Source organism: Tursiops truncatus, chromosome 3 (assembly GCF_011762595.2).
Source record: "Tursiops truncatus isolate mTurTru1 chromosome 3, mTurTru1.mat.Y, whole genome shotgun sequence".
Taxonomy (NCBI): domain Eukaryota; kingdom Metazoa; phylum Chordata; class Mammalia; order Artiodactyla; family Delphinidae; genus Tursiops; species Tursiops truncatus.
In genome coordinates, this window is record NC_047036.1 from 152,058,717 (window position 1) to 152,173,213 (window position 114,497).

General features: G+C 54.4%; 7 protein-coding genes, 1 non-coding gene and 1 pseudogene across 18 annotated transcripts; 4 read left to right on the top strand and 5 right to left on the bottom strand.

Annotated features, from left to right (window-relative positions):
- Positions 1-624: 624 nt before the first annotated feature.
- Positions 625-12,454, top strand: SLC34A1 (solute carrier family 34 member 1). The gene is made up of 12 exons (XM_033855154.2): positions 625-733; positions 882-1,031; positions 1,117-1,245; positions 1,499-1,642; positions 2,584-2,695; positions 2,819-3,014; positions 3,098-3,193; positions 8,640-8,709; positions 8,991-9,158; positions 10,402-10,518; positions 10,619-10,743; positions 11,403-12,454. Exons 1-12 carry the CDS (start codon positions 625-627, stop codon positions 11,904-11,906), a joined length of 1,920 nt encoding a protein of 639 aa, XP_033711045.1. The 3' UTR covers positions 11,907-12,454.
- A 1,097-nt stretch (positions 12,455-13,551) lies between these two features.
- PFN3 (profilin 3) lies at positions 13,552-15,047 on the bottom strand. The gene is made up of 2 exons (XM_019943355.3): positions 14,969-15,047; positions 13,552-14,295 (listed from the first exon to the last, which is right to left on the bottom strand). Exon 2 carries the CDS (start codon positions 13,999-14,001, stop codon positions 13,588-13,590), a length of 414 nt encoding a protein of 137 aa, XP_019798914.1. The 5' UTR covers positions 14,002-14,295; positions 14,969-15,047; the 3' UTR covers positions 13,552-13,587.
- On the top strand, positions 14,862-15,393 carry LOC101337719 (mediator of RNA polymerase II transcription subunit 28 pseudogene; annotated as a pseudogene).
- Positions 15,394-18,091: 2,698 nt separating this feature from the next.
- Positions 18,092-43,904, bottom strand: F12 (coagulation factor XII). The gene is made up of 13 exons (XM_073802837.1): positions 43,753-43,904; positions 40,256-43,198; positions 39,376-39,556; positions 38,683-38,823; positions 21,537-21,609; positions 21,143-21,253; positions 20,872-21,003; positions 20,606-20,710; positions 20,288-20,459; positions 20,056-20,202; positions 19,244-19,492; positions 18,999-19,148; positions 18,092-18,435 (listed from the first exon to the last, which is right to left on the bottom strand). Exons 4-12 carry the CDS (start codon positions 38,800-38,802, stop codon positions 19,121-19,123), a joined length of 1,137 nt encoding a protein of 378 aa, XP_073658938.1. The 5' UTR covers positions 38,803-38,823; positions 39,376-39,556; positions 40,256-43,198; positions 43,753-43,904; the 3' UTR covers positions 18,092-18,435; positions 18,999-19,120.
- A 298-nt stretch (positions 43,905-44,202) lies between these two features.
- On the top strand, positions 44,203-60,417 carry GRK6 (G protein-coupled receptor kinase 6). 7 transcript variants are annotated; one of them, XM_073802843.1, is made up of 17 exons: positions 44,691-44,900; positions 48,565-48,660; positions 49,592-49,704; positions 49,823-49,900; positions 50,249-50,349; positions 50,685-50,777; positions 50,888-50,951; positions 51,091-51,231; positions 51,517-51,707; positions 52,498-52,535; positions 52,627-52,716; positions 53,717-53,925; positions 54,016-54,153; positions 58,276-58,413; positions 58,496-58,630; positions 58,745-58,746; positions 59,283-60,417. In XM_073802843.1, exons 1-17 carry the CDS (start codon positions 44,849-44,851, stop codon positions 59,389-59,391), a joined length of 1,788 nt encoding a protein of 595 aa, XP_073658944.1. In that variant the 5' UTR covers positions 44,691-44,848; the 3' UTR covers positions 59,392-60,417. The 7 variants fall into 7 exon arrangements, with proteins under 7 accessions (XP_073658942.1, XP_073658939.1, XP_073658940.1 ...); XM_073802840.1 differs by lacking the exon at positions 58,745-58,746 and adding an exon at positions 47,441-47,586 and having other exon boundaries at positions 44,717-44,900; positions 51,091-51,224; positions 51,459-51,707; XM_073802841.1 differs by lacking the exons at positions 44,691-44,900; positions 58,745-58,746 and adding an exon at positions 44,203-44,499 and having other exon boundaries at positions 51,091-51,224; positions 51,459-51,707.
- A 4,661-nt stretch (positions 60,418-65,078) lies between these two features.
- Positions 65,079-73,386, top strand: PRR7 (proline rich 7, synaptic). The gene is made up of 4 exons (XM_073802845.1): positions 65,079-65,942; positions 67,233-70,249; positions 72,019-72,672; positions 72,896-73,386. Exons 3-4 carry the CDS (start codon positions 72,261-72,263, stop codon positions 73,291-73,293), a joined length of 810 nt encoding a protein of 269 aa, XP_073658946.1. The 5' UTR covers positions 65,079-65,942; positions 67,233-70,249; positions 72,019-72,260; the 3' UTR covers positions 73,294-73,386.
- A 390-nt stretch (positions 73,387-73,776) lies between these two features.
- On the bottom strand, positions 73,777-90,415 carry DBN1 (drebrin 1). Its single transcript, XM_033853621.2, has 14 exons — positions 87,786-90,415; positions 83,187-83,242; positions 82,495-82,607; positions 82,240-82,314; positions 82,014-82,160; positions 81,797-81,874; positions 81,408-81,559; positions 81,259-81,322; positions 77,956-78,015; positions 77,744-77,867; positions 76,308-76,478; positions 75,244-75,923; positions 74,829-74,931; positions 73,777-74,649 (listed from the first exon to the last, which is right to left on the bottom strand). The coding sequence occupies exons 1-14, from the start codon at positions 88,208-88,210 to the stop codon at positions 74,579-74,581; spliced, it is 2,319 nt and encodes a 772-aa protein (XP_033709512.1). The 5' UTR covers positions 88,211-90,415; the 3' UTR covers positions 73,777-74,578.
- Positions 90,416-91,940: 1,525 nt separating this feature from the next.
- Positions 91,941-92,061, bottom strand: LOC117312036 (small nucleolar RNA SNORD97). Its single transcript, XR_004526214.1, has one exon. It is a non-coding gene; the product is annotated as a small nucleolar RNA SNORD97 (small nucleolar RNA).
- Positions 92,062-95,986: 3,925 nt separating this feature from the next.
- On the bottom strand, positions 95,987-111,784 carry PDLIM7 (PDZ and LIM domain 7). Of its 5 annotated transcripts, none has more exons than XM_033853634.2 (13): positions 111,669-111,784; positions 110,610-110,715; positions 106,716-106,867; positions 106,605-106,635; positions 105,593-105,609; positions 105,194-105,330; positions 104,996-105,032; positions 103,970-104,031; positions 103,586-103,823; positions 102,408-102,588; positions 96,697-96,817; positions 96,485-96,600; positions 95,987-96,329 (listed from the first exon to the last, which is right to left on the bottom strand). In XM_033853634.2, the coding sequence occupies exons 2-13, from the start codon at positions 110,703-110,705 to the stop codon at positions 96,243-96,245; spliced, it is 1,275 nt and encodes a 424-aa protein (XP_033709525.1). In that variant the 5' UTR covers positions 110,706-110,715; positions 111,669-111,784; the 3' UTR covers positions 95,987-96,242. The 5 variants fall into 5 exon arrangements, with proteins under 5 accessions (XP_033709525.1, XP_033709523.1, XP_073658945.1 ...); XM_033853632.2 differs by lacking the exon at positions 105,593-105,609 and adding an exon at positions 106,013-106,131; XM_073802844.1 differs by lacking the exons at positions 104,996-105,032; positions 105,593-105,609.
- Between the last annotated feature and the right edge of the window lie 2,713 nt (positions 111,785-114,497).

Genomic DNA, 114,497 nt, shown 5'->3' on the forward strand with positions numbered 1-114,497 from the left:
CAAGTCAAGGGCTTCCCAGACTTGGGGACAGGATGGGGGCCCTCCTTAACTAAACAAGTCCTGGTCTGAGCCTCATTCATGGCAGAAAGGCCCATCAGTGCTTGTTTATTGCTGGGGGCTAAGGGTGGATGGGGAAAGAAGTTCATTTGTGAGGATGAACCCCTGTGCCCCAGGGGCACTCTCGTGACACCTGTATCTGTCATTAGAACACTTGCTCCCATTGCCATGTTCCATCTATTTGAGGGATTATTTCATTGACATCTGATTCTCCACTAGACTTTGAGCTTCCTGGGGGAAGGAGCTGCATCTGTACTTAGCCAGCTGTACCCCAGCATCAAGCTCAGTGCCTTAGATAGAGTAGATGCTCAATAAATACTTGCTGAATGAATGAGTGAATGAATCCCCAAATCTGTGCTGAGACCTGAGTGTGCAGCTCTGGGTGTGTGTGTGTGGGGTTGGAGGGTGTGCTTTGCTGGAGGTATGTTTGGGTGTTTGCGCACGTGAGTGTATGGGTGTGGGTGTGGAGGGATGGGTGTGTGAGTGTGTGTGAGTTTCCAGGACACAGCAGTTCTCACTCAGTGTTGCTGTGCCCCTGATGTGCAGGGCCCACAGTGTGTACCCAGGATGATGTCCTACGGAGAGAGGCTGGAGAGCCGGGCTGTCTCCCCACTCCCAGTCTGTGGGGGGCACATGACGTGTGGGGCGGCGTTTGCCTATGTGCCCAGCCCACAGGGTGAGTGCTGCTCCCACCCCTGGACCCTGCTTGCCCTCAGTTGCCCACGTCCTGCCCCGGTGGGGAGGCCTCCACCCCTCTGCCCACCCCTCCCAACCTCCCCAGGACCTGGGGCCTCAGGGAACTGCTGACCAGCCTCGCTCCCCAGTCCTGCACAGGATTCCAGGGACCTCAGCCTATGCCTTCCCCAGCCTGGGCCCTATGGCCCTCGCCGAGCAAGGCTGCCCCTATGGGGAGGTTCTGGAGCACCATGACCCGCTGCCTGCCAAGCTGGCCCAGGAGGATGAGCAGAAGCCAGGTGGGCCTGGGTCGGGGTGGCAGGGGTGTTGGCAGTCACTGGCAGAGCCCTCCAGCCACTGTGCTCATGACTGGCCCCTCTCCAGAGCCTGGGTTGGCCCAGAAGCTGTGCCGGGCTGGCTTGACGCTCCTCAAGGTACCACTGATGCTCGTCTTCCTCTACCTCTTCGTCTGCTCCCTGGACGTGCTCAGCTCAGCCTTCCAGCTGGCCGGAGGTAGGGGAACAGAACCAGAGGAATTATAGAAACAGAACCTGCAGGAGATATATAGAGATCTATGATTTATTGCAAGGAATTGGCTTACGTGATTGTGAAGCACGCTGGGCCTCTTGGGCAGAAGCCAATACTGTAGTGCATAGGTGGAATTTCTCCTTCCCCAGGAAAGCCTCAGGGGAGAGGTAGGGCGGAGGGGAGGGGACCAGGGAAGGGTTTTGAAGGGTCTCGGACAACGCTGGCTCATGCTCCCCAGGGAAGGTGGCTGGCGACATCTTCAAGGACAATGCCATCCTGTCCAACCCGGTGGCGGCGCTGGTGGTGGGGATCCTCGTGACCGTGCTGGTGCAGAGCTCCAGCACCTCCACATCCATCGTGGTCAGCATGGTCTCCTCCGGCTGTGAGTAAGCCCACCAGGGCCAGGGAAGGAGTTGGGGGCTGGGATGCTGGACGCGCGGCTGGGGTGGGAAGAGCAGGAGTGGGGGCAGGGGCCGCGGGCAATGGGCAGCTCTGGTGTCTCCCACTCTGTTCTCCAAAGCATGGCCTGGAGTCTCAGCCAGGAGGGGCGCCCCAGGAGCTGGGAAGGGTGGCAACTAGGGAGTACAGCCTCAGGAAGGCTCACCTTCATGTCACCACACAGTCACTCATTCCATCAATCAAGGGAACAGAACCAGAGGAATTAGAGAAACAGAACCTGCGTGAGATATATAGAGATCTATAATTTATTGCAAAGAATTGGCTTACGTGATTGTGAGGCAGGCTGGGCCTCTTGGGCAGAAGCCAATACTGCAGTGCATAGGTGGAATTTCTTCTTCCCCAGGGAAGCTTCAGTTTTGCTCTTAGGCCCTTTAATCTCATGAGATGAGGCCCACCCAGATTATTGAGGTTAATCTTTTCTCAAGGTCAATTGATGGTTGAGGCAAATCCATCCACAAAACACCTTCACAGCAACATCTAGGTTAGTGTTGGACTGAATAACTGGGTACTAGCCAAGCTGACACGTGAAAGTGACATCACATTTGTGTACACATGTGCACACACAAGCACAGAGACACATTTGAATTTAGGACCCGTGCCCTCGTGGACATGCACCCACACACTCGTTCACATATACACAGGTGCAGTACACATATGTGAACATCAGTTCACATGTACGCACACATGTAAACACACAGCATGTGCCCCCATGTACCTGTGATGCTGAGGCCGAGCAGAGTCAGCAGCATGGCAGGAATGCCTGCTGGGGGCTGGGATGAGGGCAGTGGGTCTGACAGGAGAGGTTGTGGGGCAGGAGCTGGGTGGCCCTTATCCAGTTAGTTAAGAGGCGCCCTCTTCTACCAGTGCTGGAGGTAAGCTCTGCCATCCCCATCATCATGGGCTCCAACATCGGCACCTCCGTCACCAACACCATCGTGGCCCTGATGCAGGCGGGGGACAGGACTGACTTCCGGCGGTGAGGGGGTGGAGCAGTGAGGGGCCTGTCCTTGTCGGGGGAGGGTGGTCCCAGACACCAGGAGCCCCCAATCTGAGTGCATCCTGGCTCCAGCCTGCCCTGCAACGTGGCCTCCCTGCCCAGGGCCTTCGCGGGGGCCACAGTGCATGACTGCTTTAACTGGCTGTCAGTTCTGGTCCTGCTACCCCTGGAGGCTGCCACCGGGTACCTGCACCACATCACTCGACTTGTGGTGGCCTCCTTCAACATCCGCGGCGGCCACGATGCCCCTGACCTGCTCAAGATCATCACAGAGCCCTTCACTAAGCTCATCATTCAGGTGGAGGCAGGGCTGTCATGGGGTGGGGGCTGGGGGACTGTAGGACCCCACCCTCACTCCCCCCTCCCACACCTTACCCACAGCTGGACAAGTCCGTGATTACCAGCATTGCCACGGGGGATGAGTCCCTGAGAAATCACAGTCTCATCCGGATCTGGTGCCACCCAAACCCCATGGAGGTGAGTCCCAGGTCTGGCTTCAGTGAGAAGACTCCTTCTCCAGACAGCTGACTGCCAGTGTCGTCTGTTCAAAAGCTCTATGTAGACCTAGGGGATCATTTACCCTGGGAGGACAAACATGGGGCACTTTTGCGGTGATACTGTGCCTAGGGCAGATGTTGCTACACCCTGCCAGCCTCACACCAGCTTCAGGCAGCCATTGCCAATCAATTAGAGTTAGCATGTCATCGATCCAGCCCAGAGATTGGTTCTCAAAGTGTGGACCAGTGGCACACATACCACCTGGGAACCCATTAGAGATGCAAACTATCCGGCCCTTTCCTAGACCCACTAAATCAGAAAAAAACAGGTGGAGCCCAGCAGCCTACATTTCAACAAGCCCTCTAGGCCTGTTCCATGCTCAAGTTGAAGAACCACTGATATGGCTCAACCCTGTCATTTCATAGGTAGAGAAATTGGCTCCAAGGGGCTAAGAAACTCTCCAGAGCTTGTCCTACCGCTTCAGGGCCCCAAGCGCAGGTCTTGCAATCTAGGGCTCTCTCTTCTCCCGGGTGCCAGGGGGGTTAACGACTCACTTCTGCCGTGTTTGGGGGCCCAGGTAATGTGCGGAGGTGGGCGGGGAGAGAGTGCTATAAGGATGCCTGGGAAAAATAGGACCAACAGGAAACTGGTCCAGGAGCAGGACAAGTGGGCCATGGAGACCTCACTGGAGACACAACAGCCACTTGTACTGATATTGGGCTCCTTCCCCTGGAGACTCCCACAGGCCGGTGTCCCTTTGTCCTGCTGCACTCTTCCTGCTGCTTTCTGGCTTCTAATGCCTGGAATGAGGCTCCGTTTGGATCAGTTGGACACTCATGGACCAGCCATTACACCAGGCTAACATGGAAGCTAACTATTAGCACACTTTCTCACTCAGCCATAAAAAGGAAAATGCTTCATCAAAACCATAATCCACAGTATTTGCTCCCCCTTGATTATGACATACAAGAAGTAACACCATTTAGAATGAAAGACAAGGAAACCGGAAGCCCAGCACACCCTCTTCACTTGCTACTTGATGTTCCCAGACTTTATCCCAGTGTGAACAGAGAACATTCTTTCAACTGGCCCTGCAAGTTTCCTTTGCATCTGAGTGGCACACAGCTCCAGCTCAGTCCTTCTGAGTGTTCAAGGCAGTTTGACATCAAAAAGCCCATGCAGACAGCTTTCACGCTGGCTTTGTGACCCCTCTAACACATCTCTCCTTCTCATGAGCACTCTGGGCCCTCTCCAAGCTCTCTGAATGGCCAAAATCCCCTCTGCTTCACAGCAAAACCTGAAAGAGACCAAAGTCACACACTTTGAACTTCACAGAAAGCAAGCTGTGGAAGGGAGCTCCTCAGCCGAGGCGATCCTTGAGTCCTCTGAAATCCCTGCTGCCTGCCTGCAGCTGCATTCACCTGGTCTCCCCTTGAAGGATGCACCGGCAAATGTAGCTCTCACCCAATGGAATCCTCAGTGATGCTGGTCCTGAGGCCAAGGGACTGGAAGCAACCCACCCAAGTTCACTGGGCTGGGGCTGTCCTCACTGGTTCCTCCGCTGAGCCTGCTACCACTCGCCTGAGCACTGTTTTCTCGTCCCAGATCTCCCGGGAAACCTTCCCTTGAGAGCAGGGTCCAGACTGGATTTCCTTGGCTTGGAGAGTAGCTGGGGGTGGGATGTGAGCTCCCTGTTCTGGCCCTCTCTCTGGGACAGTCCCCTTTGGAAAGTGGCTCACTCAGCCACGTGCACTGGCAGCTCTTGCACTGAAGACTCACGTTTTTCCTCTGGCCACCGAGTCTCCTGTGGCCCCTTCCAACCTGTTCTCATTGCTTCCAGCTTTCACCAAGCTAGGCCCAACCTCGCCTAAGCCAGCCTCCAGGGCACCTATGTGACTGACAGTCTGGGGTTTTCCAGATGGTGAAAGAAAAACCAGAGGCAGTGTTTGTTAGCATCCTAACAATTCTTGATGTTCCAGGGTCCTGACACTGTCCTGGGAATTACCTTCTTGTGTGGTCACAGTGTGGATTGTCAACCCTATGTACCTGGTTTAAACCAGCTTCTTTTGAGGACTTGCATCCTGGGAGACAGGGATTGTCACAACCCCATTTTAAACAGGTTCAGACAGGCTTGTCCAAGTCTATGTGATTGAGGTAGGACAAAAATCCTGGTGGAATCTGGAGCCCACACTCTTGACTCTCCATTTCGCTGTCCCTTCCAGATGTATATCCCACCATAGGTGTCCATTTCCCACTCTGCCTATCAGGCGTGAATGCCACCAGGTGACCACAGCCACTTGAGAACCTCCAGGGGTGGTAGGTGTGGCCGTAAAAAAAAAAAAATCAATTCTCCTCTTTGCCACCAGATGGCGCTGCTAGCAGAGCACTCACGCTCTGCTTCCAGAAAAGCAAAGACCCTAAAACACCTCTTCTCCTGGAGGGGAGACTACTGCGCACACCCACATCCTGCACGGTTTTCCCCAGGGGAAGGATTCTTGGAGCCCACATCCCTCTGTGAGCTTAATCATATGCTTCAGTTCCCAGAGGTGTCTCCTGAATTTGGGTTGTCTCTGCAAGCACATAAATCCCAAACTCTTTCTTCCCAGATTCCTCACAACTAGCCCCTGGGGAGAAGTGGGCAGCATTATGGACCTCATGCTTCAGACAAAGAAACTGAGGCTTAGAGAGGTTATGTGTTTTGTCCAGTGTCACACAGCAGGGAGTGCTCAGCTGGGGTTGAGCCCAGGGCTAAGGCACCCCCTCCACATGCCCCTCCCTCTCCTCCACCCCCACCTACCCCAGGCCCAGGAGGGATGGGCATATCCTGGGGCTATGCCCCAGACCCTGGGCCTGGCAGCTCTTTATCTAGGCTGGAGTTCCCACCTTCCCCTCTGCTGGCCAGGGAAACCCCAGGGCCTGCTCCTTCCCCTCCCGTCTCTGCCCACCCAGCCTGGCAATGCAGTTGACCCCCTCTCTGCCACTCTTGCTGCCTCCACACTCCTCTCTTGCACTTTAGGGTCTCTGGACTGGCCCTTTGAGCTCAGCCAGGGCCACATAACCCCAGGCAGGAAGGTCAAGTTTCCAAACCTCAGAAGTCCTAGCCCCCAGCCTTGCCCTGCCCCGACATTGTCAGCACTGAGTGGGACCCCAGTGGAGCTCCTCTCCTCTTCTTCCAGCCTCCCCAGGTCCCAGAGAACCCTCCCCCAAGAGACCCCTAGACCCAGTGCAGTGCAGGATGGTCCACCAAGTTCCTTCCCAGCAGGGCCAGGATCTTCAGGCATGTCTGCAGGAGCCATTGATCCTGACCTAGGAAGTCAACCCGTACTCATACACCATGTGATACTAGATAGGCCCAGGGAAGGAGGGGGTCTAATCCTTATTTGGAGGCACAATTTATCGAAGGCTTGTCATGATCTAAGCCCTGTCGTGAGTGCTTCACACATATTTCCTCCTGTAACCTTTGCAACAGCTCTTTTCTTTTCCTGCTTTAGAGAAAACAGGCTCAGTGAGGCGGCATGACTTGCACAAGGTAGCTGAGATAAAAGCAGGATTTGAACTCAGATCTGCCAGACAGCAAACACCCGGCTGTCTCCCAGTTACCACCACTTTCCCAGCCGGCTTTTCCAATCAAGCCCATCAGAGACTATTTTCTCCTGGTTTCTCGGCCTGCAATTCTGGCCCAGGCTTGAGGATGCCCCAGGGCCCTGGTATGGCCAACTGGGTACACAGAGGAGCACGCTGCCCCCCTCAAGGGAGTACATGCCATTAAAATAAACCCCGATTTAAAGTCAGGTGCCATAAATGGTTCTTATCTCTAACACACATTTTTTTTTAAATGACACAGATTAGAATAAAACATAAAGGAGCTGTAAATCCAAGTGCCAGCACCATGCCTGAGCCCTTACCCTCAGCACCCAGGAAGGTCAGAGGGGTGTGAGATGGAGACCCCACAGGGGGAATGGGACCAGGGTCCATATCAGCTCCCAGAGGAGGCAGATGGTGGTGATGGGGAGAAGCTGTGACTCTTTCATTTTGCCTGGGGCCCAAGGAGTAAGGGCCCCTTTCTGCCGCTCAACTCCTCCTTTGTGACATGGCTTCTTCCTAGCCAAGCCTGGCCCACTCTCTACTTTCACTGATGGGACCCTGGGGGAAAGGTAAGGAGCCCAGGTTGCATTTTTAAAAAGAACTCCTTAGGGAATTCCCTGGCAGTCCAGTGGTTAGGACCCTGCGCTTTCACTGCTAGGGGCCTGGGTTTGATCCCTGGTCGGGGAACTGAGATCCCACAGGCTGTGCCAAGGAAAAGAAAAAAACTCCTTAACCCAAGAAGGCTACGAATGAGTGGTTCCAGACTGGCCAGACTGGCCTTCACAGAATTGTAAAGTATGTCTTAAAGTGGTTGCCAACATTTACAGATTGGGAGATTTTATCTAAACCTTCAGAGTTGTGGTTTCTCTTGTAGAATCAGGCCCTTTGGCTAAGCTGGGCTAAATCCCTGGACAGTGACAGTGGCCTGGAGCTGAGTAGCTGCTGCCCCTTTAGGCCCAGGACACTCCCCACCACCCCCACGCAAGGCTGAGCCCCTCACTTAGGCTACCTGCTTGTCCTGGGCCTTCTGATTTAAGGGCCCTCTCCAGGAACCCCCTCCTCTTCACCGATAGTAGGTGGGGGAGGGAAGAGATGTTGGTCCTGGGCCCTCTGCTCCACCCCCTCCAGATAAGGAATTGAGCAAGAGGAAAACAGAACGTGGGCTACGTGCCTGAGGGGAGAGGACAGGGCAAGGATGCTGGTGAAGAGGAGGCCCTGAGACAGGGATTGATAATAAAAGATGGGGAAGGGAGAGTTTTCAGAAGAAGTGGGCCATGGTCAGCAGCCTCCAATGCCAAGGAGAGGTAGAAGAAAACATGGACAAGACACCATCAGATCAGGAGGCCCCTGCGGGCCCCCGTGAGAGCCAGATCAGTGGGTTGATGGGGCTGAATATTCTGAGGGTCGACTACAGCCAGATTCTCCTGTGGCAGATATTTTCAACTCCATTTCATCATTGGAGGAAACAGACTCAGAGAGGGCAAGCAAAGCATTCAGGGGCATGTAGTCAAGAGGACCATCTGGGGCTTCCCTGGTGGCGCAGTGGTTGAGAGTCCGCCTGCCAATGCAGGGGACACAGGTTTGTGCCCCGATCCGGGAAGATCCCACATGCCACGGAGCGGCTGGGCCCGTGAGCCATGGCCGCTGAGCCTGTGTGTCTGGAGCCTGTGCTCCGCAATGGGAGAGGCCACAACAGTGAGCAGCCCGCGTACCGCAAAAAAAAAAAAAAAGAGGACCATCTGTATCCCCTCCATCCCCCATCTCTCCCTAACCCCTACCTTAGCCCCCATCCCAGGCTGCATTTTCCTGAATTCTCTAAGTCACTCTCCTCTTAATCTAGGTTCCCTCCCGCAGGCCCAGGGCAGAGGCCAGCACCAGCCGGATGCTCGGAAATGCCACCATGGAGAAATGTGAGTACCTGCAGCATGGGAGATGTCTGGCATGGCAGGGCAGAGTCTGGCAGAGGCAGAGCCATCTCCCACCTGGCCACTGCTGCTTCCAGCCCCAGAAGGACAGCTGTCAGCCAGTCCAGCTCTTGGGCTTGGGTCTGGCCCTGCTCTAGAGGTTGAAGAGACATGAGGCAAGGCCTTTGGCTCTGAGCCCAAGAGGGTGGCAAAGGTTGGGGGCTAGGAGCTGGATTGAGGGGGTCAGCTCTCAGAAGCTTGATACCACTACCACCACCCTCCCGCAGGCAGCCACATTTTCGTGGACACAGGCCTGCCTGACCTGGCTGTGGGGCTCATTCTGCTGGCTGGCTCCCTGGTGCTCCTGTGCACCTGCCTCATCCTCCTCGTCAAGATGCTCAACTCTCTGCTCAAGGGCCAGGTGGCCAAGGTCATTCAGATGATTATCAACACTGGTGAGCCTCGAGCAGTGGGTGGGCAGGCCCCAGGATGGGCCCTTCTGGATCTTGCTGAGTCCTGCCACTGCCTTGGTGTGTGATCTGGGTAAAGTCCTACCATCTCTGAGCCTCAGTTTCCCCATGTGAACAAAGAAGAGATTGGACGAGGTGATTTTTGAGGCCCCTGAGGTGCTGACAGCTGGGGATCTGTGGCTGCTTCCGGCTGTGGTTCCATTCTAGCAGGTGGCTCCAAAGAGATTCTCAGAGGCCATTGTTTGATTCAGTTAATAGTCATTAAGCCCCTACTGTATGCCAAGCATGGCCTGGTGCCAGGGATACAGAGGTGAGCCACACAGAGATGGCTCCTGCCCTCAGGGGGCTCACAGCCCAGAGGGAGAGACAAGCAATAAAAAAGTGATCGAGGGGGGATAAATTCAGACAGAGCAGTAACTGCCAAGGAGAAAGCAAAACACAGCAAATAGAATATAGAAGAGGCTGCTTTTGATGGGTGGTCAGTGGCTTCTGTGCAGAGGTGACATTTGAGCAGGGACCTAAATGTGGAGCAGTCAGATGTGGCTGAAGAGCTTTTCGGGTGGAGGGAACCTACCCGAAAGTGCAAAGGCTCCAAGGCAGGACTCAGCTGGGCAGGACTGTGGCACAAAAAGGTGGCCAGCAGTGTGGTGGGAGCTCAGTGAGGTGGAGAGAGGTAGGGAGAGGTCAGCGAGGTAACAGGGACAGAGCAGGTCCCAGGCTGCACTCAGAGCCTAGACTTTATCCAGGCTAATAGGGACACTTGGGGGTTTGGGCAGGGCAGTGATACCATCTGACTTTCATTTAAGCCTCATTTTGAGCTTTTGGGACACTGCCTGGCACTGGCAAAGGCAGCATGACAAACGCCGGAATAAGGGGCATCCATGGATCTATGGGAGCTCAGAGGAGGGAGAAGCAAAGTCTGCCCAGGGGCTGGGGTCAGGGAGAGCTTTCCAGTGGCAGTGATATCCACGCTGAGTCCCGAGGATGAATATTTAGGAGTGAGGAGGATGTCCCAGGCAGAGGGAACAAGGGAGCAAAAGCATGATAGAAGCAGGCTGAGAAGGGCCTTTAATCCAAGATCAAAGAGGACCAGGAAAAGCCACCGCAGTCGAGCAGGGGACTGACAAGGTCCCACTTGGAAGCTGACATGGATTCCTCCTCCCAAAGGAAAGTCCCCGCCCCCTCCCAATGCCCTCCCACTGACCCTACTGGGACCGTTTGCTCGCAGACTTTCCCACCCCCTTCACCTGGGCCACAGGCTACTTTGCCATGGTGGTGGGCGCTGGCATGACCTTCGTTGTCCAAAGCAGTTCTGTATTCACCTCGGCCATCACCCCACTCATCGGTAAGTCCCTACGCCGAGGCAGGGTCAGGTGGGGCAGGGCTGACAGGAAAAGGGCTGAAGGAAGGAGCTGGGGAGACCATGTCCTCTCCTCTACCCCCAGGCCTGGGTGTGATCAGCCTTGAGCGCGCCTACCCACTCACACTGGGCGCCAACATCGGCACCACCACCACAGCCATCCTGGCTGCACTGGCCAGCCCCCGGGAGAAGCTGTCCAGTGCTTTCCAGGTGCGCTTGGGAGAGTAACCCTGGCCAGAGGCAGGACAGGGCTAGGACTGGTGCCTGGAGCCTGACCCAACGTAGGACAACACGTACAAATTAGTTTTTGACTGCCTACTACGGGCCACCTGCTATGCCAGACTCTATGGGAACCATACGGGCAAAGTATACCTGGTGCTGCCCTCAAGACCTTAGTGTCTAACAGGGGAGAGACATTACTGAGAGCCACACCAATCAAACAAGAGTGAGAGGGATTTGTACTCTGAGGAAGGGGTGCTGGCTCAGTTTGGGGGATCAAGGACTGGGGGGGCAGACAGCAAAGGGGTTGCTGTTCTAGGAGCAAAGGAGTAACTGATAAGCCAGGATGTTGCCCACTCAGAAGGCCAGAGCTCCTGAGCCAGAAACTGATGTGAATCTTTTAGCTACTGGATCTGGGCAGGATCTGCTGGGGAATTCCTGAGAGGGAGATCAGTGGGGGAAATGTGGAGAGTTCAGGGCAGCAGTTATTTACCTACTGGTCCAGAAGTGTTTCAGTATTTTACTGGGGGAATGTCAGCCCTAAGTGCTGACTTTCCTGCTGCCCAGACCCTGTAGGGCCACTGTTATCTATCCTGACTCAGGAGCTGGCACCCCTGCCCACCTCCACCCCTCCGCCCTCTCCCCTGCAGATTGCCCTCTGCCACTTCTTCTTCAACATCTCAGGCATCCTGCTGTGGTACCCAGTGCCCTGCACGCGCCTGCCCATCCGCATGGCCAAGGCGTTGGGCAAACGCACTGCCAAGTACCGCTGGTTCGCCGTCCTCTACCTCCTCCTGTGCTTCCTGCTGCTGCCGTCGCTGGTGTTTGGCATCTCCATGGCAGGCTGGCAGGCCATGGTAGGTGTGGGCACACCCTTTGGGGCTCTGCTGGCCTTCGTGGTACTTGTCAGCATGCTGCAGAGTCGCAGCCCCGGGCGCCTGCCCAAGTGGCTGCAGACATGGGACTTCCTGCCCCACTGGATGCACTCCCTGCAGCCCCTGGACCACCTCATCACCCGCGCTACCTTGTGCTGTGCCAGGCCCGAGCCCCGCTCACCCCCGCTGCCTGCCAGGGTCTTCCTGGAGGACCTGCCCCCTGCCACACCCTCCCCCCGCCTCGCGATGCCCAATCACCACAACGCCACCCGTCTCTAGGCTCCAGCCCAGACTGCTGCCTGGAGTCAGGAAATGCCTGTGCCTGGAGCCCGGGGTAGAAGGGCAGAGGAGTGTGTCTGTGTACTCTGGGCATGCACCTGTCCTTGCACAGGTCCTCAGAGGTCTGGGCTTTTGTAACTGAGAGACAGTGTTATGTGCACATGTGGGCATGTTGGGGTGAGCCTGTGTGACAGCCTGAATATGCGTACTGATGCACCTGGGGGTGGAGTGAGGGGGTGCGTGCCAACTGCATGTTACTTGGGTATGGTTTGAGTCCTTTGCACATGTGTTTGGAGACCTGCACTGTGTCCTTGTGCACACACAACTCTGACTGGGCTGCGTGGGAGTAAGGGTGAGTCTGAGTTCATGACCTACAGCTGTTTGCTCGCGCACAGATGTGGGAGCCTGAGTCGCTGGCTGAATTCTCGCCCCCTCCCTGCCACCTTCCTTCCTCCATGATACCATTCTCCTCATCCTCACCCAGGTTTTCTGTATCATTGTTACAATCCTCTTCCCCAACACTGTTTGATTTAATAAAAAAAAAAGAAATGAAATTCTCATTGTGCACTTGGAAGTCTGCTTGCTCTCCATCTAGGGTGGAGGAGAGACCATGGTTTGGGGTTCAGCAGTACTATCTCCCCTCCCAAAGAGAGCCTGTTGTGCCCTATCTGCCTCTTGCTCACCCACCTCATTGCCTCCCTCCCTCCCTCTCTCTGGGATAAAAATCAGTTCTCCAGAAAACAAGTGATAAATGGGGGCCTGTCAGGGCCACTCGGGGAAGGAGAGGCAGGGTGGAGATGGGCAAGAGAGGTCATGCCCTGGACCCCAGTGCACAGGGCGCAGAAACTAGCCACTCTCCCTCCCACCTTTATCCTCTACTTTTGGGCAATAAACCAGCCTTCATTTAAACCCACCCAAGTTTTTCAATTCCTCCTCCTCCATAGGGCCCCCTGAGCTGAGGCCTGCAGAGGGAGGGTCAAGGGGTGGGGGGGGGGTGCTAAAGTTCCTCCCTCTAGTCCAGGGACATATCCAGGGCCTTTGGACCCCAAGGAGGCAGGAACGCTGTGGGGCCCCAGACCTAGTTGTGATGGTCTGCAACATGTGCCTCCCCACCCCCACCTCTGTCCCCTATGAAGTATGTGCAGGGAGATGCAAGGGCCTGCAAGCCCTAGAGCTGCTCTCCAGGCTACCAGCCCCACCATCATCCACTCACAACCCTCACTAGTGCTTCCTCTTGCCATGTGGAGAGGGTGAGAAGTATCCTGGCCTCCAACTTAGTGAGTGTTGTGGGAGGGTGGGGACGGGACTTCCTTTGCAGTATGTCCCACACAGATCTGTGGAAAGTTTTGTGGGAGAGGATGCTCAGGCCTGAGTTAGAGGGTTTGAGAACTCCCTCCTCGGGTTGGCCGTCCTTAGGACCCTGAGAAGGGACCAAGGCCCTTGGACTCTGGCCTAGGGAGTTAGGCCACAGGCAGGGCACCCATGGGAGGGCCTGATGTAGGGCTCAGGAGGCTGGGAAGCCTCTGGACTCATAATACCAACCTCACCAGATACCCTTTCTGCAAGGATCTTCTAGTAAAGTACTTTCCGCATCTGCAACCCTCCCCGTCCCCCTCACGACCGGAGGGTGAGTCTGCCATGCCCAGGTCAGACTTTATTTTGGCGCTGTCTGGCTGTCCTGCTAGGTGCCCTGCGAGCGCAGCCCATGGATCAGCTCGTGCATCGTCTTGTTGAGAACGCCCCCATGCACGCCCCGCCGGCCCATGAGCACGAGGAGTGCACGCGGCGTGTGGCCCACGCAGATGGCGCGCCCGTCCTTCCCCTTAGTGCGCGCGTCCAGCACTCCATCGCCCTCAGCCAGCAGGTGGTCTCGGATGACGCAGCAGCGGCGGCCCGCCACACTCAGGCCCGCCTGCAGGAAGGTGCGCCGGTCCGGCCCGGTGAGTACACCCACCTCCTGCGGTGAGATGGCCGCCAGCAGGCCACCGGGCCGCGATGCCCACACGCAGCGATTGTCCGAGTGGCCCACGATGGCCACGTCGTCGATGCGCTGGTCCCGCAGCACCGCACTGATGTAGCCTTTCCAGTCGCCCATTCCGGCTCAGAGTGCGTCCCTCGCCTCTCACTTTGGAGGGTTGTCCTGCTGCGCCGCGCACCTGGAACGCCCGAGGCACTATGACGTATTGGGGGGGCGGGGTTGTGACGTAGAGATGGCTGCAAGGTCACAGAACGGATACCTACGCTGGAGAATGGGGTGCGGGTGGGGCGGTGTTCATATCTTACACCTGATGAAGTTCTAACGTTAGTAGATAATGGCAGTTATTTCTAGATGGTAAGATACAGGTGATTTTCATTTCTTCGTACTTTTATCCTATATTTTTCAAATTTTCTACAATAAAAGTGTGATAAGCAGAAAAAAAAAAATAAAGTTAGCCTGAAGGAGGGAATCGCACGAGTCAAAATAACTCTCAAAACAAACAAGCGAACACTTAAATGGCCCATCAAGCACAGCACACGAGTTTAAGAATAAAAAGAAAGGTGCCATGTCTAAACTGCCTGACCTCTCAGCCTGATAACCATTCAACTCCCAGAATGTGGTTCTCAAACATTAGGAGTATCAGAATCTCCTGGAAAGCTGATAAACAGATTGCTGGGCCCCAAGACAGAGTTTCTCATTCTGCAGTATGGGATGCAGCCAGAGAATACGCATTTCTAACAAGTTCCCTGGCGATGCTGCTGCTGGTCCAGGAACCACACTTTGAGACCCACTGCCCTAGTGACAGTTGGGGCAGGGGTGAGGGTCTTCCACGCCATCAGTCTTAAGGGTCCACACCACTGATTTAATGTTAAGTACTTCTAACCATGGTTCTCAACCTCCGCTGCAGAGAGAATCACCTGGGGAGGTTTTAAAACAAATGGCTAGGCCATTTTAGAAATGGCGGCTCCGCTGGGAGCATGTTCTCCGGACAGCCACATGGACCCCCGCCACCCCCGCCAGGGTTATTGGGCTAGGCTTCGCTTCTTCAGGCCATACCCGGCATTCTGAGAACTTCTAACAGTACCTTGGTGGACGAGTCGGAGTCATTGTTCGAGGCCTGCTTTGCTTCTCTGGTGAGTCAGGATTATGTCAATGGTACAGATCAGGAAGAAATTCGAACTGGTGTTGATCAGTGTATCCAGAAATTTCTAGATATTGTGAGACAGACAGAATGTTTTTTCCTCCAAAAAAGATTGCAGTTATCTGTCCAGAAACCAGAGCAAGTTATCAAAGAGGATGTCTCGGAACTGAGGAACGAATTACAGCGGAAGGGTGCTCTGGTCCAGAAGCACTTAACAAAACTGAGACATTGGCAGCAGGTGCTGGAGGACATCAACAGGCAGCACAAAAAGCCAGCCAACATCCCTCAGGGTTCCCTGGCCTACCTCAAGCAGGCATCTGCAAATACCCTTTCACCGATGAAGCAAACCTGAGGAAAAGCCACCTGAACATGAGCTGGTGGCTGAGTCAGCCAACACAGTTTTGTCAAACATCACTTCTTGTAGACATGCCATTTTGGGAGAACTCTTTGCCAGAGAATATGATTTTAGTTTTGTGCTCTCATCTAAAATTTCCCCCCTATTTTTATAAGTGTTATTTCTGGAGTACTTTATAAAATGCTTATTGCTTTGGTAAACCAAGTATATTGTCTTTAGCAAAGTTTAAGACTGTTAGTGTGATGCCATTTACAGATTCCTTTTTATGTTTTTGGTTTTTGCTGCTTGTTATTATTTTTATTTTTGAATGAGTGTTAATCTCTCTGTTTCCAGTTTTACATTACTTTGTATGATCTGAGGGGAAAAGCTTGTATGATCTGATCTGCATATCAAAGGATGAGGATTTCGGTTGTAGGCCTTTTATGATAATTTACCCATCAGTGGCAGTATATAAAAATATGTAAATTTGCTGTTTTTCAAGACTTTGAACTACCTCAAGAAGAGGAGTCTAATGCAACAGTGTAACACTTCCAGAACCTCAGAATGAGGATATTTTGTAAATAGGTTGGAAGAGGATTATAATATCGTAGGTTAGCGTAGTAACTGTTATTGTACTGCAGTAACCTAGTGCTATAGGAATCCAGTAGTATCCTTAAGTTAATGTTGACTTTTATTTGGGGTAAGTTTATATTTTGTGTAGTGTTTATTTACTTTTGGGGGTGGTAGGAGCAGTGATATGCTAGTGATATTCATTTCCTCAATAATCAGTTTAAGTAACAGAGCGGACCCTGATCTCAATAGGGGCATAGGTGAAGTATGAGGGTTAAAGTTTGCTGTAATCATCTCTGAGTTTTGAGTTTTGTTTGTTTGTTCTGCTATTTGGAGCAGATTTTTCCATTAATGAATTTCTTGCTAATGGGTGGTGTTGATTCCAAGGGACTGGGGCCTCGAGGTGAGAGGCTGGCTGCAGGGTGCATGGGAGACTCGGTGTTTGGGAAGATATTTTACCCTCTGCCAGCCGCACAGGCCACCTCAGATTCTCTGTTGAACCGCTGTTGAGAAATACAAACCAGCATTGTGCCTGGTCTGCTGTTGAGAAATACAGACCGGCATTGTGCCTGGTCTCCTTGGATGAGGCTTTCCTTTCTCTGTTGTTCACATTCCCTCATTAGATTACACCCCTTCTCTCTCACCAAGTGCTGCACTGTCTCTTGAACAGGCAGTAATTCTGTGACTCGGTGTCTTGGCTCGCTTTTTCTCCAGCCTTGAAGGCCCTGCCCCACCCACCTTGACATCCACTCAAGTTCCCCTCTGGCCTGGACGCCACCTGGTCTCTGCAGCCTCCAAAGGCCCTCTCCGTCGTATCCACAGGACACAGGACTTCTTGCCTCTTCTGCCAGCCTTGCTTGATTCTCCCTCTGGAGTTAGTAATCTGTCTCCTTGTTCCTCATGAGAAGTAGGCATTATTCCCCTCTGAATATGCAGGGACCATTTATTATCTTTTATATATAATAACTTAGTACTTATTTTTGTTTGTGTATGTGTGTGTATGGTACACAGCCGGAGGCAACGAATTCTCTCATTCGGAGTATATAGTTAAACAAAGCTTTTTTTTTTTTTTTTTTTTTTTTGCGGTATGTGGGCCTCTAGCTGTTGTGGCCTCTCCCGGTGCGGAGCACAGGCTCCAGACGTGCAGGCTCAGCAGCCATGGCTCACGGGCCCAGCTGCTCCGCGGCATGTGGGATCTTCCCGGACCAGGGCATGAACCCGTGTCCCCTGCATCGGCAGGTGGACTCTAAACCACTGCGCCACCAGGGAAGCCCTAAACAAAGCTTTTAAAAGTTGTTTTTAATCACATTATCTGATTTCAAGGTTGTTAACCTGGTCATCTCATGCCAATTAGAAGCTCTGATTGGCAGCTTTAGATTTCTTGATTAAAAACCTAACTAAATTGATTACATTTTAGCATTCTTTCAGTAATGAAAGAGGTTCTTAGTGAAAAGTTCAGGAACTATTCTATTTGGTGCTTAGTAGAAATATTTTGAATTAATGTGTGTACCAGTTATTGTCATTTCTTTATTAACTTCAAAAGTTTTCTGCCAAATAAACATTTCACTTTTTTCTGTTTGTAAAAAAACAAAACAAAACAAATGGCTACCCACCCACCCCCCTTCCCTAGAAATATTGATTTAATTGGCCTGAGGTGGATGTTGGGCATAGGTTCAAAAAGCTCCCCATGGTGATTCCGATGTACAGTCGAGGTTGAGAACTCCTGTTCTATAAACTCAAAATATGAGTTTCATACATGTGGAGTCACCTTGCACAGGTTTGGTACACAGTGTGGCTTAGTAAATGTCAGCTGGACAGGAATCTAAACCTTGCATCAGATCTCAATAGATTCTGTTCTCTGAAGGGGTGTGGAGAAGTTGAGCACCGGTATACTATCTTGGCATTTCCCGACGGGACACCTGAAGAGCTGTGCCTTTCAAGCATCTTCAAAAGCACTTTACTGATTTCTATGCCATGCCTGGAGCCGGGCTGGCAGCGCTGGGGGGAATGGAACACATTCCTTGCTATCCATGATCAAGCCTCAGCCACACTTCCATTCCAGAATTGCCCAGGAGGGAAAGACGAGTCCCGGGGCGGTCAGGAAGCGGTGTGCTCCCGGATCCAGGCTAGGTAGTTGGCCACGTCGGTGTATACACCTGGCATGTGGTGGTCGCCGCAACCTGAACCCCAGCTGACGATGCCTCGCAGGATGAGCTGGCGCTCTGCGGTCTCATCCTCACACACCAGAGGGCCCCTGGAGTTACCCTGGGTCGGGGACACGCGGCTCAGCGCCCTTGGCTTGAGGTCTGCACTTGACCGGGTTGGAGGAGGGCACCAAGTGGGTCCAAGGGCTCACCTGGCACGCGTCAGTGCCACCCTCGAGGAAGCCAGCGCAGAGCATGCCGGGGGATGAAGGCGGCTCCGTGCACGTCGGGGGCGGAGCAGCGCTCCGGATGGATGAGCGGCACCTGAGTCTACTGCAGGAAGCTGGAATATTACCCTGGCCCTGCGAACCGAGAGCGCCTTCCTCACACCCCTCCCAACTCCTCTCCGCCCAAGCCATGGACCTGGCTGCGCCAGGCTCTTCCAAACCCGCTAATCTCCTGCCTCCCTCGCAACAAGCCCGAGAGAGAGTGAGTTGCCTTTAACACTATTTCATAGACGAGAAAACTGAGGCCAGAGAGGAGCGGTTATGTGAATGAACCAGGAGGAAGCAGGACTGCTTCGGAACCCCACCCCAACTTCCCATCCAGTGTCTCAAAACCTTGGTCCCCATCCAGCCCACCTACTGCTCCAGCGCGGGCCAGCGTCCTAGTAGCCCTTGCAGCCCTGTGCCCAGAGGGAATCAAGAGAAAGTGCGATTCTCCCGATACGCCTCAGATTTGGGGACACCCCCCAACAGTGAATACCAAGCTCTTGGAGAAGCAGACTGCAGAGACAAGGGCCCTGCACGTCCTCACAACCCACCAGGTCGGCCCCACCTGTCCCTGGCGGTACCAAACCTGCGGCCTTCTCTTACCTACCCCGGTGGCCAGAGGTTTCCCTCCCACCCCTAGCGGTTCTGCCTACCTTCTAACTGGTGACCCCAGCCGGCCACTTCGCAGAGCGCGGCTTCAGATTCGGCCGGGAGGGCGGCGCTACTCGGCAGGCACACTGGCTGAACGAAAGGCGACGGGTGCGCGCAGCAGCCTTCAGCGCTCTCCTGCAGGCGCACCAGAGCTAACCCAAGCGGGGAGGAGCATGAGACCGGGACGCTAGGACTTCGAGCCCCGCCCACCCTTTCCCCTGATCCCCGCTGGGGCGCCCCCACGCACCCAGGTCGTGCTGGTAGGTGATAACGCGAGAAGGCCTCGTGCAGGGGGTAGGCACGCACGGCCAGCGTCTGGCACTGCTCATAGCTCTGGTTATGGCGGTCCTGGCCGAGCACCACTGTCAGCTCCTCTGGCGCAGGTCTGGGGGCAGGGTCGGGAAAAGGAAGCGTGCTCAGAGCCGGCCACAGGCATCCTGCGGGACCCTCCTCTTTCCGAGCCCCTTCTTGGATTTCAGCTTCCTCCTGGGGAGCTCTGAAAGGGAGAAGGGGGAAAGGTGGGCGGGGACGCGTAGAGGTAGGGGACGCGTAGAGGTAGGGCACGTGTTCAGGTGTCGCGCGGAAGCTGGGCACAGGAGAGAGGAGCTAGGGATCCAGGGCCGGGAGCTGAGCGCTCAGGCACTCGCCGGTTCTGCAGGCAGTGAGCCGCGGTCAGCACTCAACAGGGGGCGATGAGGCTGCCGGTGCAGAAATTTTGGCCCTGTTACAGCGCGGCGATGTAGGGGTGCGCCCCGGGGAGCGCCATCAGTCCCCCGACGACGCGGCTCAGCGAGGACAGCCGTTTGTGGAGCCACCGTCCACAGCCCGCCGGGCCCGCGCTGGGCAGGGGAGTCCGCTGCTCGGGCGGCGAGCACCAGCCTGTGGGAGAAGCCCAGGCTGAGGGCCGGGAGACCCACGATCTTGGAATGTAGCTCGTCCCGTGCTTTCTCTGCTCGGATTCTTAACTTTTCCCAACAACCTGAGGTCAGGGGTCGAAGCGGGGTCTGGGTCGTGGACTGAGGTTTCTGCAAAGCCGAAAGCGAGGGCAAAGGGAAGTACTGGTGCCCAGATGAGATCCGGATCGGAGGAGGGATTTGGGGCGCCGCCGGGGCTGGGGCCTGGCACAGTGCCAGGCGGCAATAATTCGAGCTTAGTCGGTCGCCTCTCCAAACAAAGCACCACGGGCGGGTGTCGTTGTCCTGGTTCCTGCAACCACGGGGTGGGGGTGGTTGAGAAGCCCTAGAGGGCCCTGGGGCGGAAAGAGACGCCCAGCCCTGCCCCACCCGCGCACCGGCAGAAGGCGTGGTCGCCCAGTCTCCCGTTCAGCGCTTGCTCTGCGGTCACATTCCAGTAGGTGGCCTCGGAGGCCCACGGCTGACAGGGTGCACCCCAGAGCTTAGTCCGGGCCACGCCGCGGTAGCTGAGCCCGTGGTCGCGGTCGTCGTAACAGTTCGCCTTGTGGTCTGGGGAGAGAGAAGGCTCCCTACAGCTAGGGTATGAAACGGTCTCCTGCCGCTCTCTCACCCACTTCTCCACTCTCCCTCCTCCCTCTCTGCAAGCCCTTCCCACGTGGGGGCGGGGCTTCTGCTTCCCAGACACCCTAACTCACCCACTTCGCACAAGCGTCCAGCGTAGCCCGTGGGGTAACTGCACAGGCGGTGGCCCTCCGCCTGTAGGCAGCTGCCCCCATTGAGACATGGGTTGGTACGGCAGACTGGGAGAAGGAGCATGTTGAGCCACCCCTAGGCTCAAAGACCCCCGCGCCCCCTACCCAGAGAGCTCCCTCTTACGCTGGCACACCACCTGACCTCCTGCCAGCCTTTCTTTCCCACCTTCTGCCCTCCTCCCTGGCCACCTCCCCACCGATCTACTCACCCTGGCTGGCCAGTGGCTTGCACTGGGCATTCGGACCATTGCACTGGCACTTGGCTACACCTGCCAGCTCAAGCCTGTGCCATATTTCATTCTCCTGGAGGAACCAAAGAAGCTGGGGCTCAAAGCACTTCTCTGGGGACAAAGGGGTAGGGTAGTCTCAGGAGAGTGTGGGACCATGCCAAATCTCTGGGAATCCACAGGACTTCTTCAGTAGGCCCGTGGCTGCCCCTGTTCCCCAGCAGCCCCTCCCCTGGCCTCAGCATCTCCTTACCTCTCTGGCCGTGCTTCCCAGTGAAGTGATCTGGACAGATGCAGTGTGGGCCATTTGGCATGTTCACACAGGTCTCTCCTTTCTGGCAGGGTTTGTGTTTGCTGCAGTGATCTGAGAGATGAACACAGGGGGAGAAAGAGTGGGGAGCCTGAATCAAACAGATGGGGCCAAGTCCCTACCCAAACCTGCTTGTCTTTTGACCTTGGCCCTCCAAATTTCCAAGCCTTAGTTTACCCACCTGAAAAATGGGGCTACCCCCTCTTAGAACTTCTCCCTCTGGGAGGGAAGGAGATAGGTGGGCCCAGAGTCCCATATGTTTTAGATCTGATGATACCCAGGAGAGTAGCTAGGGTCGGGGAGAGGGCCCTGTGCCACGCCAAAGGTTGTGTGGCACCTTTCACTTTCTTTGGCTCCAGGCAGTATGCCCACATCGCTGATCCTTCTTGAAGTTGGGGGTGGTAGCACACCTGTAGACAGAGATAAGGCTTAAGACATGGAAGTGACCCAAGTGCCCATCAATGGATGATTGGTTTAAGAAGATGTGGTATATACACAACGGAATATTATTCAGCCATTAAAAAAGAATGAAATATTGCCATTTTCAGTAACATGGGTGGACCTAGGGAATACCATACTAAGTGAAGTAAGTCAGATGGAGAAAGACAAATATTATGTGATAGCATTTATATGTGGAATCTAAACAATAACAAATGAATCTATATACAAAATAGAAACAGACTTACAGACATAGAAAACAAACTTACAATTACCAAAGGGGAAAACGGGGGTGGGGGTGATAAATTAGGAATATGAGATTAACAGATACACACTACTATACATAAAATAGATAAGCAACAAGGATTTACTGTATAATACAGGGAACTATATTCAATATCTTGTAATAACTTATAATGGAAAATAATCTGAAAAAATATATATATATAACTGAATCATTTTGCTGTACACCTGAAACCAACACAATATTGTAAATCAACTATACTTCAATAAATAAAAAAAAAAGAAAGAAAGAGATGAAGCTTCCTAGCTCTGCCCAAGAGGCTGGGCTGCCCTTCCCTATCACAGCCCCTTCTCTCCAAGCAGGGTTCCTTGGACAGAAGGATGGGCAGAGTCTACCTCCCCCAGACCCCTGCTCCAACCCTTCCAGGGTAGTCTTACCAGGGTCGGGGCCAGGCCAGCCTCTGTGGATAAATTTGTGATACAGCTGCCAGTGGTACTGAAAGGGGAAGTGGCAGGGCTCCCCAGTGACAGTGAGAACTGCAGGGGTAACACACTCCTTAATGACTTTCCCCATGCCCCATTGCCCAGGTACCACCCCTCAGAGTCTGGTTGGAAAAAGGATAGACCTTTGAAAAGATCATTGTGCCTTCAAGACCACATCCTGCTTAAGAGTTGGGTTTCTGGAGTCAGTTGGTGGACTCCTGACTCCACCAACTACTAATTGCGTGACTTTAGACAAGTCTGCAGCCTCCAGGCCTAGAAGAGTGCTTGCTACAAAGTAGGCACTTAATAAATACTTGTTGAATGTTGAAGTCACTTGACCACTCTGAGCCTTAGTTTTCTCATCTGTTAAAAATGGCAAAAATCATACATAGTACAGATGAAGGGTTTCAGTTTTGCAAGATGCAAAGAATTCTGGAGATAGATGGTGGTAATGATTGCACAACAATACGAGTGTACTTAATATCACTGAACTGTACACTTAAAAATGGTTGAGACGGGGATTCCCTGGTGGCGCAGTGAATAGGAATCCACCTGCCAATGCCCGGGACACGGGTTCAAGCCCTGGTCCGGGAAGATCCCACATGCCGCAGAGAAGCTAAGCCTGAACGCCACAACTACTCAGCCTGCGCTCTACTGCCCGTGAGCCACAACTACTGAAGCACGCATGCCTAGAGCCCATGCTCTGCAACAAGAGAAGCCACCGCAATGAGAAGCCTGCGCACCGCAATGAAGAGTAGCCCCCACTCGCGGCAACTAGTGATAAACCCCGCGCGCAGCAACAAAGACCCAACTCCGACAAAAATAAATAAATAAATTTATTTATTTATTTAAAAACCCAGCATGTCAGTATGGTCCTATTTTTGTAAAAATATGTTTACATATGCATAAAAAATAAATCTAGAAAGAAATCTCCAAAATTTGTAACAGTGGTTTTTGGAAGATAGTGGATTATGGGTGACTTTTCCTTCTTTTCTATTTCCGTAATTTATAAAGTTTTTACAATAAAAATATTGCTATTGTAATTTTTAAAAATAGTACAATTGAGCCTCATTCAGATTCTGTATTTGCTTATCTGCACTTCTTGCTAAAATTTATCTGTAACCCCAAACCAATACTCAAGGGGCTTTCACTGTCATTTGTGGACATGCACAGAGCGGTGAAAAATTTGAGTCACCTGAAGTGCAATTCCCAGCTGAGGTCAAACAAGGTGATGCTCTGCATCTTGTTTCAACTCCTACTGTAAACAAGTGTCTTTTTTTTTTAATTTTTAAATTTTATTTATTTTTTTATACAGCAGGTTCTCATAACTCATCCATTTTATACATATTAGTGTATATATGTCAATCCCAATCTCCCAATGCATCACACCACACCACCCCTGCCACTTTCCCCCCTTGTTGTCCATACGTTTGTTATCTACATCTGTGTCTCAATTTCTGCCCTGCAAACTGGTTCATCTGTACCATTTTTCTAGGTTCCATATATGCATTAATATATGATATTTGTTTTTCTCTTTCTGACTTACTTCACTCTGTATGACAGACTCTAGATCCATCCACGTCTCAACAAATGACCCAATTTCATTCCTTTTTTATGGCTGAGTAATATTCCATTGTTTATATGTACCATATCATTATCCATTCCTCTGTCGATGGGCATTTACATTGCTTCCATGTCCTGGCTATTGTAAATAGTGCTGCAATGAACATTGGGGTGCATATGTCTTTTTGAATTATGGTTTCCTCTGGGTATATGCCCAGTAGTGGGATTGCTGGGTCATATGGTAATTCTATTTTTAGTTTGTTAAGGAAACTCCATACTGTTCTCCATAGTGGCTGTATCAGTTTACATTCCCATCAACAGTGCAAGAGGGTTCCCTTTTCTCCACACCCTCTCCAGCATTTGTTGTTTGTAGATTTTCTGATGATGCCCATTCTAACTGGTGTGAGGTGATACCTCACTGTAGTTTTGATTTGCATTTCTCTAATAATTAGTGATGTTGAGCAGCTTTTCATGTGCTTCTTGGCCATCTGTATGTCTTCTTTGGAGAGATGTCTATTTAGGTCTTCTGCCCATTTTTGGATTGGGTTGTTTGTTTTTTTAATATTGAGCTCCATGAGCTGTCTATATATTTTGGATATATTTGGAGATCCTTTGTCCGTTGATTTGTTTGCAAATATTTTCTCCCATTCTGAGGGTTGTATTTTCATCTTGTTTGTAGTTTCCTTTGCTGTGCAAAAGCTTTTAAGTTTCATTATGTCCCATTTGTTTATTTTTGTTTTTATTTCCATTACTCTAGGAGGTGGATCAAAAAAGATCTTGCTGAGATTTATGTCAAAGAGTGTTCTTCCTATGTTTTCCTCTAAGAGTTTTATAGTGTCCAGTCTTACATTTAGGTCTCTAATCCATTTTGAGTTTATTTTTGTGATGGTGTTAGGTAATGTTCTAATTTCATTCTTTTACATGTAGCTGTCCAGTTTTCCCAGCACCACTTACTGAAGAGACTGTCTTTTCTCTATTGTATATCCTTGCCTCCATTGTCAAATATACGGTGACCATATGTGTGTGGGTTTATCTCTGGGCTTTCTATCCTGTTCCATTGATCTATATTTCTGTTCTTGTGCCAGTACCATATTGTCTTGATTACTGTAGCTTTGTAGTATAGTCTGAAGTCAGGGAGGCTGATTCCTCCAGCTCCGTTTTTTTCCCCTCAAGACTGCTTTGGCTATTCGGGGTCTTTTTTGTCTCCAAACAAATTTTAAGATTTTTTGTTCTAGTTCTGTAAAAAAATGTCATTGGTAATTTGATAGGGATTGCATCGAATCTGTAGATTGCTTTGGGTAGTAGAGTCATTTTCACAATATTGATTCTTCCAATGCAAGAACATGGTGTATCTCTCCATCTGTTTGTATCATCTTTAATTTCTTTCATCAGTTTCTTATAGTTTTCTGCATACAGGTCTTTTGTCTCCCTAGGTAGGTTTATTCCTAGGTATTTTATTCTTTTTGTTGCAATGGTAAATGGAAGTGTTTCCTTAATTTCTCTTTCAGATTTTTCATCATTAGTGTATAGGAATGCAAGAGATTTCTGTGCCTTAATTTTATATCCTGCAACTTTATCAAATTCATTGATTAGCTCTAGTAGTTTTCTGGTGGCATCTTTAGGATTCTCTATGTATAGTATCATGTCATCTGCAAATAGTGACAGTTTTACTTCTTCTTTTCCAATTTGTATTCCTTTTATTTCTTTTTCTTCTCTGACTGATGTGGCTAGGACTTCCAAAACTATGTTGTAATAGTGGTGAGAGTAGACATCCTTGCCCTTGCTTGTTCCTGATCTTTCAGTTTTTCACCATTGAGAATGATGTGTGCTGTGGGTTTGTCGTATATGGCCTTATTATGTTGAGGTAGGTTCCCTCTATGTGCACTTTCTGGAGAGTTTTTATCATAAATGGGTGTTGAAGTTTGTCAAAAGCTTTTTCTGCATCTATTGAGATGATCATATGGTTTTTCTTCTTCAGTTTGTTAATATGGTGTATCACATTGATTGACTTGTGTATATTGAAGAATCCTTGCATCCCTGGGATAAATCCCACTTGATCATGGTGTGTGATCCTTTTAATGTGTTGTTGGATTCTGTTTGCTAGTATTTTGTTGAGGATTTTTGCATCTATATTCATGAGTGATATTGGTCTGTAATTTTCTTTTCTTGTAGTGTCTTTGTCTGGTTTTGGTATGAGGGTGATGGTGGCCTCATAGAATGAGTTTGGGAGTGTTCCTTTCTCTGCAATTGTTTGGAAGAGTTTGAGAAGGATGGGTGTTAGCTCTTCTCTAAATGTTTGATAGAATTCACCTGTGAAGCCATCTGGTCCTGGACTTTTGTTTGCTGGAAGATTTTTAATCACAGTTTCAATTTCATTATTTGTGATTAGTCTGTTCATATTTTCTAGTTCTTCCTGCTTCAGTCTTGAAAGGCTATACCTTTCTAAGAATTTGTCCATTTCTTCCAGGTTGTCCATTTTATTGGCATAGAGTTGCTTTTATTGGCATAGTAGTCTCTTAGGATGCTTTGTATTTCTGCGGTGTTTGTTGTAACTTCTTTTCATTTCTAATTTTACTGATTTCAGTCTTCTGCTTGTTTTTCTTGATGACTCTGGCTAATGGTTTATCAATTTTGTTTATCTTCTCAAAAAACCAGCTTTTAGTTTTATTGATCTTTGCTATTGTTTTCTTTGTTTCTATTTCATTTATTTTTGCTCTGATCTTTATGATTTCTTTCCTTCTACTAACTTTGGGTTTTGTTTGTTCTTCTTTCTCTAGTTCCTTTAGGTGTAAGGTTAGATTGTTTATTTGAGATGTCTGTTGTTTCTTAAGGTAGGATTGTATTGCTATAAACTTCCCTCTTAGAACTGCTTTTGCTGCATCCCATAGGTTTTGGATCATCGTGTTTTCATTGTCATTTGTCTCTAGGTATTTTTTGATTTCCTCTTAGATTTCTTCAGTGATCTCTTGGTTATTTAGTAACGTACTGTTTAGCCTCCATGTGTTTGTGTTTTTTACATTTTTTTCCCTGTAATTGATTTCTAATTTCATAGCGTCGTTGTCAGAAAAGATGCTTGATATGATTTCAATTTTCTGAAATTTACTGAGCCTTGATTTGTGACCCAAGATGTGATCTATCCTGGAGAATGTTCTGTGCACACTTGAGAAGAAAGTGTAATCTGCTGTTTTTGGATGGAATGTCCTATAAATATCAAGTAAATCTCTCTGGTCTATTGTGTCACTTAAAGCTTGTGTTTCCTTATTAATTTGCCGTTTGGATGATCTGTCCACTGGTATAAGTGAGGTGTTAAAGTCCCCCACTATTGTTGTGTTACTGTTGATTTCCTCTTTTATAGCTGTTAGCAGTTGCCTTATGTATTGAGGTGCTCCTATGTTGGGTGCATATATATTTATAATTGTTATATCTTCTTCTTGGATTGATCCCTTGATCATTATGTCGTTTCCTTCCTTGTCTCTTGTACCATTCTTTATTTTAACGTCTATTTTATCTGATATGAGTATTGCTACTCCAGATTTCTTTTGATTTCCATTTGCATGGAATATCTTTTTCCATACCCTCACTTTCAGTCTGTATGTGTCCCTAGGTCTGACGTGGGTCTCTTGTAGACAGCATATATATGGGTCTTGTTTTTGTATCCATTCAGCAATCCTGTGTCTTTTGGTTGGAGCATTTAATCCATTCATGTTTAAGGTAATTATTGATATGTATGTTCCTATTACCACTTTCTTCATTGTCTGGGGTTTGTTTTTGTAGGTCCTTTTCCTCTCTTGTGTTTCCCACTTACAGAAGTTCCTTTAGCATTTGTTGTAGAGCTGGTTTTGTGGTGCTGAATTCTCTTAGGTTTTGCTTGTCTGTAAAGCTTTTGATTTCTCCAACGAATCTGAATGAGATCCTTGCCAGGTAGAGTAATCATGGTTGTAGGTTCTTCCCTTTCATCACTTTAAATATGTCATGCCACTGCCTTCTGGCTTGTAGAGTTTCTGCTGAGAAATCAGCTGTTAACTTTATGGGAGTTCCCTTGTATGTTATTTGTCGTTTTTCCCTTGCTGCTTTCAATGATTTTTCTTTGTCTTTAATTTTTGCCAAGTTGATTACTATGTGTCTCAGTGTGTTTCTCCTTGGGTTTATCCTGTATGGGACTCTCTGCCCTCCCTGGACTTGGGTGGCTATTTCCTTTCCCATGTTAGGGAATTTTTTGACTATAATCTCTTCAAATATTTTCTTGGGTCCTTTCTCTCTCTCTTCTCCTTCTGGGACCCCTATAAAGTGAATGTTGTTGCGTTTAATGTTGTCCCAGAGGTCCCTTAGGCTGTCTTCATTTCTTGTCATTCTTTTTCTTTATTCTGTTCCGCAGCAGTGAATTCCACCATTCTGTCTTCCAGGTAACTTATTTGTTCTTCTGCCTCACTTATTCTGGTATTGATTCCTTCTAGTGTATTTTTCATTTCAGTTATTATATTGTTCATCTCTGTTTGTTCTTTAATTCTTCTAGATCTTTGTTAAACATTTCTTGCGTCTTCTCAATCTTTGCCTCTATTCTTTTTCCGAGGTCCTGGATCATCTTCACTATCATTATCCTGAATTCTTTTTCTGGAAGGTTACCTATCTCCACTTCACTTAGTTGTTTTTCTGGGGGTTTATCTTGTTCCTTCATCTGGTACATAGCCCTCTGCCTTTTCATCTTATCTATCTTTCTCTGAATGTGGTTTTTGTTCCACAGGCTGCAGGACTGTAGTTCTTCTTACTTCTCAAGAAGTGTACTTTTCATGCTCTATTTAGTGCCATGTTTTTCAAATTTTGTGCTTTTTTTTTTTTTTTTTTTTTTTTTGCGGTACGCGGGCCTCTCACTGTTGTGGCTTCTCCCATTGTGGAGCACAGGGCGCGTATGCGCAGGCTCAGCAGCCATGGCTCACGGGCCCAGCCGCTCCATGGCATGTGGGATCTTCCTGGACCGGGGCACGAACCCATGTCCCCTGCATCGGCAGGCGGACTCTCAACCACTGCGCCACCAGGGAAGCCCTCAAATTTTGTGCTTTTGATACCTGATTTTGCTGTTGAAAATGGCCCCCAAATAGAGTGCTGAAGTGCTGTCCAGTGTTCCGAAGTGCAAAAGGGCTGTGATGTACATTATGTAGAACACTTGTGGGTTAGATAAGCTTCGTCCAGGCATGAGCTATAGTGCTGCTGGCCATGAATTCAATATCAATGAATCAACAATATATATTAAGTAAGGTGTCTTTAAACAGAATCACACATACAACAAGGTTATATGTTGATGAAAATGTTGTGACCAGAGCTAACAGAAACCTAACCCTATATTTCCTCTAGGAGCAATGGTTCAGTTTTTGCTAATTCAGTGTTCATGGTGACTTTATAGAACATGACTACCACGAATAATGAGAATTGACTCTATTTCAGAGGAGTGTTGTGAAACTTAAATGAGATTGTGTCTATAAAACACTTACACAGAGTCTGGCACATAGTACATTAGCTGCTATTTTGTTATTAGCGGCCCAATGACACTTGTGCTGAGGGCCAAATCAGGGACAGGACATTAAAGGAAGAGAGAGGGGTCTGAGACGGACCTTTAAGATGCAAATGGAATGGACACGGAAGAGTAGGACCCTAAGTAGGTGATTAGGCAAGGGCAGAGCAGCTAGGTTGAGTCAGGCTAGAGGGAGGAGAGCAGTTTGGCTAGGTGTGGAGTGCTGAGGAGAGGAGGTGAGGTACTCAGGATTGCCTCAGTGTCATGCTAAGGGGCTGGGCCTGATCCCATCAGGGCAGGCTTGCCAGGGCAGGCTCAATCTAGTTTACAATTCTAGGTAAATATTTAGTGCCTGGAAGAATACAGGAAATGAGGAGCTATGGCAGGGGGAAGATGGCAGATATCTACCATCTAAAAGGGAGCTTGATAACAAAAGCCAATATATTTTAAGCATTTACCATGTACCAAACTGTGGGCTGAGCGCCTCACTGGGATTAATGACTCATTTCTCCTTCTCCACAACCCTAAGAGTTTTACCATTACCAGCCTCGTTTTACAGGTGGGGATTTAAGCTTGGAGAAGTCAAGTCATTGGTGCAGAGCCATCCAGCACGTAAGTGATGAAGCTGGGATTCAGAGGAATTTGGGCTCCAGAGCCCTGCTCTTGATCCTTCCTTGTCCGTCAAGGGCCCTGGCCTCTGTGTGGCATGACTGATGCCTGCGAGATGTATTGAGGAGAGGAAAGGAAGGGGGAGGCTGGAGAAACCGAGGAAGACTGGCAGGTACTGGACCAGACACTCAGATACAGCCCCAGCCTTGCCCTCAAGGAGCACATAGTTCACTATCACTCTGGATCCCCGGCACCCATGCGCACAAGACCTGGCATATAGTAGGCTCTCAGGTCTGAATGCCAGCCAGACAACTCTGGGGATGACAGTGAAGAGTGCCCAGGATCCTTCCCCTCACCCCAAGGGCCAGAGACTAACAATCTGCACACTCCCTGCCATACTCATCCCTGTTCAAGGGTCTCTCAGGAGGTGGATCCAGGCTACTTACCCACTGTGCGCTCACTCTCTATGAACTTAGAGAGTTCATAGAGAGTGGCTTTCCAAGGTGGAGATCTGGGCTTGGAAGTCAAACACAATCATTTCTGCTGTATTCTATTGGACACAGAGAGCAGCTCTGAATCAGTTTTAGAAGAGACTATTCAAGGTCATGAATCCCAGGAGGTGAGGATCAATGGGGACCATCTAGGAGGTTGCCTCCTACAGCATTCCTCCATCCTTCCTTCCCTGTTTGCTCTGCATGGGGGCTTTCCAAGGTGGAGTCTATGGGAGAGAGAAGAAAGCCGGGAATTTTCCCAGAAAGTCGTTGCCTGCCCCGATCCCATGCTAGTCCCCAGCTTCCTTTCACAGTCCAGAAATGCAGAGATTTCCTCAGAAGGCCTGGACCCCTCCTTCCTCCTCTCATTGTCTCCTCAAGGTCCCCCTCCCCCAGTAATGCAGGCCATGTCCTCATATCCACCAGCACTGTCTGTCTTTCTCTCCTCTACTTTGGCCTTATAGGCTTGCCTAGTCTTTCCAAACAGGCCTTCCAATCACCTAGACTAAAAGGTCATGGACAGAGGCCAAGGCTGTGATAGGGACCCCCCAGGGCCATCCCAGTACAACCCTCCTGGTTCCCACAGCCTTCACCAAAACTGCTGACTCCAGGCTCACCAGCAGGACCCCCAGGAGCAGCAGAGCCCTCATGGGGTCTGTCTGTTGGTCCAACCACTTGTCCAGGAGTCCAGATCAATAGAACTGGTCGGGCTTCCCAGGTGGCGCAGTGGTTGAGAATCCGCCTGCCATTGCAGAGGACACGGGTTCAAGCCCTGATCCAGGAAGATCCCACATGCTGCGGAGCAACTAAGCCTGTGCGCCACAACTACTGAGCCTGAGCTCTAGAGCCTGTGAGCCACAACTACTGGAGCCCACATGCCACAACTACTGAAGTCTGCATGCCTAGAGCCCATGCTCCACAACAAGAGAAGCCACCACAATGAGAAGCCCACACACCACAACCAAGAGTAGCCCCCACTCGCCACAACTAGAGAAAGCCTGTGTGCAGCAATGAAGACCCAACACAGCCAAAAATAAATAAATAAATAATAACTTTTTAAAAAAATAGAACTGGTCAAAGGTCCCTGAGGCCTGGGAAGCAGAGATTGGTCGAGCTGCCCTCCTGGGCTGTTTATGGAAAGCCAAGCAGAGAGTTTCCTTGGTGGGCCCCCAAGGATGGGAAAGTTGGGAGCTGGTGTGTGGGAGTAGCATAATAAGGAGTGGGGCTCCTCCTCTCTTTCCCAGATAGTGGAACTGGAAGCAGGAAGAGGGACCATCTTTGTTTTGGGTCCTATTGGGGATGAGGAGTTTAAGGAGATCCAAGAGAAGCTCCCTACTTTAGGAATCTTAGAGTCCATGGAGAAGTATATTCATTTTCTATTGCTGCCTAAAATTAACCACAAACTTTGCAGCTTAAAATAATACCCATTAATTACTTCGTAAATCTGTGGGTCAGAAGTCCAGCACTGCGTGACTCAGTTTTCTGCTCAGGGTCTCACAAAACTGAGATCAAGGCTAAGTTTTCTGGAGGCTCTGGGGGAAATTCCCTTCCAAGGTCATTCAGGTCATTGGCAGAATTCAGTTCCTTGTGTTTGTAGGACTGAGGTCCCTTTTTCTTTGCAAGCCAGGGGCTGCCCTCAGCTGCTAGAAGCTACCTGCATTTCTTGCCATAGAGACCCTTTGATCTTCCAAGCCAACAACAGAGAATCTCCCCCACGTTGACTCTCTTACCCTTTGAATTTCTTTTGCCAGGAAGAACCCTGTCACTTTTAAGGGCGCATCTGATTAGGTCAGGCCCACTAAGAAGCATCTCCCTGTCTTAAGGTCAACTGATTTGGGACCTTACTTACATTTGCAGCATTCTTCTACAGAAGCATCTAGATTAGTGTTTGATTAAATGACTGGGAGAAGGTATGTTTACACCAGGGAACTTGGGGGCCATCTTAGAGTTCTACCTACAAAGAAAGTAAATTATCCCATGGAAAAAATACTAAAAATACTAAACCAAGGGGTGCTAAAATATGCAACTGGAGTACAAAGGAGGGAGATAGGTTGGGCATGTATTATTTTTCCTGCCCAACAACCATCCTCCTTGGTTCAGTAAGGACACCCTGATTTTTCCTTTGGGAACCACTCCTCCTTCATCCGCTCCATGAGTCTCTAGTGCTGCCCACTCTACCCTCAGTTCTAGTGCTGGGGGTGTGGCCTAGGTCTGGCCAATCAGAGCATGGTATCTCTAGACCACAGTGATTGGTTCAGGGATAAGCTATACGCAAGTTTGGCCAATCAGAGTCAGCCTTGGGACTTTCACCAGAACTTTTATAAAGTATAAAGTATAAAGGTACTTTCTTCCCACTGGGGTCCCTAAGAATGCAAGCCTGGAGATGTTGATGGCCATCTCTGTCACTGCCTGGGGAAGGCCTGCCTGAGAATGAAGCACACATATAGGAATAGCAGAGCAAACAGGGAAGGAAGGATGGAGGAATGCTGTAGGAGGCAACCTCCTAGATGGTCCCCATTGATCCTCACCTCCTGGGATTCATGACCTTGAATAGTCTCTTCTAAAACTGATTCAGAGCTGCTCTCTGTGTCCAATAGAATACAGCAGAAATGATTGTGTTTGACTTCCAAGCCCAGATCATAAAAGGCATTGCAATTTTTGCCTTGGTCTCATGGATCACTCACTCCGGGGGAGGCCAGCTGCCACGCTGTGAGGACACTTAAGCAGCCCTGCAGAGAGGCCCATGAGGGAAGAAAGTAAAGCCTCCTGCCAACAGCCAGCACCAACTGTACAGCCATGTGAATGAACCACTTTTGATATGGATACTGCAGGCCCGACCATCTGGCCTGCAACCTCATTAGAGACCTCAAGCCAGACCATCCCGCTAAGCTGCTCCTGAATTCTTGAACCTCTGAATTTGAGAAAATCCTAATTGATTTTTGTTGTTTTAGGCCATAAATTTTAGGATGATTTGTTACCCAGCATTTGATAACTATACAGATAAATTGATTACTGATTCTTTTATTTGCGAACCTGGATCCTAAAACTAGAGATACCCTCAAGAATTCTCAGTTACATTCACCAATTAAAACCAATTTGAATGGACTTCCATCGCTTTCAAAGAAGTCCTGACTGATACAAAGTAATTTGTGGGAAATGAAGTGAAGACAGAATGCAGCGATTCCTTAATTCTGCTGGAAGAAAGGTAGGCCATGGAAGACTTCCTGGAACAGAAACACAGCAACAGGTCGGCAGGAGTAGAGGCACCACTTCAACAATTGTTTTCAAAAGTTGATGTGACAGCTATTGGGACTTCCCTGGTGGTCCAGTGGTAAAGAATCCGCCTTACAATGCAGGGGGCACTGGTTCGACCCCTGGTCGGGGAACTAAGATCCCACATGCCGCGGGGCAACTAAGCCCGTGCGCCACAACAACTGAAGCTCGCGCGCCTCAACTAGAGAGCCTGCGTGCTGCAAACTACAGAGCCCACACACCCTGTAGCCTGCATGCCACAACTAGGGAGTGAAAACCCACACGCCACCACTAGAGAGAAGCCTTCACACTGCAACGAAGAGCCTGCTCGCTGCGAGGAAATATCCCGCATGCCGTCACTAAGAACTGACACAGCTAAAAAGAAAATTTTTTAAATTTAAAAACTGATTTGGGCTTCCCTGGTGGCGCAGTGGTTGAGAGTCCGCCTGCCAATGCAGGGGACACGGGTTCGTGCCCCGTCCGGGAAGATCCCACATGCCGCGGAGCGGCTAGGCCCGTGAGCCATGGCCGCTGAGCCTGCACATCCAGATCCTGTGCTCTGCAACGGGAGAGGCCACAAAAGTGAGAGGCCCACGTACCAAAAAAAAAAAAAAAAAAAAAAAAATTTAAAAAACGGATTAAACAAAAAAAGTTGATGAGACAGCTACTAAGACTATGATGAGGGCCATGGTAAGGGACCTCCCTGGTGGTCCAGTGGTTAAGACTCCACACTCCCAGTGCAGGGGGCCCAGGTTCGATCCCTGGTCGGGGAACTAGATCCCACATGCCACAACTAAAAGATCCTGCATGCTGCAACTTAAAAAAAAAAAAAGATCCCACACGCTGCAATGAAGATCCTGTGTGCCACAACTAAGACCCAGTGCAGCCAAATAAATAAATAAATATTAAAAAAAAGACTGTGATGAAACTGAAACTGTGAGCTGTATAGATGAGATCATTAAAATGAAAGCATCTTCGTCAGTTCTTTTTTTTTTATATAGCATTTTTAAATTTATTCATTTATCTTTGGCTGCGTTAGGTCTTTGTTGCTGCGCATGGGCTTTCTCTAGTTGCGGTGAGTGGGGGTTACTCTTCGTTATGGTGCATGGGCTTCTTTTTTTTTTTTTAATTTATTTATTTATTTTTGGTTGTGTTGGGTCTTCATTTCTGTGAGAGGGCTTTCTCTACTTGTGGCAAGCAGGGGCCACTCTTCATCGCAGTGCAGGGGCCTCTCATTGTCGTGGCCTCTCGTTGCGGAGCACAGGCTCCAGACGCACAGGCTCAGTAGCTGTGGCTCACGGGCCCAGTTGCTCCGCGGCATGTGGGATCCTCCCAGACCAGGGCTTGAACCCGTGTCCCCTGCATTGGCAGGCAGACTCTCAACTACTGCACCACCAGGGAAGCCCGCATGGGCTTCTTGTTGTGGTGGCTTCTCTTGTTGTGGAGCACGGGCTCTAGGTGCACGGGCTTCAGTAGTTGTGACTTGCGGGCTCAGTAGTTGTGGCTCGCGGGCTCCAGAGCACAGGCTCAGTAGCTGTGGTGCATGGGCCTAGTTGCTCCGCGGCATGTGGGGTCTTCCCAGACCAGGGCTTGAACCTGCATCCCCTGCATTGGCAGGCGGATTCTCAACCACGGCACCACCAGGGAAGCCCCCTTTGTCAGTTCTTGATTGCAGTTCTTGAATACAGTCCATGGCCCAGAGCTGCTCCCACGTTGGCTCCTTCCTCCTGATGAGAAGCCAGCTCTCCCTCCAAATGGAAGGGGCCTTTTAATTTATTTTATTTATATTTATTTTGGGCCGCGTTGGGTCTTCGTTGCTGCGCGTGGTCTTTCTCTAGTTGTGGTTAGCGGGGCTACTCTTCATTGCGGTGCGCAGGCTTCTCATTGTGGCAGCTTCACTTGTTGTGGAGCACGGGCTCTAGGCGCATGGGCTTCAGTAGTTGTGGCTCGCGGGCTCTAGAGCACAGGCTCAGTAGTTGTGGTGCATGGGCTTATTTGCTCCACGGCATGTGGGATCTTCCCAGACCAGGGCTTGAACCCGTGTCCCCTGCACTGGCAGGCATATTCTTAACCACTGCGCCACCAGGGAAGCCTGGAAGGGGCCTTTTAAACAGGTCTTCACAATGAATAGGGCTTTGTAGGTGGGAAAGGGAGAGAACAGCTTCCAGGCAGAGTGAGTACTACAACTTCACAGAAACCTGAATGTAGCATGTCAAATGAAGAATGTGATGAGCACAGGGTGCTTTGTAGGGAATGTGAGATGAGGCATCCAGTCTGTTGGGACTGGAGATGGACATTCATGGGTATTTGGATGTTCAACATCTATTCCCCCTTCCTCTTCCTCTAGTCTCCCAGTTTCTATTTGGGGTCACCCCTCCCCCATTGTGTGGGGGAAGGGAAATTTCTAGTGATCACCTCCCACTCTGGAAGCCTAATGGACCAGATCACCCTCTCCCTATATTAACATAGTCAGAGGGGCCTAAACGTGGCCAATGGGCACTCTCTCCCAGGACTCTGAATCCTGAACAGGCCACCCAAGGATGGTGAAAAGAGCTGGGGTTGGAAGTCTGCCATTGCACCAACTGTGCCCCGACCAGATTGTCCCTGCTACATGGCATAAGTCAGGATGCCTTCCAAAAGCCAAGCTTAAGTAGCAAGGAAATTCAAATGCATCATTTCATATCATAAGAGATCTAGAGTGAAGGGGCTCCAGGAACAGTGCTTTCAGTGGTTTAACAATGTCATCAAGAACCCATGTTCCTTCTTCTTTTTGTTTACTATGGTCCTCAGTGTGTATACTTTCAGGCTGATTCCCTCATGGTCACAAGATGGCTGCCACAGCTCCAAGAATCACGTCTAAACTCCAGTGAAGAGGAACCTTCCCTTCCAGTAGATCTTTCTTAGAAATGAGGAAACCTTCCTCCCCCCAAAATCCCAAGAAGACCTCCCCTCATGGCTCAATGGCCACAACTGGGTTACCAGACACTCCTAAACCAATCTCTGGCAAGGGTAAGGGGATCTCCTGTCTTAGGCCAATCAACCCTGGAGCCAAGTCAGGCTGTGAGGTAAAGTAGCCACAGAAACAGAATTGGGACTCTGCAAAAGAGGAAGGGGAGTGGTATTGGATATTAGGTAAACAACCAAAGTGTCTGCTGTAATTCCTGCTTCCTTATCCTCTAGTGGCCCTTAATTCCTTCTTATTTCCAAGCCTGTTCCTTCTAGTTGATGCTATGAACCGCTGAGGGCATTCCCATAAAGTAAATTCCCTTTTGTTTAAGTAGCTAGAGCCATTTTCTGTTGCTTGCAGCCAAGGCCTTTCACTCTCCCTTATCCCTCAAGTCTAACCAGCCTCCAAGTTCTGTTCATTACACTGCCCACATATTTCTCAATTCCCTCCACTTCTCTCCATTCCCACTGCCTCTTTCTTTGACTTCCGTAAAATTAAAGGTATATACAGTGGCGGAACATAATTTGAGAACCTCTGGTGGACATCTGTCATTTCCCTTCTTTAGCATTCATTCTCCCTTTATCTAGTAAGAGCCCTCAATGTTCCTTTGGGGAGGGGCCCATTCCCCCTTCCATCAAGTGGATATAAGAAAGATTACCCCATCCCTCAGCTGAGGGTGGAGTGGGCATGTGATCCAGACCTGGTCAATTAGAACACTGCCTCTTTAGGAAAACTCAGGGTGCTAGATCCCTTATTCAAAGAGGAACATTTCTCATATTTGTTATTCTAGTTTATTTTCATTTAAAATCTTTTAGGTTAAGTTTAAGCTTTTTAAGAGTTAGTTTTGGAAATTGAAACACATTACTAATACTGTAGGAATTGGTGAGGACTTGACTTAAAACTTTCTTTGTATTGTGATTTCCTTTTGGGTGTATTTTGCTAAATGAAACTTGTTAAATTTTTTGTTAACTAAATTTTTTTCTTAAAATAAAGAGACTTTTTCACAATGAAAAAAAAAAAAACCTGCCTCTTTCTGTCCTCAGTGACTGGTTCAAAATGAACACCTGACCCAAATCAAACCAATGAGAGGCAACCCCGGGATTTTTGCTGGAATCAAGATAGAGCCTTTCTCTTTCTATAAAAGTTGCCATGTTGGTAGGAAGTGACCTTGAAGCTGCTGGCAGCCGTGTTTAGCATCTCAGAAACTGCCTGAGAATAAACACAACACTTTAAAAGCCAAGTCAGAATATGGGAAAGACAAATTTTGAGTGACACCATTTGAGACCTGGGATGCAATGACACTTGAAATCAGAACCACCACCTATACTTTTCAGTTACTTAAACCAATAAATTCTGGTTTTTTACTTAAGCCAGTTTTAGTTGCAACCAAAAGTCTTAACTGATGCAAGCAAGAATTCATGCATCGTTACCAGGAAGTTGCTAAAACAAAACAAAACCGCTAGTGATCAGCTCTGTAAGTAAGTCAGTAGCTTAAAGAATAGGAAAACAATGACCTTAGAAGCAGGGACTGGAGGGAAAAAAACAGCAACGAACTTCAATCAGGAAACCTTCAAATCCCGTCTTGAACCTCAAATCACTACCAAAACCTCAAATCACTACCAACCCCTGGTGTGACCATGGGTCAGGGGCTAAGTTTTTCTGAACCTAAAGAGGCCACGCCTCTTTAGGGAGGGGATGGCAGTCACACCATCTGGCAGGCTTGTAGAGATGCTTGAATGGGAATGCATGTGAAAGGGCAGAGCCTGGCATATGGTTGGGGCTCAGTCTATAGGAGTTTACAAAGAAACTTTCCCATGTGGACACCCCCCCACCTCAGCAATTTCTACATGCGTGCCCAGTTCCCCCTGAACATCTGGGTCCCTTCCATCAACTGCTTTGGATCAGAGCAGAAAGGCACCATCTCCTCACCCTGGTTTCTGTCTTTCCATACCTGGGGTGTCAGTCTGTGGGATGAGAAGGGAGAAACCATCAAGTTCCTGCTCACAGGTTCCTGGATCCACAGACACACACAGACCCCACTCCTCTGTAGCAGAGACTTGGGGGCGTACATTTCAAGAGGTGGCAGAACTGCCTATTCAAAGACAAGTTTAGGGGGTCAGAAGGTACCCAGCCCATCATCCTTCATTCCTCTCAGTCAGTGGCACCATTTTTATCCCAGTCATTCAGGCCACCACCATGGAACATTTGTACAAATGGAAGCCACTCCTTCCTCCAGACCAGTGCTGCCTGTCAGAACTTCGGCAATGATGGAAATATTCTCTACCTGTGTTTTCCAATACAGTAGCCATTAGTCACATGTGGCTATTAAGCACTTGAAAAGTGGCTAGTATGACTGAGGAACTGAATTTTCATTTTATTTAATTTTAATTTAAATAGCCACACGTGGCCAGTGGCTACTGTACTGGACAGTGCAGCTCCACAGTGTGACAAGAGGGAGAGGTGTATGAAATACTGTTGGAGAGCTACACAGGCCCAGATCGAGTTGGGCCCTGGTAGGCCAAGGGGAAGAGTTTGGGTTTTATTTTTAAGTGTAATGGGAAGTTAATTATCTACTACAGCTAATAAGAGATGACAAATTGCTCCCAAATTTAGCGGCTTAAACTACAAACATTTACAGGCATACCTCATTTTATTTCACTTCAAAGATAGTGCGACTGGGGTAAGGTCCACTTCCAAGTTCATTCACAAGGCTGTTGGCCTCAGGTCCTTCTTGACTGTTGGCCAGAGACCTCAGTTCTGGCCATGTAGGCCTCTGCATAGAGCAACTCCATTGAGGGTGAGCCAGCAAGGGGGTGAGAAGGCACCTAAAACAGAAGCCACAGCCTTTTAGTAACCTGATCTATGAAGTGACATTTCAACACTTTGGCTGCATTCTTTTCACTAGAAGTAAGTCATTAGGTCCAATCCATGCTTGAGGAAAGGGGATCACATCAGGGGGTGAATATCAGGAGGAGGGATCATTGGGGTCATCTTAGAGGCTGCCCACCCCAGGAAGCCACCGGGGGGTTCTGAGCAGGAGAGTGACAGGACCCGGTTGATTGTTTCTAAAATAAGCAATAGAGTCACATGATACAAGATTAAAGTCCAAAAGCCTATAAGGGGACTTCCCTGGTGGTCCAATGGTAAAGAATCTGCCTGCCAATGCAGGGGACGCGGGTTCGATCCCTGGTCAGGGAACTAAGATCCCACATGCTGCGGGGCTACTGAGCCCTTGCACCTCAACTAGAGAGCACACGCGCCACAACTAAAGAGCCCACCTGCCCTGGAGCCTGCACGCCACAACTAGAGAGAAGCCCACGCACCACAACAGAAAAAAGATCCCGCATGCTACAACAAAGACCTGACACAGCCAAAAATAAAAATAAATAAATAAATACAAATCATTTAAAAAAACAAAACAAAACAAAAAACTGAAACAAAGGGTATAAGATGAAAAGCCCCCCTCCAGCCCTGTCCCCAGCCACTTAACTCCCCCTTCCTATAGGCAACCAATGTTCCCATACCTCATGTGGCCTTCCAGAGTGGGGTCCATGCGTACAGAAGCAGATTCATCTGTAGGAGTTAGTGTTGTTCACTAAATATTTCCAATTCTATTCTCCTTCCAGGCGTACAGTCGTTATTCCAGAATCTATTTCTCTGTAGCAAACCACTCACAACTTAGTGGCATAAAACACCAACTTATTAGGCTGATGGATTTTGCGGGTTGGGAATTCAGACAGGACACAGCAGGGATGGCTGTCTGCACCACAATGCCAGGGGCCTCAGCTGGGGCCGATGGGAATGCCCGGGAGCTGGAATCACCCAGGGGCTTCTTTGCTCAACTGTCTTGTGCTCTAGGTGGGACAACTGGAAGGCTGGGCTCAGCTGGAACTGTCAACCATAGCAGAGCAATGACCAATCTACACGTGAACAATCTATTCAGTGTGGGCTTATCACATCACAGCACAGCTGATGAGCCTGAAGGAACATCCTGAGAGAACAAGCATTGCAAGAAACCCAGGCTCCATGGCCTTTTGTGACCTGGCCTCAGATCTCATGTGTATCACTTCCACCATATTCTACTGATGACAAGAGTCACTAAAGCCAGGCCAGAAGTAAGGACAGGGAAATGAGAGCCCACCTCTTGCTGTGTGGGTGGCAAGGTCACACTGCAGAAATGCCTGTGGGATGGGAGTGTATTGTTACATTCATCTTTGGAAAATACAATCTCCCACAGTAGTGTCGGACCTCCACACCCTTCTCAACTTAGTTGTGGCCATGTGGTTGCCTTAACCAATGAAATGTGAGCAGAAGTGACTTGTGTCACTTTCAGATGCAAGCTTTAAGGGCCATCATATGATTCCCCACATTTCCTTTTACTGCCTGACATTGCAGAAGCGCAGATTGACAGGGAGTCTCTAGTGTCCTGGGTCCCTGAGTGACTACTCCTAGTGGAGCCTCCCAACTTCCCAACAACCTGCACTGGACACAAGGTGTACCTGAGAAGTTAACTTTTGTTGCTTTAAGTCACTGAAATTTGGGGATTGTTTGTTACTGCAGCATAACCTAGCCTATCCTGACCTTTTGTATACAACTACTAGCAAACCCTACCCACTGTTCTGTACTTTGCTTTTTTCAATTTTTTTAAGATTTTTTTAAATATTTATTTAATTTATTTATTTGGCTGTGCCAGGTCTTAGTTGCGGCATGCAGGATCTTTTAGTTGAGGCATGCGGGATCTAGTTCCCTGACCAGGGATTGAACCCAGGCCCCCTGCATTGGGAGCATGGAGTCTTAGCCACTGGACCACCAGGGAAGTCCCACTTTTTTTATTTAACAATATATCTTGGAGATTGTTTATATCAGTACATGAAGAGCACCCCGACAGTTTTTTTTTTAAAGCTACGTAGTATTCCTGTACAGGAAAGGGCCAAATTTTACTTAACTAGTCCCTATTAAGGACAATTAGTACATTTGGTGTTTTTGGACAATGCTGCAGTGAACAACCTTGAACATTCATTTCTTATTTTGCTTGAGTGCAATTATATTTGTAGGATAAACCCTAGAAGTGCATATGTCAGACGAATGGTGGCAGACTTCCCTTTTAAAAAGGATCACTTTGGTCATAGCTAGAGAACGGGTTGAAGAGTCAGAACCCAAGAGTTGTGTGTGATACCATCCCCTCCTCACCCCATATCAATCACCAAGTCTTATTCATTGGAGCTCTGTGATAGCTCTCAACCTGGCCACTTGTCTGCACCCACTGGCCACTGCCCCAGCACAGTGCATCATTCCTCTCTCCAGTGATTCCTATTAAAAGGGCCTCCCACCTGTCTTACTCAGGATACTTGGCTCTAAACAATGAAGCTGATTCTGGGTAACTTAGGCAGACAAGGAACTGATTGGATGCTCTTGGGTGCTTGCTGAATTTCCCTACCCCAGGAAGGGCCTGGCTCGACCACCTCCCCCTCTTCTTCCACTGCCACCATAATGAACCCTAAATGGTCCTCTGATGTCTTATGTTAATCACTTGCTTTGGATTTCAAAGACGTGCTTTCAAACATTGGAAACGCTCCAGGTACCAGGGACCTTAGAGAGGAAATTCTGCCTCCTCTCTGATTTCCCTAGTGGAAAGCAGGGCCTGCCTCTGCATTTTATAGGTTTCCTCCCAAAGGGGAGGGGTGTTCAGATGCTGGGCGTCAAAACAATCGGTGTTTACAAGTCAGCCTAGGCCCCTCTCTCCCCACCCTTCACCTCACCCCTAGCACAGTGTGGCTGAGTCAGCAAATATGATCAAACTGCTCCCTGGTTTAGCACACCCTGGACAGCTCCCCACTACTCTCAAAATGAAGTCCAGACTCCTTACCTAGCTTCCAAGGACCTCCCTGATCCAGGCCTCTTCAAGGCCTCCCCATGCACACCACAATGTGTACCTGAAAGTCTAGTTCAATGCTCTGCCCTCAGGTGCCAAATGCATGAGCCCTTAACCACCTTCCTCTACAGAACTCTGAACATGTGCTAGCCCTCTAGCCAGAGGCTCTTTCCCTCCCACTCCAGTTACCTCTGAAACCTGCACATTCTCACTTAACTCTCAGATCTCACTTAGACACAACACCCTTCACTGGGTGAGGTACCTGCCCTTTGTCCTACTGACCACTGGGTTTCCTTCCTTCAAAGTACTTTTCTTTATTCCCCAAAGTATCCTAGATCCATGCACTTTTCTCCATGTCCACTGCCACCTTCTCAGTCCAAGCAACCATCCTCTCGCTCCTGGAATTCAGTAGGCTCCCAACTGCTCACTCTGCTTCCACTCTTGGCCCCCTGAAAGTCTACTAGCTAGAGTGATCTTTTAAAAGTATAAGTCAGGAACTTCCCTGGCGGTCCAGTGGTTAAGACTCCGTGCTCCCAATGCAGGGGGTGTGGGTTCAATCCCTGGTCAGGAACTAAGATCCCACATGCCACATGGCCTAAAAATAAAATAAATAAAAGTATAAATCATCCTTTCAAAGGCTCCACATTTCATTTAAGAAAAACAAACAAACTCCTCTCCATGGTTTACAAAGCCTTTCAGGATCTACCTAGAATCCCTGCTCCTTCAACTCATCTCAGACTTTGGGCCCTGAAGCTACACAGGCCTTCTTCCTGTTCCTTGAACATACCAAACTTACTCTAGGCTCAAAGCTTTGCACTTGCTGTTGCCTCTGCTTGACACTGTTCCCCTAGATCTTTGTGTGGTTGGATCTGCTCAAATGTCACACCCTGAGACCATTTCCCCTATTTTGTCTTAATGTCTTAATAGCACTTGTCACTCCCTCAGACCATACCATTTATTTGTTTACACATAGGATTACCATATTTATCCCCCTTCTAGCAGGTAGGCAGAGAGATTGACTATCTTGCTGGCACCACTGTATTCCCTAGCACCTGGCCCAGTGCCTGGCACAAAGTGCATGCTCTGTATTTTTGGATGAATGAATGGATAGGAATCAGAGAAGCCTAGTTGAATAGGACTCTGCCTTACCCGCAAGTTTGGGCAAGCCTCCGTTTCCTGGTGTGTGAAGTGAGGGTGGAGGGAGTAGGATGTTTAGCTAGAAGGTGTTGATTAGCTGTAAAATTTCGGCGTTGTTTTCTCCCTAGTCCTAGGCCCGCAGCCCTCCACTGGACCTCAGTTCCCCACCTATATAATGGGTGTGAGCTCATTCCCTACGTCTTGGGGTGGTAGCGCTGCCTTATAAGGCAGCAGAGGCCGAGGGCGGACAAGGCCGTGTGGGTGGAGAGAAATCACAACATCCGGCTGTGGGGGCGGGGTGGGGCGGGGCTGGGGCGCCCGCGGTGGCCGGCCTGGAGGCCTGGGAGCAGCTCGGAAAGCCGGCACCCTCCTGTGGGCCTCTCCCTGCTAACGATGTGCGCCCTCCAGAATGGGCCGGCCCAAAGGAATACGGCTGGATACACGGCCCGAACTTGCTTGAGGCTGGCCTGCAAGAGGCCCAAGATACCAAGCGCATCCCCTACAAACCCTGGACAAGCCAAGGCGAGCCGAAAGGACCTGGCCCACACCCACATCTAATGGCCCAATCAGAGTGCAAAGCTGAGAATGACTGACGCTTCTTTCATCCAATCAAATACAAGAGATCCGGGGCGTGACCCAGAGGACCCACCTCTTTTGTCCCAGCGGAGGGCTCGGCCCTAATTGGCAGTTTGGTATCCTACGAAGGCCCAGAAATTCGAACGTAGAGGCTGAACCCCACCGCAGACCAACCAGGAAGAGGTGACGTTTTAAGTCCCGCCCCCCGTTCCTTTGAACGAATTCCTGGCTCTGGGGGCGGGGGATGATGAAGAGGCTGTCTAATGGGAAGACGGCGCGGCGAGCGCTCTCCCGGTTATTGGCTGAGTAAAGTAAACAGTGGGCGGGCCGGGGCGGGGCGTGCCGGCGCAGGGGTGGCCCCCGGGAGGAGGCGCAGAGTGCTCGGCGGGCGGCGGCGGCCGGGGAGGCCCGGGAGGCCGCGGCGCGGTCACTGCGAGCCGAGCCGAGCCGCGCCGATCGCCATCCGGCCCCGGCTCCCTCGCGCAATCCCGGCCGGTGGCGCGGCCCGGCGGGCCCGGCGGCGCCGCAGCCCATGGAGCTCGAGAACATCGTAGCGAACACGGTGCTACTCAAGGCCCGGGAAGGTGAGGCTGTTGGGTGAGGAGAACGCGGGCGCGCGGCCTCAGAGCTCGACCGGGTGCCTCAGCCGCCCGATCCCCTAGGGCAGCTCGCTCCGTGCCCCGCACCTCGCGCAGACACGAGCCCTTCCGGCCTGTGGTCCTCTTTCTCCGCACCTGCCCCCCGGGAGCTGGAGCCCAGCAAGGGGTGGGTCAGGCCGCCGCCCGCGCGGCGAGGAGGTGGGGTCGTGGTGAGGGAGTGAGAGGAGGAGAGAGGAAGGAAGAGGGAAGGGTGGGACCCCAGCCCCGGGAGAGCCTCTCTGAGCCCTCTCCCAGGTAAGAGGTAAGAAGATGCCCCAGGAAGGGAAAGGGGCAGCCCACACCCCACGTGCCCGGGCCCAGACTCCGGCGCCCAGCCTGGGCCGGCACAAAGTTGGTGCAGGGTAAAAGGTTTGGAAAATAAATTAACCGAGGCTCTGCCGTAGCACAGCCTTTGCGAGGTGGGGAAACTGCTGGTCATATATGCTACCAGCATGACTGCCACTTGCTCGGTGCCTCAGGACACTGGGGACAGAGGTGAATGGGTCACAGTTTTTGCCCTCGGGAGTAGTGGGGCAGATGGGCACAGAAAAAACTGGAAGCTGAGTTTTGAAGGAAGGGAGGCATGCCAGGCTGGTAGGACTGTTAAGTGCAAGGCCTGGCAGAGGGAGCCTGTCTTGTGAACCTAGTGTTGCTGAGCTCCTCAGACATTACCAGGCACCTGCTCTATGAGGATCCTGGGGATGCATAGGGACCAGACTTGGTCCTCATTGCCTTGCGGTCAGTCTGCCCCTCACCTGCCACTGTTCACCTCAGTAACATAATCACCGAACACCTACTCTGTGCCCTGTCCTGTCCAGGGTGCCAGGGACCAGCAGAGAAGACACTTCTTTTTGGAACTCTAGGGCAGGGAGGTCAGGACTCTTTGCTGGGGTTTCAGGCTGAAAAAGACATCTGCTTCGCCTTTCTGACCTATTTTACAGGTGGGAAACTGAGGCTTAGATCAGTGACTAGCCCCAAGGACACACAATGAGACTGGTTGACTCATGCCTAGGACACAGGATGTCCCCAATGCAGTCTGTAGGAAACCCAGAGGAACCCCCAGCTGGCACAGCATCTGGTGCCCCCTGCATGCCCAGTGCATGTTGACCCTGGGGAAGTGCTGCCTGGAAATGGGCATGGCAGTCTGGGTCCTCAGTGCCCAGAGCCTTCCTTATCTCCTGTCCATTATCGAGTCCTGGGGCTAGGCCTTCCTCCCAGCCTCTGGGGGCATCTGCCGATTCTGTTCTGCCTCGTCATCCAGCCATCCAGGGAGGAGGGGTGGGGAGAGCCTGGCCAGGCCTCCCTCTCTAGGGCTGTAGCCAGTTCAGGCCTCAGGCCTGCTGAGAACACTGCCTTGCCTAACTAGAGAGTGTGGGCACCTTCTGATAGGCTTCCTCAGGAGGCATAGGGGGTTATGGCCAGACTGAGACCAATGCCTTCACTGGAGAATCCTTACTCCAACCTGGCTCTGTCCCTCTCACCTGGGTGGCTCTAGACAAGTCTCTTCTCTCTGAACTTCAGTAACTCTTTTTGTGGGATGGTTGAGGGTGGGACCTGAAAACTAAAGGAAATCCCAGTTGTCACTGAGTTTTGAACCCTGGTCTGTAGATTGAGTGCATTGGAATCACTTCATGAGCTGGCTGACAGCTTGGACCCCAGGCCTTTGCCAGCTTCCCAAGTGATCTGAGGCCCTGAGTGATTTGGGATTGCATGTATTCAGTTGACACCTGATGCCAGGCATGTTTGCGGTGGGAGAAGAGCTTGGGTTGTGGTCCTAGGGAGCTGGGTTCAAGTCCTGACTCTGGGACCTCCAGCCTTCGTAATCTTGGACCAATTGACTCCTCATTTCAGGGCCTCGGTTTTCTCATAAAATTGGGCCAGGTCTGGAAGGATTGCTATGAGGATGAAGTGGGACAGCACTGGAGGTGTGAACCCTCACTTAGTCCTCCTTCCTTTCCCAGGCCCCCAGAGGCACGGGGAGGGGACCAGGCTGGGGTGGGGAGGAGCCCCACTGACTCTGGTGGCAGTTCCAGGACAGGATATTTGCATGTGACTCTGCTGCTGCCTTGATGTGGCTAGGAGGAGGGAGAGGAGGAAGTAAGTGATGGGGGTAGCAGGCGGATGGAGAGGTGGGGGAGGAGTTCCCCTTCTGGGGAGGCCTTGCCCTGGGTTGGGGGGTGGGGGTCTGTTGCTCACTCACAGTGGAGCAATGACTGTGGGGTATGCTGGGTGCAGGCTGCAGGAGGGCTGCTAGCAGGTTTCCCAATGGGTACCCTACAACACTTCCTCTTCCAGGCAGCTTAGGTCAGGGAGCCTATTGGAGGACCCAGCCTTGCCCTCTCCCTAGACGGTGGCTCCTCCTGCACCACCTGCCTTCAGCCAGGCCAGATGGAAACAAGGCTGGGGAAACTGAGGCCAGGCAAGGGATAGTGGTGGCCTGAGGTTGCCACTGAGTTGTTGGAGCTGCGACCCACCTCTTGCCACAGCTCTACTGGGTACTGGACACAGACTCTCCTGGTCACCATCACAATACCTCTGGAGATGGCTCTGGACCTGAAGTACACATGGAGAAATTGAGGTTCCTAGAGAGCAAGTGATGGGCCTGAAGTGTAAAGTGGAGATTCAAACCCAGGTCTGTAAGATTCCAAGACTCAGGCTCCTTCCACCATTTTCAACCTCATGGCCCACAGGCCACATCTAGCTAGATCTCTAACATGTTTTATTTATTGGGCTGCAGTGGGTTTTTTAAAATATAGGAACCAATATTTCATGGAACAGTCCAGAGTCTCAGCTGATTTTGAAAAGTCAAAAGAGCTGACCACACTGGGCCAGCATTCCTGCCTAGTAACAATCAAGCAGTCAGCCGTGGTTGTGCTGCAGCTGCCCCTGTTTGAAGCGGCATGCCGGGTCCAGTTCCCACACTCCTCACCACTCCCTGTTGTCTACCATCTGGCCCACATTTACTGTACCTGTCTGGCTCTGTAGGCATTTGAGCTGCTACCCTGGTCTCAGCAGCTACAGATGAGGGGTCAGCTAGGTAAAATGAGGCAGGTAGCAGGACCAGGAAAGCAGGGGTAGGGATCCTGAGTGTCAACCCTCCTGCCACCACTTTGTTTGCGTCTCTGATAGCTCTGATGCAGGGCCTCGTAATAGGGGCCTGGAGCCTACCTGGTGACCCAGGCTGCCCTCTGCCTCTGGCATCTCTCAGGCATGTCCCACATGTCCTGGAACATCTCCCTTCTGGGCCTTGACTTACACAGTTCCCACCACTATCGTGTCCTTCTCTTTCTTCACCTGGGAAACTCCTACCTGGTAGGAAGAAGCTGAGGCCTGCCAAAGCTACCTGGAAACCCCACTCTCCCCCAGTGGCTGGCCTCATGCCCCTCTTGGCTCTTCCAGCCCAGAAGCCCCTAGCAGGTGGGCCTAGGGGCCCATGTTTGTCCTGGAACCCAGCGAGGGCATGTTGCAGCACACGGAAGGAAGGCCCGAGGTGCCTCCCAGAGTGGACTGGGCCTAGGCTGGGCCCTGAAGGCCTCTGGATTGGACTGAGGGTGGAGGGGAGGCACGGCAGTGGCGGGACTCGAGACCCAGCACCTGTTTGCTTCCACAGGTGGTGGCGGGAATCGCAAAGGCAAAAGCAAGAAATGGCGTCAGATGCTGCAGTTCCCTCATATCAGCCAGTGCGAAGAGCTGCGGCTCAACATTGGTGAGACCTGGGTAGAGACGGGGGCTGGGGTGAAGAGGTGAGAGGGCCTTGCTGGCGCCACGGGGCCTCCCCCAAGACCTTGCCTCAGGGTGGAGGGGCAGGGTTGGGGGTTTTGGGGAGCAGAGAAATTGAGGCCGCACCACCAACCCAGTTTCAGTTCCTGGGCTTGGGCTGGGTGGAGGGCAGAGAGCACATAGGACAGCAGCGGGTGGTTGGGGTAGGCGTGGGGAGGAGGACGGGGTCAGATTGGGGGCGATCTGAGGGAAGCAGCGGAAGGGAGGGCCTCAGGCGAGCAGGGCTCGCAGGATGGAGCGGAGGGTGCTTCAGGGGCTGGAGTCAGCCCTCACCGACTGCCCGGGGAGCCCCAGGCCTGTGCTCAGCCCCACCCAGCCTGGCCCTGCAGGTGCCCCGCAAAACCTTAACGAGAAGGGCCAGGCCCCCTCTGAAGGCCTGCACGTGGGCTAGGAGTACACCATGGCTGCTTCCACCGCCGGGAAGGAGGCCTAGCCTCGAGCTCGCCGGAAGCCACAGCTTCCTCCCACACTTTCGCCAGGCAGTCAGCAGGTGTGGGCCGGGCCCAAGCCGGGCCGGAACCTCACAGACCACACCCAACCCCAACTGTGACGTATGCAAGTGGTGTGAACCAGGAGACAGCGGCTGGAAGTGAGGACCCCGGCTCTGGAGCCACACTCCTGGCTGTGTGACCTTGGACTAATTACTTATCCTCTCTGGGCCTCGAAGTCCCAAGCTATGATGGCAGTAACAGTAGTGCCACCTCATTGCTGTGGTGAGGGTTCTAAAGGAGACAATGGCTGCCATACTGCAGGGCTGGAAGCTGTTGTTAGGGCCCCGGGCCTGGTGGTGTGGACAGGAGTGCCCTGCTGGTGGGCTCCAGGTCCAGAAATCCAACAGCTCCCACCCCTGCCTGCAGAGTGTGACTACCACAGCCTGTGCAAGCGGCAGCCCATCGGGCGCCTGCTGTTCCGAGAGTTCTGCGCCACGAGGCCCGAGCTGACCCGCTGCATTGCCTTCCTGGACGGGGTGGTGAGTGCAGCCCAGCCCAACACCAAGGGTGGGCAGAGGTCCCGGGCCACATGTGCCCCATCTCCCCACACCTGTTGCTGTACCCAAACCCCAAGCTTCTCTGCCTCCCACCCCGCAGGCTGACTATGAAGTGACCCCTGATGAGAAGCGGAAGGAGTGTGGGTGGCGGCTAATGCAGAATTTTCTGAGCCACACGGTAAGTGAGCACTGATGGAGGGATGATGGCAGCGGGTAGAGCTCAGTGATGGGGAGAGGATTGACCACAGCTCAGGCAGAGAGTGCCCTGGAGCTGCTCCAGGCTCACCAGGCAGCATTGCAGGCATGGAGCCCAGGAGGGTGGGCTGGGGCTCTGGACCCTGCAGCCTGCCAGCAGCTCTGCTTCACCCTGCCTCAAGGGGAACAGCAGAAACCAAGTTCAGCAACTGGGCAGGCTGGCGCACCTCCAGCCCATAGCCACCCCAGCACAGTCCCGAGGTCTCTGCCCTGGGAGTGGGCGGCTGGCCAAGGGAGCCCCTGCACTGACCTGTCTGTGGCTTGTCCCTAGGGTCCCGACCTCATCCCTGACGTCCCCCGGCAACTGGTGACTAACTGTGCCCAGCGGCTGGAGCAGGGGCCCTGCAAAGACCTCTTCCAGGAGCTCACCCGGTAAGCCTCTCCCTGCCCATAGGCTGAGAATCGTGTCCTGACGGGTGGGTTTCTGTGGACCCAGAAGGCTGTGAACAGTTCAGCAGGTGGTGAGGGAGCTCAGCCCCTCACCCCAGCCTTGCGCCAGCTCTGTGACCTTGGGCAGGTTGCCTCCCCTCTCTGTAGCCTCTTGGGCTTCAGCCAGGATGCATGTCTCCCACCTAGGTGGGTTAGCAAGAGGGCTGGCTGAGGATGCTGCGTTTCAGGCTGAGCATACACACAACAGGGGGCCTGGCCCATCAAGCCAAGAACTTGGGGTGTCAGGGGCTGACCAGTGGGCTGGGTCTTCTCGATAGGCTGACCCACGAGTACCTGAGTGTGGCCCCTTATACCGACTACCTCGACAGCATCTACTTCAACCGTTTCCTGCAGTGGAAGTGGCTGGAAAGGTGAGCTCCTTGAAGGCTGGGCTGGGCTGGGCCAGGCCAGGTTGTGGGGGCTCTCATGGGCGTCAGGCCCCTGATCAGCTAGTGTTTGATCCCCAACCCCTTGTCCACAGGCAGCCAGTGACCAAAAACACCTTCAGGCAGTACCGAGTCCTGGGCAAAGGTGGCTTTGGGGAGGTGAGTGGCCAGGCCAGAGCCCAGCAGAGTGCAGAGGTGGGGTAGGGTGGACCCTGACAAGCCCCTTCCCCCTTTGAGCCCCTGTACCCCCAGGAAGGGCACAGCTGGTCCCCATTTGCCCCATCTACCCTGGCTACAGGTATGTGCCTGCCAGGTGCGGGCAACAGGCAAGATGTACGCCTGCAAGAAGCTGGAGAAGAAGCGGATCAAGAAGAGGAAAGGGGAGGCCATGGCCCTCAATGAGAAGCAGATCCTGGAGAAAGTGAACAGTAGGTTTGTAGTAAGTACAGACAGGAGACCCTTCCCTTTCCCCTGGCCACGCCTGCTCTCCCCACTCGCTGGACTAAGATCTCTTCCCTGCCACAGGCCCCCTCTAGGCACAACTGCCTCCCTTGTCCTCAGAGATGCCTGGGAAGGGTGGGTTTGGGGAATTGACACCTGGCCTAGGGAGCAGCCTGGGCCCCAGGGAGTGGTACTAAGAAGGATTTTTCGGGCGGCTGGCACCAGCCCCCCCACCAGGTGGCCCGCGGCCCCTGCTTCAGGGCTCGGACCCTCTTGGTCACAGGTGAGCTTGGCCTACGCCTATGAGACCAAGGACGCGCTGTGCCTGGTGCTGACGCTGATGAACGGAGGCGACCTCAAGTTCCACATCTACCACATGGGCCAGGCTGGCTTCCCCGAGGCTCGGGCCGTCTTCTACGCGGCAGAGATCTGCTGCGGCCTGGAGGACCTGCACCGGGAACGCATCGTGTACAGGTGCAGGGGTGTGGCCCTCCTGGCCAGGGCCCGCAACTGGGCTTGGGTGGAGGCTGCAGAGAGATGTTGGTGTGCTGGGGCTGTCACTGCAGGCGCAAGTCTGTCTGGGCTCTGGCTGGGGACTCCACACTCACCCACACTAGGCAGACTTGAGAGGCTCAGAACCCAGGCTCTGGGGTCTGGTTGACCACGTGTGAATCCCGGCATTGTCGCCCCTCTTTCACTCTGTGACCTTGGCCACTCAGCTCCCTGCTCACAACACCATTTTCTTTCCTGGGAAGCAAAGACTATATATAACTCCTGCTTCTCAAGTTGTTGTAGGGAATGAATGAGATAATGCTGTAAAGTACATAGAACTCGGTAGTGGAGAGCTCCTCTTACTACTATTACTGGTGATGATTTCATTTGAGCCTCACAACAGCTCCATGAGGAGATGGATGAGTAGCCTCATTTGACAGATGGAAAAGGTAGAGTTAGCCACCAGAGTGGAGGGAGAGCACTAGAGGTGAACAAAGCTGCTGGTGATGTCTGGGAAGCTTCCCTCTGAGTGGGAACTGCCTTCCACTTGCCTAGCGAGTCCCAGGAGTCCTGGCTGCATAGATCCTTCTTCTGCTCCCTCAGGTTGGGGCTGCTGCCAGGGAAGGCAGGGCTGTCTGTCTTCTGGCAACAAAAGGCTCCCACACCTTGCTGCACATCCCATCCTAGGGGGTGAGCGAGCTAGGAGGGGGTGGCCCTGTCTGGCTGCTGGGCAAACTGAGCAGCATCTGATCCTGCCCTTCTCTCCCCACAGGGACCTAAAGCCAGAGAACATCCTACTAGATGACCACGGTGGGTGAGAGGCCACAAAGGGTGGGAGAGGCATGGGGGAGGTCTGGCCCACCTGCCTAACGGGCCTCCCTGCTTCTCCATCCACATTCAGGTCACATCCGCATCTCCGACCTGGGGCTGGCAGTGCACGTACCTGAGGGCCAGACGATCAAAGGCCGTGTGGGCACTGTGGGCTACATGGGTGAGTCTCCCTTCCCCCTGGCCCGCCAGCCTCCTGGGTCCTCTATCTGTCTTGGGCCCAGTCCCACCACCCCTGTTGGGAAGTCTCCTGTACCTCAGGAAATAGAAAGAGCTGATGTTCTTCTTTTATAGATGAGGAGACCAAGACTCAGCCAGGGCCCCACACACTGTGAATCCACAGCATTCACTCACTACATATTCATTGAGCTACTCCTACTGGCCGGGCCTACAGGTGGCTACCAGTGAAAGACAAGGGCCTCATACCTGTTTCCATGGCCCCGGCTCTCCACTCCCGAGACCTGCCCATGCTAGAAGTGGGAGTGCCCATCTGTGGCGGAAGCCAAGATGTGGCCCCAAATTCCCCTTGGGACCACGTGACACAATAGACAGAGCTCCAGCTATGGGCTCCACCTCTTCCTTGTTATGTGTCCTCGGGCCGGACATTCTGCTTCTCCCAGCCTCACTTTCCCTGACTGTAAAGTGATCATCACCTACTCCCAGGGTTGCCTTGAAGATGAAAAGAGGTAGTAGAGGCAAAAATCCCTACCTGCCTGTCCTGGCAGGCAGTAGCTATCCAGCAAATCAGTTGCTGTCTTCTTTCCTCTCTTTGATATTAAATCTAGAGGTTGCAAACTGGCAGCCACACTAGGCCTAATTTGGCCTCCATCTGTGTTTAAATCAAATTGTTTTTCAAACAATCTGAATTGATTGCCAACGTTTGATAACCCAGACAGCTTCATGTTAAAAATACGGATTTCTGACTTCTCTTGAAAAGTCAGAAGACGTGGCCCCCTGCAGGGCCATACCAGCGCACTTTGATGGGATGTGTGCTCTCCAACTCACCTCAGTCCCCACCGGGCTGCTGATGTTGCCTGCCTGGGTGGTGCCAGTGGGTGTCTGAGCTGGTTACCCCACCTTGACATGCATGCTGGGCATTCCTGGGGCCCCGGGGCACAATTCCGCCTCCTGCCCCGTCTTAACTCCTGTGCTGTCCCTCCCAGCCCCAGAGGTGGTGAAGAACGAACGGTACACATTCAGCCCGGACTGGTGGGCGCTAGGCTGCCTCCTGTACGAGATGATCGCAGGCCAGTCACCCTTCCAGCAGAGAAAAAAGAAGATCAAGCGGGAGGAGGTGGAGCGGCTGGTAAAGGAGGTGCCCGAGGAGTACTCAGAGCACTTTTCCCCGCAGGCCCGCTCGCTCTGTTCCCAGGTACAGCAGCCAGCAGGAGGCCCAACCGGCCAGGGCTGGGGCTGGGGGCGCCTCTCCCGGGGCTACCCTGACCACCCTGCCTTGCTGTAGCTCCTCTGCAAGGACCCTGCTGAGCGCCTGGGGTGTGGGGGGGGCGGTGCCCGCGAGGTGAAGGAGCACCCCCTCTTCAAGAAGCTGAACTTCAAGCGGCTGGGAGCCGGCATGCTAGAACCACCCTTCAAGCCTGATGTGAGTGCTGCCCCCTCTTGCCGAGGGCAGGGCCAAGCCCTGGCTGGGGGGCAGGGGTGAGCGGGAAGGGTTGGGGGCTCTTGGAGGATTGGTTGGGACACCCTCATTGCAAGTGTTAGAAAACTCAAGTGTGTTAACCAGCAAAACAGAATTCACCGGGCTCAGAAAAATGAAAAGCTGTGGGAGAGGCCTTGCTTTTGGCCCACCCGATCCAGGGCTCCAACAATGTTGCAGGAATTCCGTCTTCCTCTCTCTGACCACTACTGGTCAGTGTGCAGGCTTCTCTTTCAGGCAGCTGTCCCCAGGGTGTGGCAGGCCTACATCTTAACAGCTCAGCCACCCTAGAAGACAGAGAGTGCCTCTTGCCCAATAATTTCAAAAGAAGTCGGAAAAGGAAAAACAAGGCCTGAGGCTGATGCTCATTGCCTGATTGCCCAGAGGCCCCTCAGCAGCCACACCTGGATCCTATACCCACCTGAGCCACTGCCAGTGGTGGGAGATCGGTTTCCCAAAGGAAAACTAAGATGCCTTGCCAGCAGGGGAAAGGCCCATTGGGCTGGCAAAATATCTGCTGCCCACTACACCTGGCAACGCTGGCCTCCTGTCTGGGAGCAGGACGCTCCCCTCTGCAGAGTCTCACTCATTTACTGAGCATCTCAGTGGGTCAGGCATCCTCCTGGCAGAAACATCCTCGAGTCATCAAATTCTAAGTGGCAGAAGCCCAACTCAAACTTACGCCCAACATGGAGCTTATTGGTTCATTTGGCCAGAAAGTCCCAGAGTAGGGCCAATGTCAGGGTTTCATACCATGTTGTCAGGACTCCATCTCTTGGCTCTGCTGCAGCCTGTTGACTGTTCTCCCACTGACTTCAGGCTTCTCTGTATAAAGTCATAGGGAAGGTTCTGATTGGCCAAGATTAGATCACGTGCTTGCCCCCCCTCTCATGTGTAAAAGGACTGGGACCTGTGATTGACAGTTCACCAGGAACACGGGGGAGGAAGGTAGGTGATGGGCAGGCCAGGTTGGTGGCTGTCAACCATGCACGTGGTTGTTTACACATTCAACAAATATTCTGAGTGCCCATATGTACCAGACCTCAGAATTAATAGAGTCAACAGGACCCAGTCCTCCCTTCATGTTCTAGTGGGAAGACACAGCAAAATAAACCAGTAAGTGAAAAAAGAGTTGTGGGGAGGTGGGAGTATTTCTAGACAGGATGGTCTTTGAGGAGCTGTTGGTTAAGTAGAAGCCTAAAATACGTGAAGGACAGAGCTGTACCAGGATTTGGGGCATGAGCATTCCAGGGAGAAGGAGCAGCCAGGCATTAAGATCCTAGTACAGGGACCAGCCTTGAGAGGTGGAACAGCAGTGAAGGCCAGTGTAGCTGGCATGAGCATGTGCAGGGAACGTGGAGCAAGAATGTGAGGTGGGGGTGTGGGCCACAGAGCAGGGGAGCAGGATCGGGAGTGGGAGGCCACCTAGTGGGCTGCTGCCTCTGCAGAACTGCATCTTGTAGGTGGGTCTCACCAGCAACCCACGGTTTTAGCCTTGCTGTGGGCAGTAGAACTGAGAGCCTGACTTCCGGCAGCCTGCCTCAGGGCTGGCCCTGCCACTCGAGTTTACTCCTCCTTCCCTGCACACCAACCTTGAAAATCAGTGCCCTGGAGTTTAACTTTTTTTAGAAGCAGCAGATGAAAAATGTGCTTGATGATGATATAGTTTTTAACAGCTTTATTGAGTTCATATACCATACAACTCACTCCTTGAAAGGATATAATTAAATGGCTTTTAGCATAGTCAGGTTGTGCAACCATCACCGCAATCAATTTTAGAACGTTTTCATCACCCCTCCCCCCAAAGTACCCCATACTCATTAGCAGTCATTCCCCATTCTCCCCTCCCCTGGCCCTTGGCATCCACTCTTCGACCTTTTGTGTGTGTGTGTGTGTGTGTGCGTTGTGTCTTCGTTGCTGTGCGCGGGCTTTCTCTAGTTGCGACGAGCAGGGGCTACTCTTTGATGTGGTGCACGGGCTTCTCATTGCGGTGGCTTCTCTTGTTGCAGAGCACAGGCTCTAGGCATGCAGGCTTCAGTAGTTGTGGCTCACGGACTCTAGAGTGTAGTCTCAGTAGTTGTGGTGCATGGGCTTAGTTGTTTCACGGCGTGTGGGATCTTCCCGGAACAGGGCTCGAGCCCGTGTCCCCTGCATTGGCAGGCAGATTCTTAACTGCGGCGCCACCAGGGACATCCCTACTAATCTACTTTATGTCTCTCTATATTTGCCTATTCTGGACATTTCATATTAATGGGATTATATAATATGTGGTCCTTTGTGACTGGCTTTTTGCACTTTGCATACTGTTTTCAGGGTTCACCAATGTTGTAGCATTTATTGGTCCTGCATTCCTTTTTTATGACTGAATAATATTCCATTGTATGAATATGACACATTTTGTTTGTTCATCAGTTGATTGACATTAGGGTTGTTTCCACTTTGGGGCTATGATGAATAATGCTGTTTTGAGCATTCACATACAAGTTTTTGTGGGGACATATGTTTTCATTTCTCTGGGACATACACCTAGAAGTTGAATGCTGGCTCATATGGTAACGCTATGTTTAACCTTTTGGGGAACTGCCAGACTTTTCCAAAAAGCGGCTGTATGATTTTACATGATAATATTTTGACATCCTTAACAGTAGGACTTAGAAAAAAACGTAACGATGAAAAAAGAAGTGGCCTTCTGGAGTGAGGTGGGCTCCTGGCAGAGGGCTGGGGGCGCAGAGAGGTGGGAGGAATGTTCTAATCCTTTGGTTGGCTGTGAAGCAGAAGGGGATGGAATATGCCATTGGACATCCCAGGACAGAGGACCTATCAGCTCCAGGCCCCGCATAGAGTACCCAGCTGAGATTCAGTCTGCGCTGCCCTCACCAGTTGCACCTAGACAGCTGTATACAGGTGGAGGGGGGTGCCTGTTGCTGATTCCGTATGGCACTGTGGGGGCTGTTTGGCCACCGTGGGTCAGCTCTGCAGCCTTGTCAGGCAGTGAGCAGTGAGGGATAATGAGCCCCAGTTTAGAGGGGAACTTGGGCCTCAGAGAGAAGGGACTGCCATGCTCAGGAAGTGCATGGGGCACTTGTGTTTTGTTTTGTTTTGGAAGTGTAGTAGATTTACAATGTTGTGTATTAGTTTCTGGTGTACAGCAAAGTGATTCAGATATATATATGTACAGATGCATATATGTGTATATGTGTGTGTATACATATTCTTTTTCAGATTCTTTTCCATTGTAGTTTATTACAAGGGATTGAATATGGTTCCCCACGCTATACAGTAAGACTGTGATGTTTATCTATTTTATATATTGTAAAATATATCTGCTAATCCCAAACTCCTTATTTATCCTCCCCCCTTCCTCTTTGATAACCATGAGTTTGTTTTCTATGTCTGTGAGTCTGTTTCTGTTTTGTAAATAAGTTCATTTGTATCATTTTTTTAGATTCCACATATAAGTGATGTCATACATATAAGTGATGTCATGTTAAATATATTTGTCTTTTTTTTTTTTTTTTTTTGGCGGTACGCGGGCCTCTCACTGCTGTGGCCTCTCCCATTGTGGAGCACAGGCTCCGGACGCACAGGCTCAGCGGCCATGACTCACAGGCCCAGCCGCTCTGCGGCACGTGGGATCCTCCCGGACCGGGGCACGGACCCGTGTCCCCTGCATCGGCAGGCAGACTGTCAACCACTGAGCCACCAGGGAAGCCCAATATATTTGTCTTTGTACGACTTACTTCACTTGGTATGATAATCTCTGGGTCCATCCATGTTGCTGCACATGGCATTATTTCATTCTTTTTTATGTCTGAGTAATATTCCACTGTACATTATTTATATACATATGCAACATCTTCTTTACCCACTCATCTGTGGATGGACACTTAGGTTGCTTCCATGTCATGGCCATTGTTAATAGTGCTGCTGTAAACACTGGGGGCACCTGCAAACCAGGAAGCTGCAAGGGTCAGGGCAAACCCAGCCCCAGCTCAGGGTTGAGCTGCCCTCCTGTCGAGGAGGGGTGTGTGTGGTGTTCCTGTCTAACCACTGCCTCTGTCCCCCCAGCCCCAGGCCATTTACTGCAAGGATGTTCTGGATATCGAACAGTTCTCCACAGTTAAGGGTGTGGAGCTGGAAGCCACTGACCAGGACTTCTACCAGAAATTTGCCACGGGCAGTGTGTCCATCCCCTGGCAGAATGAGGTGGGGACCTGCCCAGCTGATGGGGTGGGCTCCAGAGGGGCACCCTTGGGGTCAGTACTCACAGCTACCTGTTCTGTGGCAGATGGTGGAGACCGAGTGCTTCCAGGAGCTGAATGTCTTCGGGCTGGATGGCTCGGTTCCCCCAGACCTGGACTGGAAGGGCCAGCCACCTGCACCCCCAAAGAAGGGACTGCTGCAGAGGCTCTTCAGTCGCCAGGTAACCCCCAGCAGTGTCCTACCTGGGTCCCCCACCTGGCTCCAGGGGACGGTGGGTGGGAGGCAGAGCCGGTGCCTGCATGCGCGGGGAGTAGGCATCCTCCAGCCATGTCAGCGGTGCCCAGGGTCTCTGGCCTCATTCCCGCCTGTCCCCCACCCCCGGCTGGGCTCACGGCCTCTTTTCTCTTTCCAGAGGTGAGCAGTGTGGGCTCCCCATGGGTTGGCCTTGCTGCCCGGCCTTGGGGAGCCACAGACAGCCCTTCCATGGCAGAGGCGAGATGTGGGCGAAAGAAGTCTGGTGCCCGCTCCCTACCTCCCCCTCCCCACTGCTTCCGTGCCCAGCACCTGCAAGCTGCTAGCCTTGCTTAGCCATCTGTCTCCCCATGCCCTGCCTCCACCGGCCCCAGGGGAGAGGGCCCTGGCAGAGCCTGGGATCCACCTGGTCCTCCTCACTTCAGCCTGTTGCCAGCAGCCTCTGCACTGATGTCCACACGTGTCTGGCCTGAGCTGCTGCTCTGGGCTCCTCGTGGGGAGCCCCCTCCTTGGAGCACGGAGCTCCTGGTCTGCCCTGGCAGGGCCGGCCCAGGTGACGGCCCTGGTAGCTAACTGCGCCTGCTCTGCCTCTCTCCCTCCGTGTCTTCCCCGCCCTCCAGGACTGCTGTGGGAACTGCAGCGACAGTGAGGAAGAGCTTCCCGCCCGCCTCGAGCTCCCCACCCGCCTCTAGCCCCCAACCTGAGGCCCCGCCGGGCGGTTGGCGGTAGCAGCTACTCCAAGCGCTGTTTACAGTTTTGCACAGTGGTCTTCCCCATTGTCCACTCAAGTTGTGGCCTGGGGAACACAGCCGGAGCTGTCCCCAGTGCCCTCTGCCCCTCAGCCCCTGGTCTGGCTGAGTTTGGCAAGGCCTGGACTGTCCCTGGGACAAAGGTGCGTCCCTTCAGCTCTTGTCTGTGGAGCTCGGGGCTTTCTGTATTTATGTCTTTGTACGAATGTATATAGCAACCAGAGTGTTCTTAAGACCCACGCTGGAGCCGGCAGAGGGGCTGCTGCCACACTCCAGGCACCTCAGGCCCAGCTCAGACGGGCGAGGTTGGGCCAGGCCAGGCCCCTGGGCCCCCAGCACTGTGCTTGCCACCGCCGACCTCCGAGTGAGACTCGTGCCTGCCCCTGCCGCCCTGGGCTTAGGCCGCCACCTCTGGGGCCCAATACTGTCCCTTCTCAGCACCTGTCAGAGCTGGATCTGGGACCTTTCTGTCCCCTAGGCCTGTGCCAAAGTGTGACCAGAGATTGGGCTGACCCTGGGACCCCTCAGTCCACTGCCCAGGCTGTCCCAGATGGGTCTGCCTCTGCCTTCCAGCTCCCAGGTCACCTCGTCCCTTGTGCTGGGCCCTGTCCTGAAGACACCTCGTGCAGAAACACCCCAGCCCAGGCCAGGGGAAGGGTAGGGGTGGGGGTGTCCCTGACCAACCCTCAAACATTCCAGACTCCCCTCATAACAGACACATGTGCCCAGCAATAATCCACCCCTCCCAGTGTGTGCCTGTGGTGTGTGTGTGTGTGTGTGTGTGTGAGAGAGAGAGAGAAGGGGGCAGGCGAGGCTGTGGGCCTGCACCCTAGGCCCCAGCCCTGGCCCCTCCCGGACTGTGATGGCCATCCTGGTCCCAGTGTTAGGGTAGCGTGGGATTACAGGGTCCCAGTTTTTCCATATTTAAAGCCAATTTTTATTACCCATTTTGTCCAATATAAGCTGCCACATGTCTCTGTGTGAATACAGTCCGAGCACAAACCTGGCCAGCTGCCCCTGCCTGCCTCTTTCTTGCCCCTGGTGGTCCAGGGGTCTTCCTGCTTCCCTGGCCCTGCTGGAAGTGGAAAGAGATTGGAAGTGGGGATAGTGGCGGCTGCCCTTCCAGCAAGGCCCAAGGGCCCCCAGGGCCGATCTTGGGGTAGCCTCTCCAGGCAGCCAGGCTTTGGTGGCCTCTGGGCCCAGCAGCTTCCTCAGCAGGTTGAGGCCTCAGAAAAGAAGCCTTGGGTCCCCGCTAGGTATGGGTTTGGCTCTGGAACCACTAGGGTGTGGGCCTGTGCTGGAGAGGTGGGCTCAGCTGGCAGTATCCCCTCCGAGGCCAAGGTGGCCTGGCTGCCGCTCGTGGGTTTGGAGCGGCCTGGGGAGTAAGGTGGGAGCTGCTGTTAGGAACACCTGCCCGGTCTGTCTTACCTGGACACCTGCCAGCTAGGAGCACCTGTCCAGTCTGTCTTACCTGGACACCTGCCAGTTAGGAGCACCTGCCCAGTCTGTCTTACCTGGACACCTGCTGTGTGATTTGCCCAGGGCCAGTACACATGTGTTAGAGCCATTCCTCTGCTTTGCCTTTGAAGCAGGAAATGTGGCTGGGCAGAGACAGACACTGGTGATGCTGGAAGTTAGGCTGTGGCAGAGGTGGGTGGAGACCAGCCATGTGGCCATCAGGGAAGATTCTCTGAAGGTAGCAGTTGAGCCAGGTCTTGAAGGAGACATTCACCTGGGGGACAGAGGAAGTTGGGGAGCATTCCACCTGTGCAGAGACTTGGGAGTGGCAGCCTGTTGACCACAAGTCTGTCCCAGACTTCACAAGTCTTTTCCTGGTCTGTAGCATCCCAGTGGCCCCAGCCCCCCAGGGATGCTCTGTAACCACCATAAGTGTTTGTTCCTTGCCTCTGGGCTGGGTACCCAGTGCCACAGAGGCCACATGAGCTTTGCAGTTGGATAGCTCTGGGTTCAAGTACCAGCCTGGCCACTTGCCAAGCTGCCTTTGCATAGGCCCTTCCCTCGTCTGGAAAGCTGGGTGTGATACCCATCGCCTCACTGGGCATCTATGAGAATCCAACTAAGTAGCCAGTCACCCCCTTGAGCCCCTGGGTCACTGGCAGGACTCTTGCCTGTTGGGGGTATGTGGGTGCTGGGGGTCAGGCTGATGGCTATCTTAAGGACAAGTCAAGGTTCCAAGTACCAACTTTGAAGGGGCCTCTGGTGGCGGCCTAGCTCTTGGTATGTGGAGTGCACACCGCTGCTTCTATTGACTTGAGGGAAATGGGGTAGGGAGAGGGCCTTACCTAGGTCTTCCAGCTGGTGAGCGGCCATTGCAGTTTGGAGAGGAAGCCAGCTGAAGATGAAGAAGCTGGAGGTGAGAGGTTGGGGCCTGAGGTGCTCCAGGCTTTCATGTGGGTGGTGGGGGGAGATAGGTATTAGTGTGCAGAAGCCACAGCCCAGCTCTGGGCAGGTGTGCGAGGGTAAATGAGTGCCAGGTAGCCGGGTGGGTCCAGACCTCCCACCAGACTCCCCTTAGGCTAGGTAGGAACTTCTTGGTTAGGGTTCAACCCACCCTAAAGTTCTTACCACAGTGGATGCTTGGCAGAGAAAACTCCCAGAATTCACTTCTTAACAAGCCTTGCCCAAGTTCACCTCCTCCATCCAGCCCTATGGTAAGAGCTGGGGGACCCAGATGGAAATGAGGCCCCTGCCAGCTTCGAGCTCTGTCTGGTAGGCAAGCAGACGTGGGGACAGTGGGACCCAGTGTGATCAGCACTGTAGCAGAGATGATGCTGGGACTGGGGGCCAACACCAAACAGGGGAGGCCCCTTGCCACAAAGGTGTCAAGTGGTACCCTCCAGGATACAGAATCAGATGTTCCCAGGGGAGGAGACGGATGGTCTAGCGCCTCTAGTGGTTTAGGATGGCTGAACGTGGGGTAGTGGCTGGAGCGGAGGTCAGCGAGACTCTGCCATCCTGGGCTTTGAAAGCTGTGTTAAGATGCGGGGTCTCATCTGGAGGGTGGGGCAGTCCTGAAGGGTTGTAGGTGGTTGTGTCAGGGTGTCTCCCTAGCATGTACAAAAGCACCCCATGTTTCCTTTGGGTAGACTCCCCTCAGTCCTTTTGGTTTATATGAGACTGGGCTTGCACCCCCTGCATACACATACACCCAGAGCATGTGACCCAGGTTGGGCTGTTAGGAATCTTTGGTTGCAAGTGACAGAGCTGTCCTATAGCTAACTTAGAAAGTGTTAAAGGGATATGGAGGGGCTTCCCTGGTGGTGCAGTGGTTAAGAATCCGCCTACCAATGCAGGAAACACGGATTCGAGCCCTGGTCTGGGAACATCCCACATGCCGCAGAGCAACTGAGCCTGTGCTCTAGAGCCCGCAAGCTACAACTACTGAGCCCGCGTGCCACAATTACTGAAGCCCGTGAGCCTAGAGCCCATGCTCCGCAGCAAGAGAAGCCACCACAATGAGAAGTTCATGCACCACAATGAAGAGTAGCCCACGCTCGCCTCAACTAGAGAAAAGCCCGCGCGCAGCAACGATGACCCAATGCAGCCAAAAGTTAATTAATTAAAAAAAAAAAGATATGGAGGAGCTGAGTGGGGAAGAATCAGAACTGAGGCAGCTCATCAAGGCACAACCTCCAGAAGCAATATGCTACAGCCATGTTTATGTCTCTGCACCACTGAGCTCCAGATCCAAGGAATCCAAATGACCAGGCTGGGAACCTGCCCACTGTACATCGGGGGCAACTAATGGGGTGAAATGAGTCCCCCAGTGAAATCAGGGTGCTCAAAGAAAAGGTAACATACTGGGTGGCTGAACACATATCCCTTCCCCCATACCTCGATTGGATCACCTATGGGCACTTGGCCAAAATGAATCCAAAAAGAACCTAGGGGGTTGCTAGAACTGTTGGGGAAGAATTGGGGTTCTCAGTTCCTCCGGGGATGGGTGACTTGTGCCTAGAGCTATGGGGTCATCCTCGCCACCATTTGGCGGCAAATTTGCTTGAAAATAATGCAAACAGAAGAGAACCGAGTGGAGAGAACAGATAAATGCCTCATTCCATTGCTGGAACACAATTGTGATCACAGCTAAAATCTACCCCTGGACTTCGCAGTTACATGTGCCAAATGCCTTTGAGCTCAAGCCTATTTGTTTTGAGGTTCTGTCACTTGGAACTCAAAATGCCCCAGCCAACATGATGGTGGAGGATGTTTTAGAAGACCACCCTAAGCATGGTGGAGAATTTGGACTGGAAACAAAGAACCCAATTAAGAGGCTGATGGACAGTCAGGTTCAGACTCAGCCTAGGTAGTGGGGCCCTCACTAGAGCTCACCTCTGTTCCCTGGGGATGAGCAGGGTCCATGAAAGCCAGGGCTATGGATCCAGCACTAGGTTTTCCCTGTGCTACTTCTTACTAGACATGTGATAGTGTGTGCTGGGAACACAGTGGGAAGGGCCGTGAGTTGGGAGTGGGCTATGTATTTGTGAGTTGGAGCCACATTGGGGTGCCTGCCTGCTCCAGCCCCTGCCCACTGCGTGTGTGCGGCGCCCGTCAGGATGTGGCCAGGGCCTGGACATGTGTGCGTTCTCCGGGTGGAGGTAGGTAGGTAGGTAGGTTCGTTCTCCATCTCAGCTCCTTGGCTGAGCATCCTGTGTGCTCAGCCGACGACGGTGTGCACCGGGTCTGCTAGCGTCTGCCGGGTCCGGACAGCCTGTTGCCAGGAGCTGTGCGGCGTGGCGTGGGCATTCCCTGTGCAGGGTGAACCCGGCGCCCTGCCTGCCGAGTCTCGGTGCGGCAGGTGGGTGCCGGGTCCTCAGCCTTTCGCTCCCGGGACAGCATCCTCGGCGGCGACTGACTGGGGGTGGGGGCCCTCTGCCGGCGGCCGCGCGCGCGCACGCCGGGCTCGGTACGCGCCGTGTACGCGCCCGTGCGCGCGCCCCGCGGCTCCAGCCCAGCTCTCGGAGCCGCCTTCGCTGCCACAGTCCGTTCCCTGGGGCCGCCGCCGCCTCCCCCGGGTCGCGGGCTCTGTCCGCGGGGCCCGTGCCGCTCGCCCCGAGCCAGGAGGACGAGCTCGAGGAGGATGCCTGGGCCCGTGAGTACCGCGGTGGCGGGCCGGTCGGGTCCGGAGCGCGGGCGGAAGATGATCCCGGGGCTAAGCCCCTCCCCGCGGGCGGCTCCGCGCCCTGGCCCCGGGTCGCCGCCCCGGACCCCCGCCCCGGCCGGCCCCTCCCCCAGCCCACACCGGAGGAAGGGAGGGAGGCAGGGAGAGAGAGGGAAGGCGCCAGTGAGCCAAGAAGCGGGAGCAGGGCGCAAGCCGCCGCCGGTTCGCTTGGAAACGGTTGCCACAGCAACCGGGTTGCGCTCCCCGGCAACGCGGCTGCAGGGCGGCGACCCCCTATCCCCGCCCCCACGAGGGGCCGAAGCCCCGGGGGACTCTCCCTCTCACGGTGGGGGGAACTTCGACCCTCTGGCCCGTCTGGGTGTTCCTGCCTCCACAGCCGTCGAGGGTGGGGGTGGGGGGCGAGCGGCCCCGTGGGCAGGAGCTGGCTCCCACGTGGCTGCAGTCGTCGCAGCAGGGCTCCTGGGGTGGCAGCAAACGTGGGGGCGGGCCAGCCCCTGGGCCAGCCACGGGAGGAGGAGGCATGGGTCCGGGGTCTGTGCCCGTCATCCCAAACCCAAACCCCACCACCACCACCCCCCGCCAGCGAAATGGCCTGACCCGAGTTGGGTGCCCCAAAGGTGATGGTCCCTACCAGGGGAGATGAAAGACGCTCGCATCCCTCCTCCTCACGGCCAGAGCATGTGCCAAACCGTGGCTTGGGCCCGCGGTGGGTCTCTGCTCCTCTTCTCAAGCCACCATTCTCCGGGAAGGGGTGGAAGGAGCGTGGGCAGTAGCAGAGGAAAGGACACTGCTGACCCAGGGAAGCTGAATCCCAGGCCAAATAGAAGCACCCGACCCCCTGTCTGGATCACAAGTGTCCCTTTCTTGTCTGAGCACAAAGCCCAGACTGTGCTGGGTGGCATGCAGGTTGGCCGGCAGGCAGGCCAGCGCCACATGGAGATGTCCTATCTTCCAGGGGAGCTCCTCTGAGAGAATGGCCGCTGAGTCAGAGGAAATGACCTCTGGCTCCCCTCCCAACCTCCCCTCAGTGGATAGCTTGCTGGGGGAGAGAAATGGCCCTCCTGCCATCTCTCCCGGGCCTGACTCAGCAGATGCCAGCCCCAACCGCAGGCCTTGGACCCAACATCCCAGTGACCACAACCACCCTTGGGTTTCCTTTCCCATCCAGGGAGGTCTCCTGGGTACCAGAGGTGACCATTACCTGGGCATGTGAGGCCTTGACATAGATGCCCTTAGATGGGTGGTATCCTAAGTCAGGCCTGAGTCTCCCACAGGCAGGAGTGCCTTTGGAATTACTCACAGGCTCCTTTCATTCTGTTCCTGCTGTGTGAGACCTGTGCTGAGCACTCTGCATCCATGATCTCCTAGTCCTTACAACATTGTGCAAGGTAAGTTTATTATCCCCATTTTAGAGATGATGACTCCAAGGCTCAGGGAGGTAAAATGACTTGCCCAAGGTTGCACAACTAATAAGTGGTGGAGCTAGGTTTCCAGTGCAGGTTTCTCTGCTGGCATGGCGCCTCTTTGCTATGGTATTGCTACATACTATCTCTTGTGAGCCAGGCAGAAAAGAACTGTAGAGCCTTCTAGAGGAGCATTCTTAACCTTCTTCTGCATTCCTCCAGTGAGGAAATTCCCTATGTCTTTTAGGCCTTGGCACACCTTTCCTTCTTCCAGCAAAATCAGCCAGATTCTTGCCCCCAGATGCTCTGTAGGACCGTGCTATGGCTGGGTTGCCTCCTTTCCTCCCCCCTTCCATTTTCTCTCTCTGAGGGAAGCTGAGCAGTGAGGGCTACCTCAGTCCCTTGGGAAACCCCCAAGGCCCTATTCCTTGGTTTGTGGGCTCTGTGGCCTGGTCAGCTTGCAGCCCTGGCTGTAGCAGAAGGAATTTAGCAATGATGGGCCCATGCACTGCTGGCCCCTGTGGGTGCTCAGTCTAGCTCAGGGGTTAGAAACCCAAATGCCTCCAAGGCCCAGGTGGACTAGGGCACTAATCAGCTGCAGTCTGTGTCACCATCTGAGAATGTGGACTTGGTATGACAAGGTTGTCCAGTTTTCAAGTTGACCCAGAAATGTATGTAAAATCTCCTGGTTTTTAAATCTTGGCAACTAATCATATTTTTAAAAAATGATTATGGGCCAACAAAACATGTCCATGAACTGTGTCAAGGCTGAGAGTCACAAGGCTGAGATCTCTAGTCCAAGGGAAAGTGATGGCAATTTTTGCTAGACCATCTCCAGGCTTGTGTAGATGTAGTTCCATGGGCCAGTTTCCACAGTTGAGCCTCTTGAGGCTGCAAGGTGCTGGCATTTGGTTTGTCAAGTGCAGCTGTATATGCTGGTGTATTTTCACATCCCCCATCAGTTCTGCTCCTACCTTGGCACTGCCAGGCAGGTCTCATCGTCTCTGTCATACAGGTGAAGAAACTTCAGCTCAGGCGTGGGAATAGCTGGGATGGGATTACACAGCCTGGGCAGGGTATAAGCAGGATTTGAACCCAGGGCTCCCTGCTCAGTGCTCTGCGTGTTCACCAGGCTGCCCCTCAAAAGAGGGTACAATCACCTCCGCTCCCCCCCCCCACAACCCCCGAGGTGTGGCCAACTCCCTTGGAGGGGCAGATCTGAGTACAGTAGACACCAACCCACTAGGGCCCCAATCTCTGTTGTCCTGTTTGCAGTTTCGCAAGCCCTGGGTTCCTGGCATTGTGCTGAGGTTGGATCACAGAGATGCTGCCTGCAGGTGAGGGTGTCAAGCCAGTACCTTGGCCTCGCTGGAAATGAGGTTCTGGCCAGCTCCGCGCCTGGCCGACTGTGGCAGCTGGGACAGTTGCCATCATCTCTCTCTGGTTTCAGTTCATTTGTCTTGGTGTGGGAGGAGTGTAAAAATGTCACCAATGCCTCCCTAAAATGGCCTTCCTGCCAGGACAGTGGGCTTTACAGTCCCCTGGATTTCATAAGCCCACAGGCTATGTGGGCCTGTACTGGCCCCAGCTCCCTCCCTGCCTGTAGAGTGGGGATGGCAGCAGCTCCCTCCTCGCTGAGGTAATGAATCTAGAGAGGTTAGCAGGGGGCTTGGCACGTGCAGGGCACGCAGGACAGGTGAGCGGTCACCTTTCCTACCCCACCCTCATTCCACACACCATACTCTCCTCCTTCTCTCCTCTGTCCCCCGGCCTGAATGCCTATTCCTTCACTTGACCAGCAACTCTGGTGTCACATCCACGGCTTCCCCTTGTGACCCAGAGCCCCTGTTGCCTGGGATTCCTTCTTTCCACTCCAGAGCCCCTGGTACACATCTCCACGTAGACTTTTCCTTTTATTCACATAGACGTATGCATCCTCAGCTTGCTTACAAACCTCCCTGTGAGGGCTGAGAGCTGCTTTCTCAATGACATTTTGGTGAATGGCCAACATTTCCCAGGAATGAACTAGATGCAGACCTAGCTCTTGAGGTATTCCTTGTCAGACAGCTAAAAGACCAAACAGGTAACTGGACACCTCCAGTTACTCCTTCAACAAGTGGTTTTTGAGCTACCGTATGCCAGATGATCAAGGCAGATGCAGCCCTCGTGTTGGACACAGGCCACTACAGAACACTGTGATTGATATCGTTGGACTTCTCATCCAGCCCTGCAGGGTGAGGTAGCTGGAGGCTGACACGTCCAGGGAGGTAACAGGTGAGGCTGAGGAGCACGCGCTGGGGCGAGAGCAGCGAGGCTGTGTAGCAGCTGGGTTCAGGAGCAGGCCAGGGGGAAATGGACAGTGTGGAGAGTGGCAGGCCAGGCAGAAGCACAGCGTGGAAGTAGAGAGAGTGGTGGCAAGCACGGTAATGGGGGCCCAGGTGAGAGATGACAGTGACCTGACCCAGCCAGCTGCGGGGGGGGACAAAAGGAAGTGGACAGATGAAGACACACTATACTGAGGGTTAAAAACAACAGGATTTGGCAGATGGTGAAAACGGTGGGCCCTTTGCTGAGATAAAAGAGCCAGCAGCAGATCTTTGGGGTCTAAGGTTAGGGGGCCGGGGTTCTCCATACAGAGGAGTAATGTGGGAGGTGCCCACAGCAGTGCACCAGGCCCTAGAGTAAGAGATCTGTGTGACCTTGGGGGTCATTTAATCTCTCTGAGCCAAGTGTTCTCATCTGTCAAATGGGCAGAATGCTCACCTAGTTTATGGGGTGACTGAGAACTCTCTGTGGCATCCAGCCCGTGGGCACACACCTCTGCACCCCCAGCTCTGAAACTGTGGACAGCAGTGCTCATGTTTGTTGGGCATCTCCAAGCCCTTTGTATGGATTAGCTCACTCTTCTCCACGGCCACTGACGAGGAAACTGAGACAACATGTCACCCTCCAGCTCTCACTCCCATCCCCTGCTGTGCACCCAGTGAGTGTGTGGCCTAAGAAAACCCTACAAAGTGATATACTCACAAACTCCACAAATAAACCAAGATGGAATCCTGAAAAACGTCCAAATAACCCGCAAAAAGGTAAGAAAAGAGAATAAGGAAACAAACAGAAAACAAATCATAAAACGGCAGACTTAAGGATGAATCTGGCCAAAGGCTCCGCTCCCAGCACACAGTTGGAGTTGGTATTTACTAGGGACCAGGCATGCGTCTGAAGGGGATGGGGAAGGTGAGTGGCTGTGAGCAAGAGGCAGGGTCTGAGTTTGAAGGGCGCCCCAGACCCGGACAGGAGCATGCACAGGTGTGAAGGGATAAAGGAACAGCCCTTTGGAAAGGCTTTGAGAAGCTTGGCTTGGTCAGGAAGAGCACTTGGAAAAGCCTGAATTAATTCCTTGACATTTATATATTGGGCAACTACTGTGGGTTAGATGAGATATTACTGAGCAACTCCTATGGACCAGCCCTGTGTGGGGGGGGGTCAGAGGGCCAGCTCAGCTGTGAGACCTTAAGCAGACTTCCTCTCTCAGACCCACAGAGGCCAAGTCTGTAAAATTCAGCAATAGTTCCTGCCTCTCAGCTGGAGTTTAGCTAAATTAGAAATAAAAATACCCACCAAGGTTTGTCTACTGTGTGTCAGGCCTTGTTCTGGGCCCCTTCCACACAGAATCTTATGTGATCTTCAACACTGCCTTCTCACTGGGGGTCATGCCCACTTGATAGATGAGACAGGCTGAGAGGCGACAGTGGCACCCAGTGGGTCTTGGGTGTGGCCTGTCCCAATCCTCCTAATGCCCAGCGAGCTGAGCTGGACCCCTCAGGGCACAGTCCCTGTCCTTTGTTCCGTGTTAACCCTAGAGCTGCCATTCCATCTCTCCTTCACCCTGTAGCCTTTCCCACTGTTGGGCTGAGGACTGGTTGCCAGAAGCACCAAGTTTTGGTGGGAAGGAGTAGGAAGGCGCGTTTTGGCTACAGGCTGGCCAGCCTGGCCAGTGTCCCCACGACTGCCAAATCTCCTGTACTGAGTGCTCACGTGCATTTATTTACATCTCACTCATCACTTAGGGGAAAGTGTTTCAACACAGACTTTGGATTCACACTCAGGCTAAATCCTAGCTCTTCCCCTTATTAGCTGTGTGACCCAGGGCAAGTCACTTCCTTCTCTAAGACTGTCTCATCCATCAAATGGGCATGACCCCCAGTGAGAAGGTGGTGTTGAAGATTGCATTAGATTACTCTGCATGGAAGGGGCCTAGAATGAGGCTTCACACAGTAGACAATCCTTGGCAGGTATTTTTATTTCTAATTCCGCTAAACTCCATCACCTCCAGCCCCAGAAGTGCTTTCCTGACCCAGAGCTGTTCCTACTTTGCAGGCCAAGGAGCCCCCTAGTTAGGGCCAGCTTCCTCAGAGCACTCCTGAAAATTCCTGTGGGCTCAGGAAAAGGAGAATAACAGATTTAATTAACTCCCAGTGACTGGCAGCATCGTGTTTTTATCTGGGCTGCGTCACCATGGCAGCCTCATGGTGGGGTTGTCGAGGGGGCGGGTGGAGCTATTGTTCCTGCCATTGTGTGTTCTGGAACACAGGCCCAGGAGAAAGGGACTGGCACGGGCACCAATGGCACATGGCACAAAGCAGTCACGGAGTCAGAAAGGAGCCATCTGGGGGAGAAGTGTGGGGTGGCCTGTGTGGCCTGGCTTCCCCCCAGCTTGCTCTCAGACCAGTCTAAGTCAACTTAATGTGGGGTCCCCAGCTTGGGGCTCAGGCTCACTGTGGCCCCCAGAGCTGAATGCATGTGTGCCTTGGTTGGGCATGCTGAGGATGGGGGGTCCATGGGGCTCCTGGAAGAGACCCACAAAGTAGCTCAAGCAGCAGCACTTTCCCACCCCAGGCTAGGGTTTTGTGGCCAGGCTTGGGTTCAAATTATGGAACCGTCAACTGCCATCCACACAGCTAATTGTGTAAAATCTGTAAAACAGGAATAATTTGTTACCCCAAAGGGTTGTATGTGAAAGCCCCTGGGTATAAGGCAGTCAGGAAGGGGTCATTCCTGTTCTGAGGGAGTGGTGAACAGTCGCCTGTCCCTCCTCAGTTAGGGCTCCCTCCTACATACCTCTTAGGATGCAAGGTTCCCCTCTCAACCCTGGCTGTGGAGAGGAAATGGAACTAGAGGTGCCCATCTGGAGTGATGTGGAACCAGGTGGTACCGATTACTTGAGCTAATTTTCCTACCCTCTGCAGAGAGGGAAAGGAATTGGGGGAAGAGACATGGCGGCCTGGAGCTAGAAGGGCAGGGCCAAGTGGGGCTGCGCATGGGTAGGAGGCTGAGGAAGCGGAGACGGAGCTGGGATTCAGCGAGCGGAGGCGCCTAGAGTAAAGGAAAAGAGGGAACGGCCCACGCTCGGCGGCGCGTTGGGCTCAGACAAAGGCTGGTAGCACGCAGTAGCCGCGGGAACCAGCCGCCCGATCGCCCCCTACAAGAGCTGAGACAAGCAGGAAGCCGCGGTGCGGTCCGGAATGTTACACGCTTTGGACATCCAGGGTTGGGAGCGGATACAAGGCCTAGGGCGCCAGGGGCTGCCAGGTGTGTATGCATAGGGCTGAAGCTGGGCACCGGCGGGCTGCTTGTGGGGCCTAGGAGGTGGACCACCTTTTCTCCGCCGCAAAACAACTGCGTCATGGCTCCCCTTCGGCGCCCTGGGAGTCTGCCTATGGGCCTCTCGAGCCCTTTCGGAGCTGGGGTACCCTGCACCCCGGGGATGCGGATGGCGAATCTCCGTTCGCACTGAGGTCGAACCTGGCATTCGCGCGCCCCCTGCTGGCCTGCCTGGAGTCACCTCGGCTGGGAGGCGGCGGCGGCCGGGTCTCAGATACGGGAAAGCCCTACGGGGGAAACCTCTGAGCGTGACGTCATCCAGGTGACGTCACCGGGCCCCCGCGGAGTGCGGAGGTTCCGTAGAGGAGGCTTCCCCGGGATTGCGCAGGGCACCGGCGCGGGCAGGGAAGTCGTCCGGGGCTACAGCACGCCTTCACCGCGCCCTGTGTCTGTCCCACAGGTCCCGCGCGGCCCCGGGTGAGGCCCGCCAGCGTGCCTGTCGGCGCCATGGGAAGGAGCGGGCGCCGCTGCTGCTGCCCCCTGCGTGCGCGCGCACGACTTGAACCCAGCTGCGGGCAGCCCCCGGCCGCGGGTCCCCGAGTGACGCTGGAGGCATCTGGGAGCTTGGCGCGGGCCCGGGGCCACGTCGAGGAGCCCATTGTCCAGTGAAACAGCCGAGGACCCGCCGCCCGCGCCGCCGCCATGGTTATGTCCCAGGGCACCTACACGTTCCTCACGTGCTTTGCCGGTTTCTGGCTCATCTGGGGTCTCATCGTCCTACTCTGCTGCTTCTGCAGCTTCCTGCGCCGCCGCCTCAAACGGCGCCAGGAGGAGCGGCTGCGTGAGCAGAATCTGCGCGCGCTTGAGCTGGAGCCCCTTGAGCTCGAGGGCAGCCAGGCCGGGAGCCCCCCCGGCCTGGCGCCCCCGCCACCACCTCACCGCGGCCGTCTCGAGGCGCCGGCGCACGCCCACCAGCACGTGCACGTGCACCCGATGCTGCACCACGGGCCCGCGCAGCCGCACGCGCACCCGCACGCACACCACCACGCGCTTCCGCACCCACCGCCGCAGCACCTATCAGTACCGCCGCGGCCGTGGAGCTACCCGCGCCAAGGTAAGTACCGACCTCCACCAGAGGGCAGCCTGGGTCACTAGGGTGGGCGAGGCCTCGTCAGGGGGCGGGCTCGCTGCTTACCCGCGGGGCTTCCACAGGACAGCCTCCTTGAGAAGCTAGGAGGAGGGAGCGGGCTGGGTCTGGGGTTGGCGGCTGGCCAAGGCCTCTGCGGGAGGCTGAGGACGGAGAGCCTCACGTCCTCGGACCGCTTCCCACTTCGCAGCGGAATCGGACACGTCCAAGCCACCGTGCTACGAAGAGGCGGTGCTGATGGCCGAGCCGCCGCCGCCCTACAGCGAGGTGCTCACGGACACGCGCGGCCTGTATCGGAAGATTGTCACGCCCTTTCTGAGCCGCCGCGACAGCGCGGAGAAACAGGAGCAGCCGCCGCCCAGCTACAAGCCGCTCTTCCTGGACCGGGGCTACACGTCGGCGCTGCACCTGCCCAGTGCCCCGCGGCCCGCGCCGCCCTGCCCTGCGCTCTGCCTGCAGGCGGACCGCAGCCGTCGGGTCTTCCCCAGCTGGACCGACTCAGAGCTCAGCAGCCGAGAGCCACTGGAGCACGGAGCTTGGCGCCTGCCGGTCTCCATCCCCTTGTTCGGGAGGACTACAGCCGTATAGAGGGCGCCCGGCGTCCCGGGCCCCACCCGCGGACTCCTGGCCTGATTGCGGGGCTTTTTAAACGCTTCCCTTGGACTGCGGAGGTGGGGGTGGGGGGCGGGGCGGGAGGGAGGGATTTCTTACCCCGTTTGTTACATTTTGAGGATAATAAAGGTGTGTGATCTGGTTTGGTACAAGCGGAGGGGGCACCCACTGCTTGCACCCAAGGTTCTGGCGGCCAGGTGTGCCCGGCCTTATCGGGACCGAACCTTGTTGCGCCTTTCAGCTACAAACCGGCCTGAGGGTGTAGAACTAAACCTGAGGTCTGCCTGCTTCAAACCACTGGTCGGTTCCCCAGGGAGCCTCATACCCCACCTTCCTTGCCCTTGAGGTCTTGGCGAGGGCGCCCCCTGCTGCCTTGGAAGTGGGAAGAGTTGGGAATGGGGTCGTGGCAGGCAGTCCACCCCAGATCAGCCCCTGGAGGCCCGGAGCAGCAGGCCCAAAGGGATCTGGATTTCTTTATTAACAGACATGAGCACGACCTGTTACAGAAGTTTGTGCTTTCCAAAAAACAGTTACTGAACGTGAAAAAGGAACCCAAGCAAAGAGGGAGGAGATGGAAAGGGGCCACCCATAGCCCTGACCTGAATCACGCCTAGGGCCTCCAGCCTGGGACCTGCCCAGCAGGAGGGGGCAGGAAAGGGCCAGGAAGCTGAGAGGCCCCAGCTGGGCCTGCTACTTCCTTCGGACCAGGTTGGGAGGGGTCAAGAGAAGGGGGGAGGGGGGCGGGTCCCAGGGAACCAGAGCCCACGAGCCATTTATTGCCATGTTTTAAAATTCGTGCAAAATATCTGAAGCCCTGGACAGAGAATACAAAGTGATATTTTTCCAAGAAACAGAAAACTAGGAAAAGGGGGGGGGGGAACATTTTCCCACCAGAACTTCCCCCCACGCCAGGCCCCAAGCAGGGTGAGGCCTCCACCCCGGCCAGCTGAGTGAGCAGGGAGGACTAAGAGCTACAATCTGGACCGGGTGGGAAGGGGGTGGAATTTGCAACAGCATCTCAACTACCAACGGGAGGAAAACCAGTCAACTGTACAAGTCTCCTATCAACTTTAAAAAAGAGAGAAAAGCTGTAAAAGTAGGGCCCTGTGGGTAGGGAAGCGGCCAAGTCCCCGGCCAGGGCCGGAATCCAGAGTGGGTGCCAGGCGGAGCTGCTGCAAGTGCAGGCACTGCGGGCCGTCTGGCCAGAGGCCAGCGCAGGTGGGCGGCCTTGGCGAGGGCAGCCTGAGGGCAAGCATCACCGCTAGTCGCCACCCTCGAAGCCCTCCTCCTCTTCTGGTACCGGGTCTGCATCCCAGCAGGTGATGTCGATTTCTATGGTGTAGGGAAGGGAGGGGAGTTAAGGAGATGGCCCAGCAGATCCATGCCTGTGTCCCTCCCAACCCTGGGGAGCTGTGCCAGCTGTGTGTGGGGGGGAGGGGGGGCGCTGCCTGTCCACACTTGAACACAGCACCGCCACCCAAATTCTTCTCCATCACCCATCCCAGTACTACCTGGAGGCTTGTTGTAGAACATAGGAGGTGGAGCCTTTGCACACAGCTCTTCCGATTGGGCAAACTCCTCCTCCTGTGATTGGCTGAAATACCCCTCACTGGCCTGTAGGAGAAAAGGTCCATGTCACTGGGTCCCACCCAGCAGGACTAGGGCTGACCTACCAGGCCTGAGCACGTTTCCCCTGCAACCAGCGATTCTATCAGCGGTTGCCAGGCAAACACAGATGCCCGCCTTGGGAATAAAAGCAGAGCTGGCCCAGGGAGGGGGAATGAAATACAGCTTCCCCCCCACCCCCGAACAATGTGGGTCACAGAGAAAGGGGGCAGGGTACTGCTGCAAGCCTAAGGAAGGCAGGGTCAGCCCCCTGCTCCAGCCCTGACCACTTCCCCTCCCATTAGGCAGCCCCAGCCCCACCTGGGTCCCCTCCTTCTGGGTGGTCTCGCCATTGGTCAGCAGCTGGGGCTCTGGCTCCAGCTCCGGCTCCGGCTCCTGATCCAGCTCCTCTAGAGCTGAGGGCAGAGTTGGAGCCTGGGGGGCAGCCAGGGGCTCCCCTTCTACTTCCTCCCCTGGGTCACAGAAGGTGGCTGGTGGCTCAGGCAGCTCATCAAAATTGAGAAGGTTGGCACTGCCTTCACCAGCCGGCGGCAGTGGCTCCTGAGCCACCTCGTCCAGCAGGGGCACTTCTGCCAGAGTGACTTCGGCACCTGAGGGTGGTGTGGGGGCCCTAGGCTCAGCCTGGGGTACGGAGGCCCCTTCCCCATTGCCAGGCCATAGGTCAATGAGGCTGGCAGTGGCAGGGGTGACGGTGTTGGCAACACTGGTGTCAGCAGCGGCAGCGTCGGTTTCAATGGCATCAGCTGCTGGGGTGTCAGCTGCAGAGGCTCCAGCCATGGCAGGCTCTAGAGAGGCAGCCAGGACTGCCTCCTCTGTAGACGCCATGAACATCAAGTCCTCTGTGGGGCTGCCTTGGCCCTGGGGAGGCTCTGGTGCCTGAGGGGACTCCTCCAGGGGGCTGGCCCAGGCCTGAGGGTCTGCTGCTCTGGCTTCCTTGCTGGTCTCTTCACTATCCAGGCTGGGGCTGGGTTCCTGGGTCTCTGTCAAAGCACAGATGGAGGAGACATGTGATCAGCTCCCAGGAAAGGATGCAGGCCCTGGGCAGGCACCCTACAGTACCCTGCCCACCCACTGAGGAGTCCAGGAAAGAAGGCCTCCACTAAGACTTCCATGCAGAGTGCCTTCTAGCACCCACTGGTCCCCACTGCCCCTTTACCTAGTGTCTTTCAACCTCTCAGCAGCCCTGGGAGGAAGGCGCAATCCCCACTCCAGGGAGACACTGAGGTTCAGAGAGGGCAGGTCTGACCAGGGCTCCTCGCTGCCCCAGCCACTTCCAGGGCAGTACAGTCTGGCCCAGATCCCTGGGGGGTTGTTACCATGGCCATTTGGCGTTCCCAGCCCAGGGGCTAGGGTCGTTCACACACCTTGGGCTGCTGGGGGTGGTGGTGGCAGTGGTGGAGGCTGCGAGGACGTGACCTCATCCAGGGCCCGCTCGATCTGCTCAGTGACAGGGGTAGAGGCCATGCTGGAGTCAGATGGGCTCCGGGCAGGGATGGGGGTAGGCACCATCCTCCGGTGGCTGTCCAGGTGGCTGCCTGTGGAACAAAAACCCCTAGGCTGGTCAGTAAGGGCCAGGGAGCCAGGTGGAACCAGGATTGTCCACCTTGGGGCCTGACCAGCCCCTCCTCTCTAGAGTCTGGGTCGGGGCTGGGAGCTCCCCAGGCCCCCCAGGGGCCAGACCACAGCTCCAGACCCTATAAGCCAGGCCCCTAAGGGCCAGTGTCCCTTCAGGGCCAGGGGAAAGAGGCAGGCGGTACCTGCTCTGGGGACAAACACCAGAGGTCAGCAGTCAGGCTGGGGGAGTGAGGGCAGGGGGGCTGCTGGGAAGCGGGGGGCCCTCCTTACCCCCCCCACGGAGGCCTGGGGTCTGCTACCTACATGGGAGGGAGGAAGAGAGGTTTGGGGTGCGGTGACAGGTGATATAGGGAAAGGGAGTCCGTGGAGGGGAGGAGGAGGAAGAGGAGGAGGAGGAAGGCCCACTGTCCGATGCCTTTATGAAAGGGCAGTACGGACGACCTGCCAAGAGAGACAGACAGAGAGAGAGACAGAGGACAAGAGAGGGTCAGTCTCCCCCACCCCCACCCCGAGGCCTCATCCACCCCCAAGCTGGCCCTGGATGTCCAAGCTGCCTTCAGCCAGGGCGCACATTCAGCCAAGCTGGGCCAGAGCCTCAAGCCAACAGATGACTCCACCACACCAGCCACACACAGCAAAGAGCCTGATACGCCACAGTGCAACCAGCCTCAGGGCAGCCCACGCCTCGGAACAGCCTGCCCCACCCCTCGGATCAGCCTGCCCCACCCCTGGAACCCTAGCCCAGAGCCAAGCACACAGAAGGGGCAAACAGACCAGCAGACAGGGAGCGGAAGGGGGCTTCAAGGAGAGGTGGAAGCTGCACAGGGAGAATCCAAACAGGGAACCCTGGGTACAGGCTCCAGGCTGCTCAAACTCAGGACCAGGGAAAGAGCCCACTCCCCATGCACCCACAGGCCTTCAGATAAGACCTAGTTCAACCCCAGCAGGGCTACTCCTTGCAGCCAGGGGGATGCCTTAGCCCTTGTGTGAAATGCCCAGATGGCTCGAGCACAGCCCATTGCTCAGCCCAGGCCCAACACTGACCCTGCCCGAGCCCTTCTCAGCCCTGCCACCTGGAGGTGGCGGGTGGAAGCACACTCAATGACTGGCCTTGCCTTCTCCAAGGGGTCCTTGGGCAAGGTTTCCCTTCCAAGAAAGGTCCCAAAGAGGCTCAAGGCCAAAACCTGAGGAGTGGGGACTGGGTGGGGGTGGGAGCTGGGACTACCTGGTCGGTGGTTGAAGGGTGAGGGCACATCACAGCTGCCTGCGGAGGCCGATGCAACTCTTTCCTGCTGCTTAAAGAACTCCCGTGGGTTATCAGGTCGCTGGGCAATAATGGCTGCTGCCTCCTGGGGGCACATGGAAAGGGTCAGGCCAGGCGGGGCCCGACTGAGGCAGCCCTACCAAACTCAGATGTCTGGTCCCCCTGGCTCTCACCTCTACCTCTGATTCTGACTTCTTCATCTGGGTCTCTTCCTCCTCATCCCGCTGGTCACCCTGGAAACCAAAAGGGAAAGTGTTCTGAGCACCCCACTCCCACAAGAGCTCTTGGCTTTCTTACAGCCCCTATGTTTCCTCCACTATCTGGAACCACTTTCACGACCCAGTCACACAGCACCTTCTATCTGCAAGGTCCTCAGCCACCTCATCTCCAGTCCAGACAGGCCCCTGGGCACCCCAGGACACCCAGGAGCACTCCCTGATTTGCAGCTAACTTTTCTCGAACCTCCTACCCCAGCACCTAGCCAACCACACCTCCATCACTGCTGCGTGGATCTTGGTATCACGACTGAGGTTTCTTCATTAGTCCCCTGCCTCCTTGTTCTCTTTCCCCCCATTTCTTCTCTACAGACCTGAAAGGATCTTTTCAAAATGTTAATTAGTCGCCATCACTTAAAAATCAGGTTTTCTTACTGAGATCAGGGTCTCCAGTTTCTCTTGAAATGCCAGAAGCCCTGGCAACACAGGCCAGCGTGTCCCAAAGCAGCCATCGACTAGAGCTGCACTGTAGCAGCCCACAGGGTGTGTGTTGTCCAGTTCACCACAGTCCCCACCACTCCCTACTGCCCTTCACATGCCCACTTCACTCGCTGTTTTGAGATTGCAACCACAGGAATAAAGGTAGGTGGGGCCCCTTTGCTTGGCCCATGTTCCCTTCTCCCTGCCTGATCTAGTCCATCACCTCTCACAACGCTCCCCTCCCACCCTGACTCGCCCACACCCTGTGAGATGTAGGCATAAAGTCCTCAGCATGATGTAGTCGCAGTTCCTGGAACATGCATACAACTTCCCACCTCCGTGCCTTGGCATGGGAGACGAATCTCTCTCCCCAAGTACCCGACCCCCACCCCAGGTCCAGCTCTTCCTGCTTCCGGCCTCAGCTTGGGCACTGCCTCCTTGGGAAGGGGTCCCTGGCCCATTCAGGTCATTTCCTTCCCTGGGTCCCCATGAGGTGTTCCAGGCATACACCATAGATTACACTGCGTCATAATTTCCTGTTTCTGGATCATCTCCCCACCCTCTGTGTGTAATACAGGATAAGAACTCACTTATGTGTGTGAGTGGCCAGCCCAAGGTTCAGTTCATACCTGTTTCCTCAGTTGAACTCATCACACCAAAAGCCTCAAGAGGGTTGTCACCCCAACTGCCACTTTGTGTCTTCCAGAATGAAGTCTAAACTCCTCCTCTGACCTTGCTCTCTCCTCCCAAATTTCCCAGCGGGCTCCAGTCATTGGGGAAGGCTCCTTGCCTTCCCCCCAAAATGTACATCCCACCAGCCTTTGCTGTTACGCTGCCCCTGCCTAGTATAACCTTGCTAGGTTCCTCTGCCTTGTTCAAAAAAAGGACCAGAGGCAGCTTACCACAAAAACCTTAACTACATAACACTGTGAAAAAAACACTGAAACAAATTAGAGCTTGGGGTTGGAGAGAGACATCAATGCACTAACCATAAAGGTCAATAGCATTGCTATGCCTGAGCATCTTCAGATAAATGGAAGCTCCCCGGCATCCCAGGCAAAAAGGGAACTCACATAAGGAATGCAATTCTTATCAGAAGAGAGAAAGCAGAATAGCTCCTTAAGCCAATATAAAGCACTTCTAAATTCCAAAGTTTCTCATGTGGGAATTCCCTCAGAGGACCTGAAGTTGCAGGGTAACCACAGTGACCTGCTAAAACACCTACTGTCACTGTCACATGAGCCACACTTGAAGGGCCAGATGAGACTATAAAATAATGATGTGACACTGTAAGCCTTTGCCTGAAACACTGGTAATTGGTGAAGATGAGCAATCAGTTCAGTGGGTTCACTATACTATTCTTTCTACTTTTGTGTACGTATGTGAAATTTTCCATAAAAATAAGCTTTTTCGAAAAGAAATTGCTCTGAATGGATGAACAAAATCTGGTATACATATACAGTGGAATATTAACAGCTTTCAAAAGAAAAGACATTCTGACACATGGATAAACCTTGAAGATGTTATGCTAAATGAAATAAGCCAGTCACAAAAGGTAAAATAACGGTGTGATTCCATTCATACAAGGTACTTTGAGTAGTCACATTCTTAAACACAGAAAGCAGAAAGCAGTTGCCAGGGGCTGGGGGAGGGGGCAGTGGGGAGTTAGTGTTTAATGGGTACAGAGATTCAGTATGGGAAGATGAAGAAAATTCCGGAGATAAACAGTGGTGATGGCTGTACAATATAAATACACTTAACACCACGGAACTGTACACTGAAAAATGGTAAAGATGGTACGTTTTATGTTATGTACACTTTGCCACAATTAAAAATAAACTAATTAATCAATTAATTGTAAAAAAGCCTTGTTCATCTTGTTCTCCACCATGTTTCTCACACTGGCACATGGCAGGTGGCAAGGGTTTGCTGAATGAATGAGGCTGCAGCTTACTAACCACACGTCCTCTCCACCCCCAGGGGCTAACGTGAGTGGAATGACCTATGACAGCCATTAATGCCAGTGCCGGCAGGGCTGTCCTGCCAGCTCCCTCCCAGCCTCCTGTGGGTGTGACCTTGGAGTCTGTCTGCGTCCCCATGGCCCAACGGCTACCCAACACAGTCCCAGTCCAGATGACTACTGCCCACCTCCTGTCCTAAACTCTACCATGCTCAGCTTTGAATGATCTTAACTATTTCTCAAGTATAAAATTCAATTCAAAGCATGAAGATTTGACTCCACTGTGATTTTGAAGGGGTCAATCATGATGACCCTATGGGCCATCCCAGTGTTTGGAGGTTCAGCCAGCACCCCTGGAACAAGTACCTGTTCTCAAAGAGACACTACACACACTTGTATGTAGATGCTCAGAACTCCAGCCCAGATCCATTCAATGGCTCTGCAGTATTCTTGCCGTGGGGACCAGGCCTCGAGCCCCATATAAGTGCAGGAAGCATGTCTAATCCACCTCGAGCCCCTCAGGCCCTGCTGGGCGGGGGCAGGAGGAGCCTGGTCAGTGAGGGTCTGGGTCAAGGTAGATTTTCTCTTTCGGTCTAGAGTATTAGCTTCTCCAAGGAGGTCTCTTTCCACAGCCAGGGAACAGAGCCTCACATGATCGGGTACCAGGCCTGACACTGCATGCTACCCCATGCCCATGCAGCGGTACCCAGAATGCCCAGCACTGTCCCCAAGACACTTACTCCCCCCGCAAGAGGCGCAGGAACACGAGGACCATCCTCGCTTCCCTGGGCAGGAGACAGGAACCCCGACTAAGAACTTACAAAGATAGACTGCTCCTTCAACCGCCTCTTGGCCTCCTCTGCTTCTAAAGTCTGTTGTTTCCTCCTGGAATGAGAGGTGCAGGCAAGCCTTCAGGATGGGCCCACGTGGGGCCCACGGCCCAGCACCCCGGGGGCGGGGCGGGGCGCACCTGTGCTCCTCGATCTGCTGCTCCCGCTCCCGGTAGCGCCGCTCCCGCTCCTCCTGCTCCTGCCGCTCCTGCTCCATCCGCTCTTGCTCAAACCGGAGTCTCTCATCCAGAGCCTTCTTCCGCTCCTCCTCCTTCCTCAGCTCTTCCTCCTTCTGCAGCACCCCGTGCCAAGGCAGTGCAGGCCCTGAGCCTGGGGCCCGCCCCAGCCCTCCAGCCCATCCCCAACCCAGGGTTCTGAGAACTCAGGGGCTCGCTCTTTCAGTAGGGGAAGCACGTAGGATGGCCCATGCTGTGCAAGCGAGGCCCTTAGGGAGAGAAGGCAGAGCTACCCCATGGGGTTAGGACAGGGAGTGGCAGCTCAGCCTGCAGGCCGGGGTCAGGGTCCACACCTTGGCCTGCTCCCAGAACTGCTCGCGGTTAATCCGCTTCATCTCCACAGCTGCGTCGGTCTTCTGATAGGTGGTGCCCTGCAGAGTCAAGCGGCCTGGCGTGAGCGCAGCCCACAGGCCGAGTGCTCAGGAGCCCCCACACGCAAAGGGTGAGGACTGAGAGGAACCGGACGGCGGAGCCCTGGGCAGGGCCAGCCTGCCCGGGGCGCACACTGACCACCGGCTCGGCGTTCTCATCCTCACGCAGCCGCAGTCGGTGCAGCACGGGGCTGGAAAGCCGTGCCAGCCCGTTGGAGAGCCGCTGCCCGATGGCGCCCGCATCTATGTCTTCCACACTGCTGGCGTTCACGATCACATCGACGCCCTGCAGCAGGAAGAAGGCGTGTTCAGGCGGCAGGGCTCCCTCCCATCACCGCCCCCATAAGCCCTGACCCTGCTCGCACCTGGAAGAACTCGGCCACCTTAGCCACGTGGCTGGCACAAGCACATTTGCGGGCATCAGGCACATCTTCGCCAACCTGCAAAGTACCCAGCGAAAGGGGGTGTCGGGAAAGGACAAGAGTTGGCGGCAGGCTGAGGCCCAGGGCTCTCTTCCCGGGACTAGTGGGGTTCTCTCCAGCAGTGTCAGTGAGTGGAGTGGGATGGAGGATAACCGTTCTTGGGCCTTCGGCTCCCTTCCCCAGCCCATAGCTGCATACCCAGTTGATGAGCACGTATTTCGGCAGAGCAGCCTGGGAGTCCTTGACGCTGCAGAAGCCATACATCACCTTCTGGTTCTCAAAGTGGCCAGAGAGCTCCTGCAAGCCCCCATCTGGGGGAATCAGGAGGGTGTCAGGCGCCATCTCCTGAATCCCTCCCCCACAAAGGGCCTGGAACCCAAAGCAAAGACTCTTCTTGTGGGCTCTGCAGGCACCGCCAGAGATCTGGAAGTCCCAGAGTTCTGTGTTGGTGTGAAAGAGGCAGCAGGCAGGTGTGAGCTTTGCCTCTGAATCCCCCAGGACCTTGGGGAAGAACTGAGGAAGTGTTCTTCACACATCAAGTCTCACACGGGGCTGGCACCCACTGAGGTAAAATAAAACCTTTTAGGGCTCTCAAGAAAGTGGGGTGATGTGGGCCATCCCTGCCAGGCCCATTCCCGTCTAGCTGTGTGACTTCGGGCAAGTCACTCTCCCTCTCTGAGGCTCAGTCTTCTCATAATCAAACAGGAAACAAGTCTCCCTCCCTCCCCACCCTGGGGATCTTAGGGATAACCACAGGAAGGACACTTGGCCAGACAAGTGTGGGTCTGCTGGATGAAGGCAGCGAGGTGGCCTGGAGCCAAGCGGGTGGGGAAGAAAACAACCGGAGGGGCGAGCGGAGAGGAAGGCAAAGGAATGGCTGGAATTCTTACCTCCTGACGCTGCAAGCTTGAGGTCATCTGAGCCATCCTCATATGTGTACAGAGCCCTGGGGAGAGGGAGGGGTGGCTGGGAGAACTGGCAGGGCCCAGGCAGCCAATTTTGGGTGGAGACGGCTCTCGGGGAGAGGAGGGATACAGAGGGGGCAGGACAGGAGGGGGGTTCCAGCCCAGCACTTAAGCCTTGTCACCATGACAACAATGGCTAAGCACCATTTCAGGCTGGAACCCAGTGGGGGACAGTCTGGGATCTGATGGAGGGAGGCCTGGGTCAGGTGGGGAGCAGGCAGTGGGGAAGAAATCGCTGCCCAGTCGCTTGCTTCCAGTGAGCCAGTGTGTTGCGTCCTCGGAGCCCTGGCCCTAGCAGCCTGCAACTCAGCCAGCGGTGTGAGATGGAGATTCCAAGGCGACGGTTCCTTGGTTACCGTTCCCTGGCTACCGCTCCTCATCCCCATTGGCCGTTGCCAGGAACCTACCTGGCGCGTGCCTCGGTACCCACTGCCCCTCCCCCCACACCGAGGGGGATGGGGAGAGAGAACCTGGTGCTGTTCAGCTCTGGGCATCCCCTGGTAACTATGGCAACCCAGCAATTGGCACGCGACTGGCCCACCCCAGCTGCATTCTCCTGAACACAAAGGACCCCAAGGGGACACGCCCTCAGTCTCAATCTCAGTCTCTCTGAAATGGGGATGAGGTCACCATGGTCACTCCTGCCTGGACTCTGGCCCCTGGGTGAATGTGCTCTCCCGGCCTTCCAGCCCTAGGCCTCCTCCGCCCTAGCTGAGGCTCTGGCCTCTTGGGACTGCTGGCCTTGCCTTCCCTCTCAGCTTTGGCAGAAAGCTGACCTAGCAGCCTTCCTCCTTCCTCCTCCTCCCTAGCTTTTTCTTCACAGGTAGCAGTGGCACAGCATCCATTTCACAGAAGGGAAGACAGAGATAGCTCCTCCCCAGGACCCACTTGGAGGACAGGCTTGGGGCCAGAAATAAAGGTCATGTACCAGAGGTGCAGGAGGCTCAGCCCCTCCCCCAAGCTCCCCTTTCCTTACTGCCAAGGTAGGGGGCTAGGAGGGGAGGAAGCAGGAGCACCAGGGAGATGCAGAAGAGAAAGCGAGCAGGGAGAGGAGGCAGACAGAGAAGACAAGAGAAGGGAGGGAAGTGAAGGGATGAAGAGAAAATGAAGGAGCAAGGGAAATGGGAGGGAAGGAAAGAGGGAGGAGAGAAGAGGGAGGAAGGGAGAGAGGGAGGAGGGTGGAGGGCGGAGCAAGGAGGGAGCAGGGAGGGCCTGGTCCAGGCCCAGCCCCATGAGGTCAGCACAAGTCACTGCCAGAGCCAAATGGGCCCCCAGCCCCCTGCTTCTCGGGATCCCTCCCTCCTGAAAGGGACACAGGTGGGCTGTGGGGCCGGGAGCTCCTGGTCCAACTGTTGCCCAGGCTACAGTCCTGGCAGCTGCTTCTCAACACAGCTGTCCCACCACCTGTCTGGCTGCCCTAAACCCACCACTGGGAACAAAAGGCCCTTAGAGAAGCAGGGTCTTCCCTTCTCCATTCCACAGATGAGAAACTGAGGCAGAACTCCAAGACCCTGGTTCCCAGACACTGCTCTGGCCATCACACCTCCCTGGGGTGACTTGTCAGCCTCTCCTAGGCTCTCTGAGGGACCCTGGCTCCTCCCAGGAACCTGCCCCTTCCATTCTTTACTCCTTGCCTACCCACCTGCAGCCACCTTTCCTGCTGCAGCCCTGGCCCTTACCTGGTGGAAACCATAGCTAAGTTCAAAGGTTTCAGCAGGCCTTCAACCCTGAGCTCCGCCCACCTGCCTTTCCAGCCAGACCTCCGTATCCATACCATACACTCGGGTCACATTGGATGGCTCCCTGATTCCCAGCACAGTTCTGGATATTTCCCAACCTGGAGCCTCTGCATATGTGGTTCCCTTCACAGGGAGGCCAGACCTGTTTCTCCACCCATGCCCATCCCTGACTGAAATCTCTCAGGGACCCAATGCCAGCTCCCATGAAGCCCTGCCCTGCGCTGCACCTCCCCAAAGTGCTTACCACACTCCAGCAGGGACAGGAAGAGGCACCTGAGCCTGCCCCAGATCTCACTAGACCACCAGTGCTTCTCAAACACATTCGAGGTGGCCTGAGCCTTGGGTGGGTGGGAGCTGGTGAAACTGCAAGGAATCAGGATGGAGGGGGGCAGGAATCTACACCACCTCCAACCCCTGGAGACAGACACTGTCCTGAACTATAAGCTTCGTGAAGGTGGGACCATCTCGGCCAGAGAAAGTGGACTGGTGTGAGGTGGGAGCTGAATGTAGCAGCTCCAGGGAGATCCTGGGGTCAGCTGAGGATGGGGGGCTCAGGGCAGGTGGATTCTTCAGGACAATCACACTCTCAGGATATCAGAACTGGAAGGGCCTTGGGTATCCCAGGTATGGTTGAGCCCAATCCCCTTTTCCTCTTTTCAAGAGGACCAGAGAGGAGCAGAGACTTGGTGTGGCTATGTATAGCGAGTCGGATCACATCCAGGACAACACTAGTTCTTTTCACTACACAGTCTGACTTCCTGGGTCCCCTGCTGCCAGCATCAGGGCAGCGGTCCATTTCAGAGTGAGCCACCTAGGAGTGAACTCCCCCACCCCTACTCCCCACTCAGAGGCAAGGTAAGGGAGGGAAGTGCCAAGCCCCGTTTGCCCAGACAGCAATTTTACCCAAGACGCCCTCCTCCAGCCTCTGAGTACAGGGTCTGCCCCTGAGTCTTGAGACTCCACTGTACCCCTGGTTCTGTGCTAGGTGCTGGGGACCCTGATGTCCCCTTCTGCAGGTTGATCCTCACATCCTTTCTACCAAATGTTTATCTGGGCCCTTGGGAGTAAGCAAATGTATGTATGTATGACGGTGCATGTGTACATCTGTGTGTGTCCCACACACAACGCAGATTGGGGTGGGGGAGGGGTGAGGCACGCCAGTGATGAATAACTCACTTTGGCCACATGGATGCTGCTGGGTGGTGGGAGCCCAGGCCTCTGCTGAGCAGGATGTGGGCCAGCAGTGGCTGTGGGAGCTCTGCCTTTGGGAAGGTAGGGGTAAACGGGGTGGTGGCAGGCAGCACCCCCGGACTGGAGGGCAAGGGTTCCAAGGTGGGCTGTGCCTCTCTCCAGGCATGGCCCATATCCCAAGGCCAGCTCCTCCACCAGGCCAAGCCGGCCACTTGCCCTGAACTCCTCCCATGATCTCAGTCCCCATGGGGCAGGGCTGGGACAACGGATGGGCCGCTTGCCCGCTTAGCCTGTGCTGGCCTCTCCTATGACTGACCCGCAGGACACGAGAGCTTGCTTGTCTCCCGCGTCCATCCCTCCAGGCCTGGCCGCCCGCCAGTGCTGCAGTACTGTGGCATGGATGCCTGGCCATCTTGTCCCCTCCTCCAGCCCCCAGGTCAGTGTCCTCCCAGCATGAGGGTGAGGCCATCCCAAGTGAGGTCCCTCAGACCTGCCTTCACTTTGTGTTTCCTGCCTGCCAAGGGGAGAAGAGCCCTAGGGAACAGAATGGGCATCTGCCCCAGGAGAAGAGTATCTTGGGAGGATGATGATTCCTGAATGGGGCAGTGTGAAACCCCCTGGCTTTCCTGCCACCCTGGGGACTCCAGTCCCAGAGCAGGTGGTCCAACCCCTCCCACAGCCTAGGGGGAGACAACAGCTGGGGAGGGAGGAGAGGGCAGCCCAGCTCCTCCCCCACAGAGGAGCTGAGAGCCCCTTGCCCCTGGGCCACCGGGCTAGGGGCTCAGTGGATCCACTCACCCCCTCATCCTTCTCTGGGAACTCCCTGCAGAGTGGTGCGCCTGGGGGCTTCCTCCCAGGGACCCCACCTGGCTCCCTAGGCAGGCAGTTCAGTTCCTTTGGCATGTCCCAGCCCAGCTGCCTACTCCCTGCAATCCCCTTGGCATCGAGGAGAGCACTTATCCTTGCCTCCTCCTCGACCCCTCAGGGGAACAGGAGTCACTTGGCGGTGGCCCTGTGGCAATGAACGTCTTTCCATCACACCCCAACTCCGAGAGGCCCCCCGGTGGGCGGGGCGCCCCGGCCCCCAGCCCGGTCTGCTCCTCCCCCGCCCTAGCTTTCCTTTGTGCTGTGGCCGGGGCCGGGTTCGGCCGGGTAGGCTGCGCTGGCTCTGCTAGCTCGGTCCCTGCCCCGTTCTCGCCCGCTCAAAGGTGGCAAAGGTGCCCTTGGCCGCCCATGCACACCTGTCCGCCCGGCCCGAGGCAAAGGGGAGGGGGCGGGCGATGGGCTTCCACAAGGCCGGGAGGCCCCGGGCCACACATCTGGACCCTGCGTCTCTCCAGCCCGCGTCCGGCCACCGTTCCCACCGCGCGGCTGGGGCCGCCTCCGGGCGCTTGGGGCCCGCCGGTGCCCCGCCTGGCCCGGCCCGGCCCCTCCCCCGGCGCGCACAAAAGCAGCCCCTCCCTGGCCCTCCCGGGCCGCTGCACCATTTCGGGGTCTCCCCCTCCCTCCCGGCTGCTGGGCGACTGGGCCGGGTGGAAACAAAGGCGCGGCAGCGCGGGGACAAAGGGGCTGGGGGGCGGGGGCGGGGGCTCACCAGTCGGCCGCGCTCTCCTCCCGAATCACCTCCTCGTACGCCGCCAGCAGCTCCAGGCGGTGGCCGCTGAAGCTGACGCCGGCCATGCTGCGGGCCGGACCGAGGCCGAACGGACAGACGCACGGACGGACGGAGAAGGAGGGAGGGAAAGAGGGAGTCGCCGCGCCGCCGCCGCCTCGGAGCCTCTGCAGCGTTGCGAGCCGAGCGAGCCAGCGGCCGGGGGAGGGGAGCCGGCCGGCGGGGGGCGGGGGGCGCTGGCTCCGCCCGGCTCGCTCACTCCGCGCGCTCGGTCCTAGCGCCGCCCCGACCCGGCCGGGGGGAGGCCCGCCCCCCCTTCCCGGCCTGCCCCGGGGCGCCCCCACGCCCCTCGCCGTCAGTCCCTGCACCCCGCGCCCGGGCGGGTATACCCATCTGCACGGGTCCATTCTTCCCGTGTCCCAAATTCTCACCTGTGGTGTCCCCAGCCACAAACCTAGCCCCGTCCCCACCTCTCCAATCCCTATCCAGGCCCAGCTTCATCCCTCTCCTTCCCAGCTCCCGGTCCCAATCCCAAATCCACTCCATTCCAATCCGGCCCAGCCCCACTCCGTCCTTAATTTATCTCCACCCAGCTTCACCCCTATCACTGGTCCATCCCAACCTCCAGCCCCAACCCAATTCCCGTGCCAGCCACCCCTGGCCCATCTGCAGCCCATCCCCACCTCTGAAAGGCCCATTCCTAGTCCATCCCCATCACTGTCCACTGCTGTCTTCATCTCCAAATCCAGCCCATTCCTTTCCCCTCCCAGCTCCAGCCCCACTCCCAACCCCATGCTTAGCACACACCCACTACCCATTCATCAGACCCCATCCCTAGCTGCACCCTCCTCTTTCCAACCTACCCTATTCCCATTCTGATCCCTGTTCCCAACCACACCCCTCCATCCCTGCCTCCTAGACCATTCTCAGCTCCTTACCCCAACATTGCCAACCTCTACCCCATCCCTGCCCTACCCTATGCTGAGCACCCCTCCCTTACCAGCTGCCCCCTGAGTCCTCTCAGGTGGGGCTAGACTAGGAGATCCTTTGCCTTCTCTCCCAAGCCTCAGGCCTCCCAGAGGAATCTAACCCCAGACTCTCAGGGCAGGGCTCCTCCAAGGACACTCCAGGGCCAGCTTCCTGGCACCTTAATTTCCCAAAGCTCTGAACACAGAAAACACTGGGGCCTAAGAGGAGTCCCTCGAGGGGAAGTGGACACCACTGCCAGGGCCTCCTGGAGCATCTCTGCTCCTGTCTGAGCTGGAATCCTGAAACCCTCTGCAGCTCTCAGAAGCCTTTACCACCACCTACAAAGCCTCCCACCCCTGTCTTCCCAGAGGAGGTGACAGAACCTGAGCAAACTTTACCTGGTCCAATCTGGGAGGTGGTGGGGCTGGGCCTCTGAGTTCTGAGTTGGGTAACCAGCTGGGCCAAGAGGAGGAGAGCAGTGTGTGCACTGATCTCCAGCAGTGGGTCCCAGCACTTTGGGGTGGGAAGAACCTCTTAAAACTCAATACATTTCATGGGAACTCTCTGCGTCCACTATGCCCATGGACCCCTGGTTTCTCCACGGCCCCCACTTGGAGCAAGTCCCAGGCAGAGTCAGTAGGATTTCCGGGGAGGGAGGAAGACCCCACAGCAGGGCTGAGGGGTGCCTGGGAGCGGTAGGTAGAGGGATCTCCAGCCTCGTCCCTTCCTGCTTCCTTTGACTTTTCCCAGCCCAGAATGCCTTTCATCTCCCCATCCCGAAGCCCCCTCCCCAGCCTCCTGCTCACTCAATTTCACATCCAAAAAACAGAAGCCCTACCTGCATGCTCTCCCTTCCTCAAATTCCTACTTCCCCCCAGCCACCTACAAACTCCAGCCACACCCACTCTTACCTCTTTGCCATCTATATTTTTAAACAAACTTAATTTTAGAACAGTTTGAAATTCACAGAAAAATTACAAAGATAGTACAGAGTCCCCATATGCCCCATGCCCAGTTTTCTCTATTTTCAGGGGAGCAAGAAGTTTCCCTGCTCACCCTCCTTGGAGCCTACCCTTCACCCCTCCACATCATTATCATCCTATAATTTGTACATCTGTAGTCTGTCTCCTTCCCGCATTTCCCTGGCACTGCTCTGGCCAAGGTCACCAGAGACCACTAAATTGCCAAGTTCAGTGGCCCTGTTGTAGTCCTCAGTTTCCTCAACCGGTGGGAGCAGGGTGACCAATGATCACTACCTCTTCTGCAAATCTGCCTCCCATCAGCTACCTGCTGCCCCTGAAACCCACACACTCAGCCTTGGTGGGTGGGTGCTGGGTGCCTCCTTGGAGGCCCTCCCACCAGGCTTTCATGTCTACCACTCCCAGCACTGATCACCCTTCAAGTCTCTCCCACTCCTAGATCTCCAGCTCCTCCCTGCCCCTCACCCCCTCAGCACTGGGAGCCTAGTCCAATGGCTTCTGGGTCCCCAGAGTGGAAAAGCCAAGAAAGAGAGAGGATTCAGATCCAGAAGCTGGTCACTTGCTGTGTGACCTTGAGGAAAATGCTTTCCCTCTCTGAGTTTCCTCTTTGACAACATGTTGTGAGGATAAGATATGACTGGATGAAGGCTTAGGAAGCAAGAACCTCTTCCCCTTCCTCCTTGCAGCCCCGCCCTCCCACGCCCACCTTCCTGCTCTGCACTCCCCCACACCTCTCAGAGAAGGCTTCAAGGCTGACATGTAGGTTTCAGGACTTTTTCAGCACCAGCTGGTGGAGCCTTCTCTGCCCTCACCCTCCCTCTGCAAGTTCCTACCAAGCACACCTTCAGAATTTGCCCTCTCATCATTACAATGCTCCCAGCACTTTCCAGGTCTTGCCCCTGGCATGGGGCCAGCCACTTTCACCACTTAGCTCTGCTCCTGAGCTGCACAGACTACCGTGTGACTTTAGACTCTGCTTGGCCTTTCTTGTCTCACTATAAAATGGGGATGATAATGATGGTACCCACCTCATAAGGTCTGTTTGAGGAGGTTTTTTTTTTAATTTGTTTATTTTATTTATTTATTTTTGGATGTGCTGGGTCTTTGTTGCTGCGCATGGGCTTTCTCTAGTTGCGGTGAGCGGGGTGGGGGGGCTACTCTTTGTTGCAGTGCGCGGGCTTCTCATTGTGGTGGCTTCTCTCATTGTGGAGCACGGGCTCTAGGCGTGCGAGCTTCAGTAGTTGTGGCACACAGGCTCAGTAGTTGTGGCTCACGGGCTCTAGAGTGCAGATTCAGTAGTTGTGGAGTATGGGCTTAGTTGCTCCGTGGCATGTGGGATCGTCCCAGACCGGGGCTCGAACCCATGTCCCTGCATTGGCAGGTGGATTCTCAACCACTGCGCCACCAGGGAAGACCCTGTTTGAGGATTTTTAAAAAGTATCTAGAAAATGCTTAAAATGGCAACTGCACATAGTAGGTGCTATTGACACGTTGGCCATTATTACTATTTCACGGCTGGGAAAACCGAGGTTCAGAGAGGGGCAGTTACTCGCCCTGTAATACACAGCTGGTGAGTGGCAAAATCTGTATGGGAACCCCAGTCTGTCCTGCATCATTTCAGCATAGCACACACCCTCCCTGCTTCCCCTTCTAGCACCCCCATTTTTGCATCCAGGGGCTGGCCTGGAATTTGGTAGTAGCTCCTGAGGCTACAGCTGTGGGGTCTAGGGAAGGAGTCAGGGGGCAGGGATCCTAGGCGTGGAGAGCAGGATGTCTGCCCAGTGCAGTGGATGTCCATGGTCAGGCATCCCTGCCCGTCTTCCAGTTGATTTTCCACTGCAGGCTCCAGAGGGGAGCATGTGATTCAGGCCAGTGGGTCAGAACCAGTGACTGCTTCAGGAATGGACACATGACCCAAGTCAGTCCAATGGGAGCCAGCCCTGAGCTGGCCCCACTGGATGTGGGCCTGGAGCTGGCTGAGGGGCGTCTTTGCTAATAATGGGGAGAGTTGCCTAAGAATAAAGCCAGCACGGAGAAAAGCAGAACTGAGAAATGGAGGTGGGGGGAGATCTGGGGGTGGGGGGTGCGGACAGCGACCCGGGGGCTCAGAGACTCCTGATATACATCCATGGGTACTGGATCCTGCTATGTCTGAAGCCATTAACCTTTTAAGTTAAATGAGACAGATTATCCCTTTTTTTTTTTTTCTTTGACAGGCGAACATAGAAGTACAGAAAAGAGAGAAAGAAGGTAAAGAATTCCAGCATTGAGTCCTCTTAATAACGTGTCTCTTTATAATCATTGGGCTATCCCTGTTTTTGCTTAAACTAGTTTGAAATGCAGCTGAGGGTCCTTCCTAGTTGACCTAGTCTCCAAGTAGTAGTCATTTTTGTCAGTGGCAAGGGACATGGGTGAAAGCTGAGTTGACCTTCTACTGCTCCCGGGCCCTGAGTGGGAGAACCTAGGCTGGTCTTGGGACTCTCCCTGGCCACTCTGTAGTGACCCCACTGCACAGTCTCCCAGGGCTGACCCCAGCCTCCTGAGTTCTCCGCAGGCTCCCAGCAAGCTTCTTCTTGCCCCACCATAGCTCCTGGAACCCTAGGGTCACCCCCACATGCCCTACCCTGCTCCACTTTAGGTCCCAGTTGGGGAGGAGCCCTTCCTCCACTCTCAGGTTTGGCTTTGGACTCAGGCCAACTCAGGTTCGAATCCCAGCCCTGGCTGCTGCCCCTGTGTGCCATGGGGCAGGGGCCTTTAGCCCGTAGCCTCAGCTCCCTTCCTATAGCAGGACTCTGTGTACCCTGTGAGTGTTCCAAGGCCCAGGTGGGGCCCAGCACCAAGAAGGCAGCACCAGAATCATCAGTTCCTGCCTGTGTACCCTGTACTCCACCACCTGTCTCCCTGCTGACTTCCAATGAGCTCAAGCTGCTTAGGGCTGGAAAATGCCCCTCCCTGGCCTGCTGTCTCTCCAGTTGCCCACTCAGCCCCCCGCCAAGGGCTCTGCCCTCTCGGCTGGGGGGACTGCACTCTCCAAGGGTGCTAATGGCCTCCCATGCCCGGTACAAAGACATTTCCCAGTACCCTTGGCCTCCACCTGCATAGCCTCACACCCAAGCTTGAGAACACCGTGATCCCTGCAGTTCTGTGTTGGGGAGGGCGGGTGCTTGGAGGTGCCGTGGGGGAGCACCTTGGCCTTTGATCCATGGAGCAGCAGACCCGGGCCATTCAGGCTGGGTGGCTCTGGACAGGTCACTTTCCCTCTCTGAGGGAAAAGTCCCTCAGATGTTCAGGTCCCTCATCTGAACATCTTTAATGATATCTCTCTTAAGCATGTTTTGATGATTAAATGACATCTAAGAGATTGCTCTGTGGTTCCGGCAGAGAGAGAGGTGGCTGTTCAGAGCAGGTGCCCATGCTTGTTTTTACTTCCATCCAGACCAGCTCTGCTTTCCTGAGGTTCAGTCCCCAGCTCTCTGCTCTTTGCTCTACTCTCCCTTTACATCTGCCCTCCAATTTCTTCAACCACCTTCCCTTGGCAGGAGCCTCCAAGCTGCCTCCTCCACCCCTCTTGGCTACTCAGCTGACCACGACTGCTAGTGGTCCTCTGGGCCCACCACAGCCAAGCCTCTTAAGACAGCCGTCTACACTCTCATCTACACCCTCCCCCTTGATCTTCCAACCCTGGCATCGGCCCCAGCTCTCTGCTAAACTGATCTGGCAAACTTCACCCTGTTGCAAAAGGCCATGGGGACTCCTCGGCCTTACCTGCCTGGTTGACACTCTTGGCGACTTCTGGAAACACTCCTTTCCCGCCTGGGCTTCCCTGCCTCAAGCTCCCTCCCTCCAGAGGCTGTGGTCCTCCACTTCTGGCAGCTGCTTCTGCTTTCTCTGCCCTGTGCTGTGATGTTGCTACTCCCCCATCTCTCATATCTTCTCTATGCTGCGGCCCTGGCCATCCTCACACTGGATTTGGTCCACGTTTTTTTTTTTTTATAGGATTTTAAAAAAATCTAACTTAGTTGCCAACATTGAAAAACCAAATTTCACATAGAAGTCTGAATCTCTGGACGCTGTTGGTAAACTGGCAGATCTGGCTACAGCTCAGCATTCCCACAGGGCTGCCCCCAAAAGGCCCCCCACAGACGGCTTCCAGCAGCACTCACCATCCACTCCTCTCCATGGAAACCAAGGATGGACTGAGAGAGCTTCATGGTTCAAGAGAAGTGGGAGGGAGTATATTTCTTTGTGGAAGTGAAAGATACTCTGCATTTAATATGCCAAGGATGTCTAGGGACTTCCCTGGTGGTCCAGTGGTAAAGAATCCGCCTTCTAATGCAGGGGACATGGGTTTGATCCCTGGTCAGGGAACTAAAATCCCACATGCCACGGGGCAACTAAGCCTGAGTGCCACAACTACTGAGCTCACGTGCCTCAACGAGAGAGCCCGTGTGCCGCAAACTACAGAGCCCACGCGCCCTGGAGCCCGCGTGCCACAACTAGAGAGAGAAAACCTGCACGCCACAACTAGAGAGAAGTCCGTGCGCCACAACGAAGAGCCCACGCCGCAATGAAAGATCCCGCATGCCTCAATGAAGACCCTGCATGCCTCAACTAAAGACCCGACGCAGCCAAAAAAAATAAAATAAATATTTTTAAAAAGGCAACAAGAAATTCTTAAAAAAAAATAAGCCAGGGATAACTATGTTGAAAGAAAATGACATCTTACCTGCCTTACTCCTGTTGTGACCTGCCTGGGCGCCTCTCTGGGCATCAAAGACAAGTATCTGTGATAACTACCCCAAACTCACTCCCAAATTGAATCCAAGGTGAATCTAGACTTGAATATTCTGCTGCTCCCTGAATTGGTCTCCTAAATGTCCCATAGGCACCTCATTCAGTCATTCAGCAAACATTCACTGGGCATCCACTGTGTGCTAGGCACTGTTCTAGGCTCTGGCAAGACATCATGAAATTGGAAAAACCCGAATGAACTTTTTGGCCAACCCAACAACACAGGAAGCCCTGCACTCATGCTCCAGGGGTCCTCGAGAGAACACAACAGAGAGGCCCTTCTCTTCTCTTAAAGAGGACAGGCCCAAGCATCTGTTGAGAATGACAACAACTTTAGATGTGCTGAGGTTCCTCATGCCAAGGGAGCCCTGGAGGACAGGTGGCCATGGGCGCACTGAATTGTCTTGGCCTAGTTTGGGGCCTCTCCTCAGTCCTTCTCCAGTCCAAACTTGGAACAGGAGAAATGACAGTCTCCCTGGGGTAGTGGAGGGCACCAGTGGGAAGCAAGAGACCCCAGGGAAAGATGGGGCCACCACCATAGCCTCCAGGTTTTGAGGCAGCAGACAGAAGTAAGCTTCCGAAGGATCCTCCCTGGAGCATGGACTCAGTGCCGGCCAGTCCCAGGGCAGTGCAGCCAGCTTCGTGCCTGCCTTCTAGTCTGGCTCATGGCTCAGCATCTGTGCGACTTTGGTCAGGTTTCCTAGGCTTTCATCTATAAAATGAGAATAACTGCAGGCACCTCACAGTGTTGCCAGGAGGATCATGTAAGATGATGTGAGGAATGACTGGTATACTCCAGATGTCTAGCAAACCTGCCTTCCTTCCTCTCCTCACCTCTCATCCCAGGTCTCCACTCTGGGCTCCCTGGGACCTGTCACTGGATCCCATCTCTGCCTTTTGGCTTGTTGCTCTTCTCTTCCCCTGAGTCCTGCCCCTCCTCCCAGTCTCTCTCCTTCTGTTCACCCCACTCACGGCTCTCGGGGCTTTTTCTACAACACAGATCTGAGCACTTCTGTGCCCTGATCTCCCCACCGCCACCTTGCCCTCAGGAAGCAGTCCTGGCTCCTTGTCCTGGCACTTGTGGCTTCCCAGGACCAGAGGGCTGCCCTCTCCAGCCCCACCTTCTTTGCCTGCAGCATACAGATGGCAGCGGTCCCTCTAGGCCCTCACTCTGGCGTACTGTTTTCCATGTCCCATCCCTGAGGATGCCCCTCAACTCCTCTTCTCTGACCTCCACGCCAGGCCAGCCCAGGTGCCTCCCACTTCTGCGGGTGCTGGGCCCAGCACATTCGATTCCCCTTTGCCTCCTCCTGCTGACTGAGCGTCCTCCGTGTCCCCATCACAGGACCACCAGGACAGTAAGCCCTGGAAAACTTAATCTCCACCCTGCTACGTGCCTCAGATCCCACCTTTCTTGATGCGTAGGGGGAAGTGCACGCTGGACACAGCTGGATATAGGTTTATTGTGGCACTGGACGTGAAGAGGGGCCGGTGAGGCCAGCACCAGTGTGCGGAGGTGGTGGAGGGAGTGGGGGGAGGTGAAGCGGGTGGGCAGGGGCTCGGGGAACCGCAGGCTCAGGCCAAGAGTCGGGGTTGGGCAACTTTTGCTGGCCCTACCCAGAAATCTGGGGCGATGACTCCAGAACCAGCAACCCCTCCAGCTGGACAGGGCAGGGTGGCAGCAGTGGGTGGGAGGGGCTCACACGTGGGAGAAGGCGTGGCTCTTGCAAAGGGGCTTGTCCTTCTTGGAGTAGAAAGTCTTTCCTTCCAGGTTGATCTGACATATCTGGGAACAGCCAAGGTCCAGTTACATGGGGTTGGAGGTGGCAAGAGAGGCCCCTTCCCAACCTCTTCGGAATCCCAGAGGCAGGGGTGGGAGGGAGGCTGGTGAAGAACACAGGGCTCTGGGGGCGGGGCCTGAGTCGGAGGAGGGGCACTCACCGCGCACACGAAGCATGTATCGTGCCAGCTGAAGCCCAGCGCCTCCAGGAAGCGGTCCCCGGCATCGATCTTGAAGTCACAGCCTCGGCATTTTGTGCCAAACATCTTCTCATAGTCTGGAGACACACAGAGAGGAAGGGGCCCCTGGGTTCTCCCCTGCCGCGCCCCGCCCCCTCACCCAGCCCCGCCTCCTTGCCTGTTCCACCCGATACCTCGCTCGCAGTAGGGGGCCCCCTCCTCCATATAGAAGGCCCTATTCCGAATGGGTGTCTTGCAGGCCGCACAGGTGAAGCAATGCACGTGCCAGGTCATCTTCAGGGCGTGCATGATCTCCTGGGAGGAAGCGACAGTCACTTGGCAGCTCAGCACCCTCCTCTCCAGAGCCGGGGACACAGGAAAGCAGGCTTGGGTCCTCTTTCTTTCAGGGTAAATGTTACGTCTGCACACGCATTGCTGCTACTTTCTTTCTCCAACCCTGAGGTCTCCCCGTGGCTGTCCACCACGCCACGTCTAAAGCTCAGCTCCCCATCTCTGCACCCCATACCTCTCGCATTCCCACAGCTGTCTCCATCTCAGTTGATGGCAACTCCATCCACGTGGACCAAATTCCCTGCTTTCTCCCACACCTCACTTCAGGTCCACCAGGAAATCCTGCTGGGTCCACCTTCAAGATGCGTCCAGATTCTGAGCACTTCTCACAGCCTCCCTGATGTGAGATGTGAGCCTTGGGCACCTCTGACCTGGATGACTGCATGAAACTGGCTTCTGTGCTCCTCCTTCTGCCCTTACAGACTGATATCAACCTGTGCCAGGCCACATCCTTCTCTGCCCCAATTCCTGCCTAGTCCACATTTCTCTGAGCAAAAGCCAAAGCCCTGGGAAGGGCCCAGAGGCCAGCAAGTCTGGCCTCTCTCCCTCTGCTCTCCCCATATGGCCTCTCATCCCTGGTTGACACACCAGGCACACCGTCTTGGGGCTTCACACCAGCTGTCCCCTCTACCTGGACTGCTCTGCACCAGATACCTGCAAGGCCCACCCCTCACCTCCTTCAAGTTTCTGCTCAAAGGTCACCTTCTCCATGAGGCCCACTCTGACACCACCAGTTCATAGGCCAACCCGCCTTCCCAAAGCCACACTCCCAATAGCGCTTTCCTTTTTTCCATAACATACTACCAGGTAATTTACCTATTTTGTCATTGCTTATTGTCTGCTCCCCACCCCCCTCTTCTTCCTGATCCAGTGTAAGGTCCAGGAGGGCATGAAATACCAACTGTCCTGTTAGTAGGTATATCCCAACAGTGCCTGGTCCATGGGTATGCATCACAAGTGCTCGTGAGTTGAGTTAACCTGCTCCAATGGAGGCCTGCCAAAGCAGAGGCTGCTGGTGGGCTGAGCTCTCCCTGGGGCTGGGACCCCCGGGCCAACCAGGGCAGCAGCATTCCTATCCGGAGCAGGCAGAAGGCAATGTGGAGCCCGGAGGGGGGATCAGATCTTTGAGTTCAGCCAGACCTTAGCTGTGTGGCTTGCCCAACAGCTTTACCTTCTCTTTAAATTTGGCTCCTTCCCTTTTGAACTGAGAGCCTAATCCCAGCTTTGCAGGGGTGTTGTAAAGATGGTCCCACATCTAAAGCCAGGGGTCCCAGACCCAGTACCTGCCAAGGCCAGGTGGGGACTGTGCTGCGGGAGAGCACCTGTTCTCCCTGCGGGGGTGGTGCTGACCACTTCATTCAGGAACGCCTGGAAGGCTCAGGTGGAAATCTAGGTGTTAAAGTCAAATCCAGTTTTTCAATGTTGGCCATTAATTTAAAAATGAAGTGTGGACCAAGTAAGACAAGACATAAGCGTGGGAAGCACCTAACTCTCAGCTGGCCCGTGTGACCTCTATAAAATCTGTCACAGGAATTCCCTGGCAGTCCAGTGGTTAGGACTCCATGCTCTCACTGCTGAGGGCCCAGGTTCGATCCCTGGTCGGGGAACTAAAATCCCACAAGCTGTGTGGAGTGGCCAAAAAAAAAAAAAAAATTTGTCACATCTCACATATACCTCTCAACCACCCTGGCCAGAAAGTTACTGCCACCCCCATTTTAGTGAGGCCCAGAGAAAGTGACTTGCCCCAGGTCATACAGCCAATAGATGGTGGAAATGTGTTTTGAGCCCAAGTCTGGCTCGCTACAAAGCTGGCCCTTCCCACTGCCTGGTGTTGCCTCTTTGCAAGGAAAAGACAAAGGGTTGGGGGAAGGAACTTGGCTGTGAGCCCACAGAACAGGGTCTTGGCAGGAGCATGGGGAGCCCAGAGCTGGGCCCAGTGGGAACATGGGCAGGGAGGCAGGTCTCTGCCAGTATCCAGAAGAACCCGTGAGCCAGTGTTCCCTGTCTCATGACCAAAGCTTCCTAAATCTATCTGCCTCTCCCATCCCACCATGCTGACCCAGGGCCAGCAGCTCAGTTCTCCTCCTCTAGCTGTCTCCCTCTGCCCCAGGGAAGCTTGCCAGGCACACCTGACCTCAGAAGTCCCCAGCTCTGAACTTCTAACACGGCCCCTGCCCCCCTCTTCCGCCTCATCTCACACCCTCCCTGTGTGTTGCCTTGTGACACAGCTCTTCCCTCCTCTTGGAGCACTTTCCCCTGATCCTTCTCCAAGCTAATTCCTACTCATGTTTTAAGTTCAGCTTAGAGGCCACTTCCATCCACTCCTTCAAGTGTTAATTGACCACTTCCTATATATTGGGCACAGCATAATGTGTGAGCAAAACAGCCCTGGTCCCAACCCATGAAGTGCACCCTGCGGAAGAGATGGGACAACAGGACTGGAAGGTAGTGAGCAAACAGTGGGGAGCCTGGGCTGGTGGGGAGGGTGGGTATCAGGGAAAGTACCCCTGAGGAAGTGCTATTTGAGTCCCGGATGAGAAGAAATGAGGTAAAGAGAGTGCTAAAGAGTATTCCTAGCAGAGAACAGCCTGTGCAAAGGTCCTGTGGTGAAGGGAACAGCACACTGGCAAAATGGAGAAGCGCATGTGGCTGGAGCATAGAGTGAGGGGGGCTGGTGGTGAGTGGTGAGCCTTGAGAGCATAGTGTTCCAGAGGGTCCCCAGATCAGGGGACAGGTCCCCTCTAATGTGTCCCCTCCAACTCTGCTGAAGCAACCTGATTGTCCTGTGTTTCTCTCCCCACGCTCCACTCTGAGCTCCGAGAGCAGGCATAGTCCCAAGCACCAGGCACAGGGAGAGCCCAAAGCGCGTGGTAAATTGGGAAGGTTAGCTTTCTGCCCCATGCGAGGGTGAGGTAGGAGCTTCCTGGGGTCTGTCAGGCCCTGGAGTCCCTGCAAGAGGGGAAGCTGAGGGCCCTTGGGCCACACTGTGGAACCACTGGCCTGGGCTGGGGCAGGAGCAGGGCTTGCCACCTTACTCTGGGCTTACTCTAGGACCCAGGAGCCAGTCAGGCTCTGTGAGCCTTGCCTCCTCATCTGTGGCCTGGGTGATAACCCTGCCCACCCAAAACTGGGGCAGGGAGGGACAAGAGTGCCGTGCAACACAGGCAGGGCCATCAGCGAACAGCAGGGCCTTGATCTGTGGGAAACAAACCCAGATGCCAGCTTAAGAAAGGTCCTGGGATCCAACCCGTTCCGCTAGAACAGTCCAACAGGGTATGGCCTAGGCTGGTGGAGAAATTACTGTGATCTTGGGCAAAATTTCCTCAACTGTAAGATGAGAATAATCAAACTGACTTCGTAGTACGATTAGTTGGATGCCTACGCATAGTAAATTACCCACAACACAAGACTGTGATAATATCCTTTCTTCCCTTCCAGTCTACTGATGGAACCCCCATTTTTTGCTGGGCACATATCTATACCAGACTATATTTCTCAGCCTCCCTTGCAGCTCAGTGTGGTTATGCGATTGAGTTCTGGGCAATGGGATGGAAGCGGAAGGGTTGGGTGGCAGCATCTTCTAAAGATGGCTCCCAAAAGCCTTCTTCTCATTCCAACATCCTGCTGGTTGGAACGTGGAAATTTTGCCTGAAGCTCAAGCGGCATCTTGGACTACAAGTGGTAAGTAAGCCAATGTTGAGAATGTCCGAGAAACAAGATCCAGGAGCCTGGATCTGCCTACAAGTCCCAGATTGCCCACCTCTGGACTTTCTTAGGTAAGTAATAGCCGCCATTATTTTTTCTATCACTTGCGGTCAAGGTAATCGTCACTAACATGACCATCACTACAGAGCTCTCTAGCCACATCTGGAAGCTCTGCCTATGAATCCAGAAATGGGGAGAAGCGTGAACGGCAAGAAGAGCCCAAGCTGAAAGTCAGCAGTGCCTGGGGCTGCTCTGGCTCGGCCCTCATGCTCTGCAGCCTTGGGCAATTTCTGCCTCTCTCTGGACTTCAGTTTCCATACAGGTACAACTGAAACCCCCTCAACTTGTTACCCTGCCTGTTATGCTCCCCTTTCCTCAGGCTGCTGAGCCCCTGACACCCTCAGAGTCCCCTTCCTCTGTGTGAGCTCCTGGGGGCAGGGCCACGCCTGTCTCTTCACAAGGTGTCCCTAGCGTGGGGCATACTGCCCACACTCAGTAAAGAGAACGAATGGAAGAAGGTAGATAGTGCATCACTCTTAACCCATGACCTGTGCTGACTCAAGTCCCAAGCCCAGCTCTGGGTGGCAGCTAGGTTGCCCTGCCGGAGACCAGGCCAGGCTATGCTGCATATTTAGCCTCAGCGAGGAGAACAGGATTTTGAATCACAAGTTTTTGAGCCTAAATTTCTGGCTTTGCAAATCAATAGTCCTGTGTCCTTCAAGCCCATCAAGTCATCTTTCAGAGTTTCCGTTTTCATATGTACTAGGGGCGGCAGACACGGTGCATTAGCCTCCCAAAAGCCTGTCACAACTCCCTTCTCTTTTGCCTTTCTCCCTTACAGAGGACAGAAGCTAAAATACTGGATTTGCCAGCTTCCGCCATGGTCCAGGTGCTCACAGGATAACAATTCCAACAACTGAGATAAGGATTCAAGTTCCTGGTTTTTCTTCCAGAGTCAAAAGGCAAAACCTCATTAAAAGAAAGCATCTGCCCCAACCATGATACAATACACTTGAGGACAAAGATCTACATGCTAAGGGTTTCGGAACTTAAAAAGAGGAAAAGCCTAAAGGCATCCTTGAGCTGCTATTCCACCCCTGGAATTCTTGTGATTGAAGTAAATATTACTCCTTCTGTTTCAACCTCTGTAGTGGGGTTTTCTATTACCGAAGCTGAATGCAATCCCCACACAGCAGCCATCTCTTGTTTTGGCCTGACTAGCACTTACCTCCCTTCTTTGGGTAATGTCATCCTGGTTTTATTTTCAAGGAACCAGTCCTGTGGTTCAGGCAAGGCCACCAGACCCCACTCCAGGAGGGGGTGTCACCCAGGCCTGGCCAATTAGAGTCATGGGGCTTGGTTCAGAGATGGGTATCAGCACTGGGACTCTTTATACATCAACTGGCACAGAGATGCTCTCTTTCACTTTGTGGTGCTAACCTGGGGAGATGTAACCCTGGAGCCACTGTGGCACCATCTTTGCCGCTTTCTAGGAAAAAGCATGCTGGGAACTAAGCCAACAAAGATGAAACCAGAGGCAAGTAGTAGAAAGACTCCTGATGACCCCGGGATACGCATTCAGCTGGGCCTGAAGTTAGCACCCCTCAGCCTTTCTGATTATTTGCGCCAACACTCTCTTGCTTGAGCCCTTTTGAGTGGGATTTAGGTCATTTTTAAGAGGATCCTGATTAATGAAAAGTAAGGTCAATATAGCAGCCCGACTGTTAGGCTGGTAAGGTTCCAATAGGCTCCTGCAGGGAGAGCTCCCAGGCTCAGGAGTTGCTCAACAACACTCCTCAACACTCAAGGGTCAGACTTGCCTTCCCAGCCACCCACCAGCCCCACTCACGCCAGTGATCTTCTTCTTGCATTTGGCACAGCTGGGTGCATAGCGCACGTCATAGCAGGGCGGGCAGAAGATGGCGCCCTTTTCCTCGAAGAAGCCACCCTCTTCCAGGACCTTCCCACACTGACTGCACACAAACTCCTCGGGGTGGTATGCGTGGCCCAGCGCCACCAGGTAGCGGCCCCTGGCGGGAGGCAAGGGCAGTGAGCAGGAATGGATGCAAACGAAGTCGGGGTTCCTGGCTAGAACCCCATGGAGTTTACCCAAAACCTACTATGAAGCCTTGAAGGGAAAGTTAATTCTCTCCATCTCCAAATAGGGGAGAAACAGGCTTGGGAGGTGACTTGCCCAAGGTCACACAGCAAGAGAGACAAAGCTGCACTGTTTTGATGACAGGAGATGAGGGAGAGGGGCAGTGTTGGAAAAGGAGGAAGGTTACACTGGGTGAGAGCTGCTGATTTGGGCCTAATAAGTTGAACCCAGGGAATTGGTGCCCTGGGTGGGGGGGGCAGGACGCCTGGAGTGCCCGTGAGCCCTGAAGACCAGTGGGCACTTGAGCTGAGCCTGGTGCCCACCCTGTCCTGCTTGCCTGTTCCATCTGGCCTGGGGAGGGCCCTGCAGGTCCCAGAGAAATGGGGATGTCTGAAGGAGGGGGTGCTTCACAGAGCCTAAGAGCTGACAGGAATCTAGAGCAGTGCAGGGCCTGGGATGAGAACTACGAAGGCACACTGTCACACTGATTCTGGGGGGCTGTGTGACTCTGCTGGGCCCCGGGGAGCAGTGCAGAGAGGGAGGGACTTCAGAGGCTTAGCGGAGAGAGACCGAGTGAGCAGGAAGGAGAGAGGCAGAGGGACTGGGAAGGGGAGGCCCTTCCTTGCCCAGAGAGCAGCAAGTCTAGGGCTGCAGCTTGGCTGTGTCATTGGCACTTCCTCCATTTCACCAGGACAAATGCTGAACAGAGGCTAATGACGGGTGGGCTGCGGGTAAGGAGTGCGGGATTCAGAACCTGAGGAACCAGCCCAGGTCCCTACCCTCACTCCAATAGGGAACCGAATCCTCATCCTCCCGCAGGGGCGGCTGAGATGAGTGGGGAGATATATGGGGAGCAGAGATCAGAAAGACACCAGGGCTGGACTTGAGGTCAGGAAAGACCACGGTAGGAAAGGAACAGGGCCACCCACCGGATGACCTTGTGGCACTGGTGGCACACGGGAGTCTTGCCATTGCTGCCACCGCCGCCTCCAGGGCCCCCTCCAGAGGCAGCTTGCACAATGGAGGTGCGGTTCTGCATGGGCGTGGGTGTGGCTGGCTGGGTGTGCCGGGTCAGCACCGTGCTGGTCTTGTCCGGGGCGTAGCGCTCGGCGAATGCAGGGTCCACAGCCCAGGGCGGGCGGCTGGTGGGGCTGGGGGTGGTAGGGCCTGCCAAGGCCAGGAAAGTGACTCCAGGGGGGTGCCCAGGGACGCCACAGGACCGTGGGGAGACCCCAGGGCAGCTTGGAGGGGCCCACCCCCATGCCTCTGGAGGCTACCCACCCTTCCCCAGGCCCGAGCCCACTCTCTCTCACCAGGCCAGGGTTCCTGGGGTGTAGCTGAAGCTGGGGCTGGGGCTTCTGTCCTGGGCACCTGGCTGTAAGATCTGCCATTCAAGGCCCTGCACGGCTAAGGCTCCTGGCATGGCTCCACCCCCCAACCTTGGTCCTGCTGGCCCCATGGGAGATGTGTGGGTGCATGAGAGCTGCTGGGTTGGACTCCAGGTCCCACTGGGGTAGGGATGGGTAGGGCAGCTTCTCCTAGCCAGGTTCCAGCTGGCTGGTCTGTGGCACAGGGCTGGGAGGTGGAGCAAGGCTCTCACTTCTGGGGCAACTCTTGGGTCTCCTTCTGATGGCAAGGTCCCCTTTTCTGGGTACCCCCACCCACTGAGACCCAAACTGGCAGGGCCCATACTGGATCTTATCCATCTAACACCCCCTTACCCCAAATGCAAACCAAGCCTACAAAGATAGAAGACAGAGGCAGAAAAAGCAGGGCCGAGCATGTTTATTTTCATGCCTAAGCCAGCACAGACCTGGCAGACAGCAGTACCATAGGGCAAAGAGTGAAGACAGTGTCAGATGGAGCCGGGCCCTGTGCCAGGAGGGCAGCCGAGGCCAGGCCAGTAGGAGGCTCAGTCCAGGGGCAGGAAAGGGAGGGGTGAGGTAGGCAGAAGCTGGAGGCACCAAGGTGGGGGTGCCTGGGAGGAGGAACAGAAAGAGAGAGGCAGAGAGGGCAGCCAGCCGGCGAGGGCCAGGCTACGACTGCACGTTGAGCACGTGGGCAGAGCGCTGGTGGTGCCAGTCCCGGAGGCGGGTGTAGCGTGGGCTCTGCAGCTCCAGGACATACTTTTCCCTGAGGGGCAGAGAGAGAAGGAGGAGAAAGTGGAAGGAAGGAGAGATGGAAGGGAGGAAGGGAGGAAGGGAGGAAGGGAAGGAGGACTGAAGAAAGGAAGGAGAATGGAGAAGCCTGGCTAGGGATGGCCAGGAGCAGACACAGGATGGTGGGTGGAATGGGAGAGGCAGGAAGTGAGAAAGAGGGGCTGGAGCTCGTCCTGTTACCTTGATTTCTTCAGATGCTCCTCATCCGGGTCTTGCACTGAGAGGGCAGAGGCAGGCATTGACCAAGAGCAGACAGAAGGCCACCCCAGCCCTGAGCCCTGGCAGAGGGTCACGGGGTGCCGGAGCAGGCTCCAGCTAAGCCCAGGCCCGGGTTGGGGGCCAGGAAGAGAGTCTGCCCTGCCCTGGGATGGCACTTACTGAACTCGGTGCCCGTGAGGTGGGCGAGAATGCGGAAGGAACGGGACTGGCCTGTCCCAGGCCTCGGCCGCCAGTCCTCCGTGTCCTCCATCAGCCGCTGCTTGCTGGCATCTGGGACCAGCGGTCGGAGCGGCTGTCTGTGGGGAGGGTGTGGCTCAGAACCTCATGCTGGGGTGGGCAGTGGGGGCAGCCCCTCCCCAGATTTGGTACATGTGGGCTATGGTGATGGCAGAGTGGGGAAGGGCAAGGCCAGGGCCCTGCTGGGTGGGAGGTTGGATAGGTAAGTGAGAGGGGAGGAGGGCAATCAAGGTGAGAGTAGGGCAGCCAGGGTGGGGAGGGGCCACCACCCAGAGTGCCAAAAGGAAGAAAGAGAGGGACAGGCAGAGGGGGCTCACTGACTTGTCAGGGGTCTGCACCTGTGAAGGAAATAGACACATGGACAGATAAAGGGACAAAGAAATAGACAAGGGGAGGAAGAAAGACGGCATGGGGTCAGAATAGCTTGAGGCAAGGCTGCACTGAGCGTCTAGGGCTCAGACGGCCCGACACTAAACCCCAACCCCAGGCCACCAGCGAGGGGGCGCTGCCTCGTTCAGAGCCTCCAGGAGGACAGTGCCCAGGCAGCAGCCACACCCTCGGTGGGGCCCTGTGCCTGCAGTCCCCGCCCTGGCCGCCAGGGGTCGCTGCCGCACGGTTCCGGCCAGGCTGGGGCACAGCGCAGACTGAGCAGCAGCGGGCAGCGGGCGGGCGTGGGGTTGTGGACAGATGGCGTGGGCGGTGGGCGGGCAGGAGGGATGTGGGCGGGCAGGGTGGACGTACCCATTCTGCTGCGGGGCGCCGTCAGCGGGCTGGGGGGCCCCGAAGGGCCGGGCCGTCTTGTTGAGGGAGGCGCTGGGTGCAAAGGTGTACCGCGGGGGGTCCGCGGCTGGGGCCAGGGCCTGGGCGGAGACAGAGCGGGCAGGGCGGGCAGGGCGGGCAGGGGCGGGGACCTGGCTAGAGTGGGGTGCCCCCCTGGCGCGGAGAGGACTGCGGCGCTCCAGCCCCACCCCCACACATCTGGCCTGAGGCTACGGGGAAGGGGCGACTCGGGTTTCAAGGGTTTCAAGGGGCCCATTTGGGAGCGATGATCTCAGCCCACGCGGCCCGAGGGCTAGGGCGGACTAGTGCAGCTTGCAGCACAGGCCGGCGGGAGGCAGACAGGCAGACGGACAGACAGGCAGATACGCGTGGTACCCTGACCGTGCGGCAGCCCCCGGCCCAACTCCCAGTCCCCAGACTCCCCAGCTCTGGCCTCCACCCTCTACTCCCAGCCAGGGATGGGGGTACCAAGGCTGCACCAGGGAGGGCAGTTCAGCCCAGACGTCCAATCCCACCCCGCCTGCCACCCAGATGTCCCAAGCCCCTCACATACCTTCTGCGGTTTGCTCTGAGGCGGCTGGGCCCTAAAAGAGAAGGGAAAGGGGTGTTGATGGGCAGCCCCAATGGCATGCCCACCTGCCAGGCCTGCTCAGCGCCCGCATACCTGCTGAGACCCAGGCTGAGGCGCTCCCCACAGGCACGGATCTTGTTCTGGGCTTCGATGTGTGTGAGGCCCCCCGCATTCTCACCATCGATACTCAGCACCCAGTCGCCCACGGCCACGCCGGCCTGCGCAGCTTTACCTCCAGGAGTGAGCTATGGAGAGACAGAGGATCGTGGAGGCCCAAGGCTCTGCAGGCCAAACTCAGGCCAACAGCAGCCAACCCTGCCTTTCCTTAGCTGCCCCACGTGCAGAACCCAGAGGCCTCTTCATTCAACATATTTCTGGGCAGCTGCTGCATACTAAAGCCATCTGGAAGGGGGTGGGGCTCACCTGAGCCTCACCACCGCCCCAATCACCCTGCTTATTTATTCGTTCACCTCCAGGGACCCTCCTCACAGTCCAGAAACTGCTGACATCAACAAGCAGCCACCTTCAGGCTAAAACCCAAGCTTCTCAGCTCCAGCCGCAGCCTTTTGAGGCCCCTGCTGGCCTCTCGCCCAGGCCATTCCACCCACCAGACATGCCCTCTGGCTTGTGCGTGTGGCATGTACCTCCCTGAGCACTGTTGGGTGCTCTCATTGACCTCTTACATTCCTAGCACCCTGTCCTGGAGCCATCGTCAGGGATCTACTGGAACACTTCAAGCACCAGGAATAGGCCCCCTCACCTCTAGGTTCCCGGTGATCAGTGTGACTGAATGGGGTCCAAAATGTCAGCTGGGGCTTCATAGGTTGTAAATAAATATGGATGTCACCCCCAAGCCCTCAACTGCCACATCACCCTCTGCCCCCAATCCTTCAGGCTCTGAGTTGTGAATCCCTGGTTCCCATGGCAAATGAGAAGCAATACTAGGCTGGAAGGAATGGTCACCACCAACATGAGCTGAAACCATCAGGATGACTTCTGGGAAGTGGTGGGCTTTGGCGAAAGGAGAGTGGGATGGGCTGCCTATGGTGTGAGAGAGTCCAGCTATTTACGACGGCCTCAAATGCTGGAAGGAACCAGGATTTGGCCTTGAGATTGGGAGGAACCAACAGCAGTTTTAAGGCCCAGGGTGGGGTATTTGCCAGGGTCCAGATAGAGGTGACCCTGAAGAACCCCACTGGGCCCTCCCAGCCCTCTAGCCTAGTGGCAGCAACACAGGCAGGAGTGGCACTGCTGTTCATAAGTCTAAGCCCACAGGGCTGCCTGGCCATCTGGCAAGGGGCCTGGCATTGAGCAGGCTTGTGGGGAAGTGCTGGGAGGCAAATTCACAGTGAGATTTGAGGGGTACAGGCTGTCTGTGGCCCCATGAGGCTCATCAGGTAGGCTGATGCTCAGACTCAGTTGAGGCAGAGAGAGGAAATAAGGGGTTCCAGAGAGATGGCAGAGGGACCAGATGCAGAGACTAATGGCACTAGGGAAAGAAGGGAGAACTGGGTTTGATGGCTCTATTTCATGCTTGGGAAGTTAGAAGGGTAAGATAGCTGGGTGGCCCTTTCTTCACCTGCTAAATGGTAATAGCAGCTTACGCTTATTGAGTACCTAGTACTGCCACACACTGAATCCTTCAACAACCCTGTGGAGTAGAGTCTGGGAATATACCTATTTTACACATGGAAAAACAGAGAGGTTAAGTAACTTGCTTCAAGTTACCCAGCTAGCAACTCAAGAGGCAAGGCCAGGACCCTGACCCTAAGGCCCCACCCTACCAGGCCATCTCTGCTGAGAGCTGGGGCCCAACTCAGAGGTCAGCCCTCTGGCTTGAAAGACCCCCTGACCTCCTAGCTGGGGTTAGGGCTTGGATCCCCTACTTACCTCTAGTCCAATCCAACCCCTTATAATGGGCATGGGGAAGTGACGCCCTTGCAAGGAAGTGACTTACTCAAGGTCGTGGTGAGTCAGTAGACGGGAAACCTGGTCTGGCCACTCCCTACCCACACTGGCTGGCTCCTGGGAGGTGTGGGCTAAGCCTGAGGTGGGGGTCTCAGGTTGAGCAGGAGCAGTTGGCTCCCAGAGAGGAGATGGGGAGCTGGGGACTACTTCCTTCTCTCGAGTGAGGAGGATAGGAAGCACAGGAGGGATAGGGGAGTGATCAGAAAGGTGGAGACAGAAGCAGAATGGGGGGGGCCGGGGGGGTGGGGTGTGTCTGGAGAGAGAAGCAAGAGGGCCCAAGGGACCAAGGAGGGGAAAAGCCAGGGGGCTGGACACTGCATGGAGTAGCGGGTGAGTCAGCCTGAGGGCTCCACTGAGCAGCCCAACCCCCAAGTCCCAGACATTACCTCATCTCCCAGGCCCGGGCCTACAGCCAGCCCTAGCCCCTCCCTGCCCCACTCCATGCTGGGGTCAGGGGAGAGAAAGGGTGCCAGCCCAGCTCAGAAAAGACCACCCCACACACCCACCCACCAGGGCCTAGGTCCAAATCCAGGGATGGGCTCGGCTAGTGGCCCCACCCACATGCTGGGGCTGCTGACAAGGAAGCCTGGGCTCAGACTGCCCCCAACAGGCCACATCTGAAAGTCCACCCCTTAGGCTACTTTGTTGCCCATCCTCACCAATGAAGAAACTGAGGCTCAGAGGTCAGCCAAGGCCCCAGCCACACTGGCCAGCACTTTCCCAGGGAGGGGAGTATAGGGTAGGTTTCCAGGGCTGGCAAGGCTTGAGAACTGGGTGTGGGATAGGTGTATGTGGTAGGGACACCACTGCCCTTGGCTACCTTGCTGGTAGGGCAGCTTCCAGGGAACCCTGTGGAAGGGTCCCTGGGAACAGTGACTGCCTGCCTGCCCTGGCCACCAAGCCCAACTCTGACAGACTGCCTTGGGGCCCCCTCTAGCTGGGCCCTCTGGCCCCCTCCAGGCTGTGCTTGCCCTGGGCTTTCTGCCAATAGCTGCCTGCCCACCAGGAGCCTGGGTGGGCCTCTCTGGACAAGCGGATATGGTGACAGGAAGTCCCCACCCCCTCCTGACCCCCAGGCCACAGTCAGAGACACCAACCCAAGGGCTGGCCTCGTGCTCTCAGTGCAAGCAGTTTGTTCTATGTCCCACAACTGACCCCACAGCTGGAGCCACAGCCTGGTGGTGATCAGCTGAGGGGCCCACTCATGCGGTTCAGGGGTCCAGGCCTAGGCCAGCTTTTTTCCAGCTCTGCAGACTCCAGCCACCAGTTGGCCATCCCAGCATGGGACTGCATTCTTGGGCTTATAAGGCAATCCCCCTGCCATAGGGAGGAGCCAGCCCTCAGCTCCACCCCCACCAGAACAGGCTCTTGGGAGCTGAAGTCACAGCCCTAGAGCCCGGTCCTAACCCCTGCTTGGGGTCAAAGGCCACTGCATCCTGAATGGGACCAGTGGCTGGGATAAAGGTCCTCACATAGGCTGGGGAGAGGCAACCCACCCACCCACAAAAACTACAGGCCATCCCTGTGCCTGAATTCCAATCCCTGCTTTGCCATGGAATCGCTGAAGGAGCCCCTTCACCTCTCCAAGTTATCTCAACTGGATAAACAGGATGACAGTTGCTATTCCTTGGGTGGCAATGAGGATGGAGTGAGATCCTGCAGTCAGAGTGCCCTGCCTGGGGTCCAGCTCCAAGCATTGCTCCCTGAAGCAGCTTAGGCCCTTCCTGGAGACCTGAGGCTCCCCTCCTCCAGAAATGGCATCTCCCTGAGCCTCGAAGGTGGCCCCAGGAGCTTCGTGGACTGGCATCAGGTACAGTGCAGTGCTGTGGAAGTGTGGGAGCTCCTTTCCTAGTATCTGCCTAGTTGGCAGTCCTTGTGGCAGGAGCCCACATCTCTGGACCTGGACACCTCCTGGCCTACTGGCCTCAGCTCACTCCTGCTCAGACGCCTCCCATCACTCACTGGAGATCTGAGCACCCAAAGATTCCTGAAGGAGCCCCTGCCTCAACCTAGGCTCACCCGGGAGATGGAGAGGGGCACATTGAAGTCCTTGCCCCCCTGCAGCCGGAAGCCCCAAGGTGCTGGCCCCTCTAGCACCACCTTGAAGGAATCCATGGTGCCGCTCCTGAGAGGAGAGAAAAGGTGAGTGATGCATAGTGGGTGCACAGGCAGGCCCATCACAGGACACCAGCCTCGGACTAGTGCCAGGCAGGCACGGGCAGACGCTGAGCACACCCAGGGGGAGGGTAGGCGGGCACCTTGTTAGGTTTGGCTGGGCTACTAGCTGGCAGACCTCACTTTAGAAAGACAGGGGCAACCCCCCTTCCCTAAGGAACTGGGAGGGTGAGGGGAGCCCGCATCCAGTCTTGAGGTTCCTCTCATCCAGGAGTGGATCGCAGGGCTAATTTGGCACGGCCTCCTCCCAAGCCAACCTTGAGCCTCGGACTGGACGGCAAGGCCAGTCCGGGGCCGGCGCTCCTCTCCCCCGCCCCCAGGTCCCGGCAGGCAGGCCTCGACTGGAGCCTGCTCGGACTATATAAGGCATGTAAGCTGACACTGTGCGGAGAGCCAGCGGAGGGAGCACACAGGGGCTTCGGACGCGAGGGGGAGGGGTGGGGAGGGAGGCGGCTGGAGCGGGTCCTAGCCATTCCAGGCCCAGTCGAAGCTGCTGGGAGCCAGGGCGGGACCCCTGGGCGCTGGGGGGGACTGCGCGGGGGCGCGGCCCCTGCGGAGGCTGGTGGGGGCTGGGACTCCAAAGCGTGGCCAGGAAGGGGATTCATCGTGGAGCTCAGTGGGGGTGGTGCCTCCCACACAGGCCTGCTACCATCCAGACGTGACTCAGTTTCTCCCGCCCGGGCCCCATGCACTGGCCGAGTCCGGGGAGTAGGGAGCGGCGCAGGCGCCAATCAGCCCCGCCGCAGCCGGCTTTGCCGCAGGAAGGCGGGGGCGGGGGTAGGGGCTCCGGCCCACCGGAGGAAGCGCAGAGCTGGCTAAGACCCCCAGTACCCTCTGTGGTCCCCAGTAGGCCTCTGCTACCCGCCTGGTCCTGCCCGAGACGCCCCGCGCTGTCTCATGTACCTGCCCGGCCCCGCCGGGGCGCTGCTCGCCGGCGATCTCCAAAGAGCAGCGTTGGGATCCGCCGCCCGAGTTCTGACCCCGCCCCCGTGGCCGTCGTCCGCTTTGAGCCCGCGTAAGGGGGCGGAGCCAGATACCACGCCCCTGTCAGAATCACGGCCTCTCGGGCGGTGGGAAGCCCCACCCAATCCTTCCGCTCCGCCCAATCACGAAGTCCCATCTCGCTTTGAGCTGTAAGACACGGTCCTCGGGGCTTGGACGGGGCCTGGGCGGGGACTGGGCTGCTGGACGCCTTCCTCGCCCCGGAGCCCGACCCGCCGTTCTCCTGGCCCCTTGCGCCTCCCGTTGGAGGAATGGAAGGAAAGCCGCCTTGGAAACCAGACAGATCTGGACCTCAGTCATCTCTGAACCTTAGTTTCCAACTCGGAAAAATGGGACAATAATACTCGCCTCTCAGGGCCGCCGTGAAGATAGGCACAGTTTGGCGTAAGGCACAGCCATTGGCGGTTCCAGAATTTCTAAATCGGACGGATTTGGTAGAGAGTTGTGGGGGGGGTACCTCGAGGTGGGGTTAGTGGAGGAGGACACAGGGGAGCTTGAAGTTAAGTTTGCAGAACACTCCACTGAAGGCAGAAAATAATGGCAGCGGACGGAGGTGGAAGGGCCCTTGGCTCGGCCCCGATCCTGACCTGTGGGCCCTGCCCTTACTCCTACCCCCGACCCCCGGCAGTCAGCAGCCTGTGGCCCTGCAACCACGGCTCAGCGCTGACTGTCGCGATGGGCTGTGTCCTGGTATCCCGCTCCAGAGCGTGCAGCGCCTCCAATGGTGGTGTCAGCGTCCCCACTTTGCCCCAGTGCTCAGCCCCGGCAGCTAAGCGCAGGCGGCGGGGGAAATTGAGCAGGGACCGAAGTGTGTGGGTGGACGAATAGGCGTTCACCCTTCAACTCTTTTTAGGGCATGGCCCATGCTATTCTCCCCCCTCCACCATCATCTTCTGCATCACCCCCTCACTACAGAAACCGATGTAAGCGTTCTCATCTTTAAAGAAATTCTCTCTTGATCCCACATCCCTCTCCAGCTATCTCTCTTTTATTCTACTCCCCTTGAGAGTAAAATTCCTCTTGAGTTGTCTATCGCCCTGCCACCCTTGCTTTCCTCCCGTTCTCTCTTGAACCCACTCCAGTCAGGCTCTTGTCCCCACCAGTCCTCTGAATTAATTCCCTCTTCAAAAGGTCTATAATGATTTCCAGGTTATCAAATCAATGGTGGTTTCTCAGCTTTCCTCTTACCCTGTCTAGGAGCAGCTCTGGTCCAGGTGCACTCCCTCTTCCCCATGGCTTCATGCCTTCCTCCTGCCCCACTGACTGCTCCTTCTCCACCTCCTTTGGCAGCGTCTCATTTACTTCCCAAAGTGGCCATCAGATGTTTCCTCTCTACATTCACTCTCTGGGACCCCATCCTGTTCTGTGGCTATCAATGACACCTACATGCCAAAGACTCCCAACTTACCTGTCCAGCTCTGGCCTTCCCCCAGGAGCCCCAGACTCTAGTATCCAACAGCTTGTCAAACCTTGGATATCTACTAGGTATCTCAAATCATCATGTCCCAATTTAAACTTGCAATTTCCCCAGCTCCCTAACTCCTTCCTCACCTCGGTTAAACAAAACAGAAAACAAAACAAAAAACCCCCGCAATACTATTCATCTGCCTGGTCCAGTAAAAATTATGGTTTTCCTTCCTTTATCTTCTGTGTCATACATCAGATTCTGCAAATTCCACCTTCAGAATCTGTTCCACACCTGGCTTCCATGGTTGTCCCTGACACTTGTCTCATGCCTGGACGTCTTAACAGTCTCCTGATAGAGCTCCCTGCTTCTACCCTTACCCAGTCCAGAGTCTTCTCCATGCAGCAGCCAAAGTGGTATTTTTATTTTTATTTATTTTCTTAAAAGATGTGTTTATTATTTTATTCATTTATTTTATTTATTTTTGGCTGCATCGGGTCTTAGTTGCAGCACGCAGGATCTTCATTGAGGCATGCAGGGTCTTTAGTTGCAGTGCGCGGGCTTCTCTCTAGTTGTGGTGCAGAGGCTCCAGGGCGTGTGGGCTCTGTAATTTGTGGCACACAGGCTCTCTAGCTGAGGCGCACGAGCTCAGTAGTTGTGGCACACGGGCCTAGTTGCTCCGCGGCATGTGGGATCCCAGTTCCCTGACCAGGGATCAAACCCGCGTCCCCTGCATTGTAAGGTGGATTCTTTACCACTGGACCACCAGGGAAGTCCCCAAAGTGGTATTTTTAAAGCAGAAATCACACTACATCACCCACAGCTTTTAGCATTCCAGGGGGCTGGCATTGTGCTTAAAACTAAAGTCTTTCAGACATACATGACACTGATAAACTGGGTCCACCCCCCATCACTCTGCTCCTCGCTCACTCCACTCTAGCCACTCCGGCCTCCTCACTAATCCTCCAACACAGCAAATGTATTCTTGCCTCAGGGCCTTTGCACTTGTGACTCCTGCTTGAAACACCTTCTCCCAGATATCTAAACAACAGGCTGTCTCATTGTGTTCAGGTCTCTTGCTCAGATGTTGCCTCCTCCTTCCTTGATTGTCCTATCTAAAACAGCAGCCCCCTGACACCTCACCTGCATAATGCACTAGTCCCTTATCCTGCTTTATTTTTCCCTATAGCACTTAGCACCATTTGACATTATATTAAGTGTTTGTTTCTTCATTGCCCTTTGTCCCCATTAGAAAGTCATTCCTATGAGAGCAGGGGCTTGTCTGTCTTGTTCAGCATCTCCCCAGTGCCTGCACACAGTGGATA

What these genes read in the sequence shown, in the direction of transcription:
- SLC34A1 (XM_033855154.2), top strand. Translation starts at nt 625, where the DNA reads ATGATGTCCTACGGAGAGAGGCTGGAGAGCCGGGCTGTCTCCCCACTC. An exon ending in GGAGGATGAGCAGAAGCCAG is followed by an intron (nt 1,032 to 1,116) that starts GTGGGCCTGGGT and finishes GCCCCTCTCCAG; the next exon opens with AGCCTGGGTTGGCCCAGAAG. An exon ending in AGCTGTCCAGTGCTTTCCAG is followed by an intron (nt 10,744 to 11,402) that starts GTGCGCTTGGGA and finishes TCTCCCCTGCAG; the next exon opens with ATTGCCCTCTGCCACTTCTT.
- PRR7 (XM_073802845.1), top strand. Translation starts at nt 72,261, where the DNA reads ATGGTTATGTCCCAGGGCACCTACACGTTCCTCACGTGCTTTGCCGGT. An exon ending in GTGGAGCTACCCGCGCCAAG is followed by an intron (nt 72,673 to 72,895) that starts GTAAGTACCGAC and finishes CCCACTTCGCAG; the next exon opens with CGGAATCGGACACGTCCAAG.
- PFN3 (XM_019943355.3), bottom strand. Translation starts at nt 14,001, where the DNA reads ATGGGCGACTGGAAAGGCTACATCAGTGCGGTGCTGCGGGACCAGCGC.
- DBN1 (XM_033853621.2), bottom strand. Translation starts at nt 88,210, where the DNA reads ATGGACCCGTGCAGATGGGTATACCCGCCCGGGCGCGGGGTGCAGGGA. An exon ending in CAAGCTTGCAGCGTCAGGAG is followed by an intron (nt 82,608 to 83,186) that starts GTAAGAATTCCA and finishes TGATTCCCCCAG; the next exon opens with ATGGGGGCTTGCAGGAGCTC. An exon ending in CCCAGAAGGAGGGGACCCAG is followed by an intron (nt 74,932 to 75,243) that starts GTGGGGCTGGGG and finishes TTTCTCCTACAG; the next exon opens with GCCAGTGAGGGGTATTTCAG.
- GRK6 (XM_073802838.1), top strand. Translation starts at nt 44,849, where the DNA reads ATGGAGCTCGAGAACATCGTAGCGAACACGGTGCTACTCAAGGCCCGG. An exon ending in AGAATTTTCTGAGCCACACG is followed by an intron (nt 49,901 to 50,248) that starts GTAAGTGAGCAC and finishes GCTTGTCCCTAG; the next exon opens with GGTCCCGACCTCATCCCTGA. An exon ending in GCAAAGGTGGCTTTGGGGAG is followed by an intron (nt 50,952 to 51,090) that starts GTGAGTGGCCAG and finishes CCCTGGCTACAG; the next exon opens with GTATGTGCCTGCCAGGTGCG.
- PDLIM7 (XM_033853632.2), bottom strand. Translation starts at nt 110,705, where the DNA reads ATGGATTCCTTCAAGGTGGTGCTAGAGGGGCCAGCACCTTGGGGCTTC. An exon ending in TGCCCCTCTCCATCTCCCGG is followed by an intron (nt 106,868 to 110,609) that starts GTGAGCCTAGGT and finishes GTCTCTCCATAG; the next exon opens with CTCACTCCTGGAGGTAAAGC. An exon ending in CTCAGCCTGGGTCTCAGCAG is followed by an intron (nt 106,636 to 106,715) that starts GTATGCGGGCGC and finishes CTTCTCTTTTAG; the next exon opens with GGCCCAGCCGCCTCAGAGCA.
- F12 (XM_073802837.1), bottom strand. Translation starts at nt 38,802, where the DNA reads ATGTACGCCCCCAAGTCTCTGCTACAGAGGAGTGGGGTCTGTGTGTGT. An exon ending in TGGACGCTTGTGCGAAGTGG is followed by an intron (nt 20,460 to 20,605) that starts GTGAGTTAGGGT and finishes CTCTCTCCCCAG; the next exon opens with ACCACAAGGCGAACTGTTAC. An exon ending in CGGATCTCATCTGGGCACCA is followed by an intron (nt 19,493 to 20,055) that starts GTACTTCCCTTT and finishes TCTCCCTTTCAG; the next exon opens with AGCTCCCCAGGAGGAAGCTG.